General features: G+C 42.6%; 2 protein-coding genes and 1 pseudogene across 6 annotated transcripts; all 3 read left to right on the top strand.

Annotated features, from left to right (window-relative positions):
* Positions 1–6,160: 6,160 nt before the first annotated feature.
* Positions 6,161–35,557, top strand: LOC115656205 (annotated as a pseudogene).
* A 29,429-nt stretch (positions 35,558–64,986) lies between these two features.
* On the top strand, positions 64,987–95,332 carry LOC115656776 (calcium-activated chloride channel regulator 1-like). Its single transcript, XM_030573925.1, has 15 exons — positions 64,987–65,136; positions 66,753–66,893; positions 67,356–67,506; positions 69,134–69,251; positions 73,197–73,374; positions 77,531–77,758; positions 80,112–80,336; positions 81,295–81,472; positions 82,942–83,048; positions 86,431–86,661; positions 87,232–87,502; positions 88,507–88,671; positions 92,383–92,619; positions 94,680–94,963; positions 95,192–95,332. The coding sequence occupies exons 1-15, from the start codon at positions 64,987–64,989 to the stop codon at positions 95,330–95,332; spliced, it is 2,805 nt and encodes a 934-aa protein (XP_030429785.1).
* Positions 95,333–107,997: 12,665 nt separating this feature from the next.
* On the top strand, positions 107,998–143,450 carry SH3GLB1 (SH3 domain containing GRB2 like, endophilin B1). 5 transcript variants are annotated; one of them, XM_030572601.1, is made up of 12 exons: positions 107,998–108,183; positions 115,619–115,760; positions 121,879–122,007; positions 124,574–124,707; positions 125,150–125,242; positions 127,169–127,255; positions 129,739–129,762; positions 134,258–134,347; positions 134,914–135,014; positions 139,263–139,494; positions 142,971–143,121; positions 143,181–143,450. In XM_030572601.1, exons 1-11 carry the CDS (start codon positions 108,112–108,114, stop codon positions 143,076–143,078), a joined length of 1,212 nt encoding a protein of 403 aa, XP_030428461.1. In that variant the 5' UTR covers positions 107,998–108,111; the 3' UTR covers positions 143,079–143,121; positions 143,181–143,450. The 5 variants fall into 5 exon arrangements, with proteins under 5 accessions (XP_030428461.1, XP_030428462.1, XP_030428460.1 ...); XM_030572602.1 differs by having other exon boundaries at positions 127,169–127,207; positions 142,971–143,450; XM_030572600.1 differs by having other exon boundaries at positions 142,971–143,450.
* Positions 143,451–144,179: the final 729 nt, after the last annotated feature.

The raw sequence follows: 144,179 nt of genomic DNA, 5'->3' as shown, positions 1-144,179 counted from the left end.
CCCCTTGCTCCACCGATATGGCCACCAGGTGCCCGTTATCTACCGGGTAATGAGCGTTGGGGTAGGGCGGAGGTTCGATCACTGGATGCCCTGGGGGGGTGTCAAGTGCCCACGGGTAGTGACGGAGAACACGCAAGCAATCACTCTTAGTGTTTAAGAGAATAAGGGTTTATTAAATGAATCACAGATAAGGATAAGGGATAACACGATTAGTTACAGCTGGGGCTTACAATACACTACCAAAGCAAATAATACAAATACTGCAATTACAAATAAAAGCTGGCCTTGGTATTTTTCCAAGTCCCAATAGTTATTCAGGTCGTTCCAGGGGTTAGTAGAAGTGATATTGGTGCTATTAGTAATCATAAATGCAGCAACTAATTTCCCTAAATAAAGTGTGAGGCTCAACTGATCCCCCTTGCTTTCAAGATTTCCTGGTCAACGGGTTTCCCCTAGCAGGAGTCTTGGGGCGGCTGGAATCAGTCTTTGCCTCTTATCTACCAATACAGAATACTTAACAGCTAATTATACTTACACATACAAACCACAAAAGTTTCATTACGGCCGGCAAGCGGTTAGGCTTCAGGAAACGCGTGAGCCGAGAGAGTCTTCAGGGTGATCAGGCCTGGATACGGTTTCGACAGGAATTCGGGGGTTCTCCGCCCGTCCCCGGGAGGGGACCGGCAATATATAGTAAATTTGTCGTCATAGTTTGTGATAAGCCAATTGGGGGGTCGCGAGTGGCAAATGCCCATACAAGGGAGGCAGACGGGCCCCAACATCTCTACCCAGGAAGCAACCGTCGCGAGGGGAACTGTGTCCCTCCAGGCTGGCTGACCACAAGGCTGCTTTTCCTGTTGCAAGTTCTGCTTTCTGAGCAGCTACGTGACCAGTGGCAGTTCTGAGGGCTGGGGGAAAAATCCGTTGGGGGGTGGAGGCCGGAGCACCCGTAGTCTGGCCCTGGGGCCCCACTTGGGGGTCTAACAACCATCAGAGGAGTGAAATTCTGCAACAGCATTCCAAGGGAAGCAGAGGGGGAAAAAAACCTACTTGGCTTCAAAACTGCGCTTGATAAGTTTGTGGAGGAGATGGTATGATGGGACTACCTACAAAGGCATAGAGCCATGCTGTGACTGCTAGCAGCAAGTATCTCCAATGGCCAATGATGGGACACTAGATGGGGAGGTCTTTAAGTAAGTACAGAGAATTCTTTCCCATGTGTCTAGTTGGTAGGTCTTGTCGACATGCTCAGGGTTCAATCAATCATTATATTTGGGCTGGGAAGGAATTTCCCCTCAGGTCAGATTGGCAGAGACCCTGAGGGCTTTTTGCCCTCCTCTGCAGCATGGAGCCTGGGTCTCTTGCTCTTTAAACTAGTGTAAATTGTGGATTCTGTGTAACTTTGTCTTTAAACCATGATTTGAGGACTTCAGTAACTTAGCCAAAAGTTATAGGTCTATTACAGGAGTGGATAGGTGAGCTTCTATGGCATGTAATGTACTGGAGGTCAGACTAGATTATCATGATGGTCCCTTTTGACCTTACAGTCTGAGTCTAAAAAAGAGAGGTTCATTTGGTTTGGTGCTTTGAACACTTTTGGGCTAGTGCAGGTGGGAAGAGGGACAGAGGAGCAGCAGGGGTGGAAAAGAGACGTGAAAAGAGGTGATGGGAAGGAAAGGAAACAAGTGGAGAAATGAGGGGGGAAAGCTGAAATGGACCAAAGCAGAGGAGTCTTGAATAAAAGAGCTCAGCTGGAACAGGGAGAAAGAAACTCAGAAGCATGCAGGACATAGGACAGCCAGAGGAAGGACTGGTGACCCTGAAGATCTGTTTTCCATGGAATTGTAGGTCAAGAGAAGGCTGATGGACACTTGAACAACTGGAATCCAAGCCTAGGTCAGGCTGGCTTTAAGAATTCCCCAACTTTTACTGTACGTGCAGGTAGGATGAGTGGGGAAGAAGAGAAAAAATGGGATTCTGGGTTACTCTGAGGCTAAGGAAATAGGTAAGAGGGAAAAGAGAAAGCAGTTAAGAGAAGAAATGGGGAGGGGTTAAAATGAGGGGAAACTCAGAAGGTAGAGAAATGCAAAGGCCTGAGGGAGCTGTTTTCATCCTTGCTCCCACCCTGCTGTCAGGGGGACTTCTGAGCATCCCCCTACAACACATACCAAGCCACAGAGACTGAGTATTTTCCCCCAGTCATCATGCTCCCCAGCACTGGGGTGGGGCACCCAGGAAAACTTGCCTTTCACTCTAAGGCTTGGTTAAGAAGAGCTTCCACACAGCTTTCCCTTCCTGCTCCTAACTCAACCTGCCTCCACCACATTGGGGTTGGGGTGGGATTAGCTGTGCTAAGCTTCCTTCTTTTCTTGGTGCAAACACCATCATGGAGACTGTAGCTGCTGGTTTCCAGACAGAGAGGCAGCCGTAGTGAACACATGTAAGGGCTGAAGCTTTTGTGTGCATAATTTAAAGAGACAAGCCCCATTACACACAATGAAGAGAATTATTTTAATAGTTTTGCCAGGCTGGGGTCAAGTGCCTTGCATATGATTTCATATTATTGCTGTGAGCCAGTTTGATTATGTTAGGTAGGGGAGAGATGGGGAAAATACTAGAGACACTGGAAGATGGGATCCAGAAGGAAGAAGAGAAAGATACAAGGTCACAAAACTGATATAAGGGAGGAGGCCAAAACTATTAAGAGTGAAAGAGTGGAAGATGAAAAGTGGGGAATGGAAAGGAAAGCCACACCATTTTAAGCTTAGAAATCTTTTATTTTTTTACTATATTTGCTAAAGTCACATGCATGCTTATGGTTGGCCCTGTTTTATTTGAGTTTACTTTTTGTCTAAAATGGCTTTTAAAAAGCATTTATATTCTTTTTAAAGCACAATTACATTACTGATAAGATGTAACTAAATCTGTTTTTATAAGAGCAATCTAAGCCTTTTTGTGTGAAGGGCATCACAACTGAAATCTGTGCAGAACCATATTTCCTTCTTCCACTGTAATGAAAAATAGAATTGTACAGTTGGATTTATGAGCTATGCTGCAATAAAACTACTTTCTGCGTAGGATTGGATGTTCTTAAGTTTAGGGTAGTGCTTTAATCTATTGGGGAGGGAGAGTGTCATGCCCATGGCTGGAATGCTACTTGGTGAACTGTACAAAGGACCAACGGAGAGGGAAGTAAAACTGTGGAAAGCGGATGTGGGCTGTGCATGGATTCTACTTGGGGAATCAATCAGAAGGCATGCAAACCTCCACTCAGAAGGAAATCCAGGAGAGCTAGAAGTGAACTAGTATGAGTAAATGATAAAGTTCAAAAGGTCGTTTGAGCCAAACAGAGTGGAGCTCACCTTGGATCCGCAGCAACCAACCAAGAGTTCCCCTCAGCCTGCAGAAGCATATGTACATCATTATCTGACAGCTCACCACCCCAGATTGCTATCCTTCACTAGATAACCAGTTTGGTGTTTATAGGTCAACTGTCAGGGCTGTTGTCATGGAAGTGTGTGCAGCTATTAACAGGATGCTGCTGCCACAGATCATAAAGGCTAGGGCACTGCACAGAAGATCATCAATGATTTTGCATGGCTGGGGTTCCCAAACTGTGCTGGGGCCATTGATGGGACAGTGTATGCTTTGCCCACCACACTAGGCCTCAGAGTTCATGATCAGAAGTCCTCCAAAGATTTGTTGATTACTGCAGCAGAAGCATCAATATTAATGTAGGGTGGTCTGGAAAGGTCCATGATGCCAGACTCTTTGGAAAGTTAGGCCTCTTTTCTACAATGAAAAGGAGATAATTTGCTCCCCGGACCACTATACAGGGGCAGCTCTAGGCACCAGAAAAGCAAGCAGGTGCTTGAGGCAGACCATTTACAGGGGCGGCAGCTGTCAGGGATCTAGCCTGGGAGCTGAGAACCAACAGGGGGCCCTGGGAGCTGTAGTTCCTTGGTTAGCTCCCTGCCCATAGAGCCAGCCCTGGAGCAGGGAAAGAACTACATTTCCCAGCATTCCCTTGGCCGCTATCAACAGGAAAGGGAGGGGGAGGGAGTATGGTAGCAGAAACCTCATGCTGCAGCTTGTTGTGAATGGAGAGCTCACTGCTAGAGCAGGGTGGCACTGTTAATGGAGAACAATTGTGCCTAAGGAGTAGAAGGCTTTGGCCCAGATACCCCCTTCAGAAGTCATCCCCAGACTGGATTAGGGATACTGATGTGACCTCACCTTGCAGCCCCCAAAGAAGGAATTGGGTGGACGAAATTGACAGTGCCCCTCTCTATCTGAAGCCTAGCAAGAGAGGTATGTGGATCCCACTAGAATTTAAAATGAAAAGTAAGGGAGGGGAGGCTCTACTGGACCAGGGCAGCTTTAAATACAGTACCAGGCACGTAGGAGGATTTCCACTTCTGAGCCATGGAAGCAGAAATTGACTTTTCCTTTCCAGATTTAGCTAATATTCAGAAGGGGAATCTAGCACCTGCTTCCAGATTTGAACACCCTCAAAATTCAGGAGTACTCAAGCTCAGTTCTGGGCAGGTTTTACTTCATTTCTTCCAAATCAAATATACTGTAATTCGCTGTAGAAAAAGTAGGATAAAATTGAGCAAGAAATGCTTCCCAGTGGTTTTTAGGACTGGAATTGCTATTTTCACCAGCCATTGCCTCTTTTTTTAAGTTTTATTTGTTTAAAAGGAAGACAGTGATATTGCATTGGCAAATTCCCCATAGAAACAAAGAGAGGAACAAAAGAATAATAAAGGCATCTCAACTTTTCCTCATTTATGTGGGACAGTCTTATAATATGCACCCAGATATCCTCCAATCACACAAGCCGAAAATCGTTCCATTTTACTGCAGTTCTGTAACCATATGGGAACCAATCCTGTCTGTGATCTGTGCACATCCAAAATTCCTGCTGAATGACCCACCCTGGGAGCAAGTTACCAGTTATCCAGGGCTGGGGCGGAAGGAGGATGCAGTTGGGGGGCAGAGCCCAGAGCTGGGGCAGTATGGGGTGTGGGGGGAGGGAGAGCCAAGGGCTGGGGTGGCAGGGGGTGCGGGTTGGGGAGTGTAAGGTTCTTGGGGAGACTTCGGGCCTACACAAGGTGCTCTGCAAGAACGAGGCCCACTCACACTGTGAGTTATTGGCTTTAATGAAGGTAATGTGACACACCCGCAATGGAGACTCCTGGCGTTGCTGTCACGGAGGCGGGGAACCCAGCGCACCGAAGCTCAGCCTGGGACGGAGTCCAAAGGCGGGACAAAGGCATACATCTATATATACCAAGCACAAAGGCAGCTCATATATATGCAAAAAAGGGGCTTTCCACGGCTCCGTCCGCCCCCTAGCTAGAGACCATGGACTTTCCACCAAAGACCATACAAACTGGTCCTAACTGGTTACAAGCAGTTCTATCTAGCTTACCGTGTCCTGCAATGACCGGCTGCTTAGCAAGCAGGGGTTTTCCACAGGCCACCGAGAAAGTGGAAAGTACCCTAGCTAGGCCGTTACACAATCTTCCGCGGGTCCCTACAGGGAGGGAGCCCAGGGCTGGGGCGACAGGTGTGGTGGGGGGAGCCCAGTGCTGGGGTGGGGACAACCAAATTTTTTTTCACTTGGGGCAGCAGGAAACTTAATAGCCGGCCCTGCCACTGTTGATATCAATGGTGTTCTGATTCCCCCTGTCATTCTGGAAGACCCAGCTTCCCTGGCATTTGAAGCCTTTTACTGGACACTCAGATGGGAGAAAGGAGCTGGTTACCTGTACCCTGAGCAGTCACAGAACCAGTGGGGTATGTATGTGAAGGCTGAAAGGGAGATGGAGATGGCTCAATGATAAAGTTTGAGACTGCTGAGCAATATCTGCCTCATGTGATAACTGCTCACTGTATTTTGCACCACATCTGTACATGGATAAGGAAATAAAGATTTAGCTTATTACAGTCTTTAGGAATTTCCCCAGTGTATTAATATATAACTTGACACCATCACATGGAACACAGTTATGCAAACTTAATTTACACAGCAGATCCATATATACGTGCCATAAAATGTACAAAATGTACAAATAAAAATGCCCATAAACAACTGTATAAATAGCACTGCTGTGCCACCATTTTTGTAACAAAAATTGTGGGGAAAGGGACAATGAGAGTCTTCAAGAGCTTGGTTCTTTTATTTCTGCTACCTGTAGTGAGAGGTTCTATGGTACAGCTGAAAAATGGTGGTTATGAGGATATTATTATTGCAATTAACCCTGGGTTACCGGAAGATGGCAATATCATTAGAAACATAATGGTAAGAACTTTGGTATACGTAATGTCCTTCTGTGATATTCTGTGGGTTAGATCTACCTCTAGATTAGCCATAATCTTAAAAGACCAGTTCCAGCTCTCATTAATGACAATGTGAGGTTTTCTCTTTTGATTTTCATGGGAGCTAGATCAATTCTGTGGTTACTAAATTTGATCTTAACTTAAATTTTTATTCAAGTGCTGCTGTTAGTGAAATGAGTGTACTCATCCCTTGAAGTTTAACAGGAATATTATGGCTCAGGGTCAGGCTGATTCTATGTATCACCTTCTTCTTAATTACTTCTTTCCAAACAGTGTGTACCTTAGACTAGAGAATCTCCAGAACATGGATATTTAATTGCCAATTACTGAACCTCCATATAATGTTTTTCCATTTGCTTTTATCCCTCCTTTCCCCCGTCCTTGTAGGCATTCACTGTGTTCTTAAAAACCCTTGGTGTGTGTATATGTATGGGTGTGTGTGTATATATATATATTTCTGTTTTTAGTTATTCTTTAAGTTCTCAGTGTAGATCTTTGCTCCTTGATCACATGATTTGGCCATTGAGCATTGACTTGCTGTAAAGGGAAGAATAAACTGAGGTGGGCATAGTCATTAACTAGGAACCCCCAAACTACTCAGGAGCGGTGGGGAAGGAGCAAGGAGGAGGGGAACAGGAAAATAGCGACAAAGTAGTGCCCACTGTAGAGGCAGGAAGAAAGTAGAACCTAATTAAAGTGGAGCAGAAAAATGAGGACTCCCAGGAAGAAGAAAAAGGAAATCACAGGTTATTACTTATTATTGCATTTGATTCATCAAGCACCACAGTACACTTTACAGATTAATGAAAAGGACTGGTCCAGGATTGAGCCATGCTGCATCTCAAGCCTGTGTAACTTTTTTGAGGAAATTTCATATTTGGATGGAGGTTTTATTTTCAGGGATAGATTGCGGTTTTTATCATAAACCCTGAGCAAGGGATGGTGTATACTTGCACTGTCCTAGGAGCACTCCAGAATCTTTCAGAGTTACAATTTGGTCTCTCCTTGCTCCATGAGGGAAATAATCTGTCCCAGCCCTTCCCTTGGTCAGGGTTGGTTTCTTTCTATGTCTTCACATACTGAGTGTTACTTTATGTACTCTTGTTTCCTGGCAAGGCTAAACTACTCATTGCCTCTACTGTTCAATTTGTAATTCATAAATCTTTTCTTTTCTTTCCCTACCAGGACATGGTCAAAGAGGCTTCTACTTACTTGTTCAATGCTACAAAACAGAGATTTTTTTTCAAGTCTGTAAAAATTATAATTCCTCTTCATTGGCTGCCAAAAGATGAGTATTTAAGTGTAAAAACAGAGTCATATGATAAGGTAAGACTTAGAGCACTCATTACAAATCAAAAGTATTTGTTGTGTTCATACGCTAAAGACATAGCGTCTTGTCTACAGGGTTGGTTAATGCACACTATGGAGGTATGATTTCTAAATCACTCTAATGTGCTGCTCAGTAATTGATCCTTGTAGACCCTGCTGGTGTGCGCTAAATATTCCCTGGTGCACTTTAATGTAGTGTTGCACTTCAGAAATCACCTCCCTGTACCGCGTAGACAATCCCTAAGTTTTTCCAATAACGAGGGAATATAAATTGCTCTCTTTAGAATTTGTATTGCCCCCTAGTGCCCAGTCCTGCAATCCTTACCCAGGGAAACAATCAATGGGAGTGTTCTGTGAGTAAAAGCTGCAGGATGAGCCCATTCAACAAAATCATCTGCCACCCTCCATTTCCTGCTGCTCTTTAAACAAGGACAATTTTATTTTTAGGCAGATGTTATCGTGGCTAATCCTTTCTTGAAGTACGGAGATGATCCCTACACGCTGCAATATGGAGGATGTGGGGAAAAGGGACGATACATTCATTTCACTCCCAACTTCCTGCTAAATGACAATTTGTATAACATCTATGGATCACGAGGTAGCACCATCTACTGGATCTTAATTTTCTGCTTTTGTTATAAAAATGCAATGGGCAAGATGTTCCAAAGTGACTAGTAATTTGGGATGTCTCAGTTTTTGGTTGCGATGCTTTAAAAGGACCTGGTTTTTCACACAGTGTTGAACATCAGGCTTCCTTAAGGAGTCTTAAGTTGGACACTCAGAAATGGGGGCACCTAAAATGACCAGTCTCTTTTGAAAATTTTGGCTCATATTTTTACAGTAAATGAGGGTTGTTTTTCCTCTTAAATTATTGCCTTGACTTGGAAATACCATATGTCCTAACACTACAGTCCAGTTAGCTAATCTGAGAGTTGCAGTGGGTGTAACCTGGGGAACATGAAGGTAAAACCAGTCCCAGAGGATTCTAGAATAGACTAAACTCTTATGAGCGGATCCTACTCTGAGGACTTGAAGGTTTTTATTGGAGCTTCTGAAAGTCATATTTGCCCAACTACCCTTTTTGTAAGTGTACATTCACAGAGAATTAACAGTATTCCCATTTTGATTTCACATTGCCCATGTGAGGCCATTAACAAGCAAATAAAAAAGCTCCAATAGAAACTCCTCAGTTTTGTGCAGTGTAACTTGCTGTCATAACAATGACTTTCTCCTATGCCCATTTAACCAATATACTGTCCAATTTATTTATCTCTGTTCCATACACAAGTTAGAATCAATCATTTACGTGTTTCTTTTAAAATAGAGCTAGGTCAAAACCAGTCCCTCAAATCTGAATCCTGGTAAAGATGCAAGATTATTTGGTTTCAAATCCAAGGTAAACCTGCATTAGATTAGATCAAAATTTATAGGTTTGTGGTCTCGCAAGAACAGTCTTTCTCATCAGACTTCTGGCATTTTGGGACAAAAATCTCCTTAAAACAATTCATTGGAATCCAGTAAAGTCAAATACAAACCCAAATTCTAGCCTGGTGAAGCATTGAACTCAAACCTTGAATTCTGGCTTAAACTTAATCTGATTTGAGCGCTGCTTCCTTGGCCCATCTTTAGTTGAAAGTTTTAGTTAGACAACATTATGTACATTCTTCATGTCAATGGCTTTACCAAGAAAGGGGTTAGATTGTCTTCATGCGATATTATGGTTTCTGGAAAAGTATTCTGGTTGTCTAAACTTTCACACTTTTATCTGCCTTCAGCTATCTAAGTAATCCTTTGTTTTACCTTGATCTGAAGTTAAACTAACTTCTCTAGGTTTTCTAATATACAGTACACCTTTTCCCTTGTGTTATATGAGTCAAGAATTATTATTTTAATAGACGTGGGTACATTAGACACCTTGCTTATACCAGGAATAGACAGAAGCTACTGTCTGCAAACAGAGGTGCCAGATCTTTATCTAGTTCTGTTAATACTCTGGAAGGGTTAATCTGAACACAGTGATCTGTTTGGGTTTAAGGCCTGGATCCCGCAGTGAGTGCTGTGTGGGTGCAGGGGTCCACCCAAGCAGAGCTCATTGCAGATTGTGCCCTAAATTTGTTTAAATGACCTACAGGAATTTAAAGTAAACTTTAAAGTGTTGTATTTAGAATTCACACATGCTCCTTCTCTTCCGCAGCCAAAGTTTTTGTCCATGAATGGGCCCATCTTCGTTGGGGGGTATTTGATGAATACAATAATAATGCACCTTTCTATGTGTCTATAAATTCTGGAAATGCAAGTGTTGAAGCAACAAGGTATCGGTGTTTTTATATTTTGTCTTCAGCTCATGTCATTTTAAATAGTTCAGTGACATTTGGTACATACTTGTCTGTGTTCAGTCTGTACTCTGAGCGAAGAGTCTTGGCAAGTTGTTGTTCATAGGATTAAAAAAGAAGCTATAGGATAATATTTAACTAATGATATTGCTGCCCAGAGATCAGTCTAATTGAATTGCAGTCACTATTATTTTATAATCCATCACATTTTTAATACTAAATGAGCTTTTAATTTAGGTGCAATTGCAGATTTGAGTTACCATTCTCTACATTTTGATTTATCGTGCCTTTATGAAATAGCAGTTAGCATGTAGTAAATAAGAATGTTTTCTTAAGTTCCTCTGGGGAGTGATCCTCTGGGAAGTTCCAAACCATTCCTACTAGTTCATGTTTAGATTTTTTAAATATTAAAAAGAGACATAGTCAAGGTACACTCCCCATTATTGACCTGCTTTAAAGCAGACTATCTTATGATATATTCTCTAGAGTCTGCATATCTAATGGGGGGTGGGATTTAAGTGTACAACTCTGTCAATGAGAAACAAAAAACAGAGTGAGACTGGATATCTCAGAGGGTTGGATAGGAGAGAGAGAACTTTTCGCTCCTCAGGCACTGGTCTGAATTGGAAGCAGTTTGGTCTTGCCTAAAACTCGTTACCATCTGCCAGTCACTTGTTGACCACGGTGAAACGAATTGGTATTTTCTGTCCAATTGGCACTCTAAGTGGCAGTCACCATTGAAGGAGACTGTGACAGGGCTCCCTGCTCCACACTTCAACCACTACAAAGTGGCTGGACACTTTCCAGGTTTATAAGCATCAGTGTGTTATTTATTAGGTCCACTCCACCAGTTCATCAGTACAGCCTTGGGCAGCAACATACGAGAGTTCCTCATAGCCCACTCTCTGAGGTGGCAGAGGGAAAGATCTCCTCATGGTGAGCCCCTATATCTCCTGGCATCCTCCCTCATGCATTTCCTTCCTGTCTCTTAACTGCTCCCAGCTGATGGGTTGATTGCTCTCATTAGCACATCAGCCCCATGTCTAATTAGAGCATTAAACACCCATCTTTCAGGGCAGGTCTACACTACAGCCGAAGTCAAGAAAGCCCCCATCCCACAAGCAGCATAAGCTTCACAGTCTTCATACCAATGCTATGTTGACAGGAGATGCTCTCTTGTTCACATACCTTCCACTTCTCACTGAGAGGAAGTAATTATGCCAATGGGAGAGTGCGCTCCCTCCACATAACGTGTATTCATCAGACATGCTACAGTGTGCATCTGTGTAGATGTAATGCTGTAGTGTAGACTTGCCCTCAGTTAAGTCCACTCCCAGGGGGAATGGCTAGTAACTTGAGTTTGGGTCAGCTCTAGGCTCCTAGATCTCTGTCACAGATACAGTGATTGAATTGCCATGGAGAATGTAATACCAGTTCACCTCCGGAGTGTGTTCTTCAAGTCTGGATTGAGGTATATTGATGGAAGAGTGGAGGCACTTATATTGTTTCTCATCACGTAGAGGGTTTTTGATTCACAGCCTATACTAAATTACTTGAGGATGTCTCTGAAAAAAAAGTCTACCAGTATTTTATTATTCTGACCATTTGTGAATTGGATTGTAAACTTTTGGGGGGCAGAGATAGTGTCTATATTTGTGTGTGTGCGATTGCTAGTACAATACAATCCCAGTGCTGACTGGAGACTCTGGGCCTTTCATGATTCAAATAATAAATAACAGATTGTTATTTGTTGATTATATGTGGCTTATTAGCTAAGCCTCTTACTATCTTTCCTCCCCTTTAGGTGTTCAGCTAGTGTGACTGGTAAATACATAGTCCAGAGCACGACAAGAAAATGCAAATATGATCAACAGACAAAGCTGTATGAAGCTGGATGTAAATTTGTACCAGATAAAACACAAAATGCCCCAGCATCTATAATGTACATGCAAAGCCTCCCTTCTGTAAGTATTGTTACTGCCTTTTGCCCAGTTGGATAGCCAATATTTGGGGTGTTTTAGGTTGTTTCCATTAGGAGAAGCTGATATGGAAAGAAGTATTTCTTTGATGCTTCCTGTTGATTTACAAAGAATATACATAAAGTCCTGTTACTATGAGGACAGCAGGAATCAAGCAGGGGGTATTTTTCTTTACTCACAGTTCCAAACTTCTTTCCACCCATCACTCTGCCCAAAAAAACCTTCCCCTCTGCTTTCCTTCCTGGGGAGCCCTGAGTTTACCTAAGTTTCTTTTTAGCTTCCTCTCTATGCCTGTTTGCTGTTCGTATAGTGCGGGGGGCCAATTGGGTCCACAGGCTCTCATTAACCCTTTCATTGCCAGTGTGGGGTGTATCTGTCCCATCATAGGTGTATGGAAATAACCCAAGATTGTGGCTAATTTTGCTCCCTTTTGAATCAGGTAAAAATAAAGTTACCCAGACAGGGGGGCATATTCTGTTACAACACTGATGGGGCTTATCCTTTTGTGACAGGGCTCCCATGAAGTGCTAAGCATTTTCAACTCCACTAAAATAAATGGAAATTGAATATGCTCAGCAACTTGCTAGAGATGCTCAGCAACTTGCTAGAGATGCTCAGCACCTTACTTCTGGAGCTTCGAAAATATTCTGTGAGATAAATTCTGCTCTGCTGGGACTAATAAGAGGGCAGCGAGCTGTTCATCCTCTTTAAAGGTATTCCTGACAGTCAGGAAGAGCAGAGAGTTTCTGTTTGCAAATTTTTCCATTCCTGCATGATCTTCCACTGGTAGAGTATGTTGAGTCCCAGGCAAGTTGGGTTCCTTATGCATCAAAGTACTGGGACACCATAGTAACTACATATCTGTGAACTTTATTGATGATGTCTGCACTGCTTGGACATCCTCACAACACCGGGTAAGTAGACACATTGCATGTCTACAGCTGAATCAGAAGTATGACGGAAGCTCAGGTAGGCATCTGTGGGCTAATTTAAAATCTAGATAGTGTGGCTAAAAATAGCAGCAAAGGCATGATGGAATGGACACCGTGCAGGCTGGCAATGTGAGTATATATCCAGGGTTCTGGGTGAGCTTATAAAGACATGCTGAAGCCCAGGCTGCCAAATCTTCATTGCTATCTGTAGCTACACAAGCTGGACTAAAGCAAATGTGGGTATGGCCACTTGAGCTGCAGTGCTGTGCTCAGTGTAAACCCTGAGACAGATTCTTTAAGAACATACTTCTTTGCCTTCCTCCAGGGCACAGGACATAGACAGATTATATGGTCTGTAGCCTTTAGAGTGGGCAAAGAATTTCTGTATTTATGGTTATCATGAGCAATAGAACAATAGTAGAATGCAATTTGCTACTACAGGTGTACGCTTGCTTTTTTCAATAATTTTTCTTCTCTTCCAATTTGCCTTTTTTTTAAGGTGGTTGAGTTCTGTGATCAAAGTACTCATAATGAAAACGCTACAAATATGCAGAACAAAATGTGTAACTACCACAGCACCTGGGAAGTAATTATGAACTCTTCTGACTTCAATAACACCTCTCCAATAAATAGCGCACGTCCTCCATTTGAGACCTCCTTCTCATTGCTGCAGACCAAAGACAGAGTAGTCTGTCTAGCACTTGATGTTTCTGGGAGCATGGCTGGGGTAAGTACTAACATATATATGTCTCTCTCTCTCTCTCTCTCTTTTTAACAGAAATGCTTAGAAACAGGCAGTTATAAAACAATGTGGTGTATATATTACAATATTTTCTTCAGTTAACATTTCAGTAATGATGTTTATTATTTTGGAAAAATTGATGCCATTATTTTTCCCATTATAGATATTTAGGGATTGATAAAAGGAAACACATCAAATTGCTAAAAATGATATGCCAGACTTAGTCTCTCTTTCCTTACAAAATATAACTACTGCTCTTTTTTAGCTTCAGCTCCAGAATGTCAAAACTACTGTAGTTCCCCAAAACCGGGGGTGAAAGTAAAACACAGGACTTACGGGGGCTGGTGCCTTGGGCAGAAGGGGAGGGACTGGGGGGTCAGCGTGCCCAGACAGCCCATTTGTGCTGCCTGGCCCGCTCCGCCCAGGGCTCCAGCTGCGGTTAAAGGGCTCAGGCAGAGGTGGCCAGAGGCCTGGCCCTTTTAAATCGCTGGCCCCGGGGCAGCTGTTTCTTTTGCCCCGCTTGTCGGCGGCCCTGCCGGTAGGGACCCAGCAGGGCCGCCGATGGGAGACGCAAGAGAGGCAGCCATGTTAAAGCGCTGCTGCTGGGGCAGCGCTTTGAAGTCAGCTGGGTATGGGCCGGTACTGGCAGCCACTTTTTACCAGTATGCCGTCCTGTCCCGTACCTGTTTGCTTTCACCCCTGCCCAAAACAGAAAATATATCATGCATGCACGTTTCATGCTATGCGACTCACAAATTATTTTCAAAATAAATATGAAAGTCAGTGTGGTATAGCAAATAAAAATGAAATACTTCCCCTCATAATCATTCATCCTAATGAGTCAAGAATTTGGGCTGTCATAAAGTGATGCTAGATAAGCAGAGTGAGACTTTTTAAAATTAAAACTTGTGCTATTTAGCATAATTCTTATCTTGCAGAGGTCCCTGTAGGTGACATGAGTCCTTAAAGAGACTCAATCTGTTTCAGGCCTCAAATTAATCATTCTTACAATAAATCCAACATAATCTCCCGGAATAAGCTATGTGTTCATATGTATAAATGTCATAACATGTAGAAGTGAGAGTCATGTGATAAACTTGTCACATCTCTGTAGTTTATTTATCCTGCCCATAAATCCATCTCCCCAGCTTTATTCTTACAGTCCAAACCACTACCTAGCTTCCAAGAGCTTTTTTATATGAACCTCTGTTGTATTCTTTCCTCAATATATTTCTTCATCGCTTATTTATTTGTTTCAAACATTCAACCCTGAGCCAATGACAACATCTGTTCTCAAAATATTACAGTTTTGAAGTGTGTTATCTCACAGACCTTCAGGGCTAGAAATAGGATCTTCCCACCAGTATATAATGGAAGAGAAGGTCTTCAGCATCCCAGTGAGGAGTACGACACCCTTTTATGCCCTAGGGAGGCCCCAGACATCTTGCTTTAAAATTGTAGTATATTTATGCCTGGGAAAAAAGTGTGTAATTTTTATAAGTCTTTATGAGCCCTGTATAGATTGAATAATGATAACAAGGTACCTGGCTTCACAGGTGCAGGGGTAAAAATAGCCTCAACATCAAATAATTGAAACCTCTCTAAAACATTCAAAAATACTTTTTTCTGTCATACTGAATATATATTCGTGTGGTAGAAAGGTTTTATGAATGCTGCTTGGAATGACCTGCCTAGTCACTCAAAATTTTACCAACAAGGAATAACATTAGTACGCCAACTCATGCAGGTTAAAACAGTACTATACTGGCATGTATTCCACATATATTATTATGAAGTATAAGTGTATTAATATAGCTTTATTTAAAAAAAATATTTGAGGTCTTCAGTTCAGCCATCAACACAACTCCACTGAGGAGTCAAATGATGATGTTTCGATAAAGTCTATTAGAAAAATTTGCCAAGGATGGTGCATGGGATTTATCTTCTCTCTCAGAAACATAATTTATGAGGCTAAAACAGGTTGAACAGGTCTCTTAATATATTTGATGAAGATCCACAATAACGAATTCCACCAAAATGTACAGGAGGGTGCTTAAAATGGCCATATGGCTATTTCTTTGGCCTACAGAGTACTATATAATGTTTTATATGATTTCAGTTTTGTGGTTCAGTATTTGTCAATATCAAATAATGACGTTATTTAATTTATGACAAAGAAAGATATGGATCTCAAGTAAGTGTGCATCTTGTGATGAGCTACAGTTGAGCAGTATGGAATTCAGTGCTCTTGAAAGTAAAGCACTAAACACTAGCTGAAAACGTATAGTGCAGCTATACCCTGTGTAAGCTTCCCCTATGTTGCTCTGCCAATGCTCCTTCTTCCTAACATGCCACACCAGTACAATTCCATTCCTGGGACTGATGTTTAGAAAAGATTGACAATTTCCTCAAATTATCTAGTGATGTTATGATGTGATAAATGTCTGTCATGCATGACACATGCTATGAAAACAACGAGGAGTCTGGTGGCACCTTAAAGACCAACAATTTATTTGGGCATAAGCTTTCCTGGGTAAAAAACCTCACTTCTTCAGATGCATGGAGTGAAATTACAGATGCAGGCATAAATATACTGACACATGAAGAGAAATGGGAAGGGAGAAATTACCTTTATAAGTGGAGAACCATTGTTGACAAAGCCAATTCAATCATGGTGTATGTGGTCCACTCCCAGTAATCAATGAGGAGGTGTCAATACCAAGAGAGGGGAAAACTGCTTTTGTAGTCAGTCAGCCACTCCCTGTTCCTATTCAAGCCCAAATTAATGGTGTTAAATTTGCAAATGAATTGTAGCTCTGCAGTTTTGCTTTGAAGTCTGTTTTTGAAGGTTTTTTTAAGAATGACTACTTTTAAAATTGAAAGATTGCAACTTTTCAGTTATTGGGAGTGGACCACATCCACCCTGGCTGGCTTGGCCTTGTCAACACTGGGTCTCCACTTGTAATGTAACTCTCTTCTCTTCATGTGTCAGTATGTTTATGTCTGCAACTTATAATTTTCACTCTATGCATCTGCAAAAGTGGGAGTTTTTACCCACGAAAGCTTATGCCCAAATAAATCTGTTAGCCTTTAAGATGCCACCGGACTCCTCATTGTTTTTGTGGATACAGACTAACACGGCTAGCCCTCAGATACTTGGCAACATACTATGAAACCACCCAATTGGGGACTGAGAGGCCCAGGATGTAAATGCACCAATCTAGAGATAATACTTGAAATTCTGGATCACAAGTGAAATGAGTGTGCTGTTCTCTAATGATTTTCTGTCCTCATCAAACAACCAACATTTTTGACACAGCTGGCATTCCTTCCTCTGGAGAGATTTCAGATTGGAATAGCAGCTGTGGAAGTACAGTAAACGAGGAAGTCTCGAAAAGCTTATGTAAACTAGTACTATGAATATTTTACTGTCGTTAGCATCAAATTCACCCCAAAGCTATTTAGAGACAAACTAGTTAATTAAGATCTGCACCTAGATTTCCAGAGATAAAAAGATAGAAATCGGCCCATCCCCTAACCTTAATATAGGAAAGATCAAGATAATGACAGCTAGTTTTATATAGAGAGAAAACCTCTCAAGGTTAAACTTTCTCAGCTGATTTTCAGCAATCTGTTCAAAATATTTACATTTAAAATAAATTCTTTCACTAAACTTAACATATTTTCAAAGTGCCAGGTGCCTGTGAAATAGAGGGGCTATTCCAAAGCATAGGTAGGTTGAGTACTGTCCTCTGAGGCTGCAGCCATTTTATCTAAATAAATTATGTGACACAATCTTATTTGTGAGCATGAGATCACATTATTAGCTGACACTGTTATATATCTCCTGCGGTTTCAGTATGCAGATACTCTTCATAATAGCCGAACATGGCACACATCACCACTGGTTTGGAAATATATGCCAGGGTGATATGTAGGGTAGCTGGGGTAGTCAGATGTTGGAAAATTGGGAAAACCACCCATATTTTCCCTCCAAATCTCTCATCTACTCCATGGCAGGTACATTTCAATGTATCTGTACAAACTGAACATTGGTAATTGCTGTATTCTTGCATTTGCATTTTGCTATCTCTCTTGAAAAGCCTTGATAGTTCTAAGTACGTCCCTTTCTTCACCTGCAGAATAACCGCATAAACGTCTCTACCAAGCTGCAGAGATATTCCTGCTACAGATTATCGAAATGGGTTCCTGGATTGGAATTGTCACATTCGATTCTACAGCACAAATTAAAATTAATCTACAACAAATAGTCACTGAGAATGTACGCCAGGACCTTATCACATACCTGCCCACAACAGCTAGCGGAGGAACTAACATCTGCGAAGGAGTACGCAAAGGATTTGAGGTGAAGGAAAACATTGGGGTGAAAGTGTCCTGGAATGCAGTGACTCTGAAATGGAACATGAGGAAGATCGTGCTTGGGGCGGCAGATTCTATGGGCGGCATTCCACCCAATCCTAGGGTGCATGGCCACATTTTTTTTTTGGTTTGCCGATCCAGCCGCCCTATAGGGGCAGTGGCGTGGAAGAGGGGAGCGCCCTGCAGCAAAACTCAGCAGGGCAGCCCGCGTCCTTCCCTCCCCACCAACCGGAGAGGCGCAGAACCCTCCTGGCAGGCAGCGCAGTGGGAGGGCTGCGTGGCGAGTGCCCTGCTGAAGTCCGGGCCGCTCCCCTTCTCTCTCTCCCCCCCTGCCCTCCTCCCCCTCCCCTCCCTAACCAGGGCACATCGCAGTACAGGGAATCCCCCTTGCACCCTGGCTCCGGCTGCTTCCGCATTTTGTTTTGGTTTTTTTTTTCTCCCTGTTTTGCCGTTCCAGCCATGCTGGTTTTTTCCCCCAGCTTTTCTCCTCCAGCTGCGCCACAGGATTTTTTTTCCCCTGCTTTGCCATTCCAGCGGGCCCCCCCACTTTTTTTTTTTTTTTTTTTGCTTGGGGCGGCAAAAAAGCCAGAGCCAGCCCTGGTAGGGAGGTGATTTCACCTCTGAGTACAGAAGTACTGAGACTATTTACTGGACTCTGGGGACAGGTTCTGGTGTCCACACTTCAGAAAGGATGTTGGGGAAACTGGCAGGGGTTCAGAAAAGAGCCACAAGAACAACTAAAGATTTGGAAAATGTGCTTTATAGTGAGAGACTTAGGAAGCTCAATCTATTCAGTTCACCAAAAGCAGGTGCAGGGCCTAAGAAATTAACAAGGCCCTGTCATGTTTATACTACAAAAAAAATTAAGATTGCAAAGAGACAACCTTACAAGAATGCTTTGCAGGAATCTCAAGGCATCTTGCAGAAGATCAAAATCATATAAAATCTTATAAGACATTCTAAATTTTGTTTATTTCAACATTGGTTAGTTCGCAGATGACACTAAGTTGGGGGGAAGGGGTAGATACACTGGGGGGTAGGAATAGGGTCCAGAGTGTCCTAGGCAAATTGGTGGATTGGGCCAAAAGAAATCTGATGAGGTTCAACAAGGACAAGTGCAGATCCTTCACTTAGGGTGGAAGAATCTCATGCACTGCTACAGGCTGGGGATCGACTGGCTAAGCGGCAGTTCTGCAGAAAAGGACCTGGGGTATTACAGTGGATGAGAAGCTGAATGTGAGTCAACAGTGTGCTTTTATTGCCAAGAAGGCTAACGGCATATTGGGCTGAATTAGTAGGAACATTACCAGCAGATTGAGGGAAATGATTATTCCTCTCTATTCGGCATTGGTGAGGCCACATCTGGAGTATTGCATCTAGTTTTGGGCCCCCTGATACAGAAAAGATATGGACAAATTGAAGCGAGTCCAGCAGAGGGCAATGAAAATTATTAGGGGCTGGGACACATGACTTACGAGGAGAGGCTGAGGGAACTGGGCTTATTGAATCTGCAGAAGAGACAAGTAAGGTGGGATTTGATAACAGCCTTCAGCTACCTGAAAGGGGGTTCCAAAGAGGATGGAGTTAGGCTGTTCTCAGTGGTGGCAGATGACAGAACAAGGAGAAGTGGTCTCAACTTGCAGTGGAGGAGTTCTAGGTTGGATATTAGGAAAAACTATTTCATTAGGAGAGTGGTGAAACACTGGAATGGGTTACCGAGGTAGGTGGTAGAATCTCCATCCTTAATGGTTTTTAAGGTCTGGCTTGACAAAGCCCTGCCTGGAATGATTTAGTTGGGGTTAGTCCTGCTTTGAGCAGAGTGTTGGACTAGAATGACTTCATGAGATCTCTGTTCAACCTTAATCTTCTAGCATTCTATGGTTTAATCATGGTTTCATTCTGAAACGTGGTTACATAAAAATGGCATCATGGTAGGCTGTGATTTCTCAAGCCACTACCCAAAACAGAAGTGTGTTCAAGGTAGCTTTCCATAGCCTTGAGGGACATATCAGGCTTCTGGAAGATGCCCTGTGCATATTCTGTCATTGGCTGCAGGACCCTGGAGTGGGGGCGCACCATTACAGCTTCTTGGAAGAGATGTAAGGAATATGCTACCCTTAGACACCTCTCCCCTGAACCATCCTGCTCTGTACAGGCAGGTTAATTCAGACACCTTCAATTCAGCCATTGCCACATAACACAGTCTCCACTTGCAGCACAATTCACACTTGTAAGGAAAGGATTTTGTCTTACACTTATAATAATTTCCCTTGACATAGACACTACTGTGCTAGGGCAGCTAACATTTACCAACGAAGTCCTATTGCTAACACCTGATATTCTCTTTTCAATTCAGGTGATTAAACAAAAATACACTAATCTCTATGGTTCTGAAATTGTACTGCTGACAGATGGAGAGGATGGGAGTATGAGCAGGTGCCTTACAGAGGTGAAAAACAGTGGATCGATCATTCACACCATTGCCTTGGGGCCAAGTGCTGCTTCAGAACTAGAACAATTTTCAAATATGACAGGTGAGTAACTTTCTAAACTAACCCAGCTTTTGACTTGCATACCTGAAGCATAAAATGTAGAACTAGCGTGGTTTACAACATATAATATGAAAAGAAAGTAAACTTAGTCACTTAATTCCAGTCATATTTACAGAATGCTTGTTTTCACCTGAATAAACATAATAATATTGGGACCAATTGTTTATCCTTACCTGTCCTTACTTGATTTCCAAAGACACTGAGCAGCAGAAGTTCCCATTGGGTTCTGGGTGCTCAGCCCATATGAGAAAGAGACCCAAACTTCATATCTGTAAACTAGCAGATTTGATCTGACTCATTGAGAAGCAATAATCACAGAATGTCACAATGTTACTTTTACAGAGGTGTTTTTTCAGAGCAGAATTGCACTTTAAGGGTACTGCATGGCTCAAAGTCCAGACTTACCAAGAACAGCCATTGAGTGAACACTGTACTTGATGAAGTGCTACAGTGACAATCTTAGTCAGACCAAGCTAAGTGGAGTTAAAATGTGAACCAGCTGGGATCATTTCCAGGTCAGACTTGCTTTCTGCAGGAACTCTCTGGGTGTTTGTATTAATTGATTCCCCAGGGGTTCCTCCCTGCACTGCCCCTTGAACAAAGGATAATAAAGGAACAAAATTAATTTATCAGATTAACATTGTGCCTATAGCAACAGCCAAACTAGCATAAGGCACATAACAAAAACCTACTATTTTACCGTAAATGACTATTCTGATTATTTTAACAATCAACATTTCAGGAGGCTTAAAGTTTTATGCCACAGATACAGTTGACTCCAATGGCCTAATGATGCATTCAGTGGAATTTCATCAGGAAGTGGAAATATTCTGAACAGTCTATTCAGGTCTGAGTTTCAAATCTTTTTTTTCCACATTATTAATGAGTTAATGATTAATTAGAGTAATTTTAGTAGTCAGTAATCTTAACTATTGCACTGCCAGTGACTGATCTTAAAATTGAAGTATAAAGTGATATTTGGAAATAGCCATAGGAATTTTTGTGGTCTGTTATCTTAGCAATGAATGAAAGTCAGGGAAACAAAGAAAATTAAATTTCTCATGATTAGCTAATGCAAAGAGACTTATAGACAGAGGTAGGCAGAACTACCACAGAACATTCAGCCACTCCTGTATGAAATGCTGTAAACAAGTCATCTTGTCTTTCAGAGCATCTTACTTAATACCAGTATCAATAAACAAGAAAATACCCTGACTGCTTCTCTTCTACACAATAGATAACATTGCGAATTCCCAGCATTCCTGGCACTTCTCAGGATCTATCTGAACTCAGCAACAATTTCTTCAGAATAATTGAGGCTAGTAGTACTGAGTTTTCCCCTCCTCCTATTTCCATCACAGGTCTTGGGTTCTGCTCTCTGTAACTTAACAACTCATCCCTCACTTTGTTAAATCTCTGCTATGGACCCAGTTTTGCACTTTATCGAATCATGCCCAGCAACTAACATAGTGTTGTCCGTGGACTACTTAGCTTCTCTGCAAAGTATACAGGTCTTGTTAAGAACATAAAAATAGCCATACTGGGAGAGACCAATGGTCCATCTAACCCAGTATCCTGTCTTCCAACAGTGACCAGCACCAGATGCTTCAGAGGGATGAATAGAACAGGGCAATTTATCAACTGATTCATTCCCTGTGTCCAGGTCCAGCTTCTGGCAGTCAGACCTTTAGTGACACCTGCATCGTGAGTTGTATCCCTGCCCATCTTGGCAAGTAGCCATTGATGGACCTATCCTCCATGAATTTATCTAATTCCTTTTGGTACCCAGTTATAATTTTGGCCTTCACAACATCCTCTGGCAACAGGTTCCACAGGTTGACTGCAAGTTGTGTGAAGAAGTAGATCCTTAGGTTGTTTTAAACCTGCTGTGACATCATTTTGTGACACCTGGTTCTTGTATATGTGAAGGGGTAATAACACTTCTTATTCACTTTCCACATATTGAGATGAGTCCTCTTAACCACTAGGGGCGCGCCTCCTTCTAGCCATTCTGGGGATTAGCTCCTGCTAGGTGCTGTAACCTCCTCTGACCATCTCTCCACCCATCATCCTCTCTCACTCTGAGGCCCCTCTTCCTCCAGGAGCTGCAGCTTCCTCTTTGTGAGTTGGCCCTCCAGCAAAGTCACTATGGTCCTCCTTTTCCAGGGTATCAAAGTCTTTCAGGACAAACTGTCCCAAGCACTCTGCTATCCGCTGGTGAGTCAGGAACCCTCTGGTCAGCAGTCAAGGTCTGCTCTGTCCTGTACCTTGTAGCTTTTCCCCTGAGACTTTCTTACCTTTCTGGCTTCACCTGTTCTCTGGGTTTGCCAGCTCAAACTCCCCTCCTCCCAGGGAGTAACTGTAGATTACACTCTGTAGTCCCAAACACATTGCAGGCTGAGGGGGAGGGGGTGGGAAGGGGTGGAGTGGGGGCAAGACCTGTGGCAGAGCAAAGGGTTGAGCAGTGAGCACCCTCCTGGCACGTTGGAAAGTTGGCACCTGTAGCTCCAGCACTGGAGTCAGTGCCTATACAAGGAGCTGCATATTAACTTCTGAAGAACCACATGTGGCTTTGGAGCCATAGGTTGGCCAAACCTACTCTGATCCCTTGCTCCCTCTCCATGTGCAGCCCAGGCTATTAATTAGCCCATGTGGCCACCTTAACTATATCCAGGCATGTGTAGGGTGGACACTCCATCACACACAACATTCATGATTGTATAGATCTGTCATGTCCCCTCTTAGTCATCTCTTTTCTAAGATGAATGGTCCCCAGTCTTTTTAGTCCTTCCTCAATGGAAGCTGTTGCATACCCTTAATCAATATTGTTGGCCCTTATTTTTACATTTTCCAATTTTAATAGATCTTTTTTGAGATGGAGCTACCAGCAATGCAGTATTTGAGATGGAGCTACCATGCAGTATCAATTGTGGTCATACTGTTTTTACCATTGCTGAGCATTGAGCAGATGTTTTCAGTGAACTATCTATAATGACTCCAAGATCTCTTTCTTGAGTGGTAACAGATAATTTGTATGTACAGTTGGAATTTTGTTTTCCAGTGTGAATTACTTTGCATTTATCAACATTGAATTTCATCTGCCATTTTGTGCCCAGTCACCCAATTTAGTGAGGGGGGGCGTGAGGTAAAAAGTTTGGGGAAGCACTGCTTTACAGTTTTGCTGGCTTTCAGTACCCCCACTATAAAAAGTGTTCCAGCACCACTATTGTCAAGGCTTTCTAAAGTCCATGTACGCTACTGTAACAGGGCCTTGGAGGGCCAGGCAATCTAGTAACTGGAGTGCTTGACTTCTGGCCCCTGCTTGGTCTTTAAAAACAGGGAGGGAGGGGTAGGGTATCCCAGGCCCTCCCACTCCACAGGATCCCAGTTCAGGGCCCTGTGTACTCAACCCTGAGAAGGGGATTTCCGAGCAAGGATTCTACATCCATTGCCCTAGGCTACTTCCTACTGCTTTCCCTTCGGTTTTGGGCGTGACCCCTATAGTCCAAGTTCCTGTGGTGGCTTGTCTCTATTAGTGGCCTCTCATGGACCTTGGGCAGCATCCTGTTGCAGCCCTAGTTCCTCCAGGCAGGGCAGCCATAAGTTTGGTAGGATTAGGCTCCCACAAGGTACTGGTTATTTTGTAGGGCTGGGTGTGCCTAAGCTTCTTCCACAGTATCCTTTAGCCAAGGAGACAGTGCTTGTTTCGTAGTGGCTGCCTTCACTTGCAGACAGGTGATCCTTCCCCTGAAGTAGAGAGGCAGCCAGCTTTTGCCTCTTCACCAGTCAGCCCCGAACAGAGCCAGGCCCCTCCTTTTCTCTTTCCTCCAGCCTGACAATTCTGTTCTTTATTATTGTTTCAATCAGTGTGCCTGGTACTGAAGTTAGGCTTACTGCCAGGATCTCAATATGGGATAGTTCCTCAGATTTGTCACCTAAAAAGCATTGCTTCAGGTGTGAGATTCTCCCTCACATCCTCAGTGGTGAATGAAGACGAATGCAAGAATCATTTAGCTTCTCCGCAATGGCCTTGTTGTCCTCGAGTGCTCCTTTAGCACCTCAGTCGTCCAGTGGCTCTTTTGTCTCTTTTGCTAGTTTCTTCAAATCTTTCTTGGCCTAATTAAACTTTTATACTTGAGTTGCCAGAGTTTGTTCCTTTCTATTTTCCTTAGTAGGATTTGACTTCCAGTTTTTAAACTTCTCTTTTTGACTCTACCCTATCCCATTTACTCTGCTGTTTAAACTGGTGGCATTGTTTTGGTCCTCTTCCTGATTTTTTTATTATTATTATTCGGGGGTATGCAGATAGTTTGAGCCTCTATTATAGCTCAGTGGTTTCAGCATTGACCTGTTAAACCAGGGTTGTGAGTTCAATCCTTGAGAGGGATATTTAGGGAGCGGGGGTAAAAATCTGTCTGGGGATTGGTCCTGCTTTCAGCAAGGGGTTGGACTAGATGACCTCTTGAGGTTCCTTCCAACCCTGAGATTCTATGATATGTTTTTTAAAAGTTTCCATGCAGTTTGGAGGCATTTCACTCTTGAGACTGTTCCTTTTAATTACATTTAACTAGCCTCCTCATTTTTTGTTGTTTCCCCTTTTTGAAGTTAAACGATGATTTGGTGGTTTCTTTGGTACCTTTCTCCCTACTAGGATGTTAAATTTAATTATATTATTAGTGCTATTCATCTATCTTCACCTCTTGGACCAGACCCTGTGTGCCACTTAGGACTAAATTAAGAAATGAATCTCCCTTTCTGGGTTCCTGACTAGGTGCTCCAAAAACCAATCATTAATGGTGTCCAGAAATTATATCTGTATCCCATCCTGAGGTGACATGTTCCTAATCCATATGGAGATAGTTGAAATCCCCATTATTATAGATTTTTTGTTTTGTAGCTCCACTATCACATCTCTTCAAGAGAAAGAAAGCAAAATGTTTCTTATTGTTTTGGATTTTACCACACTTTCTAAGCATTTATACAAATCTCATCACTGTAGTACCATCTGAGCACCTAACCCTCAAATGTCCGCCCAAGTGACCTTTGAAATTGCCATCCAGTATCTAGTATCCCATTTTTATCCTAAACAGAAAAATGTTTTATTAAAATATACTTTTTTTTGTAGTTTTTGTAATTCATAAAACAGAAGTGAGCCAAATCTACTTGCAGCCTGGTAGTCCAGTGGGCCACTTTAAAACTCCTGTTGGTAGCTCCTCTGTAATTTCTGATGACCCACACAATCACTGTGTAACACCAGTGTTGGTAAAGGAAATCTTGTTTCTCTCCTTGCTGTGTTTTTATTATTTCTGTCTGTGTCTCTCATTGCTTTTCTGTTGTCCCTACCTGTGGTTGTATGGCTTCTCATTGTGTGGTCTTTCTGGAAGCAGGCTGAGAACGGCAGAGGAAACGTAGCACTAACCTTCTGCACAGAAGTGATTTGATAACTATCACATATAGCCGTGGGAGGAGACGGTTGGTTATTAAAGTTTCACATTCTTAAGTAATTCTACTCTGCAAATGGGCATTACCGAAAATTTGCTCAGAGCTTCATCATTCCACTCCCCTTCAATGGCTAGTCCAAAAGGCCCTTGCGCTCCTGCTAGTTCCTCAGGTGTGGAGGTACAGTAGCAGAAGGCTTCTGCTGCCTTTGCCCAGCCTTGAGTTCTGCAATAGAACAGCAGAGACCTGCTCATCGTGGTGCCAAAGGCCTGTTTACAGCATTAATCCTCCTCTGTTCCCTACTTCCAGCAGTGGACGAGTAATTCACCAGCAGTCAAGGTGCCCTCTGAATAAACAAATATTGATTTGTTTGCCCCTGTAGAGGAAAATGAACCGCTCTGAAATTACTGGTATTTTAAGTTTATATCTGCTAACTAGCCATAAAACATATTTTGTTTGTCTACTAGCTTGAAAGTACAGCTCGGAGTGTTGCAGTCAAGCAGTGGATGAATGGTACAGTGACTGTAGATAGCACTGTGGGAAATGACACCTTCTTTGTAGTTACATGGGATCAAAGCACATCTTCACCAGACATTTTACTGCTGGGACCCGAAGGAAAGAATATAGAACGTCAACTTCACAGTTAGTAATCTAAACCTCCGAACAGCTCGACTGAATATAGCAGGCACTGCAGAGGTAAAGACTAGACGATTTTATTATCCAAATGTTAACATTTTCATAGACTAAAATGCACCTTCTCTATTTAGAAGTTAAACACAAATCCATAATGGACTGATTTTATCCTTGAGGCAACTCCATTATCTTGCAATGGAAGTTGGGTATCTAACTGTGCTCCTCCAAATTTATTATTATGCACTATACACGTCCCAAGTATACAGATTCCTAAACAAAACACTGAATTCAGGTGAAGTTAAGGATACTCCTGGAGGAATTCCGTGTATATGCGGATGCCATAGAATTCCTCTGTCTCACATAATTTGGTATTTTCCGAAATTTTCCGCATAAGAAACATTTTTGCCTAAGTGCTGCCTTCTGCCTCTTGCCCACCAGCGGCCCTTGGTGGGCACAAGGAAGAAACTGCAGCACTTCTTAGGCAAAATGTACTTCATGCAGGAAAATACAAAATTCTATGCCCAGTGCTGCAAATTCCCTCAGGAGTAGAAGTTCATCACAGCACCCTGCCCACAGAGCCAGGTGTAGGATAGAGTGGAGCATATTGGACTGCTGGGGGTCACAGACAGGGGATCAGCATGGCTAGTGGGATGGAGGACAGACTGGGGCATGGGCTCAGGAGCTAGTGGGGACAGCTTTGCGCATGGGAAGGGGGCTTCAGAGACCCATGAGGATGGGAGGGGTGCAGAAACAGGGGCAGATGAGCCTGACTGGAATGGGAGAGGCTTGGGGTCAGCCAGGGTTTGCATGGGAAGGCTTCCCAACTGCCTAGCAATCCTCCCCTCACCCTGCACAAAAAAATCTTTCTCCCACCCACACTCAATACTCTCCAGGTCACTCCTAGGTTCCTTCCCTCTCCCTCAGGTCCTCTGTTCCCCAAGCCTTTGCACTGCTTCTGACAGGTGCAGGAAATAGAGTTCTGTATTGTAATTTAAATGAATTACACAACGTTCTGTATTAATATGCCTAGTGAGGAATCTATTTTGTAAAAAAAAATACCAGAATCTTTCTTTTTCAGTCTGTTACAGACATACTGACTGACAGATATTTTTAAAATAAATACCAAAATAATTGAAACTGGCCATGATTATATTGTGTCTATCTGACAAAATATGCAGAATTTTGCAGAATTTTCAAATATTGGGTGCAGAATTCTTAAATTTTTGGCACAGAATTCCCCCATGAGTAGAGTGTTCATTTCAACATCATAAGGATTCAAATCCTTCGAAGAATGTGATAATTCTCAAACCTCCACCACTAAAACTGAGCAAATTCAGATATAAGGTTAAATTTTTAAAAGAAACCAAACATTTGAGAGCATAAAGAATCATGAGTAAGGTACCCAAATTACCCTTACCTGTGCCTCCTGTAGAAATACCCTAACTGCCCTTTGTGCCTCTCCCCTGAACTAAGATCATAATTAGCTAAGGGAACACAAAGCTGTCCTTAGAATAATGGAGTCTTATATTGTATTTTGATATGCCATATATTTGATTTGCAGGTGGGAGATTGGTTATATTGGATTCAGAATAACCATATAGCCCCTCAAGTCATATCAATGATAGTAACTTCTCGAGCAGCATCTTTGGCTGTGCCTCCCAGTGACTGTGAAAGCCCACATGAATAAGGATACAAACAACTTCCCTAATCCAATGGTGATTTATGCAGAAGTTAGTCACGGATTTTTGCCTGTTCTTGGTGCAACCGTGATGGCCACTGTTGAACCACAGACTGGATCTGCAGTGGAGCTCAAACTCCTTGATAATGGTTCAGGTAATCTTATTACAGGTTTCTGTACTGGGGTTTGGAGGTTGGAATACTTGACTTCCTGCTCCATGCTTCTGTGGTTGAGATGCCTCAGTCTTTAAGCAGGCCTTATGTAGTCAATCCCTGAGTAGGGGACATCCCAACACAAAATCTATGTCCACAGCACTGGGCTATTCCTTCTGCTTTGCCTTCAGTTTGGGGCCATGGCCCCCTTTAGTCCCAGTTCCTGTGATGGCTTGTCTCTAGTAGCACACTTTTGTGGACCTTGGGGGCCATCCTGCTGCAGTCTCTTGATCTGCAGTCCCTAGAACATTCTATGCAGGGCAGTCATAAGTTTAGTGGGGTCAGAACCACCTCAAGTGTCCGAGCATTTGTTCCCCTGGGTTCCTTTTAGGTCCCTGTGCTCCCTAAGCCTCTTTCTCCAGCTTCCTTTGGCCAGCAATGACAGTACTTGGTTTCTGGTGGCTGTCTCAGCTGGCAGCTAGTGAGCCCTTCCCTCAGGTAGGGAGGCAGCGAGCTCCTGTCTCTTCACTAGTCAGCCCAAACTGAGCCAGGCTCTCTCCTTTTCTCTCCCTTGCCAGTGCCTGACATTGCCTTGGCAGGTATAACAGGGCGGGGCTAGCTAGGCCAAAGGTTCTCTTTAACCCCTTCCATGCTGCTGAGTGGTTTCTCTTCACAACAGTTCTCCTTACATTTTGTCTAGAAATTTGCTACAATCCCCATTTTGCTGGTATGCATTTTTAGAATCTGCCCCTGCATGCTACTTCCAAGCTTATCACTAAGGGTTCAGACATGGCTATGCCATGAGCACAGACTAAGGGGTAGCAAATATGGGGAGACTGTGACTCTGGTCAAGAGGGAGTAACCCTGCGTTGGGTCTAAAGTGGTGGAGCACGTGTGCCCTGACATGCTGACACAGCTACAATGTTGGTGTGTGTCTAGACAGTAGGCGATGAGAAACTGTGCCAAGAAGGAGCATGTGTAGTGGACTGCGCAGAGCCTTCTTCCTCTACTGTGCTGTTACCCATGATGCAAAACAGCCAGGATAGGACAAGAAGAGGGGTCTTTGGGTCTGATTCAACCATACTCGCTGTTTGAACTCATGTATATGTATATATAAATACACAGCTACATGTTTTAATGCTACATGTTTTCTCCAGTTAAATATTTAATGAGCTTATGTCATCACAATGGGACCGATCCTGTTTTCACCTAGGTCCATATCAAAACTCTTACTGATTTCATAGAAGTAAGAGTAGGCTCAATTGTATGTTTATGAAATGAATAGCAACAAATGTCCTTACTTAACAGAAGGTACCTTGTTTGGATATATTTGTATGTCTAGGTGCTGATATTATCAAGAATGATGGAATCTATTCAAGGTACTTTACATCTTTCAATGGAAATGGTAGATACAACTTAAAAGTGCATGTCAAGGGAGAAATCAGACTGTCAGACTTGGCCGTAGGCAGAGTCGAGCCTTGTATGTACCAGGCTACATAGAAAACGGTAAGGAACATTCACGAAGTAGAAAATAATCTGTGTGTGTGTGTGTGTGTGTGTAATGCGTCTTTCAGTTTCAAAGTTATGAAAGTTTAAAGTTATCAATTTAATGCATCCACATTTTTTCTGTTCTTCTGTTGGGTATTCTGGACACATTATTCAGGACTCTTTCCATTAGCCATGTGTGTGCTAAAGTTTCTCAGTTCTAGAAACCAAAGGGATGAATGCTGCTATTAAGATTGTACTGCTTAAGCCTTATCAATGAATGAAGCCTCAGTTAATTATACTTTTACAGTGAGTCTGTTATGAGTGTGCTGTGACTTAGTACGTTTTTTCCTTTCCCTTATTTTTGCATTTCTATTTTGACCTCAAATCCCCAGGGAAATTAAGTGCAAAAAATACAATTAGTTCATCATTCAAATATAGCTTTATTCTGAAGTGTCTTTGTAAAATGAGCATTGTCGAATTCTACACTCGTGTCTCAATCACTCCAGAACAAATTTGTGCTAGTTAGAGGTTAGCAACACGGCTGTTCTAATTCCCAGCCTTGCAGACTCAGGTTAGGTTCTGAATATCAAGTTGTATTCTTTCTGGTTTGTGCATTGTCACTGGGGTCTGCAGGCCAAACACCATGCTCACATCTATACAACACTATGGCCATCGGTGGGATTGTACAGGTGTAACTGGGGACCTACTTTGAAGAGAACAGTTGGCCCTGCAGATGGAACTTGGTTTGGGGCAAAAATAATAACTGACTTTGTCATTTAATCTGATTCTAGGTACATAGAGTGGCAGCTCTATTGAGTAAGGACCCCTCTTTAAGCTTTAGCTGTAAGGCATGCAAAAACCTCAGGAACGTTCCGACAGTTAAGATTTGTACCTCACTGTTCACTTGGCTACATTGCACAGTGCAGTATTTCCTACTCCTGTTTTCCTTGTTAATATAAACCTTACTGTTCTTTTGCCATTACCAAAAGACCCAGACAAATTGTGCAACATGACTGTAAAAAATACAGTGATAGAAAACTTAGGTTTTGGAATGTCTTGACTTTTGACTGCCTGATTTCTCAACCTTAATGGTGGATGATGTTGGTTTTTGCATTTCATATCCTCTCTTTCTTGTACATGTGTGCACAGATAGAATTTTCTGTATTTCTAGAAACTTAGAATATACTGAATTTTAAAAGTCTACATAAAAATGTGTCCAACTTAAACCCAGAAAAGTAAGGAAATGCCTACGAGGTTGTAATTCTGCTGCTGCCTGCAATAACTAGGAAGAGATAGGTGGAAGCTACCTTATCACAGCACTTCCCACTGACACCTGCTTAATACCTAATCACCGTACCTGATAATAGGCACTGTGGTACTTTCAACTGCCCCTGAAATCTGGTTTGCTTTTGGGATCTGCCTTAGTTTTGTGCAAGGATTCAGGATCCTGAAGTTCATTTTGTTTCTGTCTGAGCCTCACTAATTTTTGCACTATGTTTGAATAAGCCAAAGAAAAAAAGTAGGTTAAAAGAGAAGGAATGCAAATAGAAAGTGTGTTATGATTTAGAGTTTTATAATGTTCAAATAGCATGAGCAATTTTTTTCTTTGGGGCAGGTGAAATCAAAATGAATGCACCGAAACCTGAAGTTAGTGATGAGGAAATTCAAGCGAAGCTAGGAAGTTTCAACAGAGTTGCATCAGGAGGTTCTTTGTAGTGGAGAATGTTCCACCAGGAGGAACTACTGATGTGTTCCCACCCTGTAAATTACTGACCTTGAGGCTCAGTCTGAAGAAGATAAAATTCACTTGTCTTGGACAGCTCCTGGGAATGACTTGGATGAGGGGACAAGGTAAGTTGGAAGTTTTCTTTTAGTCAGCTGGAAATGATGCAGTATTGTCAGTTATCTGAAATACATACAATGAACCAGCCAAGCAGAGGACAAAAGTTATGTCTTTCCCATTGTTATGCTTAAACAAAGCACGCGAGATCTTTTATAGGCGAGAAGGCAACACACCACATTTATTGAGAATACAGGAGTTAGCATATGCTTTTCAGTCACACACACACACACACACACACACACACACACACACACACACACACACACACACTCCATGCACACAGTCCCTCCAGTCTATGTTTATAGTTACCAGTCCAGAGTCTGGATCAATCTAGTGGGCAGCCAGATTGGTCACAAAGGGGAGCCAGGCTCTGTCGGTCGCAATCCGATGCTCCTGGAATAGTGGCAAGACAAAACCAAAGTCCTCTGGCAAAGAACCGTGTTCTTACAGTCTTTTTTCTCTGTTGAAGTCAATGGATTTTGCTGTGTCAGTTTATGACCAGTACTCCTTAATTGGTGTTATCTTTTGATGTAAACATTCCAAAAACACCTCTGAGAGGGTCATCCAGTGCTGGATATGATTTAATCAATTGTCTTTAGGGGTGCCAGACTCCACCTCAGGGTCGTCAATCTGCCCCTCCTCAACCATGGATGCGCGTTGATAGTTCTCTGGCATCAATAAGTGTCTTCACTCCTCCTTTCTTAACTATCTGGTTAACAGTGGCCTTCACACCTTATCTTTTCCTGATGCATGCATGCCTCATTCAGACAAACAGTCTTTTACAGAGACCTTTGAGAATACAAACAGGAGTATTTTATATTGAGCAAAAGACATTGTAAATTAAACCTTGCTACGTTTTATAACAAAACAATTCACTCTGAGGCCCAGGCCTTCAACGTTCCTCTAATCTACTTAACACAATACAAGATCCTGTCTCTTACTAACTAAACCTTAAAACAAAGAATTAAAAAGGCCCAATTTGTAATGCATATGGGAAACAGAATCCCATAGTCCCAGAGGGTCATTCCTTTCTGCTATTCAAAAAGGGCAGCTGGCAGGATGAAATCAAATCATACATTAATTCTCATAGTACAATTATAAATCCTGCTCCTACACCAGCTGCAAAATTTCACCATCACTATGGCCTGGCCTCCAGTAGATTTTCTCTCTAAACTTTCCTAGTGTAGACCAGGCCTCAGTGTAACCCCATAAATTACCTGGTCAATATGATATTAACATTAGTCCCCTTTAATCCTTCAAAAAAAATGTATGAGAAACATGTAATATTCCCAAACCCTGAGACTTTTACAGCAGAAGTGCAAAACTTTTATACCAGCCAACCAATACTAGCTTACAAAGGCAAAATTAAATCAAAAACATACTCACCAGTGACTGTTCCCCAGTTTAGCCCCTGTGCACACTGCAACTGTACATAAATCAGGGGACCCGGTTACACCATGGATAGTCCAAGGCTTTAATCCATTTATGGGGACACAGCTAGATCTCCTCTATAATACACATTTTAAGTATGTTATAACCAGGTCATGTGACTCTTATGTTATAGTCAGCACATCAGCACAAGCCACAGAGAGGTTAAGATAGATAACCTACAATCGCACGGACAGCAGCTTCAGATTAAAATTTTTACATATGCCTACAACTTTTGGCAATCAACTCATCAGGGAACAAACCAACAACTCCATTAAATCCCCGAAGCACTGGTCTAGGTTCTGCTATGTGACTACTTTGCACTACTCCTCCTGATCATAACAACAGTATAACTAGAGAAGCCATCAATGGAAGAATAACCTCAGTTAGAAGGATTACTCCTGCGGGAATTCTGTGCATCTGCGAACACGCAGAATTCCTCTGACATTCTTTTGTATTTTCCCACAGAAAAAAACATGTGCCTAACAAGTGCTGCAATGCCACGTTATTCCCACCAGAGGCCGCTGTGGTGCCAAACAGTGTCATGCCAGCTGTTTGGCACCACATTGCCCTCTGGAGGGCAAATGAAAAATTGCATCACTTCTTAGGCAAAATGAACGAGGAGTACTTATGGCACACTTAGAGACTAACTTTATTTGAGCATAAGCTTTTGTGAGCTAAAACCCACTTCATCAGATGCATCCAGTGGAAAATACAGTAGGAAGATTCTCTCTCTCTCTCTCTCTCTCTCTCTCTCTCGATGTTGCCATACCACCTTAATCAATTAGTCTCATTAGAGTTGGTATAGCAAAACCCAATTTTCATGTTCTCTGTATATATATATATCTTCCTACTGTATTTTCCACTGCATGCATCTGATGAAGTGAGCTTTAGCCCACACAAGCTTATGCTCAAATACATTTGTTAGTCTCTAAGGTGCCACAAGTACTCCTGTTCTTTTTACTGCTGTAGACTAACAAGGCTACCACTCCGAAACCTTAGGCAAAATGTATTTTATGCAGGAAATACAAAATTCTATGCCCAGTGCTGACGAATTCCCCCAGGAATAGAAGTTCATCACAGCACCCTGCCCATGGAGCCAGGTTAGGACAGAGTGGGGCATACAAGGCTACTGGACTGGGAGAGGTCAGAGATGGGTTCAGAATAGCTAGTGGGGGGAGACAGACTGGGGCATGGGCTCAGGAGCTAATGGGGTGATAGCACTGGGACTGGGGAGGGGAGAAGGGGCCTGCAGAGACCCCTGGAACTGGGAGGCTGCGGGAACAGGGTTAGATGAGCCTGACTGAATAGAAGAGGCTTGGGGTCAGCCAGGATCTGCATGGGGGAGGCTTCCCAACTCCCTAGTAATCCCCCCCAAAAAAACCTCCCACCCAACTCCCTCTACGTTCACTTCTAGGCTCCTTCCCTCTCCCTCAACTCCTCCATTGCCCCTGATTCCCCAAGCTTTTGCACTGCTGCTAACAGGTGCAGGAAATACAGTTCTGTATTGTAATTTAAATGAATTACAAAAAATTCTGTATTAATAAGTCTAGTAAGGAATCTATTTGTAAAAAAATTTACCAGAATCTTTCATGTTTGGTCTGTATTATTATATACATACCCGCTGACAGACATTGTAAAATAAATTACCCAAAAAATTGAAACTGGAATGATTATATTGTGTTATTCTGACAAATAAAATATGCAGAATTTTGCAGGATTTTTGAATATTGTGTGCACAATTTTATTTATTTATTTATTTGGTACAGAATTGCCCCCAGGAGTATCTAATAAAGATACAAAACTGTTCTACAAATCCTGTGCTATCCTGGCATTTACAGATAGTATAACAGGCAACTAACACACTCTTACTTGTATTCCTCTCTTTTTCCAGCTGACAGATACATAATAAAAATGAGTGAAAGTCTTCTGGACCTAAGAAACACCTTTGAGAATGCTACTTCCGTGAATACCTCTGGTCTGGTACCTAAACCTGCCGGCACCAAAGAATCATTTCATTTTAAACCAGAAAATGTCACAAGAGAAAATGACACTATAATCTACTTTGCAATACGTGCAGTTGATAATGCCTCCCTGACCTCAGAAGTGTCTAATATAGCACAAGTAGCTCTGTTTGTTACTCCAAAGGAATCCTCGCCTGATGGTGCTCCTAATGATGATGCTATCAATGAAGGTATTAGTGTTTTGGCAATAGTGTTAATAGTAGCTGGGTGTGTAGCAGCTGTATTAATAGTTGTAAGTTTAACTGCTTGCACTTTACACAAGAAAAGCAGAAGGTGAGACCCTGAGATCAGAATGTAATAGAACTAATTTTAAGATGAAAGCTCAGTAGGAATCTATCCTAATTTGTTCTGTTTGTGATTTTTAAAATATATAAGGAAAGACTTAAATAATTGTGTAATACTTTTGAAAATTAAGTCAATTGACTTTAAAATAGATGTGCATTTATGCGTATTTCTGTTTTGCTTTCAGTGACTTTATGCTACGTTACAGTACATGTACATAGACAAAATACTGACTTTAAAAGCATGTACTCAGTAGAGTAAGACACAAGTATAAATTACAATCTATCTTGCAAGATTTTTGTAACTTTAGGTATTCAGTGCTTTATTTTTAAAAAGTAGCAAAAACAAAGTCTTTCTATTTTTGTTTTCCAGTTGCTTAGCTGTCAGGAACTTGAGATTTTATAACACAAATTGATAGCTCTGTAATCTGTCATTTTTATACATATCCTTCACATCCTTTCAGTTATGTACAGTAAGTAGGAAACAAAAATATATACTTCTATTGGCCCTGAGCCTGCAAATGCTTACGTACATGCACAACTTTACTCGTGGGAGGAGAGTTATGCAGGCTTTTAACTATTATCAGGATCAGGGCCATACAGTATCCACAAATGAGCATATGGAAAACACTTTCTTCCTGATATAATCACCAATCACATGTGCAACCTTCCAACTCTAAACTATTAACAAAAGAACAAAAGCAAAATAGTAGAAGAGAAGACAATACATGCCAAATTAGCAGGAATGCTACCTATCACAGAATATGATAGAAGCAGCTGTATGTGGCATCAAGAAGGAAAAACTATTCAAAAAAATGGCTTTTCACTCATCTTTCCCATATCCTGCAAGCCCAACTTGCAACATCGTGCTGTGTGGATGTGACACTGCAGAAATGGGAAAGGATGGGTAATGAAAATATCCATAGTTACATTAGATGGGGTGAAATTATTTTATAAGGGACATAAACCCTCATGCTGCAGGTCATCAGCTCATTACTAACAGGGGCTAGGGAGGAACTTTTCCATGCATTATTATTCCATAATTGTCCATGTGATGCACTGATTTCCTTTTTGTTCACCACTTTTACAAAACTATGATAAATCTTCTACAAACTATGCCTTGTGAGGTATAATCTGAAATCTCATAAGTCGCTGATCATTATTGTTCTGGTAAAATATATGTGGCAACATTGTATTTAAAGTCATAAGATTCTATGTATGATGTTACTAAGGGATATTCCAAGTCTGAGAAAGCAGCTCAGACCAGTTCCTCTGAGACAAAAGGCAAACTTAAGCCTCAGCAGGTGTCAACACAATCAAATGGACTACCAGCAGGGTAGGTGGCCATTCTTTGGAAGGAAGAAGGGTGTGAGTAAGAACTTTACATCTTGGTAATGGCACAGCTGGAGGTTCCCATGTAAACAGACTGCCTTCACCCGAACCCCAGCTGAAGATGATTCTCAAAGAGGAGGAAAAGATATAAAAATTAGCAACAGAGGCCCTAAATCACCTCTCTCCCCTCACAGAATCAACAAGAGTTGAAAGATAAAAGAAGCATCACTGAATTGAGGGAGTGATCCTGGCTGCAGGAATCCAGCCAGACTGCTGAAAGCATATAGTGAGAGAAACATTTTGTGTTAAATTCATTTAGTTTAAGTTAGGTATTAGTTTGCATTTTACCTTTTATTTCTTTGTAATGAATTCTGACTTTCCTGCCTCATTATTTGTAATAACTTAAAATCTATTTTTCCGTAGTTAATAAACTTGTTTTATCTAAACCAGTGTATGTTTCTGGATTGAAGTGTTTGAGAGACTTAATTTGAGATAGCAGGGTTTGTGCACATCATTTTCTATTTATGAAATGATGGACTTTCTATAAGCTTGTACAGTACAGCTTGGGCAGTACAAGATGCACATTTCTGGGGACAAGTCTGGGGCTGGGAATTCACTGGTGTCACTGCAATACAGTTCAGGAGTGGCTGGCTAGAAGCACTCATATAATTCAGCTGGGAGTGATTTTCCAGGCTAGAGGCTGTGTATAAACAGGCCAGGGTAGTTGTTCGTGCAGTGAAGCAGTGCAAAAGGCACCCCAGTTGGAGAGTTGAGGGGACACAGCTACTCAACTGTCCAGATTGTGCCCTGGGCAATGTCACGGCCCATTTGGGGGATTCTTACTGCTTCCACTGAAGTATATTTAGCAATATAGATGTATTCACTAACATGGGTATGCTACACTCAAATTTTGTATAAGTTAATTAACTGACAGCTCAAGGTAGTTACCACATTTGAACTATGCCTGGAACAAACATTTGGGGAATGTCCATGCTAGCTTTTATCAACATATTAACTGCAAATCACCAGTGAAAACAAACTCTGTCTGAGAGAGGTATCTGGGATCAGATGGACCATGGGTCTGATTGGTTAGTGCAATTTCTCTGTTTCCCAGATTTTTTTTTAATAACATGAAGTTAACAGTTACACTTCTACACATAAAGGCAATGTTATTTCCCAGTTTTGTTTGGCTGGTGCATTTTATGGATAGTCTTCACTTTTTGTGGGTGTAGGTGAGTAGGACACAAGGAGGTGATTAGTAGAGTATCTGCACCTCCAAGCCTTCTGTTTATTACACAATGTGTTATGCATAAAGACCAATGAAACAGACCAGACCATGGGACTTGAGGATTGTGTTTAAGCTTTTTATTTTTCAATTAACCTCTAGCCCTGGTGAGAAATGTTCCATGAACAGAGGATTTTTCATCTGATGACCTGCCCAATCATAAATATCTGAGCTGTTTCCTGATAGAAAAAGTGGCCTGGGAGCCTTGGTAATCAGACTGTCATCAGTATATGGAGATCTGTGTTTAGGGCTGGTCCTTCATTCCTGACATGGCAAAAGCTAGGAGCACTGTAAAGAGACAATGCCCTCAACCTAGGGGGGTAGCACCTCATAGCACTTTGTAACAATCTCTCTGGTGGATTCAAGATCAGGTCTGATGGTTCCTAGAAGGAGTGAGGGGCACTCCTCCCTGACTGGAAGAATAGTCATCACATTCTGGAGAAAAGCTAAGAAGACTCCTTTTGGGGGAGCAATAAAGAGAAAAAATTACAACCACAAAGTAACATTGACAGGTATTAACCCCCTCAAGTGCCCCTAGTTTTACCTGCATTCCACCTGCTCAGTAGCACTTCATTTTGCCTGCTCATCCTACCTCTAAACTGGAGGGTACTACCAGCTCATCATTCTCAGAAGTATTTACATTCCTATTCCACAGAAGTTGTCAGTAGGAATGGCATCACAGAGTAAGAGTAATCAGTTGTGATATTGGTCTGGAAATATTTAAAAGTAATATAAAAATGTAGCAATCCTCATATGTACGGTAAACTATAAATTTTGTTCTACAGACATCCCGGTCCTAGTTCTCCTGTTCGTAGAGTTGTCTATTAGTTTCATGCTTGGTTATGCTGACATCTAGTGAATCTTCAAAATACACATACAAAATGCTTCCAATTATGTTTCCAAAATCAAACATTTACCCAATAGACCAAGCAGCTCCTTCAAGGATGCTCTGATCAACAGTCAAAGATAGATCCATGTTTTAATCTACCAGTTCTGATTGCTTTTCTTTTTCTTCTTTATATTGCACAAGTGCCTCAAGGACCAAACTGCAATTGGGGCTTCTTCACTGTGGCCATTGTTCTCACACATTGTAAGTGACAATCTTACCCCAAGGAGCTCACAAGCCATGTTGTGTAGTGAGTCACTTTAAGGTTGCCAGTTTTGGCTGGATGTACTCCTGGAGGTTTCATCTAATGGCATGATCTTTAATTAATCTTTAATTCCTGGAGACTCCAGGACAATCCTGGAGGGTTTGCAACCCTAATTACCTCCAAGGCATCTGTAAAGGAGGCATCCATAACTTGGCTGCTTATGTTTCCTGAGTGCAAGAGGAGAGGTTGTTAACAGTGGGCCTGATCCACTGACTTCAATGATCTTTGATTTAGGCTCAGCGTTGGCAGTGCTGTACGTTCCAAAGGACATGTTTGGTGAGGCCATTGTCACAGCCCAAAGGTCCCCTCCCCTTAGGGAGTCCTCTAGGAAGGCAGATCAGTTCTGTATATTGCTAACACTGTTGCAAGCATCGCAAAGCATTTTGGGGAGGGTTAAAGGTGTGTAAGTGAAGAGTGGAAGGTTTTTTTGTGGGTCACAAAAGGCCAGAAAGGAGGGGGAGAAAAGGGCAGAGAATGGGTTAACTCAACATTGCAATTAACAAGATTAATCCGAAGATAAAAGAACTCCAGCCCAAGACCAGCTGCTACCCATCAAGACAGAAGGGGGGAATGTCCAACCCTCCTGACCAGCTGTGAAAAAATAACTAAGTGAGACAGAGCTGCAAAAATAACACGACCAGTGAAGACCAAGACAAAAAACAAACAAATAAAAAAAAACCCCACAGTCTCCGGAGCCGGGATGTTTTGAAAAAGGAAAAGAGACCATAGCAAGCCTGTTTTGACTAGTACAAAGAGCACCAGGAACAGAGGGCTCTGGATGAAACCACCCCCAAAGAAGACCAGGACTTAAAACCCTCTTGAGAGCTGGGGCAACTTGGAAAGCACAGCAGATTCTTGGACGCTCTGGGCCCAGGACAGCACTCCCATCCATCTTTCCCCATCTCTTCTTCTGACGTTACTCCCAGACTTGGCCAGTCGGGGTAGCGCGGGAATGAGAATGAAAGTGGGTTAGGGCCTGGGGGCACTAACACTTTCTTTCTTCCCCTGAGTGACGTGGGAACAGTCCCAGCACACTCTGCTGTTATTTCATTATTTTATCAATAAAGCTTTAAAATCTAGACACTTGATGCGTTTTGTCATCTCCTCCCCAAACGATTCTGTGGCTCAGCCTGAACAACTGACGCTCCAGGCAGATTGGTAACGAAAATCTGTCACACAATGACTACCCGCTAGTACTGCCAAACACCAGTTAGCAGTGGTTAGCTACACGGGCAGCTCAGGGTGGAGTGAAAGATACACATTTTGTATAGAAGTAGAAAGGTGCTCCTAAGCATGGTCCCCGCACACCCTTGTAATAATAATAATTAATTTAATTCGTCTCAGGTCTCATATAAGGCATTTTATCAGTAGATCTCAAAGCACTGCTTGAGGCCTCACAAGTCCTACCACACCGCCCTAGGAAAGGGAACAGTAGAGGAAGGTCCTCCAGACTATCTAGAGAGGCCACAGGGAAGCAGTCAATAATAGTCCAGCAGGCTCCTATAAAAAGGAGGTGCTAGCCAGAGCAGATCACTTGCTGGTTATAGCTAGAAAAGCAAGGATGGTGCTCCTGGCTGGCTGCAGGGCTGGACAGGTCAATGCTGTCTGGAGCCTGAAAAGCAAGGAAGGTATCCAGGCTAAGAAAGAAGAGGCATCTGGCAACACAGCAAGTAGTTAAAGGGAAGCAGTAGGCTGGTGCTACTTATAGGTCCTCCCACCTGCCACTAGGGAAGTGGCTTAAGCCCTGAGTAAGGGAGCAGTCCAGAGAGGGAGCTGAAGACCTGGAAGAGAGTCAGTAATTGTTGAACTTTGTTACTCACAGAAGCAGGGTCATGAGTTGTATGGGCCTGTGGTGCCCGAGCTCCAGCAAATTCAGGGCCCAGGGGGCCTGGCTCCACCAATGTTCTGGGCCAGGTCTCTTCCCTGGCCCTGGGTTCCTACCCTGGGTGGCTGCCCCCTGCAGCTCTACACTGCGCTCTGCTGCTGGCTACAAGAGAGTGACACTGGGGACAGGCTGAGGTGGCTACTGCGCCTGCAGAGGGAAGAGGCACAGGGCAGCCCACCCTGCCTAGCAGGCGACTCCGAGTCAACTCTGAGGGCAGGGATTATCCTGTCTGGATCTCTTGAGCAGCAGCCTGGGAGGGGTTGCATGAGTGTTATGCTGGGGAGGGGGTCCTCCTCCTTCTCCCCTTCCTCAGAGCTCTCTGCTGCTGGTGGGGAGAGGGCTGGGGGGAGTCTTGCTCTCTAGCCCCCCTCTGCAGCCCCAGGGCAGCATGGCTGCACCCCAAATTCCTCATCCCTGACCCATCCCCCACTCCCCTCCTGCACCAAACTCCCTCCTGCACCACAGAGCCTGCACCACAAACCCCCTCCTGCACTCCAATCCCCTGCCCGAGCCCAGAGCCTGCACCCCAAACTCTCTCCCAGAGCCTGCACCCCAAACTCTCTCCCAGAGCCTTAGGCACATGGGGTTGGGGCAGGGCAGGACTTGGGACCTTTTCTGGGCACCACCAAAAATTATACAAACCTGCCGTCCCTGTCCAGAAGGGGTGGAACTGAACTGTAAAGAGGGACTCAGCTGGAGAGCTGGGGCAACTGGTGGAGAATCTGCAGGGAAGGCGGCCTGGGGCCACTGCTCCATATCAGAGCAGGGGCAATACTTGAGCGAGGCCAGAAATGGCTGAGAGCGTTTGAAAACTAGCCCAGGAGGGGCTATAACTGGGATACTGTGACAGGCCCTGTTGGGCAGACTGAGACTGTGATAGGTCCTATGACTAGAATTGAGGCCAGAGACAGGGTTGCAACTAAACAGATTAATGGAGGGTACTGTGGTAGGCTCTGCTGGACAATTTACCCCAGAAGGGGTCTTTTTGTGTGTTTGTTTCACACGTGAACTATGTGTGCCTTAGATGAAAACCTGCCTGAGAAAGTTAACTGCCAACGGGGGTCACCACAAACAGCATAACACAGCGGGAGTGCAGGCACAGACACAGCCAACTGGCAAGGGCACTCACAAGAGGCAAGTGAGCCTCACTGTAGGAGTCATTATCAGTTTCTCCTTTTTTACAGGGGGAAAACTGAGAAACAGAGAGGTGAAGTGAATTCCCCACGGTCAATCAAGAGGCCAGTAGCAGAGCCAGGAATAGATCCCAGGTCTCCTGAGGCCCAGTCTAATGTTCCAACCACTGGAACACATGCCAAGCATTGCACACAAAGCCTTACGCCTCAGTGCAGGGGTTCTCGCCCTTTTCTTTCTGAGGCCCCCTGTCAACATGCTATGAAAATTCCATGGCCTGGGGGGGCCATCACAACTGTTCTTCTGCATATAAAAGCCAGGGCCCATGTTAGGGGGTAGCAAGGAGGGCAGTTGCCTGGCACCCCACACCATAGGGGGGCAACAAGAAGCTAAGTTGCTTAGGCTTCGGCTTCAGCCCCGCGTGGTGGGGCTCAGGGCCCCCGGCTGCAGTCCTGCCTGGTGGAACTTCAGCTTTCTGCACTGAGCCCTAGTGACCCGGGCCGGCTCTGGCTTTTTTGCCACCACAAGCAAAAAAATCCCTGCGTGACGGCAGGAGCAGCGGGTGGAGAACAAACCTGCCTCTAGGCCGGAGCAGCGAAGGGGAACAAACCTGCCAGCCAGCCGGAACAGCAAAGAGTTGGGGGGCAGGAAACCAACGTGCCGGCCAGCCGGAGCAGCAAAGGGCCGGGGGGGGGAACAAACCTGCCAGCCAGCAGGAACAGCAAAGGGTGGGAACCAACCTGCTGGTCGGCCAGAGCAGCGAAGGGACGGGGAGGGGACCAACCTGCTGGTCAGCCGGAGCAGCGAAGGGACGGGGAGGGGACCAACCTGCTGGTCGGCCGGAGCAGCGAAGGGACGGGGAGGGGACCAACCTGCCGGCTGGCCGGAGCAGCGACGGGATGGGGAGAACAAACCTGCCAGCCCACCGGAACAGCAAAGGAGGGGCAGGAAACCAACCTGCTGGCCAGCGCAGCCAAGGAGGTCAGGGCTGTAGAATTCCCCCAGCAGTAGAAGTTCATCACAGCATCCTGCCCAGGGAGCCAGGTTAGGAGAGAGGGGGGCACACAGGGTTTCTGGGGGTCACAGAGGGGTTCAGAATGGCTGGGAGGGGGGCAAACTGGGGTATGGACTCAGGAACTAGTGGGGTGGCAGCATTGGGACTGGGGAGGGAGAACAGGGCTGCAGAGATCCCTCGGGGTGGGGTGGGGGTGCGGCAACAGGGGCAGATGAGCCTGACGAAATGGGAGAGGCTTGGGGTCAGCCAGTGTCTGCATCGGGGAAGCTTCCCAACTAACTAGCAATCCCACTCCCCCTTCCGTCCCCCACCCCCAAAAAAAGCCTTCTCCCACACACATCCAACACCCTTCAGGTTCACTCCTAGGATCCTTCTTTCTCCCTTAGTCCTCCATTACCCTTGACTCCCCTAAGGCTTTACACTGCTGCTGACAGGTGTAGGAAATACAGTTCTGTATTGTAATTTAAATGAATTAGACAAAGGTCTGTATTAATATGCCTAGTGAGGAATCTATTTGTTAAAAGAAAATTACCAGAATCTTTTGTTTGGTCTGTATTGTTACAGACATATTTGCTGACAGATATTTTGAAATAAATTACCAACGTAATTTCAAACTGGCATGATTACATTGTGTTATTTTGAAAAATAAAATATGCAGAATGTTGCAGAATTTTCAAATATGGTGTGCAGAATTTTTAAGTGTTTGGTTCAGAATTCCACCAGAAGTAGAATATACACTTCTCCGCTGGCTTTCAAACACCAAAATGTAGCCCTTAAAGTAGGTAACATTTTCAGTTTGCCAACCGTGACACTTTAAATCCACTAAATCTGTTTCTAGAAGTGTCAGATTTTTAATCTAGTCCTTTGTGTTTTTCAGACAACTTTAAACAAATGTCAACACTTTAAGATTATAAAAGTCTCAGAAGGTCCTACCTAATACTGTACAGTTATGCCGGGAATCATTTTACTTTATACTAATATGCATAATAATAATCTTACATAATTTGTTCTTGTCTGAATCTTTGTATTGCCGATGAGCCTGCTCCTGCAATGAGCTCTGTGCAGGTGGGCCCCATTCAGAGCACCACTGATTTCAACAGGGCTTCATACATGTGCAGAGGTCCACATATATGGAGCTCCTTGTAAAATCAAGGCCTTGTCATAGTATAATTCCCAATTCTGAACCTTAGCATCCAAAATATGGGTACTAGCATGAATTCCCCTAAGCTTAATTACCAGCTTAGATTCTGTAGGGCTGCCACCAATCAGGACTTAGAGTAGAGTGCCTGATAAACTCTGGTCTCCCCCAAACCCTTCCCTGGGGACCCCCAAGACCCAAATTCCTTGAGTCTCACAACAAAAGGGAATAAACCATTTCCCTTCCCCCTCCTCCCCTCCAGGTGTTCCCTCCCTGGGCTCCTGGAGAGATATACAGATTCAAGCTCCGTGAATCTAAACAAAGGGATTCCCCCTTCTCTTTCTTCCTCCCAGATCTTTCCCGCCCTGGATACACTAGGAGATCACCGTGATTCAAACTCCTTGAATCACAACACAGAGAAATCAGGTGGGTTCCCCCCCTTTCTCTCCCCCTCCCTTCTCCTTCCCTGTTAAGTACAGGCTCAATTCCCTTGAGCCTCAACAAGGGGAAAAATCAGACGGGTCTTAAAAGCAAAGCTTTTAATAAAAGAAAAAAAGAATAAAGAAAATCACTGTAAATTCAAGATGGAATATTACACGGTCTGTCAGCTTCTAGAAACTGGAGAAACAGCCTCCTCCAGCAGAAATACAATTTAAAATACTTCCAGCCAAATACACATTTGCAAATAAAGAAAAACAAATAAAAAGACTATACCGCCTTTCTACCTTTGTACTTACAAAATTGGAATAGAAGATTAGAGAGCCTGTAGGTACGTGTGTTCACTCTCAGAGCTCAGAGAGAACAAAGCCAAACCCAAAAACATAAACAAAAGCTTCCCTCCACCGAGATTTGAAAGTATCTTGTCTCCTGATTGGTCCCCTGGTCAGATGTTTGGTTCCCTGTTTGTTAACCCTTTACAGGTAAAAGAGACATTAACCCTTAACTATCTGTTTATGACAGGCCTATACTAACATACTGTGTTAAAATAGAGTTTGATTTTGTGTCTATCAATTGATCTCTTCTCTTTACTGTCTCATGGATGAGTTTTCATTTGCATGCTGTATTATAATATAAAAGAAATGTGAGATGGAAAAGACCTATTTGATCACTGCCATCATCACTATTATTTTCAAGTATCCTGCACAGCACTAGGTGCCCTAGACACAGAGGTATAGTCCTGCCCCAGAGTGCTTACAGCCTAAATTTGACTGCCAACAAGTAACAGTCATAGAAGGACATAAAAGGAAGATGGGGAGTGGAAGGACAGTGCGTGTTTATCCAGTCTATCTGTCTGTGAAGTCAGGATTGCTGCCTATAGTACATTTCTCAATCCCTCCATATAGCTCTTCTGTTCCTTCTCCCGCTACCAGTGCAACTCCTGATGGAGTACCATAGGTGGCACACTTGCAACTATTGTAGGGGCCAGTAGAAGCTTATCTTGCGAGAAGTATCATTAATTCCTACTCAGATATCCATGGTTTCGGGATGGAAGCATGCTGTGGGGAACTGCTGCTGCGTGGCTCTCTCCTCTCCCATCCTCAAATATCCATGGAGCCCCAACTGCACAGAGCTCGTACAATGGAGCATGGGAAGTGGGAGTATGTAATGGAGCTGGCCCTTTTATGGCCTCTCACCTTGTTATCACCAGATCAGAGCCACATCTTTTCCTTTTGGCAGAGGGGAGAATAAAGCCCTGTGCATTTTTATATATCTACGGAAACAAATGGCCTGACCTGTGTGACTAATAACTTTGATCATTATAACACACAGAATTTTAAATATCCGTTTTAATTTTCCACTGCTCATGCTGCTTGTTTAATTTTTGTATTTCTCTCAGTAGAGATAATGAAAACAGACTAGTCAGTTTTTAATTTCTATCACAGCAATTCTCAAACTCTGGTCCCTGGACCACTGCTATTCTGCAGAGTGCTGGTTGGCAGTCTGTGAATGGGCGGCTAGTCATAAGAGGGCGGCTCTTCCTCTCATCTCCAGCTGCTAAACGACATTAAAAGAAAATACTACTACTGTACATAACTACTTTCTCAGTGTGACTCTTTCATGTAAGCAATTGTATTTGCCACCGGGATGTTATGTGATCATGGATGGGGAGAGGAGGCACAAAAGGCAGGAGCTGTGGTCCACACTACAAAGAATGTGAGAACCGCTGTGCTAGTGCAATGCTGGGGTTAAAAACACTGCGGAAAGTTTTGTTTTTTAAATCTGTTTCCACTGAAATTAAGCTGAATCTAATGGTCTTAGCTGTTGTAAGAGCCTTGAGTGTCCTGGTCTCCTGCTCTTCAGGTCAGGTCTGCACTTCTCACATAGTCAGGAGCTGGAGTCAGAAGTTTTCAAAATACCATAGCTGTAAAATGCTTTGATTGATTTTTTTTTAATCAAACTTCCCAGAAAAACTCTGTCCTGGAATGAGCAAAGGAATGCAAAATTTCAGGAAGATCAGTTACTTCCCAGAGAAGTTAGGTGTTGGGGCAGGACGAGGTAACTGGAATACTGAGCTGATAACGAGGGGCTAGTTTCAATCTACAGCGATTGCTGTCCAGAGATCTCAGTTGCTTTAACTCCCATTTTAACTGAATGTTTAAAGTTCAGTCTTTCAAACACTGGGACACAAAATTAGCTATTAAATCTATAGGTAGAGATATAAGTGGTCTGGTCTGTGGAGGCAACAAACAACCACAATTCCCATTTAATCAATGGCAGCTATAGGGACTAAACCCCTGAAAGTAAGTCCACTTTTACCTAGATGATCAAGTTTGAGAACTTTGGCCTAACTGACTTTCAGAAAGTCTCAGGGTGACAGCACTGGTACAGGTACAGAACCCTGCTCCTCTCACTCTCCATACACTATAGTCTCTACAGGAGCATGTGCCTCCTCTGAGGTTTGAAAGACAATCATGAACCAATGACACATTATGTTACTAAAAATACTTTTAGCAAACTGGAGCCAAATTAACAGTTGAAAAAGGGTTTGAAAGCAGCATTCAATTAGCAAAGATGTAAACTTGCTAAAATTAAAGGTAAAGAATGATAAATTGCAATCAAGCAGAGCAAGTACTTACAAACACAGTAGCTTTCAGGTCCTGGCTTGATCAATAACTGTTTTGTACAATAGCAACATCATAAATAAAATTGTTTTTTGTTGGTTTGTTTTCCCCTCCCCTTCCTAGACTCACACTATAGAAAGGATGTAAATTTAGGCAGATATAGAATGAGCTCTATCTTGGCCTCTGGTGGTGAGCTGTGGAAAAGGACTTCAGGGGCTGATCTCGTTTGCATGGGCACACCCACCTCACCTAGCATGATGGAACTGCTTGCCCAAATGGTCACTTTGCCTGCTGTGGAATCCCCAGACTCTTTGTTATTGGGGCAGGAGTAAGAAAGTGTTGTTATCCTGGTTATGTGAATCAAGGACAATAGAACTCTACTTGGCATTGTATGACAGAGGCACTCGCCCTCAACTGAGTAGCACTTGCTAGACAGAGGACATGGATTCCAAAGTCCAGTGAACTAGAGAGGTGGGGTTATTGTTGAAATATAATCAGAGTGCAGAGGAAAATCAAGACTGGTATTAGAAAGACAAATATCTTATTATGTATTTTGCTCTTTTTAGGAATCAGATTTTATTTTTAAGGGGAAAAGGGAAGGTCTCATGTGAGGCAAAATATGCTTTTAGAACTGAGATATCTAGTAATTTTATTTTTTTCTGATAGATTGAAAGACTAACTGAGAGCTACAACCAGTTCTAAGGGATGGCGATTGTTGATAGCACAGTGTGAAAGTACATGACGAACTGCTTAACCACCAAAGATCACTCTCATTCATCCCAGTGGAAAAAAACTACACCAATAAGGATGTTGCGGTTGATACAGTGTTGCAGGTAGCTTGTTCCAAATGCCAGGAAATGTCAAGGTAGAAATTAACTTTCCTCCTTTCTCATGTGATAATAACTTTGCAAAACATGAATTATTTAAACTGTATTCACATATGGAATCATTGAACAAAGTATGTTAAGGCGACTCTTCCACCTTGTAATTAATTACCTTTATTTTACCCACTGAGCTGAGGAATAGGTCTCTTTAGATTTAAATAGAGTGACCAGACAGCAAATGTGAAAAATTGAGATGGGGTGGAGGGTAATAGGAGTCTATATAAGAAAAAGACCCAAAAATCAGGACTGTCCCAGTAAAATCAGGACATCTGGTCACCCTAGATTTAAAAGAGACACTTTAAAGTTTATATCCATTTTATTCTAAATTTCCTTTACTGTAGAATTCATTTCCATATCTCTTGACCCTCAATGCTATCCAGAGGGCCCATTTTCTTCCTTTTTATTTCCCTGTTTGATATCTAGCACCAAAAGGATTCAAATGTGACTGCAATTGTCAAACCAGAGAAGGGAGATCCAATTATTCTGGAACTTTTAGACAAAGGTACAGGTGTGACTGGTTAGATCACAGAACCCCCTGGGAGCTGCCACCTGATGTGCCAAAACTACTTCTGCCCCTGCTTTCCCTGCCTACTTGGGACCCGAGCACCCTGTCTTGCTGAGCCAGACACGCTCATCTGCTCCAACGCAGACCCAGGGTCTGAATTATTTGCCCCAAAGCTACAGGCTTAACTGAAAGCAGCTTACAGAAGTTTTCTCATCTTTAACACTCAGATGTCCACGGGGTGAAAGTAAGTCCTGTGACTTACCAGTAGGCTGGGGCCAGCTCTGGCCCCTGGAAGGGGCAGGGCCTAGTGCAGAAGGGGAGTGGCTGACAGAGTTAAAGCCAGCCCTAGCCCAGCCTGTAAGGTAAGTGCCCCCCTGACTGGGGTAGCAGCAGCAGTCTAGGGCTCCAGGGGCTATTTAAAGGGCCCAGAGCTCCCCTGCTTCTACCGCCCCAGCCCTGTAAATAGCCGCAGGAGCCCTGGGGAAGCAACGGGGCTCCCGCGGCTATTTAAAAGACCAGAGCGGCAGAGACAGCTGGAGCCCCAGGCCCTTTAAATAGCCCCTGGAGCCTCCTGATACCCCTGGGCTCCCGGGGCTATTTAAAGGGCTTGGGGCTACTCTGCTTCTACAGCCCCGGGCCTTTAAATTGCCGCTGGAGCCCTGGAGTAGTGGTAGTGGGGCTCCAGCGGCTATTTAAAGGGCCTGGGGCTCCCCTGCTTCTACCACTCCAGCCCTTTAAATAGCCACTGGAGCCCTGGAGTAGTGGCGGTGGGGCTCCGGCAGCTATTTAAAGGGCCGGAGAGGTAGAAGCAGCGGGAGCCACTGGCTTTTAAAATAGCCCCCAGAGCCTTTAGCCCTACACCAGGGCTCCAGCAGTGGGGCTCTGGTGGCAATTTAAAGGGCCTGAGGCTCCAGCCCCTGCTGGGAGCCCCTGGCCCTTTAAATTGCCCCCTGGGGAAGCCAGGCCGTCCTGGTATAGCAAACCGGCTCTTGCCAGTATGCCGTACTGGGGCATACCGGCTTACTTTTACCCAGGGCCAGTGCAAGCATGTTTCATGCCCTAGGCGAAACTTCCACCTTGCGCCCTCCCCTGTCCCTGAGCCCCTGCCCTGAGGTGCCCCCCCTGCAGCAACTCCCCCCTCTGCCCTGAGGTGTCCCCCCACGGCACCTCCCCCTCTCTGTCCTGAGGTGCCCCTTCCCACGGCAGCTCCCCACCCTCCACCCTCCGCCCTGAGGCACCCCCCACCCCAACTCACCCCTGCTCTGCCTTCACCCTGAGCACACCATCGCTGCTTCACTTCTCCTGCCTCCCAGGCTTGCAGTGCCTAAGCTGATTGGCGCTGCAAGCCTGGGAGGTGGGAAAAGTGAAGCAGCTCAACCCTGCTCCACCTCCTCCCAGAGCACGCCATTGCTGCTTCACTTCTTCCACCTCCCAGGCTTGCGGCACCAATCGGCTTAGGCATCACAAGCCTGGGAGGCGGGAGAAGTGAAGCGACCACGGCGTGCTTGGGGAGGAGGCGGGGCAGTGGTGAGCTGAAGTGGGGAGTTCCCCTGCATGCCGACCCCGCCCTTACTTGCTGCAGGTGGCCCTCCTCGCACTCCCCTACCTAAATGCCAGTGGCGACCAGGGCGGCTGAGGATCTGGCTGCCACGGTCACTGCTGAAGAAAATGCAGCCCCCCAAATCCTAGTGCCTAGGCAACCACCTAGTTCACCTGAATGGTAGCGCCGGCCCTGCCCCTGAGCGCTGCAAGATACAGTGCTGTAAAGCCTCAGTGTAAACAGTGTAAACAGTGCCGCATGCTCCCAGCGCTGCAAGCTACACCCCTAGAGGATGTAGAGTACGTGCAGCGCTGGGAGAGCGCTCTCCCAGCGCTAGCACTGCGACCACACTCGAAACTTCAAAGCGCTGCCATGGCAGCGCTTTGAAGTGCAAGTGTAGCCATACCCTAAGTGAGGCCTAGTCCTTAGCTCCTCTTCAAATGGAGGGGCATGAATAGTGGTCTGTGCTTGCAGTATCAGACCCCTAATGACCCATAACTCCAAAGTCACATTACTTCTCAGTAATAAGTATTTGCAGGATTAGGCCCTTAAACTGTAAGTTCCTCAGGGCAAGAAACTTGAGCCTGATTCTCCAGTGCCTTGCACCTGATGCAATCGTTTGCATCTATGTGACGTGAACATAAAACATCACCTTTCTGCTTTAGTACCATTCACACCCATTATGCATTTGCTTTGCACTGATTTAAATGATTGTGCAAGGCACAAGGCAGTGACAAATCAGTCTCTTTGTATTTTGTGATGTGATGTGTATCGCTGTGCTACACCGTATATATTATAAAGAAAAGGTTTTCTTTGGACAGTTGGTCACTTCATAATTTTATGACATTTCTATATTGGAAGGTGATTTACACATTGTGTTCTTTTGTGCAGTTATCTAGGATTTACAGCTGTGATGAATCTAACCCCTAGTTACATCACCACGTATTTAATTTACTCACTGCTGCCATCTTCAAAGCTAAGGCCTGAGTCAGAATGCAGCTGATGTCAGAGGCACTCCATGTGGGAATAAGGGAATTCCTTGTGGGAATTCTCCATGCTTGAGAATTGTTTGCAGACGTGTTTCCTGTTTTCAGCTTCTCCTCTGGACCTTTCTTTACTTATTTCTCTGTCTTCCCACCCCACCCCCCGGTGTTCCTTAGTGAGATTAGCTGTTGCTTCAGAAATGACACTGAGCTTCTTGCTTCTGCAGTGTGTGGCACTTGAATCATTTTCAACAATTTCAAAGCACAATTTCTGAGAGATGTCCAGGAAGAGTAAAGATTTTAATGTGAGTGGTGCTCTTGACTTGCCATCTATTAAATGCAGTATATTCGACTACACTTACTACTGAATCGCGTATGCACATTTGGCTTTCTGAAATTTGCGCCGATTTTAATGTGCCTGGCCTTCCAGAACAGGTTGTAACTTGGGTTATATTTGGTTCATAGTTCACATCAAGTCATCATCTGCCAACAATGAAGTGCAGCTAATAATTAACAAGGATTCCCATAAATATTTTTCACTGCAACCCTATTACCAGGTGTATATGTGCTTAGAGGAAGGAAATGTGTGGGAATTAGGAATCTATTCTATTTCTCGTAACCAGTCAAGAAGGAGAAACTATAAATTGGCTAACATACTTTGGTTACCTGTGCTTTAATGGAAGTAGGTATACTTAGTTAATGAAAAATGTGTTAGTATAAATGATAGCGTAGCACAGGAGTTTTTTGAAGTGTTGGTTGTGGATGAAGATTTAAATGGGAGTAATCTGGGAAATTTCTTGAAAAATATCTGTTGTGTGGTGCATTCCAAGGCAAAATGTATGTTCTTTGTGAGGTCCAGGGAAAAGTTATCTCCGCAAGTGATTGGTTAGCCATATACAAAAAGGGCATAAGTGCCATCATATACAGAAAAATCATCCCACCCACCCACCCACCCACCCACCCCATTCAGTTTTTGGCAGAATTTTAATAAAGGCCTCTCAGGAGCTCCCTCCAGTTGCATAACTGTGCCTGCCTGTTGAAAGCATAGCACTTGCATCATCTTTTAACTGAGCATTGCGGTTTGACTCTGTGGCCTTTTTCTTACCCTGGTCTGACTTTGGCTCACTTGGCTTTAAAGCTATAGTTAACTCTCCCATGCTGAGAAATCAGCAGCTCCCTCAGTCAGTATCCTTAGGGTGATAAGCAAGCTTTCTAGTTTCCGCTTGCATTCTCTTGGTCACTTTATAAACAGCCTGGGCAAAATTACTCTGTAATTTTGTACAGTGCCAAAGTCAATGTAGTTGCATGGGCTATAAATCGGAGCAGAATTTTCCCTTGTCGTTGCCTTTGAGTTTCCTTCTAACAATGAAGAACTAACTAATGCAGTAATTTCTTTGTGCTAATTCTGTTGTTTTATGTCTAGGGTCAGACACTGTCAAGAATGACGGTGTCTATTCCAGGTACATCTATTCTTTCTCTGGAAATGGCAGATACAACTTGAAAGTACATGTTCAATGAGCTAACAAGACTGTCAAACCACACCCCACAGTGCCATGGAGTCATTCTATCTGTATACCTAGTTACATAGAAAATGGTAAGATGGAGTAATGTGGGGTGAGGCACATAAAACAAACTCCATTGTGGATACTCTGGAATAAATAACGGCATCACATTCTCTCAAACATTAGAGCATTGCTGTCCTTGCTAAGAGATCTTCATAAGTATAAGGATCTGCCCAGCTGGATGATATTAGTTTTGGATGCTTTGCAGAAATTGTTTTAACTAAATTCTGCCCTTTCTACACAGGAGCAAAAATGGATAGCTAAAACCATGTTTAAAGTACATTTAAAACCATTATTTCCTAGAACACTATTTTTGTGATGTGGATGAGACTTTAGAGGGAATAAATCCACACGGATTTATGTTTTGCCTGTGAAAAAAGCAGATATGGGAAGTTCTCCTGCCTTTACATCTGCAAAGTGCCATATACCCCAATGCAGAATCACAATCAGTCATCTTACATTCAGAATTGCTACAAAGGTTTAGCAAATGTCAAAGACTTACCATTTTATGCTGAGTCCCAAGTACTTGACTTAGATATTATTTTCATTCTCATTAATTCAGTATTCTTGAAGATACATAGCACATATTATGGTGTGAGTCTGGTCTCCTAACTCCACTGAGTTCAGTGGAGTTAATCCTGATTTACAGCAGTATAAATGAGATCAGAATTGGGGCCGCAGTATCTGCAGAGCTCCTTAATGTGAAAATATTGAGACAAATCCAAGAGGGTGTGTGTGTGTATGTGTGTGTGTGTGTATGTGTGTGTGTCTGTAGCTAAGATCCAGATGAACCCATCAAGACCCTCAGTGATCAGTAATAAAGATATTCAAACCAGAGTAAGTGGCTTCAGTGGAAGAGCCTCAGGAGGCTCCTTCGTACTGTCTGCAGTTCCTACTAGACCCCATACTGATGTGTTTCCACCATGTAAAATTATTGCTCTTCATGCCAGAACAGCCAATGATGTGATTATTTTATCATGGACAGTATCAGGGGAGGATCTTGAACAGGAGCAGGGTATGTTTCATGGTTTGTCACTTGTCATCTGATTGCAATGAAATTGCACAATGACTGAGGCAAATTTTCACTGGTCCTTCTTAACTGTGCTCACAAAAACTTGCAACCACAACCATTTTGTACAGAGAAAATGCACCTTTTTTTAAGCATCACTACAGGTTTTGCCTGTGCAAACCAACACATTTCTGAAGTATGAGAGCAAGTGAAGAAACTGAAAATGTGACCCTATATTTCTATTGCTTTAGTATGACTAAAATGTGATTATGAACCAGAGTTATACCCATAAATAACTTAAATGTACTATTCTCGTCACTCAGCCTGAAACATAGTACACCACACAAGTCCCTGGGGAAATTTGGTTCTATTGAAGTCAATAGGAGTTTTGCCATTAACTTCAATGAGGCCAGGATTTCACTCCTGGTTTTGGGGTGATTTTGGACTGACTCAACCAATGGGTTTTGAAAGAATTGCAGAAGTGGCACTTGCAATTGTGATGGGAGGTTTTACCTTCACTGTAGTGTCATATTGCTTTCTGAGCAGCCACAGAAGGGAGCCACGTGGTTTCCAAATGTGAATGGAGAGAGTGGAGTGAAAGCTTTTGACTCAATAATTTTACTTAAATTTTTACTTCTTCATTCTAAGCTGAATTCAGTGAAGTTGGTAGGGCTGCAAGACTTTGGGTGAGGACAGAATGAACCCATTCTGGATATTTCAATGTTGTGAATCTTTGTCTTCAGTGAGAATTTAAAGTTCACAAGTGTTTCATGAAGTCTCCTTCAATTTAGCAGAGCAAGTGTTCTGTTATGGGATCTGACAAGCATGCAACCTTCGCTGTTCAGATGGGTGAATTGGGTGACTGGAAAATGCACTCACTTGTGCTGCTAACAATTTGACTGTTTCTAAAGGAACAGATCAACAGGGTTAAATACATGCTGTATAATCTCTGTTGACATATTTCCATTTTCAGCTGCAAGTTATGAAATAAGAACAAGTGAAAGACCTCTGAAAGTAAGAGGCAACTTTGATAATGCAATTTTGGTGCATTCCTGCACTCTGACACCTCAGCATGCTGGGTACAGGGAAATATTTGTATTTAAACCAGAAGCTTTTGCAACAGAAAATATCACCATCATCTATGTGGCTGTACGTGCCACTGATAAAGCCTCCTTTCACTCTGATATATCTAATATAGCACAAACAGTGACATTGGTTCCTGTAATGGCTTATCTCACTGGTAATATTGAGTACAGTGTTTCAAGGATAGTGTTGTTAGGATTCGGGTTAATAACAGCAGTTTGCCTTATTATAAGTGCAACCGTATGTGCTTTAAAGAAAAAGAAGAAAGTGATTATCACAGAACCTGCAACAAATCTACTGTGACTTAAGATGAGACTTTGGACGATGGCCACTTATTTTTCTAGGATTTGTTTAGATGCTTTCAAGAAATGCTCAAAAACAATTGCACTAGTACAGAAAATGGGCGTATAAACAGTTGGAAAGCCATAATGCAAAACTGTATGAAACTGCTGTGATTTAATAGCAGTATCATATTGCATGTACACTACCTGCCTGAATTCGATTAAAACTAATCTAGGACAGGTTAGATTAAAACTACATTATATGTACTGCACATATACGCCCTGAACTCATGCCACTTAAAGCTTTGTGCCTATTGATTATATATTCCATGTATACAGTATGATGAAAAAGCTGTAATTTAATTGAATGGGATAAGGTCTTAAATCTATATGCAAAAGAAGATGTACAGTGAGGTTTTCTGCAGCTGCCTATATGGCGCACATCTTTATAATTCAGCTCTCATGCATGTCAAGGCATTCAGAGGAAGCAGCCAGCTAACAGTTGGTTTAGAAGTACATCCATTTGGAGAATGTGTTGAGGCAGGAAAAAGCTTCATGCTGGTCCTCACCTGATTGCTGACAGCCAAGCACTGTGTGTTTAGTGGAGACTAAAGACAATAACTGAAAGAAGTTTCCCAGGAATGCTGCAACCCAAGGAGCTTCTTCACTCAGAAAATGCAGCTGCAAATCTGTTTTCAGCCATTTGGAGAAAAAACTCTCATAAATGTTTTTCCATGATTTAGGAACCATTGAACCAGAAAGTAAGAAATGATTCTGTTTCAGCTCAAATGGTAACTTAAACCTAGTCTTCACTCCACCTCTTTTTGCCCGTTTCTACTACTAATCAAGGTTTATAATGTAAATGATGAGCAGTGAACAGTATCACTGCATAACTGTAACACCTGTGGTGGAGGGCTGAAACCATTGTGTGCATGATTTAAAGGGACTGGCCCCATTAAACACCATGAGGAGAATTATTTTTAATAACTTTTGTTATTTTTAATCATGCAGGTCGAGTGCCTCCCACTTGATTTTGTGCAATCACTGTGAGCCACTCTGATTGTGTTGGGTAGGGAAGAGATGGGGGAAATACTAGAGACACAGGAAGATGAGATCCAGAGGAAAGAAGAGAAAGATAAAACGTGACAGAACTGACATAAGGGAGGAGCTCAAAACAATTAAGAGGGAGGTGGGGTGAGAGAATGGAAGATGAAAAGTGGGGACTGGAAGCAATAACTGGAAAATGAAAGCCATCCCATTTTTTGTTTAAACTTGTTTTTTTTCTGTATTTCTATCTTGTGGGCATGGTGTGTCTTCAGGTGATCAAGGTAGCAAGAATTTCTTGCTAAAGCCACTAGTATACTTATGGTTGACCCTGCTATCTGCATGAACTTTGTCTCTTAAAATGGCTTTGTAAAAGCACTTTCAGTCTTTCCAAAGTTCAGTTAGGTTACTGATAAGATATAGCTACATCTGCTATAATAGCAATATAAGAACTTTGCACTTGCAAGAGTCCACAAGTGAATTCTATGCAGAGCCATACTTCCTTCTTCCACTGTAATGGAAAATAGCATTCCCCGGCTTTTGTACAGTTGGCGCTATGTGCTGTGAAATAAGATTATTTTCTACATAGCACTGGATGACATTCTTAAATTTAAATAGGCTGATGCTTTGATCTGTTTTAGGAGGGGGATGGCACTCGCATGGCTGGAATGCTACTTGGTGAACTGTAAAAAGAACAAGAGTACTTGTGGAACCTTAGAGACTAACAAATTTATTTCAGCATGAGCTTTCGTGAGCTACAGCTCACTTCTTCAGATGTATTACTGTATTACTGCTGTGGAGAGGGAAGTAAGACTGTGGAAATTGGTAGGTAAGGCTGTGCAGCAGGTCAAAGGGGGCTACATGGCAATCTCCCCATGACATTGCCACTTCTTCAGATAGATCCATGGCTCAGGGTATGTCTACACTATAGGATTAGTCCAATTTTACAGAAACCAGTATTTGGAAACAGATTGTATAAAGTCGCGTGCACGCAGCCACACTAAGCACATTAATTCAGCAGTGTGCATCCATGTACCGAGGCTAGCGTTGATTTCCAGAGTGCTGCACTGTGGGTAGCTATCCCATAGTTCCTGCAGTCGCCCCCACCCATTGGAATTCTGGATTCAGATCCCAATGCATGATGGGGCAAAAACTGTGTCACAGGTGATTCTGGGTAAATGTCGTCAGTCAATCCTCCCTCAGTGAAAGCAATGGCAGACAATCATTTCGCGCCCTTTTTCCTGGATTACCCTGGCAGATGCCATAGCACGGCAACCATGGAGCCTATTCAGACTTTTTTCACTGTCACCGTATGTCTACTGGATGCTGCTGACAGATGCAGTACTGCAGTGCTACACAGCAGCATTCATTTGCCTTCGCAAGTTAGCAGAGACGGTTACCAGTCATATTGTACTGTCTGCTGTTTTGCAAATTGGCAATGATGGTTACCAGTCATATTGTACCGTCTGCTGCTGTCATGGGTGCTCCTGGCTGGCCTCGGTGAAGTCGGCCGGGGGCGCATGGACAAAAATGGGAATGACTCCCCAGGTCATTCCCTTCTTTAAGTTTTGTCTAAAGGTAGAGTCAGTCCTGCCTAGAATATGGGGCAAGCCTACTAAAGAACCAGAGAGGCAAACGGCTGCTCTGGGTCAGAGCCCCAGACATCCCACAGAAATGATGAGCTGCATACCTTTCCAGGGGGTGCCCCTGCAACAACCCCACCCCTTGCTTCCCTCCTCCTTCACCCCTCCTGGGCTACTATGGCAGCATTCCCCCATTTGTGTGATGAAGTAATAAAGAATGTAGGAATAAGAAACTGACTATATTGCATCTGAAATCAGAGATAAAAGGGGGGGAGGCAGCCTCCAGCTGCTATGATATTCCAGGCAGCACTGAATCTCCATTAGACAAAGCTTAAAGAAGGGAATGACCAGGAATCATTCCCATTTTTGCCCAGGCGCCCTCGGCCGACCTCACCGAGGCCAGCTAGAAGCACTCACAGGATGATGATGATGGATACCAGTCATATTGCACTGTCTGCCATCGGGGAGGGGAGAGGAGGGGATTCTGCTGTTTAGCGCTGCAGCACCGCGTCTGCCAGCAGCATCCAGTAGACATACGGTGACATTGAAAAAAGGCAAGAAACGATTTTTTTCCCTTTTCTTTCATGAGGGGGGCTGACGACATATACCCTGAACCACTCACGACAATGTTTTTGACCCTTTGGGCTTTGGGAGCTCAGCCAAGAATGAAAATGATTTTCAGAGCGTGCAGGAACTGTGGGATAGCTAGAGTCCTCAGTCCCCCTCCCTCCCTCCGTGAGTGTCCATTTGATTCTTTGGCTTTCTGTTACGCTTGTCTCAGCTCCTTAAGTTTCACGCAGCACTATGTTGAGTCCCTGTTGTGGCCTCTCTCTCTATCATAGCCTTGGAGATTTTTTCAAATGCTTTGGCATTTTGTCTTTTGCAGATAGAATAGATTCATATGCCCATACAGAGATCGGCTTCAGTATCTCCCGTACCGTCCATGCTGGAGCTCTTTTTTGATTCTGGGACTGCATGGTCACCCATGCTAATCGGCGCTCCAAGCTGGGCAAACAGGAAATGAAATTCAAAAGTTCGCAGGGCTTTTCCTGTCTATCTGGCCAGTGCATCCGAGTTCAGATTGCTGTCCAGAGTGGTCACAATGGTGCACTGTGGGATAGCTCCCAGAGGCCAATACCGTCAAATTGCGGCCACACTAACCCTAATCCGAAATGGCAATACCGATTTCAGCGCTACTCCCCTCATCGGGGAGGATTACAGATACCGGTATTAAGAGCCCTTTATAGCGATATAAAGGGCTTCGTTGAGTGGACGGGTGCAGGGTTAATTCGGTTTAATGCTGCTAAATTCGATATAAACTCGTAGTGTAGACCAGGCCTCAGAAGCAGTTATGGTCTCTGTTACAAGACTGACCATCCCAGAACACCCCTTCAAGACCCAGCACTGCAGCACTCTTCCTCACTTTCCCCACAGTGATCTTCAGCCTGCTCCAGCCATAGAGGTAACTTGTCCCTCTGGCTAAGCCACTTCAAAGCATTCATCCCCTTCCAGGGTAACAGAGTCTCTAAGTCCAGTCCAATACACCATCAACACAAAAGTGCCTTCAGTCCCATTCGGTTCAGCCTTCAACCATCTTCCTAACAGGCAGGTTCCCAGCAGCAACAGCCCTCTCACCATCTAACAGCCAGCTGCTGGGCTCTGGTCAACACGTGTACCCAGGTCCAGTCTGCCCTCCTACCAATGGCCTCTGGCAGGCTGCAGTCCTCAGTCAATTTCTAGCTCAAGGCTAGTTTCTTGCCTCACATCAGGAACAGCCTGTCCACTCTCCTCCTATCCAGCCCTTTGCTGCTGGGCTTCCCTCCTTAGTCACTGATCCAGCCCATGAGCTTCTGCCATTTCAGTAAAGATATCTGCATTACAATGTGTGTGATTTTTAACCTCTGCAGTGCCCCAGCCTCAATCATGGGGATTGGGAAGTGGTGGTCAATGAGGAGAGAGTGGGTGCATGGGAAGGGGATTATGATTTGGCTAATGGCTGTGGAATTTGATAATCAGAGAAATAAATGCTGAAGATCTTAAATTCTCCAGGTGCCAGTGCAGTCCCCTCCCCAACACTACCATGCTTGGTGTCGGCTGGGTTCCAGGAGCCACTCCAATACTTTCTCTGCCTTGGGGTTTTGTATGGTGAAGACATCCTGACTTTTGAGGGAAATCTCCTCCTCAGAGCCCTGGTCAGGGCTGGGTTCCTTGGTCTGTTGGCTGCCTTTGGTACTGTCTGCAAAATATCTGGTTTTGGTGGTGGTCTCATTGGCAAAAATCCAGGTCCGCTCAGTGTAGATAGGTGGGGCAGGTGCTGGGAGCATTGCTGGAGGTCCTGGTGTTGTCTGTGGTTTTTCTGCAACACTGCCGGAGTTCCTTTCCTTGTTGCCGTACTGGAACTTGTCCCAGGAGTGACCCCACTCTGTCATTTCTTTCAATAAATCCTTGTATACAAGTGGCTGCTGTTATGGCAGAACTGCGCTGTCTCATCTATGCAGATCTCAAGGCAATCCATGATCTCTGCATGGGTCCATGTGGGGAAATAGGAAGCACAGCGCTATAATGCTGAGAAGGGTATGTGACTCTGAAAATGTGCACTCCCATGAGAGATGCACCTGGCTGTCTGTCAGCATTAAACAGGGAGGTAACATCTGGTCAGCCTGACCCCAGAGCAGCAGAGGACACAAGTAAACCAATGGGTCAATACAGGTATGAAGCAATGCAGTGTGTGATAGCACAGGGAGGGCTGCCAGAGGCAGAAAAGTTAATCCAAAATACAGATGCATCCCAACCAAAAATATATACACTTGGTGCTTTAAAAGGTCTAGTTTTTTCCAACTGAGGAAAATTCTGAATGAAATTGCTTGGGAATAAAAATTAGGACAGAAGTGAATGAAAATTGGGAGCTATTTAAGAATAGTTTACTAGATGGCCAAAAAGCCCCAGTTCTGCAATTACAACAGAGGACAACTTTGATTAAAAGGCCGAGCTGCTTGTGAGGGGAAGTGGAGGCAGCAGTGAGAAATTAATTAACAATATGTAACAAAAGGCAGGGGAGGAAGTAGAGAGCAATCAGTATAAATTAGAAATCATGAAGTGTAGAAAATTGATAAGAGTTGGCTGAGGAATTGCAGGAGCCTGGAAGTGTGCTAATGTTGGACTAATATTCAAAAATGGCCAGTACAACAACCTGGATGTTATAGCCCCAGATGAGCTCACCCTTGTGGATGATCACCAGGCTGTTTTAGATCCCAAACCTTGGGTCCCATGTGCTTTTAGGCTTACTGAGCTAGTCTCCCCAATAGCTCTTGTATGCCCTAGACAAATTGGAGGATTGGGCCAAAAGAAATCCGATGAGGTTCAACAAGGACAAGTGCAGAGTCCTGCACTTAGGACAGAAGAATCCCATGCACTGCTACAGAATAGGGATCGAATGGCTAGGCAGCAGTTCTGCAGAAAAGGACCTAGGGGTTACAGTGGACGAGAAGCTGAATGTGAGTCAACAGTGTGTCCTTGTTGCCAAAAAGGCTAATGGCATTTGGGGCTGTATAAGTGGGGGAATGGCCAGCAGATCAAGGGACATGATCATTCTCCTCTGTTCAACATTGGTGAGGCCCGATCTGCAGTACTGTGTCCAGTTTTGGGCCCCACAATACAAGAAGGAGGTGGAAAAATTGGAAAGAGTCCAGTGGAGGGCAACAAAAATGATGAGGGGGTGGAGCACATGACTAATGAGGAGAGGCTGAAGGAACTGGGATTGTTTAGTCTGCAGAAGAGAAGAATGAGGGGGGATATGATAGCTGCTTTCAACTACCTGAAAGGGAGTTCCAAAGAGGATGGAGCTAGACTATTCTAAGTGGTACCAGATGACAGAACAAGGAGTAATGGTCTCAGGTTGCAGTGGGGGAGGTTTAGATTGGATATTAGGAAAAACTTTTTCACTAGGAGTGTGCTGAAGCACTGGAATGGGTTACCTAGGGAGGTGGTGGAATCTCCATTCTTAGAGATTTTTAAGGTCAGGCTTGACGAAGCCCTTACTGGGATGATGTAGTTGGGAATTGGTCCTGCTTTGAACAGGGGGTTGGACTAGATGACCTCCTGAGGTCCCTTCCAACCCTGAGATTCTATGATTCTATAAGCCAGATTCAAGGTGAAAATTTGTGAGGACAATCCTGTATAGTGAGTTTCGTGAGGACACATTTTTGAAACTTTTGAACATTTTCCCTCTGTCTATATCCATGTCTGTATTTACTATAGATATATCATCCCTTTGTCTCCAGCTCAACCTGTTATATTATATTTTGCACGTTTGAGTTTTGATTCAGTGATAAGGATAATAACCTGACTCTTTCATTTTGTGTTCTTAATTAGTATTCCTTCGTTTTAAGTCTTTTCTGCATTTGTATATCATTCAGCATTTGTGTAGACGTTTACAGTAGAAAATTTCAAGTGTAGATAAGATACCTATTTACAGCAGAATATTTCAAGTGTGGATAGGCTACATATTGACCAGATAGATCACAATGAAGGGGAGATTTGAAAGTGGTGAAAGCAAGGGACGGCAAAAACAAGTGAGTGAAGCAGCAGCTAAGAGCTCAAAGCCAATAACTTCATTTCTCAAACCACTGGAAAACACACTTTACCCAACAAACAATGCTACAGATAATGAAAACTATGCAACTGCAACAAGTGATATTTCAATGCCAATACCTGAACATGAGGACAGTAGTCAAGAAGATGTGCCAATAGTAACAGATGCAGTAGAAGATCCTGTGTACAATCAAGAAACTCAACAGCAACAGGAAGATGTAGTTCTTACACAGCAAAAGCAATTTATGAGTACAACAGGTTTGACTGTGACTGGCAGTGGAATTCTTGAAAAGAGCAATGCTGCCCAAATGCAATCTTTTCTTCAAATTAGTTGTTTTGAAATTCCAAGTGACATTCCACAAGATGCTGATAATCATGCTTTCCCTGCTCATCTGCTGACAAAAACTCTTCCAAATGGAGAGATCTTCACAAGAGACTGGTTATGCTGGAGTACGGAAAAACAATCTCTAATATGGCTGGGAAGTACATAGCTGTACAAGCAGTTCTGCTTAAGCATAATTCAAACTGTATTTTCTCCAGCTATGGAAACCACACACTAAACCTTGTAGGTGTTGACTCTGCTGAATCATGCAAGGAGGCAATTACTTACTTTGGAACTGTTCAACAAATGTACAATCTCTTCAGTAGCTGTCCACAAAGGTGGGAAATTCTGAAGCAATATCTTCCTGTTTCACTGCATGGGATGCCCGAAACTAGATGGTCTGCACAGATTGATGATGTTGAACCAGTTGCGCAGCATTTGAATTCAATGAGAAAGGCTTGAAATGAGCTTGAATCTCTAAATCTCACTGCACAGGCTCAAACTGAACTTCAGTCTATTCAGAAGCACATGTCCAAATTTGAATGCATTCTGATATTATCTTTGTGGATGAAGCTACTTTCAATGATCCACCAAACTAATCTGATAGTTGAAGCACGCAATGCTACACTTGAGATTGAGAGGGATAACACTGAAAGTCTTATCAATGACATTCAACAGATTTGTGAACAATGGGATACAATTCTGAGTCCAAATTAATAGCACAGAATATTGGCATTTCATCTGAGTTCATCGGAGTTCTCCATCAATCGCAACTTACCTACTGAATCCGATGCCAAGCAGCATTATAGGATCAATGTCTTCCTTGTCATTATTGACTCTATTCAATCAGGTCTTACACATCAATTTGAGTCACTGTGACTAATTTGTACCCTTTTTGGGTTTCTTTGGCAGTTCAACAGAGTAATGAAGATCTACTTTCTGCAGCTGAACAATTTCAGCAACAATACAACAAAGAAATCTCAAAAGATCTCAGTGACAAGGTCATCTTCCTCAAACAGGTATATTCTATGAACTTTAAATTGAACTTCAAGCCAAAGGAATTGCTTCAAGAAATACTCAAACTTGGACTCTGTGGGGTGTTTCCTAATATCACAATTGCATTGTGTATTTTTGTCAGTTTGCCTGCATCAGTGGCTTCAGGTTAACGCACCCTCAACATGTTGAAGCAGGTAAAGAGCTATCACCATTCAACTATAAAAACAATGAGGAGTCCGGTGGCATCATGAAGACTAACAGATTTATTTGGGCATAAGTTTTCGTGGGTAAAAAACCCACTTCTTCAGATGCAAGAAGTGTGGTTTTTACCCATGAAAGCTTATGCCCCAATAAATGTGTTAGTCTTTACAGTGACACTGGACTCCTTGTTGTTTTTGTGGATACAGACTAACATGGCTACCCCTCTGATACGTTCAACTATGGGACAAGAGCCGTGCTTAATATCAACTGTGACATTGCACAAAAGCTACAAAAGCATTTGTTATAAAAAAAATTCAAATTGTCTCACTCAGTTTTTTGGTGTCTTATTTTGTGTTCATGTGTCGTCATTTTTTTATTTTTATTGTGGCTAGGGGTCTCAAAAGTTGGAAGTGGCCCAGGCCTCTCTGGACCTCTGAGAGAGCCTAAGTACATAGCTGTTGTATCGATCAGAGTTTTCTCATAGAAATTCAGAACTGCCATGTTTGCAAGTTGATTCACAATACTGTAAAATATAAATTCCTTATAAACTATTTACAATATATTCATGACAACAGGACATCGGTCACTTCAGGGTGCATCAATTGGATGAGGAAATAGTTCAGATTTATATTATTACAGTCTTTTGGAATTTCCCTTGTGTATTAATATATAACCTGACACCATCAGATTGAATGCAGTTATGCAATCTTGATTTACACCGCACATCCATACATACTGGTACTTGCCATAAAATGTACAAACTCTTCTGTGTAAATAAGCAATTGTATAAATAGTGCTGCTGTGCCATCATTTTCATAACAAAAAATTGTGGGGAACGGGACAATGAGGGTGTTTAAGAGCTTACTTCTTTTATTTCTAGTACCTGTGGTGAGAGGTTCTATGATACAGCTGAAAAATGGTGGCTATGAGGATATTGTTATTGCAATTAACCCTGAGTTATCAGAAGATCACAATATCATTAGAAACATACAGGTAAGAACATTTGTGTATTTGTCATTCAGTGATATTCAGACTTCCAGGTTATTTCTACCTCTAGATTAGCAGTAAACTTTAAAGACCAGTTCCAGCCCCCATTAATGTCAAGGGTTGGTTTTTTTTTATTGTTTTTTATTTTAATGGGAACTAGATCAATTCTATGGCTACTAAATTTGTTCTTACCTTGAATTTTTATTCAAGTGCTGCTGTTAATGAAATTACTGTACTCATCTCTTGAAGGAATATTATGGCTCAGGGTCAGGCTGATTGTGTATCACCTCCTTCTTAATTACTTCTTTCCAAAACATGAGTACCTTAGTCTAGAGCAGGGATAGGCAACCTATGGTATGTGTGCCAAGGCAGTACATGTGCTCACTTTCAGTGGCACTCACACTGCTGAGGTCCTAGCCACCTGTCTGGGGGAGGAAGGGGGGCTCTGCATTTTAATTTAATTTTAAACGAAGCTTCTTAAACATTTAAAAATCCTTATTTACTTGACATACAACAATAGTTCAGTTATATATTATAGACTTATAAAAAGAGCCCTTCTAAAAACATTAAAATGTATGACTGGCACGCAAAACCTTAAACTAGAGTGAATAAATGAAGACTCGGCACATCACTTTTGAAAGGTTGCTGACCCCAGGACTAGAGAATCTCCGGAACATGGATATTTAATTGCCAGTTACTGCGCCTCCATTACAATGTTTGCCATTTGCTTTTATCCCTCCTTTCCCCCAGCCCTTGCAGATATTCACTGTGTTCTTAAAAACTCTTGGTGTGTGTATATGTATGGGGGGGCGGGTTTTATATATATATATATATATATATATATATATATATATATATATATATATATATATATATATATATATTTCTGTTTTTAGTTATTCTTTTAAGTTCTCAGTGTCACAGTGTAGATCTTTGCTCTATGTTCACATGATTTGGTCATTTAGCATTCACTTGCTGTAAAGAGAACAATAAACTGAGGCGGCATAGCCGTTAACTAGTAACCCCAAAACTACTCAGGAGCGGTGGGGAAGGAGCAAGGAGGAGGGGAACAGGAAAATAGTGACAAAGTAGTGTCCACTGTAGAGGCAGGAAGAAACTAGAACCTAATAGAAGTGGAGCAGAGAAATGAGGACTCCCAGGGAGAAGAAAAAGGAAACCACAGGTTATCACTATTTATTATTTTATTTGATTTATCAAGCACCACAGATTAATGAAAAGGACGGGTCCAGGACTGAACCATCCTTCACCTCAAGCCTATGTAACTTTTTGGAGGAAATTTCATGTTTGGAAGGATCTCTTTCAGGCTTTATTATCAGGGATAGGTTGTGATTTTTGTCATGAGCCCTGAGCAAGGGGTGGTGTATATTTCTACTGTCCTAGGAGCTCTCCAGAGTCTTTCAGAGTTACAATTTGGTCTCTCCTTGCTCCATGAGGAAAATAATCTGTCCCAGCCCTTCCCTTGGCCAAGGTTGGTTTCTTTCTATGTCTTCACATACTGAGTGTTACTTTATGTATCCTTCTTTCCTGGCAAGGCTAAACTACTCATGGCCTCTACCATTCAATTTTTAATTCATAAAACTTTTCTTTTCTTTCCCTATCAGGACATGGTCAAAGAGGCTTCTACTTACTTGTTCAATGCTACAAAACAGAGATTTTTTTTCAAGGCTGTAAAAATTATAATTCCTCTGCACTGGCTGCCAAAACCTGAGTATTTAAGTGTAAAAACAGAGTCCTATGATAAGGTAAGACTTAGAGCACTCATTACAAATCAAAAGAATTTGTTGTGTTCATACGCTTAAGACATAGGGTCTTGTCTACAAGGTGGAGTAATGCACACTATGGAGGTATGATTTCTAAAACACACTAACATGTTCAGTAATTGATCCTTGTAGACCCTGCTAGTGTGCATTAAATGTTCCCTAATGCACTTTAAGTAGTGCTGCACTTTAGAAATCAGCCCCACCCCCATCGTGTGTTACCCTACCATGTAGACAAGCCCTAAGTTTTTCAAATAACACGGGAATATAAATAGCTATTTTTAGAATTTGTATTGCCCTCTAGTGCCCAGTCCTGCAGTCTTAACCCAGGGAAACAATCAATGGGAGTGTTCTGTGAGTAAAAGCTGCAGATGAGCCCATTCAACAGAATCACCTGCCACCTTCCATTTCCTGCTGCTCTTTAACCAAGGGCTATTTTATTTTTAGGCAGATGTTATCGTGGCTAATCCTTTCCTGAAATACGGAGACGATCCCTACACGCTGCAATATGGAGGATGTGGGGAAAAGGGACGATACATTCATTTCACTCGAGACTTCCTGTTAAATGACAATTTGTATAACATCTATGGATCACGAGGTAGCACCATCTATTGGACCTTAATTTTTTGCTTTTGTTGTTATAAATATGCAATGGGCAAGATGTTCCAAAGTGATTAGTAATTTGAGATGCCTCAGTTTTTGATTGCCCAACCTGCGACACTTTAAAAGAGCCTGTTTTTTTCTCACAGTGTTGAACATGAGGCTCCCTGGATGAGTCTTAAGTTGAACACTCAGGAATGAGGGCACCTAAAATTACTAGTCTCTTAAAAATTCTGGTTACTAATTTTACAGTAAAAAAAGGTTGTTTTTCTTCTTAAATCATTGCTTTGACTTGGAAATAATTTATATCCTAACATTACAGTGCAGTAAACTAATCTGAGAGTTGAGGTGGGTGTAACCTGGTGAGCATGCAGGTAAAACCCATCTCAGAGGATTCTAGAATAGACCAAACTCTCATGAGTGGATCATGCTCTGGGGACGTGAAGGTTTTTATTGGAACTTCTGAAAGTCACATTTGCCCAACTACTCTTCTCGTAAGTGCACAGTCACAAGGAATGAACAATATTCCCATTTTGATTTCATCAGCACATTTTTTGACTGCATGGGCATTGCCTATGCAAGGCTATTAATAAGCAAATTAAAAGCCTCAATATAGACTTCTGTTTTGTACAGTGTAACCTGCTGTCATTAACAATGACTTTCTCCTATGCCCATTAACCAATAAACTGTCCAATTTATTTATCTCTGTTCCATACACAAGTTAGAATCAATCATTTATGTGTTTCTTTTAAAATGGAGCTAGGTCAAAACCAGTCCCTCAATCTGAACCCTGGTAAAGGTGCAAGGTTATTTGGATTCAAATCCAAGACAAACCTGCATTAGCTTGGATCAAAAATGTAGAGGTTTGTTGGCCTAAAATGGTAGAAATCTCACCAGAACAGTCTTTCTCATCAGATTTCTGGCAGTTTGAGACAAAAATCTCCTTAGAGTAATTCATTGGATTCTAGTTAAGTCAAATACAAACCCAAATTCTAGCCAAGTGAAGCGTTGAACTCAAACCTTGAATTCTGGCTTAAACTTAACCTGATCTGAGCTCTGCTTCCTTGACCCATCTTTAGTTGAAAGCTTTAATTAGACAACATTATATAAAGTCTCTATGTCAATGGCTTTACCAACACCTGCAAGAAAAGGGCAGATTGTCTTGGTGAGATCGTCTGGTTTTCTGCAAAAGTATTCTGGTTGTCTAACCTTTTACCCTTTTACACTTTTTCTGCCTTCAACTATCTATGTAATTCTTAGTTTTACCATGAACTGAAGTTAAACTAACTTCTCTATGGTTTTCTAATATACACCTTTTCCTTTGTGTTATATAAGAGCCAAGAATTATGATTTTAAAAGACATGGGTAACATGAGAAAACCTTGCCTGATACCTGGAACAGTCAGAAGCTATTGTATGGAAACAGATCTTTTCTTTAGGTCTGTTAATATTCTGAGAGGGTTAATCTAAACACAGTGATCTATTTGAGTTTCAAGCCGGATCCCACAGGGAGTTCTGTGTGGGCACAAGGATTGGGCCTAAATTTGTTTAAATGTTCTACGGAAATATAAAGTAAACTTTAAAGTGTTGTATTTAGAATTCACATATGCTCCTGCTCTTCCACAGCTAAAGTTTTTGTCCATGAATGGGCTCATCTTCGTTGGGGAGTATTTGATGAATACAATAATGATGCACCTTTCTATGTGTCTGTAAACTCTGGAAATGCAAGTGTTGAAGCAACTAGGTACCAATGTTTTATATTTTGTCTTCAGCTGCTGAAATTTTAAATAGCTCAGTGACACTTGGCACATACTTGATATCTGTGTTCAATCTGTACTTTGAGCCCTATGTGAAGAATCTTGCTGAGTTGTTCATAGGATTATGTAACCCTTCTGCCCCTCTGAGTTGGCAGCAATAAGGGCCGGGTTCAGTATCCAGGGGTTCCGTTTTAATAACACCATGCATAACCGGCTTGAGCCCCGACTCAGTGACCTGGGACACTTACATATCACACCCTCCTGGGCGCCTCTAGGAGGCAATACTTCCCCTCTCGCAAGCATGGAGTCTGAGTGTAGCAAAATCCTTTTAATAAAGGAAGGAAACAATGTGGCATCCCATTGGAGAAACACCACAAACAGGATTATAACACAAACCATAAACAAAACCCACCTCCAAGTACATTTGTCCTTTCCCCTTTAGGGTCTTAAGTCCAATTACCCCAAAGTCCAACAACGCAAAAGTTTCTGGTCAGTGCCACCCCAGAATTCAAGAGTTTATCTGCAGAGTTTTACGCCCCCAGCCTGGGTGGAAAGGGGGGGGGGCCCACAGGGTGTTAAGGGGCACCTTATGTGGGCCACGGCCAACTGCTCCACCTCTCTGTGAAGTTCTGCTGCAGCCTTCACCACGACCTGCTCCACCACACTAGCTGTGCCACTCCTCCAGCTGTCCCTGCAAACCACTTCACTCTGCTCACTGTTCCATGGGCTGCTCCAACACACTGCAAACTGCTCCGCTCTGCCAGCCGCTTAACAGAAGGTCTTCAGGCTCCCCCACAGGTTAACAAAGCACTCAGTGATCTCAGCTCAGCTCAGCCCCTTCAGTGATTTCAGCTTTTAGTAGGGGAGCCTTGGTGTTGGTGCACCATTGGCTCAACATGAATTCAGCTCAGCAGTCTCCAGATGGATTCCTAATGGAATCAAAATTAGCTCTACTCTTAAACAGTGGAGAGAGGAAGATGTGCAATTGGTGTTCCAGGCCCTCAAAAGGGGCCTATCCTATCAGGTACACACACCAATCCCCAACCTCTCTCCATTCATGGGGAATTGGAACCCATGTCCCATGTTTAGCAAGTACCACCCAACTGAGGTTGAGTCATCTCTGTCACAAAGCAGTCCCACAGCTCCCCATTCACACAATCAGGGTGACAAACTTTTTTTTTCCTGCCCCAATAACAAAGAAATTGGGGATCCCAGAGCTGTTAAAATAACCATCCCAGTCTGCTGTGGGCTTATATTAAGTGGGGGGTGGATGCCAATGCAAATCTTTCCACACTCTTTGAAATTCTTGAAATTCTTTCCACACTCCCTACAATTCACCACCAGATGTCAGGGTAGTGCTCATCCTGACTCTGCTTACAATTAAAAAAGAAGCTATAGGACAATGTTTAATTAACAATATTGCTGCACAGAGATCAGTCTCATTGAATTATCACTATCATTTTGTAACGCATCACATTTTTACCACTAAATGAGTTTTTAATTTAGATGCAATTACAGATCTGAGTTCCCATTCTCTACATTCTGATTTACCCTGGCTTTATCAACTAGCAGTAAGCATCTAGTAAATAAGAATGTTTTCTCAAGTTCCTTGGAGGGGTGGGGAGGAGATCCTTAAAGTTCCAAAACATTCTTATTAGTTCATGTTTAGTGTTATTTAAATATTTAAAAGGGATATGGTAAAAGGACACACACCATTTTTAGCCTGTTTTAGCGTTATTTACTATCTTATGATAATGTTCTCTAGATTCTGCATATCTAAAGTTGTTGGTTTTTAATGTGCAACTCTGTCACTAGAACAAAAAACAGAGTGAGACTGGATATCTCAGAGGGTTTGAAATGGGATACAGAACTTTTCACCTCTCAGGCACTGATCTGAACTGGAACCCGTTTGGTAGTGCCTAAAATTCATTACATCTGCCAGTCACTTGTTGACCAATTGCTGTTTTCAGTCCAATTCTTAATGGACAAGTATCAACATCACCAAACTTCTGTACTGAAATTGGCACTCTAATTGGCAGTCACCACTGAAAGAGACTGTGACAAGGCTCCCTGCTCTGCCCTTTCAAACACTGCAAACCGTCTGGAAACTTTCCAGGTTTATAACCAGGAGTGTGTTATTTATTAGGTCCCCTCCACCAGTTTATCAGTACAGCCTTGGGCAACAACATACGAGTGTACATAAACTTCCCCATAGCCCACTCTCTGGGGTGGCAGAGAGAAAGATCTCCTCATGGTGAACCCCTGTATCTCCTGGCAGCCTCCTTTGTGCACTTCCTTCCTGCCTCTTAACTGCTCCCAGATGATGGGTTGATTGCTCTCATTAGCACATCAGCCCTGTGTCTAATTAAGCCATTGAGCACCCATCTCCCAGTTAAGTCCACTCCGGGGGGAATAGCTAGTACCTTGATGATCTGAGTTTTGGATGAGCTCTAGCCCGAGAACTCTATCCCAGAGACTGTGATTGAATGCGCATGCAGAAGCTAGTACCAGCTCACCTCAGGAGAGGGTCCTTCATGTCTGGATTGAGGCATATTGATGGAGTGAGTAGTGGAGGCACTTGCACTGTTATTCTTCACAAAGATGGTGTTTGACACACAACCTATAAATAATTTCTTGAGGATGCCTCTGGAAAAAAAAGACTACCAGTATATTATTATTGTGACCACTTGTAAATTAGATTGTAAAGTCTTTGGAGCAGAGATGGCGTCTAACATGGGCGGCGGGTATCAAAGGCAGGGGAAGGCTAAGCTTATCCAAACTGCCTGTGTGGCCCCACCCACATTCCTACCCCAGACCCCCTCCTGCTTCTGGCCATGCTCTGCTGTGGCTCTTCCTTCTCGTGTGGCAGGGGCCTCAAGCCAGTGGCGCCGGAACCAGGAGGGACCCGGGGGCCATAGACCTCCCACTTTTTGAAAGTGGACAGGCCTGGCCGGACCCCCTCCTTCCCCTCCTCTTCCCCCTTAAGCCCCACCTCCTGGCCAGGCCAGCATTGAGTCCAACCGGGGAGCCTCGACAGCTGTGGGGAGCCATGGCAGACCCTCCACCTGCCCAGGGTGAGGATGGGGGGTGGGGAGACTGAGAGCAGCCCCCAGCCTGTGCCCCCACTTCCTGGCTGCCTGGAGCAGGAGGAGGGTCCATGACTCCGCACCAGCTCTGGCCAGGGTGAGCCTCAGAGTTGCAGCCTGGCCATGGTAAGAGCCACGGACCTTCCACCTGCCCACAGCTGCCCACCCAGCTCTTATAATGGCCAGAATGTGGCTCTGAGGCCCCGCACCCTGGCCGGAGCCAGGCTGGAGAGAGCTATGCGGGCAGCTGTGGGGAGCCTCGGTCCCTCCACCTGCCCTGGGCAGGGGGGCTGTGACATGGGCAGGGGACTGCCTCTGCCTCCACCTTTGGTGGGAGCCTCCAGACCTCTCACTCTTGGGAGGGCTCCAGCACCCTTGCACCAGCTGGGGCAAGTGGGGGCCAGCCTGCAGTCAGGGATTCTGGGCGACTGAAGCCGTGCTTGCGCTGCCCACCCACTGAGCGTTCCAAGGGGGTGGGGCATGCTGCCTGCCCACCACGCTGGGGTCCGCACTCAGCTGCCTGTCTGCCCGCCTGCCTGTTGCTCTGGGGCTGGGGGCTGGGCTGTGCTGCTCACCCATGGGCACTCTGGGAATGGCGAGAGGCCTCTCAGCTCCAGCAAAGGAAGGTGGGCAGGAGGGGCAGGGCCCCAAGCAGAAGGGATGGGGCGGCCGGGAGGCTAGCCTCCCCAAGTCCGTGGTTCACCCACTGCCCATGGTGTCTAACTAATGCCAATCATGTTTGGAGGCTTTGGACCTACCATGATTCAAATAATAAATAACAGATTATTATTTGTTGATTATATGTGGCTTGTTAGCTAAGCCTCTTCCTATCTCACCTTCCTTCAGATGTTCGGCTGATGTCACTGGTAAATATATACTCCAAAGCTGCACAGGAAAGAGCTGCATGACAAGAGAATGCAAATATGATCAACAGACAAAGCTATATGAAGCTGGATGTAAATTTATACCAAATAAAACACAATTTTCCCCAGCATCTATAATGTACATGCAAAGCCTCCCTTCTGTAAGTATTGTTGCTGCTTTTTGACCCAATTGGATATTTGGGGTCTTGTAGGTTGTTTCCATTAGGAGCAACTTATATGGAGTAAAGTATTTCTTTGATGCAATCCTGTTTGTTTACAAAGCATATACACAAAGTCCTGTTACTCTAAGATAGCAGGAATCAAACAACAGGAGGTATTTTCTTTGTTCACAGTTCCAAGCCTCTTTCCATCCATCACTCTGCCTGAAAAACTTCCCCTCTGCTTTCCAAGCAACATTTCCAGTCCTCCCTCCCCATGTCCAACATTTGCTGAAGTATAGTGAGGTGGATCAACAGGCTTTCATTAACCTTGTCATAGCCAGGCCTATTTGGGGCATCACTCACCCACAAAGGATCTTATTCAGGCACTGCTTTGCCCTGAAGCTCCCCTCTACTGTGAGAAAAAATCTGCATTTCAGTGAGCAACCCAGTCCTATGCCAGACACAGAAGGAGAAGGTCTGGAGAGAGAGGTATCAGCATGCTATCGCTGGGTCTAGCCCACAATAGACAGCCTGTGGCTCTGTCCTGGTCAAGTAGGTGACGGGTAAGACTGCTCAGTGCTCTGGTGGCCACCATGCTGTCACCAGGGGCGGCTCCAGGCCCCAGCACACCAAGTGCGTGCTTGGGGCAGCATGCTGTGGGGGGTGCTCTGCCAGTTGCCGGTCCCGCTGCTCCGGTGGACCTCCTGCAGGCGTGCCTGCGGAGGGTCCGCTGGTCCCGCAGCTCCACCAAGCTCCACCAAGCTGCGGGACCAGCGGACCCTCTGCAAGCATGCCTGCGGGAGGTCCACCGGAGCCGCGGGACTGGCGACCGGCAGAGTGCCCCCCGTGGCATGCTGCCATGCTTGGGGCAGCGAAATGTATAGAGCCGCCCCTGGCTGTCACCCATTGAAAAATTTTAAGAAAAGTCACTGGATCATCTTCAGGCCCCATCTTCATGAATCTGACCAGCACGAGGGCCAAGGCCAGGTCTGTGTCCACCAGACCCATGGTGGAAGCCTGGCCATTGTGGGAGGCTGCAGTCAGGTCATGCCCTGTTGCACCAACCTTTGTTGCTGTTGCTACTGAGCAGCTAAGTCTCAAGTCAGTTGCTGTTGCTGAGTGGCCAGTTGCTGTAGGAGCCACTGTTGCTGCTGGTGTTGCTGGGTGTTTACGCTCTACCATTGATTTCAGTAGTTGCTCCATGTCCATACTGCTGGGGAGTCTCTTCCTTCTGTGTGTTGATTTTCTTCCCTTTTCCCTTTCCCCGGTGCTATGTCTGTGCCTGCATCCTCCCCCAAGTTTGTTCTGCATGGTTTGCTTTTGTAGTGTCCCCTTGTGGCCTCTCAGGGCATGATTCATCTAACTGCAGGTCTCTGCTGATATGTTGCTATGTCTACAAGGTCCAAAGTAGCATTGATTTTGCCCTCCAGCCAAAGCTCACTTGAGTCCTACCCACTGGTGAGCTGGAGACAATTTGCACTGGTTTGTGTAAACTGGTTGTTAAATTTTGAAGTGGTTTTAGAACCATTTGTTAACCTGTTTCCCTGAGAGGAGGGGGCACTGCGGCTTTTATGGGCTCCAGCCGGGAAGTGTGTAATTCCTTCTCTGGCCACCGGGGGCACTGCGCTGCAGGAGCCATGTGGTCCGCCGCCCAGCCCTGTTGCTGCTGCTGTTCCCCTGACCCCTGGCCTTGGGGCTCCCGCTGCTGCCTGGTGGGTCCCCGGCTGCTCTGCTGGGCCTGGGCTGCATCCTGCTGCTTGTCTTCCCATGAGTACCCACACCCACTGCCCACAGCCAGCCCCTGCCACACCCCCTGTCCTGTCTCCAGCCAACCCCTACCACAACCCCCTGTCTGAAGCCAGCCAGCCCCACACCCCTGTCTCCAGCCAGCCCTACACCCCCCATCTCCAGCGAGCTCCGCATCCCCTGTCGTGCCTGCTGTCAGCCCTCCCATCTCCAGCCAGCCCCTGCCACACCCCCTGTCCTGTCTCCAGCCAACTCCTACCATAACCCCGTCTGAAGCCAGCCAGCCCCACACCCGTCTCCAGCCAGCCCCACACCCCCCATCTCCAGCCAGCTCCGCATCCCCTGTTGTGCCTGCTGTCAGCCCTCCCATCTCCAGCCAACCCTTCACGCACCCCCTTGCCTCCAGCCAACCCCGCACCCTCCTGTCTCCAGCCAGCTCCACACCCCCTGCCCTGCCTGCAGCCAGCCCTGCACCTCTTGCTTCCAGCTAGCCCTGCCCCACGCCCCTGTCTGCAGCCAGCCCCATGTCCACTGGTGCCCTACAGTTCCCAGGGCAGTAACCCTGCACACCTGCTTCAATGAGGGGGGCAGGGAGCAGCTGGGACCCACATATGTGCACACACTAGGATGATCAGACAGCAAATGTGAAAAATCAAGATGGGGGGGATAATAGGAGCCTATATAAGAAAAAGACCCAAAAATCAGGACTGTCCCTATAAAATCAGGACATCTGGTCATCCTAGCACACCTCCAGGGAGTGGCGGGGACCCACACATGTGAATCAGAGCTCATTTCTAGTTCAGGCCCATCTTTTTAAATAAGAACTTTAGGTAGGGTTAACATGCATCCATATTTTCCCGGACATTTCATGCTTTTTAATTCTTAAATTGCTGTCCATTTAAAAATTCCTCCCGGGAAAATACGGACATACAATAACCCTATTGGTACAAAAAATACATACTGTGGCACATCCCTTAAATCAGAACTTTTTATAGGGAACCGGTTGTTAAGATTTTGGCAGTTCATCACTGGTCCTACCCCTTCCACAAGAATCAGGAACAACAAAACAACAACAACAAAAATCACAACTCAAAACAGAGTTGTCTAATGAAACTTATGTGGGACCCAGCCTTTCTATTCAAGGCTTGTCTCCAAACAGTTCTTGCTTCTGCTGATCCCCCAGCATCTGGTTGTCCTTTCTAGCAGGAGCTTGTCAGGCCAGCAAGCTGGCTCAGACTCTGATCTGCAACCAAGCTTCTCTCTGGAGAAGCGGAGTTCTGCTCTTCTTCCTGGGCAGCCCTGAGTTTAGCTAAGTTTCCTTTAGCTCCTTTCTCCATGCCTGACATTTGCAGCTGGTATAGTGGGTTGGGGCCAACTGGGTCCATAGGTTTTCATTAACCCTTTCGTTGCCAGTGTGGGGCCTCTCTGTCCCATCACAGGTGTACAGAAATACCCTGACATTGTGGCTAATTTTGCTCCCGTTTCGGTCAGATAACAAAGTTACCCAGCTGGGGCATTTTCTGTTACAATATTGAGAAGGTTTATTCCATTGTGACAGTCTAATCCTCTGATGTGCTAAAATGTATGGATATTGAGTGTGCTCAGCAACTTGCAAGAGGCACTCCACACCTTACTTCTGGGGCTTTGAAAATATTCTGTGGGCTAAATTCTGCCCAGCTGGGAGTAGCAAGGAGGGGGATAGACACAGTGAACTGTTCATCCTCTTCAAAAGTATTCCTGCCAGCCAGCAAGATCAGAGGGTTTTTATTTTGAAAACTTCTTTCCCCTGCTGCATGATTTTCTCCTGGCAGAGTGTTTTGTGTCCCAGGTGAGTTAGAGCCTTATGTATCAACACACTGATGATGGCTGCATTGCCAGGGCATCCTTACAACACTGATTAAATACAGGTATGTCTACATTGCATTCAGAGGTATGATGGACGTTCAGGTATGCATATTGGTGCTAGCTTTAATCTAGCTAGCGAAGCTAAAAATAACAGCAAAGGCATGGTGCAATGGACACTGGTGCAGGCTAGCAATGTGGAGTATATATCCAGAGTTCTGGGTGGGTTTGTACAGCCCATGCTGCCACGTTTTTACTTCTATCCAAAGTAGCTGGATTAAAGATAGCATATGGATGCCCAGCTGAGCTCCAGTCATACCTCTGACTGCAGTGTGGACATACCCGTGTAACCCCTGAGACAGATTCTTTGGGAATACTCTTGTTTGATGACTTCTTCCAAGGTCCAGGACATAGAAGGATGTTATTCTCTATTTCCTTTAGAGCAGGCAAAGAATTTCTGTATTTGTGATTGTGGTGAGCAATGGAAAAATAGTAGGCTGTGATTTGCTACTACATGTGTTCACTTGCTTTTCAGTAATCATTCTTCTCTTCCAATTGGCTTTTTTAGGTGGTTGAGTTCTGTGATCAAAGTACTCATAATGAAAACGCTACAAATATGCAGAACAAAATATGTAACCACAAAAGCACCTGGGAAGTAATTATGAAGTCTTCTGACTTCAGTAACACCTCTCCAATAAATAGCACAAGTCCTCCATTTGAGACCTCCTTCTCATTGCTGCAGACCAAAGATCGAGTAGTCTGTCTAGTACTTGATGTTTCTGGGAGCATGGCTTGGGTAAGAATAAACATATATGTTTTGGTTTTTTTAGCAGAACTGCTTAGAAACAGTCAGGCAGGTGTATATATATTACAGTATTTCCTTTAGTCAATATTTCCGTAATCATCCTCTATTCTTTAATTAAAAATTGAGGTCACTATTTCTCCCATTATACATATTTAGGGATTGTGAAAAGGAAATTCATCAAATTCCTAAAAATGATATGCCAGACTTGGTCTCTTTTTCTTTACAAAATATAACTTGTGCTCCTCTTTTTAGTTTCAGATCCAGATTGTCAGAATCACCCTATTTCCCCAAAACAGAAAATATATCATAGATGCAAGTTTCATGATATTTTTCATATGTGACTCTCTCAAATTATTTTAAAAATACATATGTGTCACTAGGCATAGCAAAATAAAAATGAAATGCTTTTTCTCATAATCATTCATCCTAATGAGTCAAGAATTTGGGTTGTCATAAAGTGATGCCAGATTAACCAGGGTGAGGCTTTTTTAAATTTAAATTTAGCATAATTCTCATCTTGCAGATGCTGCTATAGGTGATATGAACCTTTAAAGAGACCCTCAACCTGTTTAGGGCCTCAAATTTACCATTCTTAAAGTAAATCCGATATAACCTCCCTGAATAAGGTGTGTTCATATGTATAAATATCACATAGAAGTGAGAGTCATCTGATAAGTTTGCCACATTTTTTGCAATTTATCCTGTACCTTTTCAAGTTTCACCTGCCTTCTGCACATAAATCCATCTCCCCAGCTTTTATTCTTACATTCCAAACCCCTACTCAGTTTCCAAGAGCTATTTTTTATATGAACCTCTGTTGTATTCTTTCCCTAATATACAGAATTTCCTCATCCCTAATTTATTTGTTTCAAACATTCAATCCTGAGCTAGTGACAACGTCTGTTCTCAAATATGTTACAACTTTCAAGTTTGATATCTCACAGACCTTCAGGGCTAGAAATAGGACCTTCCCACCAGCGTATCTATGGGAAGAGAAGATCTTCAGCTTCCCTGTGGGAGGTACAACATCCTTTTGTGTCCTGGAAAGGTCCCAGGTATCTCGCTTTACAATTGTGGCATCTTTATGTCTGGAAAAAAAATACGTAATTTCTAGAAGTCTTTATGAGCCCTCTATGGTTTGAAAAATGATAACAAAGGCACCCGGCTTTACAGGGATAAAAAGTAGTCCCAACATAAAAAAAATTTAAACCTCTCTAAAACATTCCAAGAATGCTTTATTCTATCATACCAAATATAGTCACTCAAAATTTCATAATTAAATAATAACATTAAAATCCCCTATATCACACTATCATGTACTCGATATATATTATTGTATAGTATAAATAAGTGTTCTACTATAGCTTTCTTTAAAATATAAATATTTTAGGTCTTCAGTTCAACAATCAACACAGGCACAGCATGTAAATACGCCAACCTTTTCTCTCTAGGGATAATACTTCAAATTCTAGATCACAAGTGAAAATGAATGTGGTGTTCTCTAATGATTATCTATCCCCATCTCACAACCAAATGTTTTGATACAGCTGGTATTCCTCCTTCTGGAGAGATTTCAGATTGGAAAAGCTTATGTAGACTAGTACTGTGAGCATTTTACTGTCATTAGCATCAAATCCAACCCAAAGCTATTGAGAGACAAACAAGTACTAGATTTCCAGAGGTAAAAGATATAAATCAGCCAATCCCTTAATCTTAACATAGGAGAGGAAGAGAATCCTTAACTAGATCAAGAACAATGACAGCTAGTTTTGTAGAGAAAGGAAAGCTTCCAACGGTAAACTTTCTCAGCTGGTTTTCAGAAATCTGTTCAAATATTTACATTTAAAATAAGCTCTCTGAAAATTTGGTAATTTCAGTGAAAGTGCCAAGAACCCTTGAACTAGAGGGACTATCCTAAAGTATATGTAGGTTGAATACTGTTTTCTGAGGCTGCAGCCATTTTACTTAAACAAATTATGTGAAAGAGAAAACCTTATTTGTGAAGAATATCAGAACATTATTAGAATGCTGTTTGGCTGACACGGTTATATATCTCCTGGATGTTTCAATATGCAGATACCCTTCCATGATAGCAGAACATAGTACACATCTCCACTGGTCTGGAAAGAATATGCCTGGGGATGATTTGTAAGGTAGTTTGGGGTATCCAGATATTGGGTATTTGTCTAATTTTCCATATTTTCCTCTAAAATCTCTCATCTACTCTATGGCAGGTACATTCCCATTTATCAGTACAAACTGAACAACATTAGTAATTGCTGTATTCTTGCTCGCTCTTGAAAAGCCTTGATAGTTCTAAGTATATCCCTTTTTTCACCTGCAGAATAACCGCATTAATCGTCTCTACCAAGCTGCAGAGATATTCCTGCTACAGATTATTGAAATGGGTTCCTGGGTTGGAATTGTCACATTCCATTCTACAGCACAAATTGCATGTAGTCTACGACAAATAGTCAGTGAGGATGTACGCCAGGATCTTATCACATACCTGCCTACATCAGCTAATGGAGGAACTAATATCTGCCAAGGAATATACAAAGGATTTGAGGTGAAGGAGAACTTGAGGGGAATGTGTCCTGGAATGCAGTGATAATGAAATGGAACTAGAAGGAGAACAGTGAGTAGGAGTAGGGAGGTGATGTCACCTCTGTGTACAGCAGTACTGAGACCATTACTAGAATACTGCCTCTGGTTCTGGTGTCCACATTTCAGAGAGGAGGTTGGGGAAACTGGAAAGGGTTCAGAAAGACAGCTACAAGAACAATTAAAGGTTTGGAAAATGTGTTTTATAGTGAGAGATTTACAAAGCTTGATCAAGTTAGGCCCTGAAACTGCTCCTATTGAACTAAGTAATTAACAAGGCCCTGCAATGTTTATAGTAGCAAAAAAATTAAGATTGCTTTGAGAAAAATCTTACAGAAATGCTTTGCCGGAATCTCAAGGCATTGTGCAGAAGATCAAAATCATTTAACTTCTCATTTAGAAAATCCAAATTTTGTTTCCTTTAACATTGGTTTAAGCATGGTTTTATTCTGAAAAGGGGTTATGTAAAATGGCACCTTCATGCTCCACGACTTCTCAAGTTACTTTCCAAAATAGAACTGCATTAAAGATAATTTTCCATAGTTTCAATGGGCTTCAACAGGCTTCCACATGCCTTGTGCATATGCTGTCATTGGCAGCAGCAGGACCTGGACTGGGGGCCGGCAGACACACATTACTACTATGTGGAATGCTGTAAGGAGTGTGCTGTAAGGAGTGTGCTAGATACCTGTCCCCTGAATCATCCTGCCCTGTACAGGCAGTGTAATTCAGTCACCTTCAGTTCAGCCATTATCACATGACACAGCACCTACACCAGTACAATTCACACTTGTAAGGAAAAGATTTTGCCTTACACTTGCACTTTAAGAATTTCTCTTGATGTAGACACTGCCTTTGTGAGAGCAGGTAACATTTACAATAAAGTCCTATTGCTAATACCTGAAATTTTCTTCCCAATTCAGGTGATTAATCAAAAAAACTCTAATCTTGATGGTTCTGAAATTGTACTGCTGACAGATGGAGAGGATACAACTGTAAGCAGTTGCCTTACAGATGTGAAAAACAGAGGTTTGATCATTCACACCATTGCCTTGGGGCCAAGTGCTGCTTCAGAACTAGAACTATTTTCAGACATGACAGGTAAGTAAGTTTCTAAACTAATCCTGCTTTTGGCATGCACACCTTAAGAATGAAATGTAAAACTGGAGTGGTTTACAGCTTGTAATATGAAAGAAAATAAGGTCAACTAATTCCAGTTGTATTTACAGAATGTTTATTTTCAGCTGAATAAACACAACAATATTGGGAGCAATTGTTTATCTTTATCTGTTCTTCCTTTAAAAAAAAAACCTGTATCCCGATAACACCCTGCTTAATAGTGAGGTTTGATAATAATATTACTGGCGGATGTTCCTCTAAGCAAAAAGATACGCTCAGTGTTTAAATGATTAACATTTTATTTCTGATGTTTACACAGCAGTGATATGCAAACCTATTAGTGTCCTAAATACTTAAATAATGGCCAACTCTCAAACAGTCACAGCTGGAGGGCTCTAGCTGAGGAGTCAGCAACCCAGTCTCTATATTTGCAAATAGGAGGCTCAGTCAGCTCTGCTTTGGGTTGGAGCTGCACCCAACTTCAGCCATTTTAAGGAAAGCCAGATGGGTGCTGGGTGATGCTGCAGTAGGGCAACTACCATTGGAATTCCATGTGCTGATTTACAATGTAGCTTTACTCTGAATAGTGACTATGTATAAATTGCACCTTTTTAGTCAACAGAGATGCTCTTTTTGTGTATTCAGAGTCACATCTGCTTGCTTTAGGGACTTAAATAAGATTGTACTGCTTTTTACTCTTGTTAGCATTGTACAGCCAACATGGCTGTGAGAGAACAACCTGAATTCAGTTCTGGTTTGTGTACTATAACAGAATAGTTCACTAAGTTCTGATCACAGAATCTTTAGTGGTAAGTGATTGATGTGTGAGCCAGAAAGAACACAGCTGGTCTTTCAGAGCCCAGTCTCAGTGGGCAGGACTCATTGTTTGACATAAGTGGCCAGATTTCCAAAGACACTGAGCACCAGAAGTTCCCATTGGCATTATGGTGGCTCAGAACATACTAAAGAGGCCCAAGTGTTATATTTGTAAACTAAGCAGATTTGATCTGAGTCACTGAGAAGCAATAATTTTGGAATTCCACCATGTCATTTTTACAGAGGTGTTTTTTCAGAGTGGAATTTCACTTTACAGGTCCATGGCTCAGAGTCCAGACTTACCAAGAACAGCCAATGAGTGAGCATTGTACTTGATGAAGTGCTACAGGTGACAATTCTTAGTCAGACCAAGTTAGGTGGAGTTAAAATCATTTCCCAGGTCAGACTTGCTTTCTGCAGGAACTCTCTGGATGTTTGTATTAATTGATTCCCCATCACCCAGAGGGTCCTCCCTGCACTGCCCCATGAATAAAGGATAATAAAGAAACAAAATTTAATTGATCAGATTAACACTGTGCACTATAGCAACAGCCAAATTAGCATAAGGCACATAACAAAAACCTAGTATTTTATAGTAAATGACTATTCTGATTATTTTAACAATCACATTTCAGGAGGCTTAAAGTTGCATGCCACAGATACAGTTGATTCCAATGCCCTAATTGATGCATTCAGTGGAATTTCATCAGGAAGTGGAAATATTTCTGAACAGTCTATTCAGGTCTGAGTTTCAAATTTTGTTTGTTTTTCACATTATTAATCAGTTACTGGTCAATTAAGAGTAATTTTAATAGTGTGTAATCTTAACTATTGCACTGTCAGTGACTGATCTTAAAATATAAACTGATATTTGGAAATGGCAGTGGGAATTTTTTTTTCTGTGGGTGTGCTCTGTTATTAACAATAAAATGAAACAGATAGTGAAACAAAGAAAACTAAAATTTCTCACAATTAGCTAATTCAAAGGGACTTATATAGCTAGAGGTAGGCAGAAATACCATAGTATGTGTGGTCATTCCTGTGTAGAATGCTGTAAATAAGTGATCTTGTCTTCCAGAGAATAGTTACTATACTAACATTATCAATAATGAGGAAACTGTCTCAGCTGGATCTCTTCTCCACAATAGATAACTTTTTCATTTCCAGCTTTCCTGACACTTCTCATGATCTATTTCAACTCAGTGATGATTTCTTCAAAATAACAGAGGCTACTAGTACTGAGTTATTCCCTCCTCCTATTTCTACAACAGCTCTTGGGTTGTGCTATCTATAACTTAACAGCTCATCCCTCACCTGCTAAATCTCTGCTATGAACCCACACTTGCACTTTATCTGAATCATGCATAGCAACTAATATAGGTTTGGTCATGGAGTCCTTAGCTTCCCTGCAATTGTATACTGGTCTTGACAAGAACTTAAGAATTTTGTGAGATTCCTTTGTAACTCTTTGCAGCCAGCTTTTTAACTTTCACAGTTCACTATTTTGTATCATCTGCAAACTTTGCCACTTCTCTGTTTTGCTCCTTTTTCCAAATCACTTATGAATAAGTTGAATAGCACTAGTCTAGCACAGATCCCTGGGGAACCCTGCTATTTAACTTTCTCGATTCTGAAAACTGAGTATCTATTCCTACCCTTTGTTTCTTGTCTTTTAACCAATTTCTGATCCAGGAGAGGAGCTTCCCTCTTATCCCATCACTGCTTACTTTGCTTAAGAGCCTTTGGTGAGGGACTATGTCTAAGGCTTTCTGAAAGTCCTCATACAGTATGAGCACTGGATCACTCTTGTCCACATTTGTTGGCCCCCCTCAACGAATACTAATACAGTAGATTGGTGAGACATGATTCCTCTTTACAGAAGCCATATTGACTCTTGCCCAACATATCACATTCATTTATTAGTCCGATAATTCTGATCTTTACTAGTTTTGCCTGGTACTGGAGTTAGGCTTACTGCCCTGTAATTGCCAGGATTACCTCTGCAGCTTTTTATAAAACTCAGCATTGCAATAGCTATCCACCAGTCATATGGTACAGACGCTGATTTAAGCAATAGGTTACATACCACAGTTAGTAGTTCTGCAATATTTAAGTTCCTTAAGAACTCTTGGGTGAATACCATCAGGTCTGGTGCCTTATTACTGTTCAGTTTATCTATTTGTTCCAAAAACTCCTACACTGGCACCTCAGTCTGGGATAGTTCCTCAAATTTGTCACCTAAAAAGAATGGCTCAGGTGTGGGAACTTCCCTCACATCCTCGACAGTGAAGACTGATGCAAATAATTCATTTATCTTCTCCACAAAGGTCTTGTTTTCCTTGAATGCTCCTTTAGCACTTTGGTCATCCAATGGCCTCAATGATTGTTTGGCAGGCTTCTCGCCTCTGATGTGCTCAAACACAACAGGAAGAGGACCAAAACAGTGCTATCGTGACTAAACAGCAGAGGAAAGAGATGTGGTTAAAAACAAAAAAGACATGTTTTAAAAATTGGAAGTCAAATCCTACTGAGGGAAATAGAACAGAATAAACTTTTGTAAATCAAGTGCAGAAGTATAATTAGGAAGGCCAAAAAAGAATGTGAAGAGCAGCTAGCAAGAGAGACAAAAACTAAAAGCATTTTTTTAATTTGAGGTATACACATCTTTTGAGCCTCTATCTTAGTGTTTTTTTAAAAGTTTGCATGCAATTTGAAGGCATTTCACTTCTCTGACTGTTCTTTTTAATTTCCATTTAACCTCTTCATTTTTGTTTAGTTCCCTTTTTTGAAGTTAAATGCTGCTGTGGTGGATATCTTTGGTATTTTTCCCTCTACAAGAATGTTAAATTTAATTACAGTATTGGAGCTTTTGCCAGGGGGTTCAGCTATAGTCACCTCTTGGACCAGATTCTGCGAACCATTTAGGTCTAATTAAGGACATGCATCTCCATTTGTGGGTTCCTGGACTAGCTGATACAAAAAGAAATCATTAATGATATCTTGAAATTTTATATCTGCATCTCATCCTGAGGTGACACATTCGTAGTCAATATGGAGATAGCTGAAATCCCCCATTATTCTTAGCTTTCCAGTTTTTATAGCTCCACTATCACATCTATTCAGGAGAAAGAAAACAAAACATTTCTTTATTTTCTGGGCTATTAACAGCTGCTATTAAAAGACAATTGATCTCACTTTCTAAGCACTTATACCAGTCTCATTACTAGAGTACCATCTGAATACCTGACTCTCAAATGTCCATCCAGATGCTTTTTGAAATAATGTTTCAGTATCTAGTTTTCCATTTTCATTCTAAACAGAAAGTTATTTTATTAAAAGGTACTTTTCTAATTGTAGTTTTTCTAAGCCATAAAATGGAAGTGAGCAAATCTATTTGCAGCCTGGTAGTCCAATAGGCCACTATAAAACTCATATTGGTAGCTTATCTGTAAATTCTGGTGGCTCACATGTGCAAAACCATTCTTGGTAAAGGAAATCTTGTTTCTCTTCTTGCTGTGTTTTATTATTTCTGTCTGTGTCTCTCATTGCTTTTCTGTTGTCTCTACCTATGGTTAGATCACTGTCTTATTGTGCAGTCTTTCTGGAAGCAGGCTGACAGCTGGAGAGGAAATGTAGCACTAATCTCCTGCAAAGACTTGGTGGAAAGATCACATACAGCAGTGGAAGGAGACTTTTGGTTACTATATTTTCACATTCATAAGCAATTCTACTCTGCAAATGGGCATTACAGAAAATTTGCTCAGGGGTTCATCATTCCACTCCCTTCAATGGCAAGTCCACGTGGCCCTTGCCCTCCGGCTAGTTCCCCATGTGTGGAGGCACAGTGGCAGGAGGCTTCTGTCTCCTTTGCACAACCCTGAGCTCTGCACAGAACAGCAGAAACCTGCTCATCATGGTGTAAGGCTTGTTACAGCATTAGTGCTCCTCTAGCCCCAATTCCAGTAGTGGGCCAGTAATTCACCAGCCAGTCAAGATGCCCTCTGAAAAGGCAAAATATTGATTTTTTCTCCCCTTTAAGAGGAAAATGAACCACACTGAAATTACTGGTATTTTAAGTGTTTATCTCTTAACTAGCCATAAAACATATTTTATTTGTCTAATAGCTTGAAAGTACAGCTCGGAGTGTCGCAGTCAAGCAGTGGATGAATGGTACAGTGACTGTAGATAGCACTGTGGGAAAAGACACCTTCTTTGTAGTTACATGGGATGGAATCACATCTCCACCAGACATTTTACTGTGGGACCCCAAAGGAAAAGAATATAGAACGTCAAGCTTCACAGTTAGTAATCTAAACCTCCGAACAGCTCGACTGAGTATAGCAGGCACTGCAGAGGTAAAGACTAAACTTTGTTTTATTATCCAAACATTAACATTTTCATAGACTAAAATGCACCTTCTCTTTTTAGAAGTTATAAACACATATTCCTAATGAACCAATTTTATCCTTGGTGTAACTCCACTGACTTGCAATGGAAGTTGGCTGTCTAACTGTCATTTGTGCTGTTCCTAATTTTTTATTATGCTCTACACACATCCCAAGTATACAAGACTGCCAGACAAAACACTGAATTGAGGGGAAGTTAAGGTTGAGAGTACATATCTATAATATACGGGTTCCAGTACTTCCAAGAATGTGATAATTCTCAAACATTCACCACTGAAACTGAGCAAACGCAGATATAAGGTTAAATTTAAAAGAAACCAAACATTTGAAAGCACGAAGAATCATAAGCAAGGTACCCAAATTACCTCAGCTCTGGTCCTCTAGCAATACCCTAACTGCCCTTTGTGCTTGGAAAATCTCCCCTGAACTAAGATGATAATTATAAGGGAAACACGAAGCTGCCCTTAGACTAATGAAGTCTTATATTATATTTTTATACTCCATATATTTGATTTGCAGGTAGGGGATTGGTTATATTGGATTCAGAATAACCATATAGCCCCTCAAGTCATATCAATGATAGTAACCTCTCGAGCGGCATCTTTGGCTGTGCCTCCAGTGACTGTGAAAGCCCACATGAATAAGGATACAAACAACTTCCCTAATCCAATGGTGATTTATGCAGAAGTTAGTCAAGGATTTTTGCCTGTTCTTGGTGCAACCGTGATGGCCACTGTTGAACAAGAGACTGGATCTGCAGTGGAGCTCAAACTCCTTGATGATGGTTCCGGTAATCTGATAATTACTTTCCTTACATTTTTGTCTACTCATTTTGTGGTATGTATTTTAGAATGTCTGCACTCTGCTTCCAAACTTATCACTAAGGGTTCAGTCATGCCTATGCCATTGGCACAGAACAAGGGGCAGCAAGTGGAGCGAGCTGGTAACTCTGGTCTCCCCCACTGCTTCAGGATGACAGTAAACTGCACTGGATCTAAACTGGTGATGCACTTACACTGTTGGGTGTGTTAGGAAGGAGGAGACAGAGAAACTGCACCCAAGAAGAAGGGAGTGTTGTGGTTGTGTAAAGCCTTCTCCATCTCCTGTGCTATTATCCATGATGCCAATAGCCAGAACAGGGACAGAAGGGCATCTATTGCTTTGTGGATCTGATTCAACCATATTCACTATTTGAACTTATGTATATTTTACATGAAGGTCTGCCCTGCAGAGGGGATGCAGGGGGCAGTATAGCTATGTTAAAAATATCTTCTTCAAAAGTATGAATTACATAGATTATTATTCTCCTTTTCAATCTCTTGTGCCTGCAGAGGTGATGTGATTCAAATGCACAGTTCTATTGTTCTCCAGCTTCTCCATTATCTGAACCATATCATGCAAACTGTAGACTCTCTCCTCCCCACATTCCAGTATTGCTTCAATCTCAAAGTATTTTAGTCTGCAGACCACCAAGAAGGTTCCACAGATCAGACCACTATGGAGAACTACTAAGTAATAGTTGAGAACTACTGGCCTATTGTTACTATTGGAAACAACAGTAAATACACAGTAACGTGTTTTAATTCTACATTGTTATCTCCAGTTAAATATGTAATGAGCTCATGTCAAAATGGGACCGATCCTGTTTTCACCTAAGTCCGTATCAAAGCTCTTATTGATTTCAATAGAAGAAAGAGTAGGCCCTATGTGTTTATGAACTGAACAGCAAAAAATGCCCTTGCTTAACAAAGGTACCTTGTTCGGATGGTTAATTATTACTATTTGTATGTCTAGGTGCTGATATTACCAAGAATGATGGAATCTATTCAAAGTACTTTACATCTTTCAAGGGAAATGGTAGATACAACTTAAAAGTGCATATCCAGGGGAGAAAGCAGACTGTTAGACTTGGCCGCAGGCAGAGCCGAGCCTTGTATGTTCCAGGCTACATAGAAAATGGTAAGGATCATTAATGAAGTAGAAAATTCTCTCTTTCTCTCTCTCTCTGTGTAAGTAAAAATATGGGTGAATGGGAGATCATTTAGCTTCACAAAATGCTTTTTAAACTTAACATTTGTTACATTATCTTTTCCGCTATTGTTTATCTTTTAGAAAACAGTCGCTGGAACCACAGTATGTTTGCGATATATGAGCACTGGATATAGCATCTCATTATATATATATAAAAATATATAATTCAGTGCTCTTTGGAACACATGGGAGTTGCCAAAAATCCTGGAACTGAAAATCATATTAAAAAATAGCTGAAGTTAGAAATTTTAAATTTGTATGTTTCACTGAGACTTAAAAATAAGGTTTCAGGGAATCAGTTTCAAAGTTATGAAATTTTAAAGTTATCCATTTAATGCCTCCACGTGAGAATTTTTCTGTTCTTCTGTTTGGTTTTCTGGACATATTTTTCAGGACTCTTTCCATTAGGCCTGTGTGAGTTAAAGATTCTCAGTTTCAGAAACCACAAGTATAGATATTACTATTAAGATCTTGCTGCTTAAGCCTTCTCAATCAATGGAGCTTCAGTTAATGATACTTTTGTATCACAAATGTGTTGTGACTTAGTATATTTTTTCCTCTTTCCCTTATTTTTGCATTTCTCTTTTGATCTAAAAGCCCCAGAGAAATCAAGTGCAATGAAAACAGTTAGTTCATCATTAAAATATAGTTTTATTCTGAAAAGTGACTTTATAAAAATAGTATTGTCAAATTCTACACTTGTTTTCTCACACACTCCAGAACAAATTTGCTCTAGTTACAGCTTAGCAACACGGCTGTTCTAACTCCCACCTCTGCAGACTCAGCCTAGGAGCTGAAAATCAATTGTGTTCTTTCTGGCTTGTGCATTGTCACTGGGGTCTGCAGGCCAAATGCCTTACTCAGTAAATCTATGCAGCCCTCTTGGCCTTCAGTGGGATTGCACAAATGTAACTGGGGGCATAATTCAAAGGCACCATTTACAGAATTTGCTCTGCAAACGGAACCTGACAGTGAATGGCTAGCCAACTATAAAAGCAGTTTCTCCTCCGTTGGTGTTCACATCTCAACTGCTAGAAGAGGGCCTCATCCTCCCTGATTGAACTAACCTCATTATCTCTAGACTGATTCTTGCCTGCATATTTAAATCTGCCTCTGGAAATTTCCACTACATTCATCTGACAAAGTGGGTATTCACCCATGAAAGCTCATGCTCCAATACATCTGTTAGTCTATAAGGTGCCACAGGACTCTTTGTCGCTTGGCTATCAATGGTTTGTTTGGGGGCGGGAAATAGTAATTTACTTTTTGCCATTTAAGCCAGCAGATCTGACTCTGGGTAGGCAGCTCTACTGAGTAAGAACCACACTCCAAGCTTGAGATTAGGCACCCAAAAACCTCAAGAGGCTCAAACAGTTAAGATTTGTCCCTCAGTATTCACTTGGCTATATCGCATAATGTAGTATTTCCTATTCCTGTGTACCTTGTTAAATATACACCTTAATGTTATTTTACCAGTACCCACCCCCAAAAGAAGGCCCATCCAGTAAATTATGCATTATCACAGTAAATATATATATTATTACTCCTGGGGAATTCTGCACCAAAAAAAATAAAAATTCTGCAAAATTCCGCATATATTATTTGTTAAAATACCACAATATAATCACATCAGTTTCAATTATTTTTGGTAATTTATTTCAAAATACCTGTCAGCAAGCATGTCTGTAAGAATACAGACAACAAAAAAGATTCAAGAAATATTTTTTTGACAAGTAGATTCCTTACTAGGCATATTAATACAGAACTCTGAGTAATAATTCATTTAAACTACAGTAAAGAACTGTATTTCCCGCAGCCCTTGGAAGCAATGCAAAGGCTTGCGGGAGTCAAGGGTAATGGAGGAGCTGAGGAACACGGAAGTAAATTGCTGGGAAGGATCCTGGGTGTGAACCTGGAGGGTTCCTGGATATGGATGGGGAAAGTATGGAACAAGGTTTTTTTGTGGGGGTGGGGAGGGATTGTTAGGGAGCTTCCCCCATGCAGACCCTGGCTGAGCCCTAGCCTCTCCCATTCAGTCAGGAACATCTGCCTCATTATCATGTGTCCCTTCACCCCCCATGTGTCCCTTCACCCCCACTCAGACACCCACTCCTTCCCATCCCCATGTGGCCCTGCATCCTCTCCCCCTGTCCCTATGTGGCTGTATACCACCGCTCCTCTCCCATGTGTCTCTGTGTCCCCATCCAGCCACTCCCCTGTCCCCATGTCCCTGTACTCCTCCCCCTGTCCCCATGTGTCTTTGTACCCCCACCCAGACACTCCCCTGTCCCTATGTAGCTCTGCACCCCCTGCCCCATCACCATGTGGCCCTGCACACAGTGCCGGCTTTAGGCCTATTCCACCAATTCCCCCGAATCTAGCCCCGCACCCAGTGAGAATCCCTTCCCTGGATAAAGGCGCCTTTTTAATTTTTACTCACCTGGCAGCGCTCCGGGTCTTCAGCAGCACTTCAGCGGCGGGTCCTTCGTTTGCTCTGGGTCTTCGGTGGCACTTCAGCAGCGGGTCCTTCAGTGCTGCCAAAGACCTGGAGTGAGTGAAGGACCTGCCGCCGAAGTGCCACCGAAGACTTGGAGCACCACTCGGTGAGTACAAGCCCAATGTGTTTTTTTAAATTTTTTTTAATTCATCCCTGCCAGGGCCCCGCCGAAACTGTTCGAATTGGGCCCCACATTTCCTAAAGCCACCCCTGCCTGCACCTTCCTCCTCCCTCCCTCCTGTGACCCAGTGCCTCCACTCCCATTCAGCCCCTGCCCCAGTCTGTCCTCCCCCACTAGCGCCTGTCTGACCTGGCTTGACAGGCGCTTGGAAGAAGGCAAGCTTTCTCTTCTTTAGCTGGCTGTGAGCTGCTGCTTTGTTCTATTGCCACCGTGCCCTCTGGTGGTCAAAAGGCAGAACTGCAGCAACATTTCAGCAGAAGCTTTTTCTGCACAAAAAAATAAAAATCTGCGGGGTTTATTAATTATACATGCATGCAGTCATGCAGAACTCCCACAAGAGTAAAGATATATATATATAGTAATAGAAAACTTAGCGTTTTGAATTTCTTCACTTTTGAGTGCCTGATTTCTTAAGCTTAATTTTAGATTAATATTACCTTTTGCATTTCATATCCTCCTTCTTGCACACGTGTGCACGTACACACAGAAACAATTTTCTGTATTCCTAGAAAATTAAAATATAGTGAGTGAAAAAATCTACATAAAAATGTGTCCAACTTAAACCCAGAAAAGTAAGGAAATTCCTACAGGGTTGTAATTCTTATGCTGGCTGCAATAGCTAGGAAGAGATGGATGGAAACTGCCTTATCACAACCACTTCCCACTGACACCTGCTTAATACCTTAAATACCCAAATGGGTGATAGGCACTGTTGCTACTTTCAACTGCACTTGAAATCTGGTTTGCTTTTAGGGTCTGCCTTAGTTTTGTGCAAGGATGCAGGATCCTGAAGTTCACTTTGGTTTTTAGCCTTGCTAATTTTTGCACTAAGCTTGAATAAGCCAAAGAAAAAAAGTAGATTAAAGAGAGAGGGAATGCTAGATAAAAAGAAAGTGTGTTATGATTTGGAGTTTTGTAATGTTCAAATAGCTTGAGCAATTTTTTTTCTTTTTGGGGGCAGGTGAAATCAAAATGAATGCACCGAGACCTGAAGTTAGTGATGAGGAAATTCAAGCGAAGCTAGGAAGTTTCAACAGAGTTGCAACAGGAGGTTCTTTTGTAGTGGAGAATGTTCCGTCAGGAGGAACTACTGATGTGTTCCCACCCTGTAAAATTACTGACCTTGAGGCTCAGTTTGAAGAAGATAAAATTCACTTGTCTTGGACAGCTCCTGGGAATGACTTGGATGAGGGACAAGGTAAGTTGGAAGTTTTGTTTTAGTCAGCTGGAAGTGATGCAGTATTGTCAGTTATCTGAAATTACATACGATGAGCCGACCAAGGAGAGGTGAGGAAGAAAGCTATGTCTGTCCCATCTGCAAAAAATATGACCATCACTATGGCTTGACCTACTCCAGATTTTCTCTGTAAAATTTCCTAGTGTAGATCAAGAGACTCAGTGTAACCAATGAATTCCCTGTTCAATAGGATATTCATGTTAGTCCCACTTAATGCTTTAAAAAAATGTTTAAAGAAACATGGAACACTCCCAAACGTAGGCACCAACTCTGTCAGTGCTCCAAGGCTCAAACACCCATGGAAAAAATAGGGGGAGCTCAGAAGCCACTAGACACAGTGGTTTGGCAGGATCCCGGGGCTGGCTGCAGATCAGCTGTTTGGCAGAGCCCCAAGGCTAGCCACCAATCAGCTGTTTGGTGGCCAGGGGTAGGGGTAGGGGGTGGTGGGAAGAGAAAGGGATGGGGCAGGGGACAGTGGGAAGAGGAAGGGGAAGAAGTGGGGACTTGGGGGAGAGGGCAGAGTGGTGGTGGCAAGAGATGGAGCAACACTGGGGTCTCAGGGGAGGAGATGGGGCGAGGGTGGGGCTTCAAGAGAAGAGGCAGAGTGAGGGCAGGGTCTTGGGGTGGAGTGGCAGTGGAGCACCCCCTGAGAAACACAAAAGTCAGTGCCTGTTCTCCCAAACCTAGTACAACAGAAAATGCAAAGCCTCCATACCAACCAGCCTTATGGTAGTTTACAAAGGCAAACAAATTAAATAAAAAACACTCACCAGTGACCCTTCCAAGGCTTAGCCCTTGTCTACACTGCAACTGTAAATAAGTCAGGGGACCCAGTTACAACATGGGCAGTCCAAGTCTTTAATCCATTTATGGGGACACAGTTAGGTCTTGTTTATAATATATATTTTAAGTATGTTGTAACCAGACTATGTTACAGTGTGCACATCAGCACGAGCCAGAGAGGTTAAGATAGACAGTCTGCAGTCACACAGAGAGCAGCTTCAGATTAAAATGTTTACATACACCTACAGCTCTTGCCAAGCTCACCAGGGAACCAACCAACAACTCCATTAAATCCCCAAAACACTGGCCTACGTTCTTCTATGTGGCTACTTTGTGCTACTTGTCCGGCTCAAAACAGCCTTACAGTTAGACTAGCTAGCAATGGAAGAATAACTTCAGTTAGGAAAATCTTCTGATGCTACTCTTATCTACCCCTTACCCCATCTCTGAAGCAATAGAAAAGATGAGGAGCAGGAATTAGAACTCAAATCAAGCAAAGAACTAGAAAACCCACGAGCAGAACAGAACCATACAGCCTTGAAATGACAACTGTGGGCAGTGGGAAGCCGGATACATTTGCAGCAAGATCCCTGACAGACTAACTATGCTGGCAAATGAAGCAGGCATTTTTCTGTCTCTCAGACTATGCTTTAGAAGCTGCTCACATTAAGAGAGGGAAGCTAACCAGGATGCAGGGATCTCTCTCTGTACTTTTGATCTTATACTTGACCTGGATACTCACCAGAGACAAGTGAAAAAAATCCTATTTTCATTTCTCATCCAGAAGTTATGTTTCTATTTTAGTACTACAGAGACTTGTGTGAAGTGTGGGAGAGGGAGGCATAGAGGGGGGCAGTTTAATGGCAGTTATCTGCACTGCCATGTGGAAGACTCATCTGCCCAGCAGGAGCTAAGAGTGCTGGTAATATAATGTGGTTAGTGCTCATGAGGGGAGGGAATGCCCCACATCAGTTAACAGTCGACTATTGCCCCAACTAAAATGTGGAACTGATAAGTGCTAACAGGAATCCTGTCCAGAGCTCTACAAAGAACGGATGTTAGTCAATTAAGCAGGCCCACCAATAATGAGGGTAAAATGGTAGAGATGGTAATGGAGTATCATGGGAGTTCTTATAAAAATACAAAACTGTTCTACAAATCCTGTACCACGCTTACATTTACAGATAGTGTAATAGACATACTAACACACTCTTACTTGTATTCCTCTCTTTTTCCAGCTGACAGATACATAATAAAAATGAGTGAAAGTTTTCTGGACCTAAGAAACACCTTTGGCGATTCTATTTCCGTGAATACCTCTAGTCTGGTACCTAAACCTGCCGGCACCAAAGAATCATTTCAGTTTAAACCAGAAAATGTCACAATAGAAAATGGCACCATAATCTACTTTGCAATACGTGCCGTTGATAATGCCTCCTTGACCTCAGAGGTGTCTAATATAGTACAGGCAGCTCTGTTTGTTCCTCCAAAGGAATCCTCACCTGATACACTTCCTACCGAAGTTATCACTAACAGTATTCCTACACAGGGACCCTTGACTGATACGCTTCCTACCGAAGTTATCACTACCAGTGTTCCTACACAGGGACCCTTGACTGATACGCTTCCTACCGAAGTTATCACTACCAGTGTTCCTACACAGGGACCCTTGACTGATACGCTTCCTACCGAAGTTATCACTAACAGTGTTCCTACACAGGGACCCTTGACTGATACGCTTCCTATTGATGTTATCAATGATGGCGTCAATGTTTCAATAATAGTAATTGGGGCTGTAATACCTGTAATAATTGTATTAATAGCTGTAAGTATAACTATCTGTATTTTACATAAGAAAAATAGAAAGGGAGGCCCTGAGCTCAGAATGTAATAAAACTAATTGTAAGATGAAAGCTCAGTAGGTATTTATCCTAATTTGTTCTATTTGTGATTTTCAAAATACATAAGGAAAGACAAACTTGTAATAGATTTGAAAATTAAGTGCATTGACTTTAAAATAGAGGTGGATTTATATGTATTTTGATCTGCTTTCAATGAGTGTATAGAATGTTACAGTACATTATGTAGACTGAACAGTGAATTTAAAAGTATGTACTGAGTAAACTAAGACACATCAGTACAACGTGTAGCATATAAATGACCATCTAATTGTATGCTTTAACTCTAATCTTGCAAGAGTTCTGCAACATTAGATATTCTGTGCTTTGTTTTATTTAAATAAAAAATCTTTCTAATTTTGTTTTCCAGTTGCTTAGCAGTCAGGGAGGGGAGATTTAAGAAAAAAATCGATCTGTAATCTTTGGTTTTCATACATTCCTTTCAGTTATATTGAATGAGTAGGAAACATAGATGTATACAGCTGTTGGTCCTGAGCCTGCAACTGCTTAGGTACATGCATAACTCAACTCTCATCCTATGACTAATGCAGGTGTTTAAATATTCACAGGATCAGGGCCATATGTTATTCACAAATGAGCATAATCATCAATCACACATGCAACATTCCAACTCTAAATGACAGAACAAAAGCAAAATAGTAGAAGAGAAAACACTAAATTCCTAGGTAGCAGAAATGTCAGTTAGCACAGCATGTAACAGAAGCGAAGGCCTGTAGCATCCAGGAGGAAAAGCTATTCAGCAGGTGACTTTTCATTGTTTTTTCCCATCTCCTGCAAGCCCAGCTTGCAACATCATGATCTGTGATGTGACGCTCCAGAAATGGGAAAGGATCGCCCATTGTTTGGATAATGAAAACGTCCATCGTTACATTAGATGGGATCAAATTATTTTATAAGGTATATAAACCCTCATGCTTCGGTCATCAGCTAATCACTAGCAGGGGCTAAAGAAAAACTTTTCCATGTACAAATTATTCCATAATTGTCCATTATGGGATTTCTTGCTGCTTCCATTGACATATACTTAGAAATATTGAAATATTGGGCCAACATGAATATGCCTACACTCAGATTTTTTACAATTTTAATTAACTGACAGTTAGCTCAAGGTAGTTACCGCATTTGGACTATGCCGGACCAAACATTGGGGAATGTCCATGTTAGCTTTTACAAACATATTAAGTGAAAATCACTAGTAAAGACAAGTACTTTCGGAGATGGGTATCTGGGTTCATGTGGACCAGGATCTGATTGGGTAATGCAATTCCTGTGTTTCTCAGATGTTTTTTTAATGGCATGAAGTGAAAGTAAGAAATTGAATTGAACTCTTAGTTGCTTTTCCAAATGTAAAGGCAATATAAGTCCCCGTTTTTGCTTTGGCTAGTGCATGTTGGTGGTTTTCTTCACTTCTCTTTGGGATAGGTGAATGGGACAGAAGAGAGTGATTAGTAGAATATCTGTGTAATAAACAGAAGGCTTGGATGCTTTATGCACATGTGTTATGCATAAAAACCAGTAAAACAAAACAGATCATGGGAGTTGGGGATTGTGTTTTACTTCTTATTTTTTAATTAATCTCTAGTCCTGGTGAGAAATATTCTAAGAATAGGGTATTTCTCACATGATGATCTGCCCAATCATAGGTATCTGAGCTGTTTCCTGATAGAAAAATTGAGCTGGGAGCCTAGGAGCATTTGACTTAGTGATGACAGTTTGATTCCCATCTGGAGATCTGTGTTTGGGGCTGGTCCTTCATTCCTGACATGGCAAAAGCTAGGAGCACTGTAAAGAGACAATGCCCTAGACTAGGGAGGAAGCACCTTGTAGTACTTTGCAACAATCTCTCTGGCTGATTTGAGAACAACCGTGAAAATCTCTGGAGGGAGCCAGGACCACTCCTCGATGTCTGGAAGAATAGTCATCACATTCTGAAGAAAAGCTGGAAAGACCCCTTTTGGAAAGGAATAAAGTGAAAAATCACAACCACAAAGCAACATTGACAGGTATCAACCCTCTCAAGTGCCCCTAATTTTACCTGCATTCCACCTGTTCAATAGCACTTCATTTTGCCTGCTCATCCTACCTCTAAACTAGAGTGTACTACCAGTTCATCATCCTCGGAAGTATTTACATTCCTATTCCACAAAAGTTGTATGGGTAGGAAGTACATCACAGAGTCAGTTGTGAGATTGTTCCTGGAAATATTTCCTACAGTAGCATAAAAATGTAGCAGTCCCCACATGTATTGTGTCCACAGATATCCCTGTCCTGGTTCCCCAGTTAATAGAGTTGTTCTCTATCATCTTAATGCTTTGGTTACACTGACATCTAGTGGATCATCAAAAAACACACACACACACACACACACACACACACACACACACACACACACACACTTTTCAGCTTTGCTTCCAAAATCACACATTTACTCAACAGACCAAAAGGATGCACTGATCTCGCATATAAATACTTATTTAGTGGTACAGTCAAAAATGATAGAGCTGAGTTTTCATCTATCAGTTGTGATTGGCTCTTCTTTTTCTTCTTCTTTATATTACACAAGTACCTAGATCAGAGGTGGGCAAACTTTTTGGCCTGAGGGCCACATCGGGTTTCCGAAATTGTATGCAGGGCTACTTGGGGGAGGCTGTGCCTCCCCAGACAGCCAGGCATGGCCCAACCCCTATCCGACCCCCCCTGCTTCTTGCCTCCTGGTAGCCACCCCAGAACGCCTGCCTCATCCAACCCCCCCCCAAGACCCCTGCCCCATCCACCCTTCCCTGTCCACTGACCACTTCTGACCCTGACCACCTCCAGCTGCCCCATCCAACCCTTCCTCTCATTCCTGACTGCCCCCCCAGGACCCCTGCCCCCTCCAACCACCCCTTCTCCCTGACTGCCCCCAGAACCTCTGCCCGACTGCTCCCCACCCGTCCATCCAACCCCTTCTCCTTCCTGACTGACCCCCTGGAACTCTTGCCTCCATTCAACCGCCCTCTGACCGCCTTGACCCCTATCCACACCCCTGCCCCCTGACCACCACCCCAGACTCCCCTGCCCTTTCTCCAAACCCCCTCCCCCCACTCCCTGCCCACTTATCGCAATGCCTGGAGCACCGGTGGCTGGCAGCACTACAGCCGAACTGCCCAGAGCACCAGGACAGGCAGCCGTGCCACCCGGCTGGAGCCAGCCACACCACCACGCAGCACTCTGCAGCTGCGCTGCCCGGCAGGAGTTTGCAGACCTGTCGCCCAGAGCATTGCACGGGCAGCGCAGTGAGCTGAGGCTGCACGGGATGGGGAACAGCAGGGGAGGGGCTGGGGGCAAGCCTCCCAGGCCAGGAGCTCAGGGGCTGGGCAGGAGGAGCCTGTGGACCATAGTTTTCCTACCGCTGACCTAGAGGACCCAACTACAACGGGCTTCATTGCTTTGGCTGCTTTTCACACACAGTATAAATGACAATCTTGCCTCAAAGACCTCACAGCCTATGTAATATAGTGAATCACTTCACCTCCTCCAACACATCTGTAAAGGAGGCAGCCATAATTTGGCTGCTTATGCTTCCTGAGTGCAAGAGGACAGGTTGTTAACAGTGGGCCTGATCCACTGATTTCAATGAGCTTTGGTTCAGGCTCATGCTGGCAGTGCTGTACGTTCCAAAGGACATGTGGAGTGGGACCATGACTACCCAGCACTACTTACTGCCACACAACAGTTAGCACTGGTTAGCTACAAGAGGTGGAGTGAAAGCTACACGTTTTGTATAGTGCTACTAAACATGGTCCCCACACACCCTTGTAATAATAATAAATTAATACCTAGATTTTATACAATTCTTTTCATCAGAAGCTCTCAATGTACTTTACAAGGGAAGTCAGTATCAGTATCCCCATTTTACAAATTGGGGAACTGAGGAACAGAGATGAAGTGATTTCCCCCAGTAGGCCAGCAGCAGAACCAGGAATAGAATGCAGGTCTCCTGAGGCCCCAGTCCAATGCTCTAACCACTAGAACACACACCAAGCATTATGCACAAATCTTGCACCTCACTGCACATCTTTTGGTGCACTACTGGCGCTTGACCCCTCATGCACACACGTTTATCAGTGCTCCACTGGCTTTCAAACACCCAAATGTAGCCCTTCAAGTAAGTAACATTTTCAGTCTGCAACCATGACACTAGGACTGCCAACCTTTCAGGATTGTACTGGAGTCTCCAGGACTTTAAGATTAATCTTTAGTTAAATGTTATGTCATGTGATGAAACCTCCAGGAATATGTCCAACCAAAATTGGCAACCTTATATGACACTGTTCCTTTAAATGCAAGTGTGATATTGAGCCTGCAAGGGTTAGACAACCAGCAGGCTAAGTAATCCAAAATCAACCTTTAAGGACATATTAGGGAAGTATTGAAGTGGTAAACAGGGCCATTCCTTGTAGACGGTTATCCAACCCACGTTAAATGGAAGAGATTTCTGCCCTGTTAAAGAATTAGAGGTAAATACTAATTGTATTTGTCTGTGTTTATCTGTATCTTATTAGATGTTAACAATGTAACCAGATTAGTTTATGGATGGTAATTCCCTTGCATGTCTTAATTACAATATACACCTCTACCCTGATATAATGCAACCCGATATTACAATGCAGTAAAGCAGTGCTCCTACGGCTCAGCGTGTCAGCTACCATCTGGGATGCTCCGCTTCCCGCTGCCAGTGAGTGCAGGGAGGTTGGGGAAAGAACACCCCCCGTACTCACCTGCGGCGAGAAACGGAGCGCCGCGGCTGGGAGCTGGCAGAGTGGAGCGGGCTGGGGCCAGGCTGCTCCACTTTCGCCGCTGCCAGTGAGTGCCTGTCAGGGAGCAGGGGGTGTGGCTAGGGGTGGGGGCAGTCAGGGGACAGGAAGCAGAGGGGTTGGATGGGGATGGGGTCTCTGGTAGGAGTGGTCAGAGGACAAGGAGCAGGGGGGCAAAAGCAAGTTCAATATAACATGGTCTCACCTATAGCGCGGTAAGATTTTTTGGCTCCGGAGGACTGCGTTATATTGGGGTAAAGGTGTATTATGCATGTGGATGGTTCAGTTAATCTTAAGATAAAAGATATAGGATATTGCAGTTAATTAATACTACTAGTTTACCTATGCATACATAGGAAATAGGAGGTTTACTTCAAAGCAACAACGTATTTTACCTAGTCTTCATCCAAGGAATGCCTGCTGTATTATCAGCTGTCAAGAGGCTGCCGTAGCCTGCCAGAGATCTATAAAAGAACTCTAGGGCCTGACCTGCTTGAACTTTGTCAGGGGAAGTTTAAGTCACAAGACTGAGGTCTCCAGCTCCAGTCTGGATTACCCTGCTATGACCTAAGAACTTTATTTATATCTGTATATATAATGATCTTTAATCACAATACTCTCTCTCTTAGATAGTTAATGAGTATTGGCTGTAAGTGTGTATTTAGGTAAGATCTGAAATATACATTGACCTGGTGGGTAATGTGTCCAATATTTTAGGATTGATAGAACTTTATATATATATAATTCTCACCATATTTGACTTGGCTGTTTGGGTGGGAGCGCAGGGCTGGATTGCTTAAGGGAAACTGTATTTTGGGGCTTCTTGGTAACCAGTAAGATATTGCTGGCTTGGTGAATCTAAGTATTAGAATAAACCACCAGATCATCCACCCCATTCTTTGCAGTTTGCCCTCATTGAGCATTCTCAGTGTGGCCCCTCTAGCAATCATGGTCACAGCAAGTAATTCTGTTTCTAGAAGTATCAGATTTTTAATCTAGTCCTTTGTGTTTTTTAGACAAACTTTAAACAAATGTCATTACTTTAATTTCATAAAAGTCGCAAAAGGTTCCCCCTAATACTTTCCAGTTATGCTAGTGAAACCCCTTTGGGGTTTAGAGAGCATGGCCCCTTTAAATCTTTTTCCTGGGGGTTGGGAGAGAGTGAGGAAAAAAGGAGGGAAACTCCCGGGAGTGCAGGGGTGGCTCTGGAGCTTGGAGGAAGAGAATGGCAGCAGCCCACAGGCCCTTGCAAAGGAAGCAGAGAGAACCTGCCTGAAGCCTCCCTGGGAGGCCTCCCTGGGTGGCCGATCGGGAACACCCCAGGACAGAAGCCAGGAGGAGCACTGTGCCAGGAAGGAATCGCCCGAGAAGGACAGGCCGGAGCTAGACGCATTATTACGGCTGCCCAGAGCTGCGTGGGGCTGTGAGTAATGGGGCTTGTGACTCTGCACTGGGAACAAGAAGGGAGGGTGTAGCTAGTTAAGTGGGGAGGTGGTCACTCTGTGTGGCTTTGCAGTGAGCGACAGAAGAGGGCACCGGAGGGGTTTGTTGGGGGAAAGTTCACTGGTGCCGAAGACGACCAGGAGCACCCAAGACTCACCACTGGACTGGAACTTTGCTCAGGACTCCTGAACTCTGTGTGCAAACACACTGCTCAGTGTCTGCCCTTCCAGACTGTGCTCCCACTGGGCCTGTGGGGCCTTGGCTTGGATGCAGCCGTTTTACTGCTCAGGGCTGGCTCTAGCCATTTTGCTGTACCAAGCATGGCGGCACGCCGCGGCGGGCGCTCTGCCACTCGCCGGTCCTGCGGCTCCGGTGGACCTCCCGCAGGCATGCCTGCGGAGGGTCCGGTGGTCCCCCACCGCCGGTGGACCTCCCGCAGGCATGCCTGTGGATGCTCCACCGGAGCTGCAGGACCAGCGGACCCTCCGCAGGCACGCCTGCGGGAGGTCCACCAGAGTCGCCTGCCGCCCTCCGGGCAACCGGCAGAGCACGCCCCGCGGCATGCTGCCCCAAGCACGCGCTTGGTGCGCTGTGGCCTGAAGCCGGCCCTGTTACTGCTCCCCCTATATTTCCCCTTGTTGTTTTTCTCCTCTCATCCCTCTGCAAATAAATACCTCCCTTTGTTAAATCCATTGTACTTTTCCTGTAGGTGTGGGTGTTCACTCTGAGGGGTTTGGAACAGGTGCCTCTGGGGTGGAAGGGATTTTTTCTGCTGCATTCCTGCACGTGCCTTCTCTTGGCCAGAGCTGCCTGCAAAGCAGACTCCATCTTGGCCACTGGGAATCATTTTACTTTACACTAATACGCATAATAATCTTATGTCCTTTGTTCTTATCTGAATCTTTGGCCTGGCCTACACTGGGGGAGGGATTGACCTCAGATATGCAACTTTAGGCCGATAGCCCCGATACTCCGGAATCTGGCCCCATGCCAAAGAGGGCCCCGCTGCTAAGGGGGCCCTGCTCCAGGGGTCTTCAGTGGCATTTCGGCGGTGGGGATTCTGCTCTGGAGGCCTTCGGCGGCAGGGAGGTCCTTCGGTGTCATGGAAGACCCGGCGGAGACCCCCCCGCCACAGATGTGCCACCGAAGCCCCGGACCACTGCCGAGTATTCCAATCAGGCCCCGTGGGTCATAAAGCCGGCCCTGCTTGAAGCTACAGTGGAGGCCAGTAGAAGTTTATGTTGAAAGAAGTAACATTAATTCCTGCTCAGATATCCATAGTGTAACATTCTGTACTTCAGGGGACTATCCTATAACCCCCATAGTCCTCATTTATATATAATTGTGATCTGGAATATAAAGCATGCCATATCAGGTATCAGGGGAAAGGTTATGATCTGCTGAAAGTCATTTTTCTATCTAAATATGTATATCATTAGTGCATATGAAGTTATGAGATTGTGTTTTATGGCTGTGAGACAACAGCAAGGAAAGTAACCAGTGCCCGGGAGGGTGTCAAACAACCATCAACAGTCATTGTCCATCAAGGGAGTTATAATTCAATGATTCGCCTGCATAAGGCCACACCAGGGAGAATTGCTCAGCTCTGCCTGGGGACTTACAATTCCCCCCAGATATGCTTGGACTTGTGTTCTCCAAGCCCGTGGACTAAGGATATAAAACAGAACACAGTGACCCCATGCTTGGCCTTTTCTCCTTCCCACACCTATGCTGCGATCAACAAGGACATTCAGAAGACTGAAGACTCCAAAGGAGGAGACTGGCCCAGGTTTCAAAGATGAAACCTGTGTACTATGAACTGCAATATTCAGTGGGCTGAAAAAAACTGCTTAATTTAGATATTGCCCAATCTAATAGGGTTGAGAGTTTAGACTGTGTGCTTGTTTTGTTTTATTTTGGTAACCCCTCTGACATTTTGCCTATCACTTATAATCACTTAAAATCTATCTTTTGCATTCAATAAACTTATTTTACTGTTTATCTTTACCAGTGAGTTTGCCTGATGTGTTTGGTAAATCTGCTCAGGTTAACAAAGTCTGGTGTATATCCACTTTCCATTGATGAAGTGTTGAACCAATAAATAAACTTGCACTGCTTGTCTTGAGCAGTGCAAGATGGTGTGTTCCTGAGGTACAAGGCTGGGAGGTGCAGGAATTCAGTTGGTACCTTTCTCTATGTGATTTATGAGTGGCTCTGGGAGCATTCATGCAATCTAGCTAGGTGTGAGGCTCCACATGCCGTTATGCTGAGTGATAACAGCGCCTGGCGGGGTTTGCTGCTTGTCTCTAGCAAAGCATTGTGAGAGACAACCCAGGCTAGAGAGATAAGATGGCACAGTGGTACCACAATCCCAGGCCAAGCCTGGGGTTCCCATCACACATGGTTTCTGGATGGAAGCACGTTGTATGGACAGCTGTTGCCTGGCTCTGTCCTCAAATTTCCATGGAGCCGTTAACTGCACAAAGCTCATAGAATGGAGTAAAGGGAAGGAGAAGTATGTAATAGAACTGGCCTTACACCTTTTATGGCCTCTCATCTTGTTACCCCCAGGTTAGAGCCCCATCTCTTCATTTTGGCAAAGGGGAAAATATAGCCCTGTGCATTTTTATATATCTACAGAAACAAATGACCTGACCTGCATGACGAATAACTTTGATAATTAAAACACAAAGAATTTTAAATATCTGTTTTATTTTTACACTGCTCATGCTGCTTCTTCAGTTTTTGTATTTCTCTCAGCGAGGACAATGAAAATAAACTAATTCATTTTTTATGAAATTTACCTTCAGATTTTCATGCACAGCAATTCTCAAACCTTGGCCATGGTCAACTTCTATTCTGCAGGGTGCCGGCTGGAAGTCTGTGAATGGCTAGCTGGTCACAAGAGGCTGGCTCTTACTCATTTCCAGCTGCTAAACTACTGTTAAAAAATACTAATACATAAAGACTTTCTCAATATGTCTTTTTCATGTAAGCAATTGTTGTAGTTGTCACAAGGATGTTATGTGATCACGGATGGGAAGGAGATTCACAAATGGCAGGGGCTGTGGTCCACACCATTAAGAATGTGAGAACCCCTGCACTAGTACAAAGTTGGGGTAACAAACTGCAGAAAGTTTTGTTTTTTTAAATCTGTTTCCACTGAAATTAAACTGAATCTAATGGTCTTAGCTATTGTAAAATCCTTGAGTCTCATGGCCTGCTGCTTTTCAGGTCATGCCCCCACTTCTCACACAGTCAGGGGCTTGAGTCAGAAAAAGGGCTGCTTATATTTTTAAACATTTGAGTTATGAAATACTTATAGTACAAATGTTTATAATTATTACATGAATGTTGCTTTTTATGTGCCAGATCATAGAATATCAAAGTTGGAAGAGACCTCAGGAGGTCATCTAGTCCAGCCCCCTGCTCAAAGCAGGTCTAATCTCCAGATGGATTTTTTCCCCAGATCCCTAAATGGCCCCCTTAAGGACTGAACTTACAACTCTGGGTTTAACAGGCTAATACTCAAACCACTGAGCTATCCCTCCCACCAAACATGCACTACAGTTAACAGAAGGACTGTGGACACACTGCCATAGACTTTAATGGATGATGACCTATACACCTAAAAACAACTCTTTATCTATCTTTACACCCCTCGTGCGCCTCCCAAAACTAAAAGGCACCTCTCCTGACCAAAGCCAACAAAACAAATTTTGAGTTTATCAGCCAAGCCATTTTGCATGTGGACAAAAAAGTTTTGAAAAGTGAATGTAAGGGAAATTTTCAAAATACCATAGCTTCAAAACTCTTTGTCTGATTTCTTTTAATCAAACTTCCCAGAAAAACTCTATTCTGGGATGAGACAAGGAATGCAAAATTTCAGGAAGGTCAGTTTCTTTTTAGAGAAGTTAAGTGCAGGGAGTGGGGAAGAAGTTACTCAGTTACTTTCAACCCCCATTTGTCTGAGCAGTTAAAGCCCAGTCTTCCAAATAGGGTTGTCAGGTGTCCGGCTTTCAACCAGAATGTCTGACTGAAAAGGGAAACTGGCAGACACTAAAAGTCTGGTTACCTGCAGTAACTGGCCTGCACCACGGGGTGGGAGTGTGGGAAGAACAGTCGCTGCTGCTGGAGCCTGGAGGAGCAGCCCCGCTTAGCAGCTGCTGCTCTTCCCATCCCCCAGCCTGATGGACAGAACTGGATGTTCCCAGAGTCAAAGTAGGTACTGGCAGGGATGCTGGAACAATTTGAATAGTGGGAGTGCTGAGAGCCATTGAATCAAACTGTAAACCCTGGATACGATGGAAATCACTTCAAGCCCCCACACACTTAGTTCCAGCACCTAAGGGTACCAGTGCTATCCGGGGGAGGGGGATGTAACCTGTCTGCCTCCCTCCACCCCACTGTGCCCTGATTTCCCCAGCTCCTTGCTGAAGGGATGGACCCTCCCCCCCCCCCCCGACTCCAGGGACTGACCCCTGCCATGTCCCAATGTGCCATGATGGGGCAGGTGGGCAGGCTCCTCCCAGCCCAGTTCTGCAGCAGCAGGTGAGTCCCGATAGATAGGGGAGCAAGTAACAGGGGGGAGGGGGAATGAAGGACAGGTAGGGAAGTGGCAGGACCTCAGAGGAAGAGGCAGGGCCTTAGGGAAAGGGGTGGGGCAGGGGTGTTCAGGTTTCAGGAATTAGAAAGATAGCAATCCTACTTTTAAACACTGGCTGTTACTTAAAATTAGCTATTAAATCCATATTTAGAGACTTAGGTGGCATGATCTGTGGAGGCAATGAGCAACCACAACTCCCATTTGATCAATGGCAGCTATAGGGACTCAACCCCTGAAAGCAGGTCCACTTTTATCCATGTACTCAAGTTTGAGAACTTTAGCCTAACTGACTTTCAGAAAGTCTCAAAGTGACAGCACTAGGTACAGAACCCTGCTCCTCTCACTCTCCGTACACTATAGTCTCTACAGGAATGTGCGGCCTCCTCTGAGGTTTGAAAAACAATGACACATTATATTACATAAAATAGTTTCAGCCAAATGGAGATAAATTAACAGTAGAAAAAGGGTTTGAAAGCAGCGTTCAATCAGCAAAGAGACATATATTTGCTAAAGTGAAAGGTGATGGTAAAATGCCCTCAAGCAGAGTAAGTGCATACATACTCAGCAGCTTTCAGGCTTTGTCTTTATCAAGAACTATTTTGCACAATGGCAACTTTGCTGAAAGTTTGGTTTTTTTTGTTTTGTTTTTGTTTTCTCCACCCCTTCCTAGAATCCCACTGTACAAGAATGTAAGCAAAACTGAGTTGATTGTTTTGGTTACTTCCTTTTCCTGGAATTTACTTCCTATCCTAGTACCCTGTAATCTCCCTGTCCATAGGCAAAACAGTTTAGTTATTACTGCTGCTGTGGTGTGGCTTAAGTGAAACATATTTACCAAATTATTCTCCAACTAAAAATAACAATTTGTTGTTTATGCAACATGTCACATCCTTTAAGGGTTAACACCAAACTAATCTATATGAGCAAATCTCAAATTTGTTTCCCCAGCATGTATAAATTGTCAGAAAGTGGGGGGGGGGGGGGAAGGGATTTTAATAGTGGGAAATGATATAAATGAGAGAATAATTTGAGCTTGTAATATTTTGGTTTGTTGTTAGTGAGTTATATTGCCTGCAATTTAGTTATATTTGGATATTAATGTATTTTAAGTTACATTAATGTATGGAGATTTATATGTATGTAAATAAATAAAATGCATTGTGTATACAAATGGGACTGTTCTCTGCAGTGTTTTCCTTGGCCTTTCCCAGTTTACCTTGTCATGAATTATCCTGACACTACTTTCTTGGAAGACAGACAACAGGATTTGACCAGTATAAAACAGTGGATTTTGCAAAGTGGGGAGAGTTAATCTGTCCCATTCAGAGAGGATATGCCTCTGTGGAGCTCAAAAGCTTGTCTCTTTCATCAACAGAAGTTGGTCCAATAAACAATATTAACTCACCCACTTTGCCTCCCACCTTAGGTATAGCACATTTTAGTGCACCATCTGAACGCGTGAAATCTGGATGATCTCTAAGAGGTGATGGGGGTGAAACTGAAACAAAGTCCCCCTGTGACCCTCCAACCAACCAGATTCTCCAATCAGGATTGCGCATAACCCTTATTCTCCGCGCAAGCATCTTCCTGGCGCCAGTCCTGCTGAGTATGATCCCAGGGCGGATCCCCCACCACCCTCTGCCCCGATCGCCCGAGATGATCCCAGGACAGGTCCCGCAGAGGCGGGGCGGGCCGTGCGGGCCCCTTTAAGGCCCGTGTGTCCCAGCGCCTCAGGGCAGGGGGCGGTAACGCGGCTGGCGCCCACGCCCTGACGCCGCGCGCTCCGCCCAATCGGCTGCCGGGTTCCTCACAGCCGGGCCGGGGCAGGCGGCGCCCGACGCCTCCCCCCAGGAAAGGCAGCGGCAGCTGGTGTCGGGGCTGGCTGCCCCCCCCCCCTTCCCCCGGGATGAACATCATGGACTTCAATGTGAAGAAGTTCGCTGCCGAGGCGGGCACCTTCCTGAGCCGCGCCGTGCAGGTACCGGCGGGAGCCGAGTCCAGCGGCCGCGGCTCGGGCCCGGCCAGCGCCTGTGGCGGCGGCGCTGGAGGCTGCGGCCTGGTGCGGGGTGGCCGCCGTGGGGCCAGGCGGCTGGGGCGTTGGTCCGCGCTCGGTCGGAGCCGGGTCCTAGGCCCGTCACCGCCTGCCGGGGCGGCCGTTGGCGGCGGGGTGTGTCGCAGGCAGGCCTGGGCCACTGCAACCCGGGCTGGGCCCCCGTCCCTGCTGGGGGGCGGGCATGGCCCCGGAACGGGGGCGCTGGCGGCGTCTGAGCCGGGCTGGGAGCTCGGACCGGGGCGCCCCGAGTTGGGGGGAGAAGGGGGGTGTGAGGCGACGGCGCCTCTTGTCTCGGCTGCCCGGTAGTACAACAAGCCGCGGCTGGTGCCAGTTCTCCAGCAGAGCCGGTGCAGTCCGCTCCGGTTACAGATCGAGGCGCCAGCTCCTCCGCCTCAGGTGGGAGCCCTTTCTTCTCCCCCGCGTTCACACGGCGCCCTTCGGCGCTGCCGGGGCTTGCGAAGGGGAGCCCGGAAGCGCAGCCCCCCGGCATGGGAGGGGAGGGGAGGAGTTCGGATGCTGTGGGCATGGGGCAGGGCATGGACAGTAAGTTCTCTGCCTAGACAGAGCAGCCGGGGCCTACAGTGTGTTGCACACTGTATCGACACAAGATCTGTTAACCGTGTGGGGGTCTGAAATGTGAAGATAGATTCCATCAGTGAGTAAAAAAATAAATTGTCAGCTGAAGCAAATGAACGTGGGTTGATGTACCTTAAGCAGCTGGCCTGGCACATGAACCTGTCTCTACATCTTTTTTTTAACCATTCAGTCTCGCTAAGGAGATGCTGCTGGATTTTGATATTAAGTCAACAATCCAGTCTCTTAGCAGTCTTCTGTCTCCAAACTACTCTTACACAGTGTCCTTAGCATTAAAAAAGTGAAACTGGCTCCTGTTCCTTAGTCTGGGGAAGGGGGGGGGGTATATGCCTCTGATCTTGACTCCCGTGGAGACTGTAGCAACTCGTTTTGGGGATGTCAGAATATTTTTGATGAGTCACAATCAGGTTTTGGACTTGCTTAAAATGTGCAAAAATGCAAAAACGGACATTGTAATATCTGGCCAGAATCTAGCCATGAGTCTGAGAAAATAGTACTGTTCTAAATCTTGACATTATAGAAGGAACCATGTGGGTCAGTGGGACGTTTTGTAGCGGTGAGGAAGAAACATAACAGAAGACCCAGCTTAGAGAACAATCAGTGCCATTAAAACAGTCTTAAAGCTGGTACAGCTGCTTTGTGGGCTGAATCTTTGTGGGCTCTTCTACCACATTTTTCTCTCTTTCTATCCTCTTCCAGGTCTTTAGGGTGTCTGTATATTTCCCAGCCTTTTTTTTTACATCCCCTTGATTATGTAGTGGTTTACTCTCTTTCCTTAGTGGACGGGGAAAAGAGAGGCACAGTCTTCCTTGTATTGTAAGATCTTGTGATGTAAATCTTGTGACTTTTTACTATCTTGATTCCTTTTTTGCATGTAAATCAATTTAACACTTAAGCCTACTGTAGATCTTTTGCCATCTACCCTGGGTTAAAGTAGGGGTAAGCTGCACTGCTGAGAGTCATGTCTTACAACCAGTGCACTGCCATCTACATTGTTGGTTTTCATCAGTATAGCTACATCAAAGGTTAAAACATTAATGTAGACAAAGCCTCAGCAGAAATGTGCAAGTGTGTGTTGCTACATCAACTGCTGCCCAAAGAATACAATAAGCTTACTACAAAAAAGCAGGTTCTTGTTGCCTGTGTCACACTGCTTGTATGTTGTATACCACTACTTCCCCCACCCCATCTTTTCTCTCTAGATTTTTAATTCTATAAGCCACTATCTATGTAGGGTTTGCAAATACAGTGCTATACTTCCTCTCTGTGTGGCAGCAAAGAACTAGCACTGATTTGTGTTTAAACTGTTCCTGTGCTCTAACATTCTGATGGCTTGGTAATATGGAGTATAAGCAGCCATAGAAATTGTCTCTAAGGCCACGTCCACACTACAGAGTAAAATCGAAATTAATAAAATTGATTTTCTAAAACAGGTTTTATAAAATCGATTTTACGCATCCACACTAGGGCACATTACTTCGGTGGTGTGCGTCCATGGTCCCAGGCTACCATCGATTTCTGGAGCGGTGCACTCTGGGTAGCTCAGTAAAAGAATGGGACCAATAACTTCGATTTCCATCCACACTAACCCTAAATCGATATAGTAATATCGATTTTAGGGTTACTCCTCTTGTTGAGCAGGAGTACAGAAATCGATTTTAAGACCCCTTAAAATTGATCTAAAGTGCCTTGTAGTGTGGACGGGTACAGCGTTAAATCGATTTAACGCTGTTTAAATCGATTTAACGCTGTAGTGTGGACCAGGCCTAAATGTAAAACATCTTTATTTCAAAACAAGGTTTACAAACACAATGTGAAGCAATATAATATAGTTGTAGGAAAATAACTAAGTGCTTGCTCTAGCTTTGTGTTCCTGAGGAAGTTGCTGGAGGTGCATAACAAGAGGGTGCATAACATTTTCAAGAGTTCCCAAGCCCTATTCAGTTGGGTGCTTTTGAAAATTGTACCTTGCATTTATATTCAGTGGAGGCTGTTTCATCTTAAGCAGATGTAGTTGGCCAGTACTCATCTTCCCTGTCACTGCCCACTCCACTCCCCAGCTGTTGTTCTGTGGATTGACTTAGAGGTAAGCTGTTGCCTTCATAGATGCTTAGAAGGAGGTTGTCTCTCTTTGGATGGGGAGCATCCTTAAAGCGACAAATTCATAGAAGTGAAGCTTCCTAATTGTCATCACCCTTGTAAAAACATGTTCTGCTTGCTGGGAAGAAAAGGAAGTTTTTGTGGGGTGGAAGAGTTCTTTCTCATTCTTATCTTGATTGTCATTTATGGAACAAGAAAGGAGGTGTCTAGCTGTCCCTGGTCTTTGGGGAAAATGGAATCTCAAACTAACCCGAGCAACAACGGTGGGGAAGATTCCAGATATCCTTCTCCCAACCAGCTCCCACAACTAATATGCTCTCTATCAAAAGCCAGGCAAGAATGGGTCTGTCTTCCCCTCTTGCTGTGGCCATAGAGCAGAAACTGTACCTCTTGTTGTGTGGCCTCTGTTGGAGCTGGGGGAGGTAGTAGTGGCTGTGTTTCAGGAGCTCACTAGCATGGCCTTTTGCCTCTGAACAGCTCTAACACCAAGATATGCAGAAGGGTAGATTGAGTTTTTCCCATTTGGGGAAAAGCCAATTTTTCCCTTAAATAAATTGTCCATATTAAAAACAAGCTGTTTTTGTTATTTGGTTTAATAGTAGGCTACGGGACCAGATCCCACACTGATATGATCCAGTATGGCAATGCCTATGTTACTGTGTCCTAGAAAGCAGTCTAATTTTCTACTTTGAACAGAGCTCTACAAAAATCTTATCTTTTATTAAAATGTAACAGCATCTGCCTTTTTTGGAGCAGCCATGTGCTAGCTGTCCCTTAAAAGTTAAAGGCAAATCTTTAGGGTGCAGGACACTGCCTCCTTTACCTTTTTCAGTTTCGAATATTAAATACATAAATCACGAAGAGGATATGAAACAAAGCCATTTCCAATTTAGAGTTTAAGGTAGCTTTCACCACTTTGGGGAGAACTAGAGTGGCAGCAGTATGGCGTTGACTTTGGGGAACATCAATACGACAATCATTTCTGTCTAAAAATGTTACTACATTGCAAATAACATTCAAAATTAATATACTTAAGTCTTTTCTCTCAGTTGAAACTGTACTTGGTACCATTTTATGTATATGCAAGGTGAATAGTAAAATTGTCCAATCAGCTTCTCTGTTACTGGGAAGGCTGATACAGACATCATTAGGACAATAGAAAAGCTCTTCATTTGTAAGAGGAATGATTTAGAGGATGCTGTATCAAAAATGACAGGCGTGACTTATTGAAATTAGTTAACCCTAAAAAGTAAACTGTGGTGAATATCACTTAGCGCCATAACTCGTGTGATGACTTATAAATGCACTTTCCCTACCTCATGAGCTTTCAGTCTAACACAACAGAGTTAGAAATGTCTTAATGCCTATAAAACCTCAGTTCTATGCACCCTTGACCATAATTAAAAATACAGTAAAATGGGTAGCAAAACATAATTGCTGCATAGTGGGTGCTGTACATTAATTAGAAACTCAAATATCCTTTCTCCAGCAATTCCCCACTTTAAGTTCCCCTCTCTCAGATGCTGCTGTGGTGGTGGCAGGTTGACTTTGCAGGATGCCCTTCAGATATTTGGGTTCTTACAGATCAGGGAAAGCTAACTTCTATGTTGGGAAGTGTCCCTCATGGAGAATGCCTAGACAGCAATGTCTTCTTTGTTATGCTAGTGGGCACTTAATCTTGAGCGGTTTTGATGCTCTGTGGTATGGCAGTCTCTCCCATTGGTTCTCTGCCATTCTGGACTTTATTGGTCAAAACCAGTATTGTAAACTGGAAACCCACAGACAGCCACTGAGAATTATGGCAAGATATCCCAACTACCAAGCATACAGCTGCATTCTTCACTAGCCTCAGTTTCTGGAAACTTTTAAAATGTTGCCCCACAAAATGCATTGGAGTAGTTTTTATCTTGAGATGACAAAGGCATGGATGACAGTTGTGAGGTTTGCATACAAAATGAATGGTTGCAGCCTCCTAGCTTTATGTAAATAATAAAAGCTGAGCAAACCACATCTTCTGGTATCAGCTGGGAGTCTAAATGGACCCCTGTATTGTGAATCTGCCAAACAAATGGTGGAGATGCACACTCCCTTAAACAAGCCAATATTCTTGCAGTCTCTTTGGGTTACTTCTTCCAGCCAGATAATTTCACCTCAACCTTACTTGGATTAGTTTTAGTCAGTTAGCTCTGCACCAGTCACCCAGATACTAAGGTCAGTATAAACTCTAATTTTGATGGCATAGCTAATCTAGGCTAATAAACTCTATCAGCAGAAGCCTAGTTTCCATACTAGGGCTGCTTTGCCAGCACAGGTATGTTGGTCACAAATCACATCCAGATCTTCATAGCTATGCTGGCAACATTTTGTAGTGTAGACTTGGCCTTGGTTATGAACTAAGAGCTACATGTTTTATAAGCAAACCTTAATGTTTTTATAAACTTCCATCTGCTTGATAGATGAGGATCTGTTTTTGAATGATTCAGTAAGGAACTGTCTTGATTGGAATATAGATAGAGACCCCAAATTTGCCAATTTTTACCGTTAAAAGGAACAGTGCATGCTGTTACTCTTCCTATTAACTCCTTATTCTTTTGCTATCTGCCTTACATTATTTCTGTTGTGGAAAACATGATTTAATCAAACTTCATTTAATCAAACATTCATTTTAGCAAACATAAAGCAACGTAACAGTTTTGAAATTTTGTATAAATATTAGAAAACAGAACAATATTAATATGCTTATAAAATAAGACCACAGACAACGTTTGTGCAGCTCCTTGCATTGATGTGGATCCCCAGTGAAGCACAACATATGTCCAGTCTTGAAAAGGAAGCACTACCAAGTTACCTTTTTTCACTCTGCATAATGGAAACAAACGAGATTGTCCAAGCTGATTCCTTTTCCAGTTAGTTTTGCTTTTGGTTATCAGGTATAGTTTACTGCAGAAAATGTTGAGGTTACTACAAAAGAAGCTTTGCAGTCAGAATACAGTAACTCCTCTCTTAACGTTATGTTCCTGAAAAGTGTGACTTTAAGTGAATCCAATTTCCCCGTAAGAATGAATGTAAATAGCAGGGGTTAGGTTCCAGGGAAATTTTTTTCACCGGACAAAAAATATATACGATATAGATATACACCCAGTATATGTTTTAAACGATTTAATACTGTTCACAGCTATGATGATTGTGAAGCCTGTCATGCTTGAGGGGGTGAAATTAGAGGGTGGAAGAGGGAGGGATCTTTCCCAGGGAATGCTATGCTGCTCATAGACTCATAGGTCAGAAGGGCTAAATGATGAACTAACACTGGGCTGAGCCCTTGAGGGTTAACACATTGTTGTTAATATAGCAGCACGAACAGGAGGGAGAGGAAACAGCGTAGCAGACGCAGACAGACACATACCTTGTGTGTGGGGGAGAGAGATGCACCCTGCCCCTTTAAGTAAGATGACCCACTCTTAAGAGCATTTTCTTTTTAAGTGGATCAGGAAGTTGAAACAGCAGCTGCTGCCCCAAGCTCTCTGTATCCCTCTGTGTCCTCTCCCTTCTCTATATGGAGAAGAGGTAAGTGGCGTGCAGGGGGGAGGGGAACACCCTGACATTATCCTTCCCTCCCTCCCCCCGCACAGCAAGCAGGAGTCTCTAGGAGCAGCTCCAAGGCAGAGAGCAGGAGCAGCACATGGCAGTGAGGGGATGGACAGCTGAACTGCCAATTGATAGCCTGCTGGATGGCTGCAGCATGAGGAATTTAGGAAAAAAGGGTGCTGATGGGGGGGCTGCTGGTCCACCTTGTTTCCAAGTTCCCACCAGCTAGCTGCAATAGGCTGCTTTTCCTGCAAGCAGTGGATAAAGCAGGCAGCTGCCAAACCATGACATTGGAAGGGAGTATTGCACAACTTTAAACAACCATGTTTCCTAATTAATCAGCAAAAAAACAATGTTAACCGGGACGACTTTAAGTGAGGAGTTACTATACTTTTAGTCTGCGTATGTTAAATTGTAAACTTGCAAGGGATTTAATTGTCTAGCCAGGTTTCCTTCCCCGAAAATGCCCAACCTGAATAGGATTGTCAGATGAGTACATAATCTAACGTTGGAGATGGAGGTGAAAAATGCTAAATTAGTTCAGGGGTTAGAACAAGACCCAGACCCACTAGTGTGCAATTTTCTTTAACTGGAAGACTAAAACTCAACTTAAAATGGCTGCTGGGACTTAAATATCTGCTTGTGATGGGGACCAGGTTTGCAAGTGAGGACAGAGGTGTAATAATAAAGGTGTTTGGGAAAGCATACCTGTCTCTGGATCCAGACAAAGATGCTGTGTGCTCTTTTATGAGCATGAAATTTCCCCATGTTAAAACTAAAATCTTAAACACCAATTGAAATGAATAGTATGTTTTAATTTATTTCAGTAAGAATTTGAAATCTCAAACTATGAAAGTGCAAACTCAAATGCACATTTGCTAGCTTTCAAAGGTATCTTCATATTCATTTCAAACTATTTTTCTGTGATATTATTAGGGCTTAGTTGCTGAAGACTGAGTAAAGTCAGACTTCAAAAAGCTTATACATAAAAGAAAACATAATTAGATCAAGGCTAACATTACACGTGGCTGTTTGTGCTGACCAGACTAGTATTGCTAATCTAGCTCTCTCTAATCAATAGTTTACCGAAGAAAAACTTGGTCAAGCAGAGAAGACTGAACTGGATGCTCATTTGGAGAACCTCCTCAGCAAAGCAGAATGTACTAAACTGTGGACAGAAAAAATTATGAAACAGACAGAGGTTTTATTGCAGCCAAACCCAAGTAAGAAACATGTTGGGTTTTTCATCAATACTTTAGTACTAACAATCTTGTCTATTTGCATGTGTGTGTATATTTGGCAGAGTCACTGCTGCATGTTTATACACACTGCAGTTCATTGTTCCTGTTTAAAACTTCTCTTACATGTACAAGATGTACAATGCTTTTTTAATCTGCAACAAATTAGCTCTTAATTCAGTTCAAAGACTTGACTACATAAAACGGCAACTGGAATCTATAGCAGAACAATGACTGCGTGTGGATTGTCTCAGAACATCTTGAGAGCTGACAGGATCAGAGCCTATGAGAGAACTCCTCCTAGCCCAAAGGAAAACAAAATGCAAGGGAAGATATGTTGATTATTTAATAGGTGTCACTCTTCCCTCAGTCTGTATTGTGTTGCTTCTCCACCATTGTATTAGGGGCATGATGCTGCTTGATATTTTTCTTTGAGAATAGGAACTGGGGTTCTGATCACTTGTCATATTACCTTCAGTGACTCTTTACAAAAAAGAGTTTTGATTAGACTTTGGCAAATTATGCCAGCATAATTCTGAGTTTTGTAACAAATCTGATCTGGCCGTGCAAATTGCCCTTCTGGTTTGTTTTTCACAAATACTTGAGTGGTGGCTTACTGGGGAAAGGTTCATAAAACGTCATCGTATTTGTGGAAACCAAAACTGCTTGTATTCTTATTCAGCTGGAAAATAAACAAGATCATGATCCTTAGCTGATAGGTCACACACAAGCAACAGTGCTCAAATGGCAAATATTGGCAGTAAATCCTTAAAGTGAATACATTCAAATAATCTGCTCACAGAATAAGGCTAAATTCATGAACTAAGCTTCTCATTGCAAACTGTTGGCTTAACTCCAAGTTGTAAACCTAATATCCTGGCCAATTTCTAACTTGAATTATTTTTTTGAGTTATATTCTATCTCAATTCCCGCTACAGTGTCAGTTGGTTATAATCTTCATTTCCTCTTCTAGGTTTTTTATTAGTGGGTCATATGATTCTCATTTAATATGTATTAAAATGTATAAACTGTTTTTAATGTCTTGGGTGGATTGATGTAAATCACCAGGGTTTTTTATTAAATCCTCATTTAATCATCAAGCAGGAAACCTTGATTTAAATACTTTACATTTGTATTCTTAAGTAAGATAAAGATTTGGTTATTTTCCTAAAGACATTTATATTCTCATTGGTTGGTAACCATTAAAAGATGGATTTTTTTTTTTAATCAAGTAAATATAGCCTTTACACTAAATCTGGTGCTTTTTCCTATTTTCTATAGACATTTAAGCAACTATATATCTTCGCATACATTTATTCATAATCTTAACATTTTACATTTTTAAGTTAAAATATTGGCTAGTGCCTTAATTTGTTAGACTAATTTTTACTCATTTACGTTGAGCTATATTTGGATAGAAATTGTGCATTTTTAATTGAATTCCAAACCAATCTTAAAACTGTTTTATCTAACAAAAAAAATCTTAAATGTGCTGGACAAAGTTTTTTTTATCAAACATGTTTTCATTTGACGCTGGCCTAACAAACTTAAGTATTATCTGTAGTAATTGATTGTATATGGTCACTGTTCTTTAAGACTTCTTCAGTACCACTAGATCTCATCTGCACACACCTCATTTTTATTTAAGAGATTGGAGAGAAAACAAACTTTTATTTCCCTCCCCCCCCCCGCCCCTCCACAATTTTCAGTTGGCTTCTCAACTCTGAATTAACTAGTCATTGAATTGAACTAATTGAATAAATAGAAAAGAAAATATTCTCTCTGCACCTACCAAAGTGGCTACTGCCATCAAAAGCTGGTTTAGCACTTTAACAGACTCTGGTTCCAGGTGCTCAGCCAGTGTCTTCCACCAGTTCAGTGACTCTAAAAATTTCACAGCAGAAGTGGTATACTGCTTCAATATTTTTACTTACAATTGTTTAATAGATTATACTGAGTTTAGGCCTTAATATATTTGAAATTACAGCAACCTACACGGTTTCTTTCCCTTTTTTTTTTAAAGCAAGTGCATTAAACCAAATTTTCTTTTTTATTTAAAAGGTTGATTTTTATCCACCCTGCTTAGGGTTCTATCTTAATGCACAGTACCATGTACAATTATAGCAAGAACCCTGCAACTTTATGATTCAGTCTGTAACTGCTGATCTTAAAGTACTAGAAAAGCAGTGTCAAAGTCTCTGTTCATCTGGAAGCTGTTCTACACGCTTGAGTTAACTCTTCAATGTGATAGGCATAACATAGACTTTACTCTCTTTAATTGCATGAGAAAAACCCAGATCTGTACAAAAATACAGCTTGAATGCATTGCCCTGCCTCGTCACTCCAGAGCACTCTTTGGGCTAGAGTCAGAGTTCTCTCTGGGTTTCCATGTTCCTCCTGCAGTACATGGCTTGTTTTCCTAATGGTGGAGCACTTTAACCTTGATTGGTCCTGCAGCTGTACCTGCTACAAAAACATCCCAATCTTTTCCCTTCTCCTGCTGAAAACTTCCTGTGTGGCTGAGAGTCTTCCCTGACCCCCACAGCTTCAGAGGTTTCAAAGGTTAGCGTCACCGCGTTGGTTTCTGTTCAGCTGTTCCAAATCCCAGCTCACTTTTGAGGAGTTAGGAGAACCAGTTTTCCCCAACTTCAGCCCACCTCCTTAACATACCAGCTGTGTGGTCAGAGTGCAGTCACTAAGGGTAACTGCTTTCCATTTTCGCTAGCTTGGTGGGTACACAAGCACTGTCAGCCCATAGGGGATTCCATTTTTACACAGAGGTATTGAGTGATACAGCAATTTTCACAACTTCATAGTACCTACTAGAAATCATAAATTGTAGGCTGTTCACATCTTCACAGTATTCATGGGAAGCTGGACCTAAACTCTGTTGCAAGATACTTGGATTCTGTGACATTCTGCTGTGGCAAACTGGAAATCTTGTAAGATTCTCTTCAGTTAAAAGATGGGTGTTTTTGATTGATTCAGCATGAAATTGAGTGTTACAACTGGTACTGTTCAGATTAAAAAAAATCAATTTTTATGGTGTTCCACACTTAGTTTGATATGCCAGTTAGGTTCTAGAAAGCAACTATGATTTAATACAAATCAGAGTTAAAGCTGAGTGTTTTGGCAGCTGTGTAATGGGTAGAATGGGGCTCATGGTATCCAGGAGGGAGTAAGGCAGTTTAGGATTGTGGAACAAGCACATTAGCTGCATACGTCTCCTAAAATGAGCAGCAGTGAAATAGTTGACACTATTGATGCAAACTATCCTCTTCGGGTTTCGGTCTTCACCTGTTGAGGTGAGTGTATCAGTTCATGCCTCTCAGAGCTGTTGTTTCAAACTGTTTGTTTGTTTATATACTTAGACCTCCAACTTGCTTCACATCTTCAAAGTTTTCATGACATCCGAAAAATAGAAACAATTCTCTTAAGTGACTGATGTTGAAACCATGGAGAACACTTGTTGCAAGAGGTGGATTCCAGAGTAAATTCTTCAGCAGCTGGATACACAGGCCTTGAATAAAAATATAATTAAAAGCCAAATTCTATGAAACCTGCTTAATTATAGTTCCATTACATGAACAGAATGGCCTATAACAAAAATGGTAGCTCCAATCTCTTCTTTGGGGAAGAGGAGGAGTAGATGCTGCAGAGAGTTAAGTTCTTTGCTTCCTACCGCTAGAGGATGGTTGCAAGGAATTTGACCTCTGCAGATGGAACAGCTGATAAACTAATGGTATTGGGAGAAGGTGTGACTGCCCAAGCTGATTAACTTTCCCTCCCCTTTTGCCCTCTTCCCCCCTCTCCCCCTTGAAATAGTAGGGATTCAGATATGTAGGGGAGGGTTTGAGTGTATTTGGCAACAAGTCACATTTATCACAGTTGGTAGGTGGAACTGGTGTTCCCCTACTCTAAAAGTAAGCAGCGCTTCCTTACTTTCCCTTCTATTGAGTTGCTGGAGGAGCTGTGCGTTCCCAATGCTTGGAAACGAGACGGGTCTCACATAACTCCTTCACCAGTGGTTAACCTCACTCTAATGTTGACGGATGGAATGTGGGGCCCTTACTCCACATGCTGGTGTCTTTCCCCTTTTCCTTGGTATGGAGCTGCTGCTAGGAGCAGAGAACCAGTAATGCTGGAGGCAACCACTTCAGGTTCCCCTTCTGAGCTCAGTTGGGCCATCTAGTTGGCAGGGGTGCTATGGGAGGCTGAAGCTGAGTGGTCACCCTGGCTTGACTTTAAGTCTAGGATTCAAGTCTAGTTTCCAATGCAGTATCTGATCTCTCTTCATCAGCAAATGTAAGGGCCTGAAACACGTGTCTAACGATTTAAAAGCTAAAGTGTCTGTGGTTCACTCAGACTGTAAATAATAAAATTACAGTGCTTTGAGCCTCTGTCCTGAAATAATACAGGAAATAAACTTAAACACTTACATAATCTGGGTTTCTGGTTTTAAAAGAGAAAGTAAACAGCCTATAAAATGTCTCACTAAACGTTTAAAGAGAAATCTGAGTGATTAACTACAGGCTGGGTGTAAATATGAATGAATGGCAATATCTCAATTATGCTGGCAAAACCTTATTTTCAGCTCTCTGAATTGTATTCAGTTTTGATCTTATCTGAAAATACTCAGTTCGGACCAGCTATCCCTCTTCAGCGTTGAGTGTCACATTCTAATCTGCCTTTCTCTAAAACAGTAGATTAAGCTCCTTTAATGCTTTCTGCATAAATGCTTTATTTGATACCTTTTAAGACATTTATATCTTCTCTCCACAATCCCAGCACAGCCATTTTTTCCTATGAGTAATGAAACTAAAAGCTCTGTTATAGAAGAGTGCTGGATTCTAAGTAGTATTAATGGATATGTAAACATGGTGAATGGATTTGTTTATGCTACAGTTAAAGGGTACAAGCAGTCACTAATTGGTGCTCTACAATAGTCCTTACCCCCAAATGCTAATCTAGCTCACCAGAAACTTGTGGCAGTTGTATATGTCAAATGCATGACCATTTCAGTGGTAAGCATAAGTGCTCTTTTATGAAATTAGGGATGGGCCAAAGTTACAAAACTCAGATCGTGACTCTAGTCAAGACAAAGTTTGAGGTGTATTCACATCCAAGGCTCAGTGTCAAACCGATCTCTAGCACGTTAAACAGATTGAAATATTAAAGAAATAAAAGCTGAAGGGACCATAACTTGTGTGGCTTCTAGACTTCAAGTGTCTTTTTATTTAAAAAAAAAAAAAAAAAAGTCCTTCATACTCAAGAGACTTACTCCCTACATGTAGTCATATCTACTGCTGAGACTAGAGACAGAGTTTTTACTAAGTCTTCTTGGAAATAGACATCAGTGTGGCTATAAGGAAGACGGCTGTGTTCTGTTCCTGGTGAATTCAGAACTGCTCACAGAAGCCATGTCTACCTTAGAGAGCCAACAGTGGCACAGCTGTACTTAGGCAGATGCGCCGCTGTAAGATCTTCCATGTAGCATCTCTATGCTGATGGGAGAGAGCTCTTCCATCGATATAATTGAACCATCCCCCATCGAGCAGCAATAGCTATGTCTGCAGGAGAGCGTCTCCCACCAACATAGTGCTGGCCACACCAGTTCTTCTGTTGGTGTAATTTATGTCATTCAGGGGTGCTGGGTTGTTTTTTTTTTCACACCCCTGAGCAATATAAGCTACACTGACACAAGTGCTAAGCTATGTCTATACTAGCTTACAAATGATAGCAGTCGAAACTGCAACTGCATTTAATGACCATGGGTGTGGCTCGAGTGTTACTGGGGAATAACCTGGCCCGCACAACCTCTAATACTGGTGATATATAAGAAGGTATGAATTAGCTTTATTACAAGAGCCTATATTGAATTTTCATGGCTAATATTAGAAATACTTGTAAACAGAGCAGATGAAGATTTAGACTAACATATCACAATTGGTGACAATCACTTTATCCGATTTCCTCAGTTACCTAATACTTCGATATTCTGTGAATGAATTAGCAAATTGCTTTTCTATGAGTGAATGTTTTTTAAATACTGCTTTGATTTACAGTAATTGCACTTCAAATTAGCAAGTAACATGTTTTTTAGATGCTAGAATAGAAGAATTTGTCTACGAGAAGCTGGACCGCAAAGCACCAAGTCGTATGAATAACCCAGAACTACTCGGCCAGTATATGATTGATGCAGGGAATGAGTTTGGCCCAGGAACAGCATACGGTAAGTTTGAGCCAAGGAGATGATTCAAATTTCAAAAAATGACTGCACAAATTTATGTATTCAATGTACATCTTTGAGAATATTTAAATCTCTGAAGCCTTAATCCAAAATGAAGATGAGGGTAGCATTAGTTTAGCTGCTGCTGGAACCCTAACTCTGCCTCCCTAGCGGATGCGTAACTTTACTACCTGAACAGATAGCCCACATTTTGTTTCCCTATGAATGTCTAGTCACAAGGGAAAAATGTGGTTCCTTTCTTTTGAATATGGTGATTTATTTGAGGAAAAAAACACGTGTACTGTGTGCAGAGTAGAAATTGCTGTTGGAAACAACTAAATTCTTGTTTAAAATCTCAGTGCAGTTTCATAGTTCTGGCTTTTTTTTTTTTATAAACTACAGTATATACTCGTTCATAAGCAACATTTTTTTACTAAAAAAGGGAAGCACCAGAGAAGGGTGTCGGCTTATGAACAGGTATAGCGAGGGAGAGGTGGGACACAGCCCCTCCCCCCAACAGAGATTGCAAGGTGGGGCAGCAGAGACAAGGGAAGAGGTGAGGCCAGAACCTCTCCACCTCTGGCTGCATTGCTCTCCACCCAGCCTCTGAAGCAGCTGCAGCTCTGGGGCTGACAGGCTGCAGCCGTGCCGCTCAGCCCCACCCCCCAGAGCACGCTGCCGCCGTGCCGCCCAGCCCAGCCCGCTGGAACGTGCTGTGGCCATGACGCCTGGTCTGGCCCATGGGAGCAGGTTGCGGCCGCGCTGCCCAACCTGCTGGAGCAGCTCCAGCCAGATCAGAGATCCTCCCCCAGCTCTCCCCAGATAAGGTGGGAAGGGATGGGATTGGAGAGAGTGGAGGTCCCAGGCTAGGGGTGGGGTCACGTGGGGGGTGGTCACAGGCGTTACTCCCCTGACTCCCAGCTTCCCCCCACCCCCAAAAAATACATATTTCCCCACCAGTTGCTGTCCCGGCCCATCAGGGTTAGCAGGTGGCGCACTGGGACACTTTGTTTACTTAGGTTTACCTCTGTGCCTGCAAACGCTCGAGGTAAACAAACCATCTCAGCCCACCAGCAGCTTATCCTGATGGCCCAAAGGCCAAAGTTTGCTGACCCCTTATAGGGTCATCTTATGAACAGGTTATAAAAAAAATTTCCATTTTTTCTTATCAGTCTTGGAGGAGGGGGGCGCAGCTTATAAACGAACTGGCTTATGATTGAGTATATACAGTACTTTCTACAAGGGATTATTAGAGTTAGAGTAGACTTGTTCATGGATACTCTTACTTCCTCAAAAACCTACTTCTGTATAATTGCATCTCTGGCATTTTCCAGGAAAATCTTCGAGACTGGAGTCTTAATGTGAAGTCCAGTTCCTGTATTCGCTTAAACTTACCCATCAGTTTAATATAGGTAACAGTTAATTTTAAGCAACTGTTAATGTATAGGTATATTGTTGCCAAAATACACATTACAAAGCCTGATAGTTTTCTTTTCAGAACTCAAGGCAGCTCAGCAAGTAAATAAATTCCTCATGGAAATTCATCTCACAAAACAAGGTTTTTTTAATCAAAGATCTTTGCATCTGGAAGTAATAGGATTTTCTGTTAAAGCAGAAGATAATCTACTCTTTTTGTTGGAGGCATCCAAGTATAGGTTTTCAGACAAAGTGTATGGCTATAACTTCAGTAATGGCAACCTTTACAATCAGAGAAGCTATAAGACAGTTGGACAGCCAGCCCACTGATGTTTTCAAGTATTAGCCAGGCCTGAAGCTTGCTATTCTTTATTTAAAACAAACTAAATGAAACTCAACTCATTCAGACCAATGTGTGTGTAACTTCTTATAAGTATGCAGCCATTGCAACTTCTTTAATTCAGTCTAGGATGCAAAAATAAATAAGTTACACTATCAGCTTGCAGTGACACCATTTGAATGATGCTTAATATGTTGAGCAAGAATGAATTTTGGTAGGAAATTGGTATTGATCAGTACTTGCACTGAAAAGAGAAAATGGTAAAATGTGTGATCATTGGAAGCATCCGATCATGGTGTCTGTCTGAAGTTGTTTTCATAACACTGTTCTTCAGAATCAAATTTACTAACATTTTGTATTAAAGTACAAATCCTACCTGTTTCTTCAAAAGTAGACCTTTCAGAGTTTACATTAAATGCTAAAGCATTCTCAACAGGTAACATTTTTTTATTTAGCAAAAACCTCAGATGGTTGAATCAAACTGTCAAAAGGGGGAAATTGCTTCTGGATTAATACTAACAATTGGAACTTTCATTAGCAAATGCGAAATGGAATTGCCATAGGTAGTACCCCACTACCACAATGCTGTAACTATTCAGATAGATTAAAATCTAACACTGAATGTTTGTTCCTTCAGAACTTCCAGGTAGTGACTCTCATTAAAACAACCTTGATTCTAACTTTTTCTTTAAAAGCTATTTGTTTAGCATTTGGTAATTCTTCAAAATGTTGGCCTAAATTCTCGTGCTTGTAGAAATTTGCATAACCACCTACAGGGATCACTGTTTAACAACCATCTCTTATGCTTTGCAGGAAATGCACTAATTAAATGTGGAGAAACACAAAAGCGAATTGGAACAGCAGATAGAGAACTAATTCAAACATCTGCTATAAACTTCCTCACTCCTCTAAGAAATTTTATAGATGGAGATTATAAAACTATTACTGTAAGTTGACAAATGTATTTTAAACACTTGTAAATAGTTCTAAATATAAACATTTAAGTAAAGGGATAGATAAATCACATGAAGTTTTCTTTAAAACTCCCAATAAGGAAAAAGCAGTTGAGACTTGACTTTTCTCTAAAAACACAGCAGGCATTACTTAAGAGAGGAGAGGAGGGGAAAAAAGTAAAATCTGGTTCAAGAAAAATTTCTTGAACCAATCTGCCACTTTTAACTCCTATCCAAGATAGGACACTTACTAAATAATTATCTGGATCTGATTCTGTATCTAATTACGCCTGCGGTTTCAGTTTTAGGAGGCAGCCTGGATGCAGTATGTTACAAATATCACTCATTTATTACTGTAGATTATCTTTAGTAGTAGTACAAGCCCACAACTTATTTCATGATCCTCTTAAACTAACTGATTTTCCTAAACTTTCAGAAAGAACGCAAACTATTGCAAAATAAAAGACTAGATTTGGATGCAGCAAAAACCAGACTGAAGAAGGCAAAAGCTGCAGAAGCTAGAGCTGCAGTAAGTAGAATCTGTTTGTTTGTTTGTTTGTTTTTTGTTTTGTTTTTTGTTTTTAAAAAAACAAGAATTTCACTATAACTCTCCCCATTTGGTTCTCAAATGTAGACAGTTCTGGCCCTATGCAAATTATAATTACTTATACTAGAACCCAGACATTAATATTATTACTTCAGCAAATATTTCTGTCAAACTGAATAAGAGATGCCTGGGTGGAACCGAAGAGAAAATGGCACATAGCTGACTTCTTTAAATTAATACTATTTTTTAAATGTAGGCATAGCAAATTTTTATGCTACTCCTCTTCTCTCCTACGTGAAGCTTTGTCATAATGACTGGTCTTAGGAATGCAAACCATGTGACTTCTTAGTGCCCAACTTCTAATCACTAATACTTCAAAATGTGGAGGAACTTTTTCACATTAATTTTTAAGGTGGGGTTTGTCAAACATTAAGAATTGCTCTTTTTTTGTTTTACTAGAAGTATGGGAGCTTAAGTAGAACAGTTGGGGTAGTTGGGAGTTTCTGAAGGCTTAACCTTGCCCTATACTAAATTACTTTTGCTTCTATATTCTTGTCTTTTTTTTTTTTTTTTTTTTTACTTTTGGAATGGCTTGTCACACATAATTTCAGGGGATTTTATCACATCTTTTTACATATCAACAGCTCCAAGTCCTGTTACCTTAGATATTAGCTTGCAAGGTCCAGTATAGCAGATAACCATTTTACCCAACATAAAAATCCCAGGAACAACCATTTCCAAAACACTTAAGTGGCCTCATTCATCTTAGTTTTACCTCAAGTTATGTTGTTGTTTTGCTTACGTGCGTTATTAGATTTTTGTAAGCTGGGGGACGGAATTAATCTGCTGACTTTATTCAGAGGAACAAATTACTTGCTGATCATTACTACAGAACTAGTAATAGAAAAACACTTGTGCTGTAAACATTTATCTGTTGATGTTCCAGTGGTGGTAGATCATGAGACTTCCTGCCTCTTAGGGTACATCCACATGGCAAATTAAGGTGTAATACCTGTATTAGCTTTAATTTAGCTAGCATGGGTAACAATAGCAATGAAGGTGTGGGCTAGCAACCAGAATACATACCCGCTCCCACTGGGAGATGTGCTTCAACTGGGGCAGCTAGCCTGCACTGAGGCTCATGCCATCACGTCTTCCATGCTAAAGCTAGCACGGGTATGTGTACCTGTGTTTTATAAAGTACACCTTAATTTGTGATGTAATTAAAAGTACATCTACATTACCATCTTGCTTGCCTATACTTCAATTCTAAACCCCTTTAGTTGTTGATAACTCAGACTAACAACATTTTAATGCTTTTCTGCCTCTTGAACACTGGGTTTCAAGCTTCCAGAGGGTGTACGCAAAAGGGCCTATAAAGCCTTACCTTGCAGTTGGTAGTGAATGTTCAGAGTAGAAGCCAGAAGATCAAGAAGGGATGAAGAAGTGTGGAGGGATTGGTTCAGGTTGTTATGGATCATTCTTGATTTTTCTAAAGAAGGTTTACCTGGCTTGCTAGCTGTAGTGAGTGTCTGAGTCAGTAGCGCACACTTTCACTGAGGGTTTTAATGCTCGTCTTTATGATAGCCTCAAGTCTTGTTTCAAATGTTTTCTCTGTTCTATAGAAGAAAATGAAACAAATGCAGATGGATTATCATGTAACTTTAATCTCTTCATAAGTCATGCACCGTTACGTTCAATAGCTAAATGAAGTAGCCCAGAGCAATATTTAAAATGGCTGAATAAAACTACTTAAACTAAACCAGCAACTGTTTGGATTTCTAGGTATGCTTCATCACTTGCTCAGTTCAGTCTTGCAGTGTTTAACTATTCTGTGTTCTGTAACATATTGTTCACCTGCAGTAATAACAGTGTAACCTGGTTTTGTTTCTATCTATGCACCTAAAGCAACTAAACACGTCTCAGCCTGAAGAAAATAACATTATGGTAAATGTCTCTTACATGCTCAACTTGCTGCATGTAAAATGGCTAAAGGTTTGTTGGCCTTCTGTGTTCATACATTCTTTTACAAAGTGTTTCCTCTTGCTATCCAGCCCTAGTGGCCTTAATTGTCATATCAAATATTTGGAATGGAGAACTGAATCAATATTCCAATTTCTTGGAGTCCTTGCTTGAATAATACAAAAAAGTACTAGATAAATGACTCATGGCTCTATATTTGTTAAATTGTCCCTGTCAGACTGCGTGCAATACTATAGCCTTGTTCCACAACTTTATTGATGTCAGAAAGCTTAATGTACCAACTTAATTTTTTTACTGTTGAAAAATTAAGTGCAGTTTTGGGAAAACAACTGAAATTCATTAGTTGACTTTCCCCATAGTATTTTGTACAGGACCATTTCAGGGGAACAGCACCTCACACTGCTTTACAGTGTCCTTGAGCGAACCCCAAACCAGTCAAAAGCATTACAGAGGACATGTCATAAACACAAGTTAAATTTATCAGAGATTACCCATCATCCAGTGGGTCTGTACATGCTTTGGTTCAGAGTTTCATCTGTAGTCAGTGCAGGTTGACCTTTCATGCAGTTTTATGGAGGGGTGAGGGATGTTTGGTTGCTCACCTCTTAAATCCAGTCCAAGCCAGTATATATAATTGTCTAAACAGCGTATTTCTATGGATTTGCATTAATTGCCTCCTAATGATTTCACAGTAAACCCACCCAATGAGCCAGAAAAACACAAACACACACATTGATATAACAGTTTTTATGAGCAACCTATGTGCCCATAGCATTTGATTAGACTCCAGATGTTTGAATTATTGGATTAAATAATCTCAACATCCTAATCTTTGTAGTTTCCATGCTATCATGGTCTCCTATCTATCAGAGTTGGAATAAACTGTGAATCTAAATATTTTAGGGACTCTTTCTTGTCTTTGATATCAAAAATAATTGTATGAAAAATTGAAACTGAATATTACAATGAAATTATTGGGCTAATTTAGAAATAACAATTGTAAGATGCTTGTTGCAAAGATTTGCTCATTCTTTCTCAGTCTGGAAAATATTTAAATGCTGTTTTTAGACCAGAGTGTTAGCACACTAGTCAAAACTACTTCTGTAGAACATGCACAATATTTTATGATGGTTCCTCCTTCTGGTGTTGTCCTCAGTTTGTACAGCATCTGGTACAATACAGCATTGATTTTCAGTGTGGCCTGTAATACAAATAAACACTGAAGTGTTAAAGGTTCCATCATTGATGGACAGTGAATTGTTAAACCAAAGGATCTTACCTCTAGTTATAAAACTAATTAAGTCTTGGGTCATAATTGCATGTTTTAACCACAACTTTGACAGTGTCAGAATGGCTTTCCAAACAACTTCTAATTTCAATGTAATAAACTAAGGGAAAGCTGCATTGTGAGGAAGACTCCTGTTGTAGCTGTATTCAGTTCAATGTTAAACTTATTATTGTGATGTCACAATAGCATTTTTAATCTATTGTCCAGTTTCCTGAAATTATCCAGTTTATTGCAAGTCCTTGTAAAGGCAGCAACCAATAATGGAGTTAAGATGGCAAGAGAAATCGCTTGTCTCAATTTCACTGTTTTTGTATTTAACATAGTTTTTTCTAGTAGGCTCTTGTGAAGGGTGAGCATATCTTTCAGTTGATCAGTATTTCAACCTTAAAGTATCCATAACTAAATTAAAAGTCATAAATTTATTTATAACTTGCAATAAGTAACTTTAGGCTGTCTAGTTTGTATCCATTTTCCAAATAGTTACATATTTTACATTGTAAGAGCTTCATGTTTTACAGACAGGTATCCCATTTTACAGAATTTGGATTTCTATCACTTTTGCTCTGCAGAGTATCCACTTAAGTTTTTTTTTAATAATAGCTTCATAATATCACATAATGCACGTAATGTAGTGCTGTAGCAGGGGTAGGCAACCTATGGCACATTTGCCGAAGGCGGCACATGAGCTGATTTTTAGTGGCACTCCCACTGCCCGGGTCCTGGCCACTAGTCCGGGGGGCTCTGCATTTTAATTTAATTTTAAATGAAGCTGCTTAAACATTTTTAAAACCTTATTTACTTTACATACAACAATGGTTTAGTTACATATTATAGACTTGTAGAAAGAGACCTTCTAAAAACATTAAAATGTATTACTGGCACTCGAAACCTTAACTTAGAGCGAATAAATGAAGACTTGGCACACCACTTCTGAAAGGTTGCCGACCCCTGTGCTATAGGTATGCAGTTTAAGATGGAATTCTTTATTGTGTTTAAAGAATGCATTACATTTTCTTGACTGAACATAGTTCATAGCAAAGGCCTTCATAGAGGTGCAATGAGTCACAGTTGTCCATTCTTTACATCATCTTTTTGGGGGGGGGGGGGTGAGGGAAGGAATTATTTAAGAACACACAAGTATTGCTTTACTGTGTTAAAACCACTCTCTGCTGTTCTAAACTCTGTCTTAACTCTTAATGCTGACAAGGTTTGGGCAGAGGAAGTGACAAAAGTAAGTAAACAGTTCAGAAACTGCAGCGTTATAAAACAGTTACTTGTTTGATACAGTGTAATAAAGGGTGTTCCATGTTCTTGTAGTTAATACATTGCTGGCAGTCATTCTGCTGTATTGCATCAGCTATTTAGCCCCTTACAGAGAATTTCAGATACCAGTAGTGAAGTGAGCTACATCATCAGGTTAGTGCTTAGGAATAAACTTGGAATTTTAAAGAAATACTGTTTCTGGGTAACTACTGCCACCATGTGACATTCTCGTGGCAAGATATAATATAAAAAGATTGTAAGCGTGCAAGTAACAAGACAGTAGTGCTTCTCTTACAAAAGTTAATTTCTTAGGACAGTATCTTACTGCAAACAAATTGCAGTAACAAATTTATTTATAGATTGATTTTATTTTTTTTTCCAGAAGGATTGTGTGGTAGTGCTCTGAGCTGTCAATTGAGACAGACATTGAACTGTTGGCCTCCTAGTACTCAAATGGGGAACTGATACTGTGGAAGTAGCAAGCTCATCTGAAGGAGGGTGGAAAAAGGGGAAGCAGTGCTAGCCTTAGCACTCTTGGTTGGGCCTGCAAAACAACTAATTGCCTGCAAATGTAATGGAATGCAAGACAAAAACCATAGATTGGCAAGATGATATATTGAGACTTCACTTGACTGACTAGAGGCTTCTTGTGCCTTCTATTGGATTTTTAGCACACATACAATGCTTTCATAAACACTATCTGACTGGTTCCCCTTTCTTTCCATATGGCAAAACTAGGGATATGCCAATCCAGTGGGGATTGATTTATCACGTCTAGTCTAGATGCCCTCTCCCGTCAACTTCTGTACTGCAGTGCCCCAAGAGGCGCAGGCAGAGTCGATGAAGGAGTGGCAGCAGTCGATTCACCATGGTAAAGACACCACAGTAAGTTGATTTGAGTACATCGACTTCAGCTACATTATTGACATAGCTAAAGTTGTGTAACTTAGATCAATTCTTCCTCTTCTCCGCCCCCCCACCCCACCCCCACAGTGTAGACCAGGGCTAAGAAGAAAAGTCTTAAGGCATCTGAGAGCTGGGAGTAGAACATCAGAGCTCATTGCCAAATCATGCTGTTCTATACTATTGAGCTACCATTCTGTAACGAGGTTATACAGGTTGCTACAAGCAGCTCTCTGGGGAATTCTGGAGACTAGTCGTGGTGCAGTTGATGGCAGCAGCCTGAATGGCATTCCATCACCCAACTAGCAGAGAAGTGGTCTAGAGAGCTGTGTTAGGTGTATCTAAGGAAAAATCCAGTGCCAACTTTTCAAGCTATTGTCTTATTTGTTTTCAAATCTTAACAAAGAGAGGCTAGACATTCTGAATTTATTACTTTTATAAAGTACCTGTCTGTTGCCGCAAGTGCTGTAGAGTTTAAAAAATGAAAAAGTAATAAAACCAGAGACCACCCAATCAAATCCTCCAACCTAAAGCTCACGCCTCCTTCTGAAGGCCCAGTAACTGATCTAAATGCTTTTAAGTTGATCTAGCTTCCCCTTTATTGAAAGCCCGGGGAGAGAGGGGAGTCCGATTCATAAACTAATCTCTGAATCAAACCGTAACTTCTGTTTGAAATAGCTTATCACTAGAAATATATCTACAGTGTTGCTTTTAAGACTCTAGGTGACGAAGAATCACTTAACCACTAGAACAACTAATCTTACGGATGTAATTGCCTTCACTGTTGAAATAAAGCACGGATTTATTTATTTTTTTTAGTTTGAATTGGTCTAGCTTCAGTTTCTAACCATTGGATCTCGTTATGCCTGCTTCTGCTAGCTTAGTCTATCAAATCTTTCCCATATAGCTAGGCACGCGTAGATGATCGTCACCCCTTAACTTTCTCTTGAGTGAACTTAAATAGACTGAACTTCTTTAGTCTCTTACTGTAAGGCATGATTTACAGACCTTGAATTAGTCTTATTGCTCTTCTGCACCCTTTCCAATTAACTTTAGTTTTTGAAGTGTTGCCTGCACTGAACGCTCTATACTGTGGAAGAAACAAACTCCACTCTCAGGTTGGAATCAACGAAGTCAGAGACCGCTTTATTCAGGACATGCAATATTGAGGAAGAAACTGAGGCAGAGATGCTCTGTCAGCTATGTTCTTCCCCAGGTCAACAGCTTATCTATCAATAAGCTTTTCAGGCTTACAAATCCATAGTCTGAACTGAGGTGGAGAGCAGGTATCACGTCAAGGGCCCTTCATGGCAAGACAGTGAATCATCTGCTACTTCCTATTCAACTGGGAGGTTTCACTGACTGGTTGCAAAAGGTGGCCGTGAAATTCTGATAAATTAGGTCAGTGGTTCTCAACCAGGGGTACATATACCCTGAGGGGTATACAGAGATCTTTCAAGGCTTTTTCCTTATCACCTCTGAGAAGGGTTACAGTTAAAAGTTGCATGAGCTCAGAGTGTCCGTTGTGCGTGTATACCAGTTTTACCCCGGCTATGTAAATCGGTATGCCATAATGCTACACTTCAATCAGTGGCCGTGAAAAAGGAGATGAGGCAATGCGTGGGAACGTGAAGAAACTAGAGATCTTGGAGCAAGCCATCGCAACCTCCAGTTCAAGTAACGCTCTGCATATAGCAAGTAAGCTTGACTTAAAAAGCAGTGATGCTTCCAAAGGCCCTTCTGTCTGGTGAACTAATTCAGTGTGCACCTGTTTAATACACAGTTGTATAACTTCTTATTTTGTCATTATGAAATTTGATAAGAGAAGGAATCTGCTTTTTCTCTATCATTCATGAAACAGTGCAGAGGGCAAATTATTCACTTTAAAGTATCAGCCTTGTTACAACTTCATATCTGTATGTGTTTAAAAACAATCCCTTGAAATTTATTGCAAGTTGAAGTACCAAAAAAGATTTACTTTTGTGAAACTAAACAGTTAACTAGGTTTTCCATCCATTGGGAAGCTGTGTGGAATGCAAAATCAGGAAATTCAACTCTTCTATTTTTTTTTCTCCCAACCTTCCCACTCTCCCCTGCAAAACAACAAACACCAAAACAAAACACACACAAACCCTCCTATTTTCCTTGCTGTTCTTATACAGCTCTTTCCAAATGGCCAGCCATGAGTTCATTGTGCTGGTGAAGTCCTGACTTCTGAAGCAATATGCGTCAACACTTAAGGCATAGGAATTTATAGTAAATGACTCTACTATTTTCTCTAAAAGTAAGACTCCTTTTCTGGAGGGGAGAGGGAGTAGTAAGCTAGCTTGTCCTGAAAGACTTCTGACAGAACAATTTCTAATGGACCCATGCTGTCCATTTGGGACACTTTGCGTAACATTTGGAAAATTGATATGAATTAGCTTGTTTGCTAAATTACAGGTCATCTCATTACTAAATACCAACTGTATACTTAGTTCTCCACAGCTGCTTCACTGCCTTTTAAGCAATTTCAAAAATGGCTGCAAAAACTTAACCTAGAAATATTTTAGTTCCATAATTCTTCTTTGCATATTCCTTCGAATGAGTCACTTCTGTGTTCCCATGGAACTATTTAGTAGGATAAGCAGAAATATAGTTTCAGGTAAAATGACATGCAAGAAAAAAAATTGTGCCACTTCAATAGGTCTTGTAAATTCATTTCCCTTGTTGTAAGAGTAGTTAACTGCGGCACCTCAGGCAAAGACAGATTTCTGCTGCTGAATTATCCCATACAGAAACCAAACACTAAATGGTCAAATTTAAAAGCACTGAGAGAGGAATCTAGATACCAGGACTGCATACTTCCCACCAGACACCTCAGAACAATGAATTTTGGATACTGCAACTCTGATTATATAGTAATGTGCAATTTGAGTGGCATTGGTTGCTCAGAACAGTGTGGAATTCGGAAAGACTTGCTCTTGTGTTTAAATGAGATCTCTAATGTTACTAGATCATTTTAGACTTGTTCTAAAATTGCTAATAACTGTAGGCTAACTAGCAGCATTAGGGTAATCCATGAATTTGAAAGAGTTTGTAAAAATATTAGTGTTCTATATGAAGTCTTGAAGTTCTGCTGTTGGTGGCCTAATTCGTTTTCTAGTGTAGCAGAGAAGTTAAAACCTCAGACTGGGATTAAATTTCATTTGCTCCTTAGAGATCTTAATTTTGGGGCACCCATAGATCTGCATAGGCAGATTAATCGGACATAAAGGCTCATGTGGCTATTTGAAACTGCCTGAAAACACTAAGTAGCTATAATCTATTCAGTGTTGTAGCACATGAAAGCAAAATTGGGCCCTAATCCTGCAAACACCTAAACATATGCTTTACTGCATGCATGTGAATGATCCAATTGAAGTCCATGGAACCACTTAAATGCATAAAGTTAAGCACCTGTCTGTGTTTGTAGGATCAAGGCCGTCACATAGAAATTGTAATGGTGTTAGTAAGCTGTGTGTTAAGCTTTTTTTTTTTTTTTTCTTCCCCCAACCTTCTAATAAGTTTATACTCTTCAGTCTGAACAGGAAGTACGAATAACTCAGAGTGAATTTGACCGTCAAGCAGAGATTACCAGACTGCTCCTGGAAGGCATCAACAGTACACATGTGAGTATCTAAATGGAAGAAAATGAAAAAAAATAACTACAGGAAATTGCTTGGAAATACTTTTAAAATGCTAATTTTTCCATAACACCTTAAAATATGTTACACAATACATACCCATTTGAATCTCAACTTCTAAGCTGTAGTTACTGTCTAGCTACCTTAACTATGGTCTCCTCAGGGCCCTAGTAGGAAGACCCTTTGGGCACCTTTCTTCTGAACTTCTGAGATCCTCACCAGACCCACCCTGTTTTGAGGCTACAAATTACAAAATTACTGTGTACTACAGTAACTCTTCAGTTGGGCAGAGAATTAAAAATGGTGGGCATCATGCAAGCATCATATCTCTGAGGCCTGAAAATATTGTTTCTATAGTACTAACATCCCAATTACCTTGTGAGTCTGGGTCATGAGTTTGTTGTTCCCTAGCCGTCTCCTCTTCTCTCTCCCTGCCACCCCCAAATTCAGGGTTGCCACTGACTGATGCTAAGCTACCAAGCCAACCCTTTTAATGCAGGTATAGTATTCTTCTTAATGCACAAAAACTTGAACTCTTCACTATATTATAGGCACATCATCTTCGCTGTCTGACTGATTTTGTTGAAGCTCAAATGACCTATTATGCACAATGTTACCAATATATGTTGGACCTCCAGAAACAACTTGGAAGGTAATAACACTGCAAAAGCTTTTTTTATAGTTTCAGCTTTGTGTAAGGGCTTGTTTAGAGGTAGGAAAACTTGCACTGTTCTAACTACATTGGTATAGAGTTAGTTCTGCAAACCTCTAATGCACATGTGGAGCAAAAATCCCAAACATGTAGATAGAGACAATGCTGTGAAGCATACAGTGAGACAGAGACTTTGTGGAGTCTATAATGAGGCATGGGGAGCACATGTGACCATTTCTGATAGAGATCTAGAGGGTTCCTAGCAGAATCCTTCTAGTTATTCTACTGTGTTGGTGATGTTCCATGCTAGCATACAGCTGTCAAATGCAGTGGAGGCCATTGTACTGCTTGTAGATCCATTAGCAAGTTAAATGTTGACATGTAAGACCTGAAGTTGATTTGCGAACCAGGTGTGTTCTCCAAAGTTAGAGCAGGTTATCAGTAAAGCAAATAACTATGGGGAGAAATACATTTCGTAATACGAGAAGCTTGGTAGCAACTGAGTAGGTAAACTACTTGCTACTGTCTGGATAGCTTAAGCTTTCCTTAAAAAAAAAAAAGCAAGTGAAAGAAACCACCTATTGCCTAAATTCTAAAATGCTTTAAAGAATTGTATGGTGATCGATTCTATACATTTCATCCAGCTCCCTATTTCAAACCCTTTGTCCCAATCAGAATTTTTCTGAAAGTATGGTGTATGCCAGACCACTTCATTCAACAGAGAGCAAGCTTTCTGGATTCAGTGTCCACGTGGGGTTTATTCCAAAATAGCTATTCCCAAATAATTATCTGGGAATAGCTATTTTGGTATCTTTCAAGGTGTAGAAGAGCTTTAATTGAATGATTTCTGTTAACCTTTTCTTTACTAGAAGAAAAGGTTCTCTTTTGCAGCCACTTGTAAATGGAAAGCTGCTTTAACTAGAACTCTTAACAGACCTGCTGAAACACATTCTAACACATACTCAGCGAGTGGAATCTATTTTATTTTATTTTTGTAATGGTGGTAAGTGAAATTTACCATTAACTTGCCTTCTCAAAACAAACTTAGAAATAACTGGCATTTGAAACTAGTATCTTTTAAAATTTGATGCAGTATTATAATTTGCAGTAACTCATTTACAAGTTTTGTTATGTTGTATGTGGGCTGCTAAAACAACAAGCCCAAAACATGCATACGTTAGAATCTGTTACAAACTCACTGGTCAACCACACATCTCATTTGGAACTGGAAGTATGCAATCAGGCGGCAGCAGCAGCAGCAGACACACAAAAAAGCAAGTACAGTACAGTACTGTTAAATGTGTTTAAAAAAAAATGTGTTTAAAAAAAAAAAGGAAAGTTAAAGATTTGACAAGGTAAAGAAACTTTCTTTACTTGTTTCATTTAAATTAAGATGGTTAAAAGCAGCATTTTTCTTCTGCATAATAAAGTTTCAAAACTATATTAAGTCAATGTACAGTTGTAAACTTTTGAAAGAACCATAATATTTTGTTCAGAGTTATGAACAGCCTACATTCCTAAGTTATTCATAACTCTGAGGTTCTACTATATGAGGCTTTGTATCTCTCTGTATAGATAAGGAATGCATAAACTTTACCTTTGTGAGAGGGAGTGTAGTAGTTACAGCGGGGGAAAAGCTAATACTCCTGAGTCTTTTCTTGTCACTTAAGGCCTGTGCCTCATTTCTTCCACTTACAAAGTGCTTCTGTTAGCTATGAACAAGTTAAGAGTTTTAATATCTGTAAAACTCATTGAGAGCCTCCATGAAAGATGGTACATCATATAAATTAAGTAACTTGTATACCGCACATACCGCAGAATCAAAAGTTGAAGAGAAGCTACGTGAGAGAGGCACAGATGTTTGGATAGCTTAAATTTTGATGAGTCAAAGTGTTTTTGAAAGACTCTTCCGAGTAACAACAAATGGCGAGTACAGACTTCAAGAACTAGGTTGATAATCTATAGCAGGGGTCAGCAGCCTTTCAGAAGTGGTGTGCTGAGTCTTCATTCATTCACTCTAATTTAAGGTTTCGTGTGCCAGTAATACATTTTAATGTTCTTAGAAGGTCTCTTTCTACAAATCTATAATATATAACTAAACTATTATATGTAAAGTAAATAAAGGTTTTAAAAATGTTTTAAAAGCTTCATTTAAAATTAAATAAAATGCAGAGCCGCCAGGACCCAGGCACTGTGAGTGCCACTGAAAATCAGCTCGCGTGCCGCCTTTGGCACCCGTGCCATAGGTTGCCTACCCCTGATGTATGGAAAGCAAATAGGACTTACTTTAAACATAAGTTTTAACCTAAAGCAGATTGTTCCTCTTAACTAATTTCTTTGCCTAGGCATGTACAAGTGCTTTTATTTTAGCATGCTTTTACAAACTGCCAATGGTTATGGAAATATGTCAATGTGGTCTTGAAACTTGGCCTTAACCCTATCTCCATAATCCTGCTGATGCTCAGTCTGTGGGCTGGAAAGTCTCTCAAACTGCCACATGAAACTTGAATCTACTACTCCTAGGGGGTGATTCTGCGGGACTGCACAACCACAGAAAACAGCCCTTCCCTGCAGAAAATGGCCTTCCACACTCAGACCTCCCTCCCCCTGTTGAGCCCCATTTTCCCCCCAGCCAAACCCCCCTGCTGATCCCTGATCACCTTCACCTGGATCCCCTGCAGAGTCTCCTTGCTCCTTCACCCAGAACCCCTCCCCGCACCTAAGCCCCGGTACCTCCAGATCTCCCGCTGAGCCCAGATTGCCCCACACAGAAACTTCTCGCCCCACACCTGGATCCCTCTGCACTAAGCCCCTCCACACTTGGATCCTGTTGGGCTGAACCTGCCCACCCACGGTTGGTGCAGGGGGGCAGGGCCCTGGGGTGTTTCTGAAGCAGGCCTGGCCCTTGCACTGTCAGGGTCAGGTGCAGCCTCGCTGCCAAATCCCACTACTGGGGGAGGTGGGGGCTTCAGGGTGATCTCTCACCTCAATGCAGCCAGTGGCCTGTGCTCCTCACTACCATGCTGGAGCCACATTTATTTACTGACATAAAATTTTTGGCACCGAATTCCCTTGGGAGTAATCTACTTAGCTTAAAACTATAGTGGTGGTTAAACCAATTCTTGTCCTTCCTGCCATATATCTTGAACAAGGAAGTCTGCACTGTACTAGTCCTGGAGCGTGATCGGACAGTTTCTTGAGTTTCACTTTTCACACTGGATAGGGCCCTAAATTTGTAAATAGATGGGGCATAGTTGCTGATTGCTCAGAGTAGGAGAGGATGAAGAGGATATGTAGACCACTGGGCTTGTGTACTAGCTGACCATTGGTGCTGTCAGATATAGGCAACAGCCAGACTTTCTGCAGAAGCAGGCTGCCAGGCAAGGAGGGCAGACGTTCTGGCTTAGTTCTGGCTTAGTTTTCTGTCTTGATTTGAGGAGATGAAATTATGTTCTTGTTTTGGTATGTAGTTACTCTGGGGTTTGTAGCCAGTATATGCAAGTTCCATCCTGGATTGTGAGATGCTCAGGGTAAGACTCCAGCTCTTAATTTTATTTGAAATCGCATGAATAATAATCTGTGGTGAAATAAAGTAGGCAGGGTAAGGGTGAAGTCTCTTCCCTACATCAGGAGTGTCAAAGGGGTAGCACCAGTGGGGTTTCCAGCCTGTGTAGGACTGATGGGAGAAAGTGGAGATTTGCAGCAAGATGTCTGAGCTAGAGTGGCCAGAACACTTTGTATATAGACTGTAGAGGATGGTGGTTAGGTGGAGGGTATGTGAGGGTATGGGGCAGAGTGACATGGAGTTTGCACAACAATAGCTTCTGTGGGTGGGGTGGGGGCTGTGTTTTAATGGGCAATATATTCCCTTGTCAGGGGAATTGTCTGAGTTGTATCATTCCTATTCATGTTCAATAGCTGGTTTTATTTGTGATACTGATAAAACCTATCATTCATGAATATTGCTTAGTAGCTAGCTCTATCAGCTATAATGGTTCTGCTTGTGAAATCCATGAATCAAAGATGATTCCCATATGGGGTGTTGACAGATGCAACTGGCATGAAGAGAACTACACTTCAGACTTCAAGGAAGGTAATAAGCTTTGCTGTCACGACGTGTAGTACCTGTTACACAGTTGGTAGGAAAGGTCACAGGGTCATATAATTGAAACTCTTACGATAGTGATGAAGGCTTGTTTCCATGTGTGTTGAAATAATTCGGTCTGTGGTCGTCTTGTTTTTCCACAGCTTTCCATCTGCCTTCCGCTCTAGCAATAATCAGTCTTCCTCAACCCCAGTGCCAAGTGTTTCCGCTTCCTCAGTCTTGGCTTCTGCCTCTGCTTCATTGCCTTCAGTAAGCAATTCAGTAGTTACTTCAGGCTTCAGTGAACTCAAAGCATCAAGTGGCAGCAGGAAAGCCAGAGTTCTCTATGATTATGATGCTGCAAACAGCAGTGAACTATCACTTCTTGCTGATGAGGTAAGAGACTTTTTCTAAATAGCATCGTAATTTAAAACCAGTATACTCATGACTAACAAGTTTAAATGTCTTAAATACTATTTTAGGAAATTTTTGTGTGTTCAACATAGAAATAGTGACTTAAGTATTCTGGAGTGGAGGCTAGAAAGCTCTCTGTGTAACGTAATACAGTAGCTCTCAACCTTTCTAGACTACTGTACCCTTTCAGGAGTCTGATTTGTCTTGCATATCCCAGGTTTCACCTCACTTAAAATCTACTTGTTCACAAAATCAGACACACAAATACATGTGTCACAATACACTATTACTGAAAAAATGCTTACTATCTCATTTTTACCATATAATTATAAAATAAATCAGTTGAGATGAAAGTATATTTATATTGCAGTGTTATAGTATATAAAGCGGTATAAACAAGTCATCGTGTGTTTGAAATTTTAGTTTCTACTGACTTCACTACTGCTTTTTCTGTAGCCTATTGTAAAACTAGGCAAATATCTAGATGAGTTGATGTACCCCCTGGAAGACCTCTATGTACCCCTCAGGGTATATATACCCATGGTTGAGAACCACTGACCTAATGTATCAGAATTTCACTGCCACCTTTTGCAAGTCACTGAAGTTCCTGGTACTTCCTTATCCTAGTATCATAAAATGGGGATAACTTCTGTGAGGCAGGCACAGTAAGTGTTTATCCTATGGGTTAAGCAGTTGGGGTTCAATTCTGCCACCCCTTTTCATGTTATATAGTCTTAACTTTTTTGGTGGGGAAAAAAAGAAACACTTCTCTGACAAACATAAAGAGCATGCAACTGGGATAGGATCTCAGGTTAAATAGGAAATGAACAAGTTAAGAATTTCTTCGGTCTGGTCTACAGTATGGACCTATATCAGTATAACTAGATCACTCGTATAACTGGATCACTAAATCCACACCCCTGAGCAATGTCGTTATACTGATGTAACCTCTCATGTAGACAGCACTGTGTTGGCAGGAGAGCTTCTCTCGGGGAAGTGGACTAACTATGCTGATGGGAAAGCTCTCTTCCATTGGCTTAGTGACTTCATTAAAGTGCTAGAGCTGGGTTGATGCAGTTGCACTGTTGCAGCATTTTAAGTGTAGACGTGCCATTAGACAAGTTAGAAGTCTTCAAGTCAACAGGGCCTGATGAAATACATCCTAGAATACTTAAGGAGCTAGCTGACGAGATCTCTGAGCTATTAGCTATTATCGTTGAGAACTTGTGAAGGATGGGAGGGCAAATATATGTATGTATAAAAGGGGAATAAGGACAACCCAGGGAATTACAGACTAGTCAGTTTAACTTCAGTACACAGAAAGATAATGGAGCAAATCCAACAATTTGCAAGCACCTGTAATAAACTAAGGTAATAAGTAACAGTCAACATGGATTTGTCAAGAACAAATCATGTCAAATCAACCTAATAGCCTTCTTTGACAGGGTAATAAGCCTTGTGGATGGGAGATGGTAGATGTCATATCTACTTTAGTAAAGCTTTTGATGCTGTCTCACATAATCATCTCATAAGCTAGAGAAATATAGCCTACATGAAACTGCTATAACAGGGGTGGGCAAACTTTTTGGCCTGAGGGTCACAGCTGGATGAGGAAATTGTATGCAGGGCCATGAATATAGGGCAGGAGGTTGGGGTGTTGGTGTGGTATGCAGGAAGGGGCTCAGGGCAAGGGGTTGGGGTGCAGGAGGGGGCTCAGGTCACTGCCTTCCCTGCCCCTGCACTGCTCCTGTAAGTGGCCAGCATCTCCAGCAGTGGTTCCTGGGGGTGGGGTGGGGCAGGCGGCTCCGCTGTGCGCTACTGTCCTCTGTGGGCACCACCCCCGAAGCTCCCATTGACCATGGTTTCTAGGCCTGAAGCTCTGTGTGCCCCCTATCCCCCTGCCCCCGGCCGAAGGGACATGGTGCTGGCCGCTTCTGGGAGTGGGGTCAGGGTAGGCAGGGAGCCTGCCTTATCCCCGCTGCGCCATGGGGCTGGCAATCCTGCGGGCCAGATTGAAAGCCCTGACGGGCCAGATCCAAACCACAGGCCGTAGTTTGCCCTCCCCTGTGCTATAAGTAGGTGCACAACTGGCTGGAAAACCGTACCAGAGTAGTTATCAATGGCTCACAGTCAAGCTAGAAGGGCATATCTAGGCGAGTCCCTTGGGGATCTGTTTTGGATTCAGTTCTGTTGAAAAATCTTCATAAATTATTTGTCTAATGACATAGAGAGTACACTTATACATTTGAAGCTGAGAGGGGTTGCAAGCACCTTGGATGCCTGGATTAGAATTCAAAACACTCTGGACAAATTGGAGGAATGGTCTGAAGTAAATAAGATGAAATTCAGTAAGGACTAATTCAAGGTACTACACTTAGGAAGGAATAAGCAGTTGCACAAATATAAAATGGGAAATGATTGCCTAGAAAGAAGGAATGCAGAAGGTTCTACCGTTTTTCATTGGTCAACAACATGACACTGTTGCAAAAAAAGCAAACATTGTTCTGGGGTGTACTAGCAGAATTATTGTAAGCATGCATGATAAATAATTCTACCACTCTACTTAGTACTGATAAAGCCTCAACTGGAGGATTGTCCAGTTCTGGGTGCCACATTTAAGGAAGGATATGGACAGATTGTAGAAAGTCCTGAGAATAACACAGATGATTAAAGGTTTAGAAGAAATATTACCTGAGGAAAGATTGGAGAGAAAAAATTGGATTGGTTTAGTCTGGAAAAGAGAAGGCGGAGATGGGACATACCTTTTCAAGTGTATAAAAAGTTACAAGGAGGAGGGGAAGAGATTGTTCTCCTTTAACCTCTGAGGATAGGACAAGAAGCAATGGTCTTAAATTGCAGCAAGGAAGATTTAAGCTAGACATTAGGAAATTGTTCTAACTGTAAAGGTAGTTAAACACTGGAACAAATTACTAGGGAGGTTGTGGCATCTCTGTCATTAGAGGGTTTTAAGAACAGGTTTTAAGATCACCTGTCAGGGATGGTCTAAGTAATCCTTAGTCCTGCCTCAATGCTGGGGACTGGACTAGATAACCTATCGAGGACCCTTTCAGTCCTACATTTCTATGATTGAAGGAACTTTAAGTTGCCGAGGAACTATCAGTATTAAGAGAAACTGCTGTATAGAGGATTTATATATGAAGTCAACATGTATAAAAGCAATAACAAGGCAAAGGTTTCATCTGATTATAAAAAGGGACTCTTTCTAACTCAGGCCTTTTAAAATACTTTCTACTTTGTCAAACTCTCTCCTACTGATCATGAGTAACAGTTTCTGCAAACGTTTGCTTACTGCTCTATGGAAGCTCATGTCAAATATACCCTTTTAAAAATATGCATGTAGCTAATATCAGAAACCCGAGCCTTTGGAAATAGGTTGTTGTTTATTGCCAAGAATATTTATTCTAGGTCAAATGTTAATGTTGTGTTTTTGTTTTTAGGTGATCACAGTGTACAGTGTCCCTGGTATGGATTCAGACTGGCTGATGGGTGAAAGGGGAAATCAGAAGGGCAAAGTGCCTATTACTTACTTAGAACTGCTAAACTAACTGGCTGGCCTGGCTAAAGACTGCTAGTTACAGTGACACCCTATTTATATACAATTAACTTTATATAAAGCAGGTTTAAGTGTCTTCCATGTTATTGTCTTAAGGGAGAAGAATACCAGTCATCTGAAACCGGCTCTTCTGCCAGTATTGTTGCATGGTAAATACTCTGTTCAGATTTAATTTGCGTTTAAAGCTTTTATTTCATGTGCCAAGAATGTTTCCTACAGAATTGTTTCTACTGAAGTTTTCACTAATACCAAGATTCTACTTTTGAGTAATCTAGACCGAAAGCAGGAGGGCACTGTTTTCTACTGAATTTTTCATTAATGGCAAGCTTCTTTCCTCACATAAAATAAATTTATTGTGAATTGATATCAGTCTGACTCCAGTTCTTTGCTCAGCATAGTGAATAGCCAAAAAACTGGTGTTAACAATTTAAAAATTAAACTGTATTTGTCTCTGGCTCTCCAGCATGGCATATTGAATATGAACTTGTTGACATTTTGTGGTTAACAGTTGAATGATACATACATTTTAATCCTTTTAAAGTAAATTGAGTTCCTAGTTGAAAACCCAATTTTTGATTTTTATATATATTTGTGTTTGGGTTTTGTGGGGTTTTTTGGTTTTGTTTTTTGTTTTTTTTTTAAAGTAACACTTCCAGAGAACCCTGCTTGATGTTTTTTCTCCCTCGTGCCAAAGCTTTAATAAAGCAAAAATACATGAACCAACCCAAAATTTCAAACTGGCATACTGCAGTCTACTCAAAGAAACAGCCAGAAAAATTCTAAATATTCATTCCATTCAATATAAATGTCACAGGAAGCATCATAAATGTTTGCTTTCACTATACGTAAGGAAGGATAGTGCTAAAGTCTTGGGAGCAGAAAATGACCCAATGACTTAACCAGAACTTCCGCTGACACAAGTCAGTGTCAATTTATGCTATTTTTAATTTTCTCTTTCATGTAACACACACAAAAGCATATCTGATGCAAAATAAGTTCAAGGTCACATGTAGGTGAAGGTGGACAGTTCACTAATTTACTCTTACACTTAGTGTTTATTAATACTAACTTCAAACTAATCAAAGGGCTTAAT

The sequence above is a fragment of the Gopherus evgoodei genome, chromosome 8 (assembly GCF_007399415.2).
Source record: "Gopherus evgoodei ecotype Sinaloan lineage chromosome 8, rGopEvg1_v1.p, whole genome shotgun sequence".
Lineage (NCBI taxonomy): Eukaryota > Metazoa > Chordata > Testudines > Testudinidae > Gopherus > Gopherus evgoodei.
This window is presented reverse-complemented; position numbering and strand designations above follow the sequence as displayed.

Coding starts and splice junctions, on each gene's coding strand:
- LOC115656776 (XM_030573925.1), top strand. CDS start 64,987: ATGAGGGTGTTTAAGAGCTTACTTCTTTTATTTCTAGTACCTGTGGTG. Junction 87,503..88,506: donor ACTCCTTGATGATGGTTCCG/GTAATCTGATAA, acceptor TTGTATGTCTAG/GTGCTGATATTACCAAGAAT. Junction 92,620..94,679: donor TGACTTGGATGAGGGACAAG/GTAAGTTGGAAG, acceptor CTCTTTTTCCAG/CTGACAGATACATAATAAAA.
- SH3GLB1 (XM_030572601.1), top strand. CDS start 108,112: ATGAACATCATGGACTTCAATGTGAAGAAGTTCGCTGCCGAGGCGGGC. Junction 122,008..124,573: donor TGGCCCAGGAACAGCATACG/GTAAGTTTGAGC, acceptor TATGCTTTGCAG/GAAATGCACTAATTAAATGT. Junction 135,015..139,262: donor CTCCAGAAACAACTTGGAAG/GTAATAACACTG, acceptor GTTTTTCCACAG/CTTTCCATCTGCCTTCCGCT.